At 45.3% G+C, this 116,150-nt stretch overlaps 1 protein-coding gene across 1 annotated transcript; it reads left to right on the forward strand.

The window, feature by feature from the left end:
* Nucleotides 1–2,192: 2,192 nt before the first annotated feature.
* Nucleotides 2,193–104,535, forward strand: LOC133628545 (ubiquitin-conjugating enzyme E2 R2-like). Its single transcript, XM_062016856.1, has 5 exons — nucleotides 2,193–2,438; nucleotides 80,592–80,678; nucleotides 92,647–92,744; nucleotides 102,628–102,762; nucleotides 103,556–104,535. Exons 1-5 carry the CDS (start codon nucleotides 2,262–2,264, stop codon nucleotides 103,773–103,775), a joined length of 717 nt encoding a protein of 238 aa, XP_061872840.1. The 5' UTR covers nucleotides 2,193–2,261; the 3' UTR covers nucleotides 103,776–104,535.
* Nucleotides 104,536–116,150: the final 11,615 nt, after the last annotated feature.

Consider the following 116,150-nt stretch of genomic DNA (forward strand, 5'->3'; position numbering starts at 1 on the left):
TGAGAAAGGATGGGGAAACTCGATGTGTACCTCAAGGAGACTTAACCTTGGGGGAAAAATAACCTGTTATGTGAGTTATCTGTTGTAGATGAACTTTGCAAGAAAAACCGGACAAGTGGACAAACCAAGCCGGTGCTGGTGCCCAACACTAAACATACTGTTTCCCCTGGCCTGGATATTCATCTTGATGGATGAGACAGAAGTTATGACCTGCTCCAGTGAACATCTACAGAGGATGAAAGATATAAGAATGTTGTTTGTTTGTTTGATGCAAGATGCAAGAGGGAATACAAGAATGATGTTTGTCTGTTGAAGAGTGGGGGTACTGGTTAATGAGAGTATATAAGAATGTATATGGATTGTTAAGATGGTTTGTCTGAGCATGACATAAATGGTATGGAATAAGGGGTGGAGACTGTAGTGGGTCTGGGACGGTAGTGATTTTCCACAGCAGCTCCTGCAGTGCTGTGCTTACTGTTGATATCAATATTATGACTACCGCTTGCACAACATCGGGGCTGTCCCTCCAGCATTCCTTCCCCCACCTTCACCAATAGCTGTGAGTGGGCATGATCTTGGGAGGGACTATGGCCAGGACAGCTGACCCAGGCTGACCAAGGAGATATTCCATACCATATGACGTCAGCTCAGTAATATAAACTGGGGGAAAGGAGCAGGAAGGAGAGGCGAGATTCATTTCTGGCCTTCCCAAAGCAACCGCTACGCGTACTGAAGCCCTGCTTCTCGGGAGGTGGCCGGACATCGCTGCTGATGGGAAGTAGAGAGTAACAGCTTATCTGCTTCTGCTTTGCTTCCCGCGCGCGCGGCTTTGCTGCTTATTTATTAAACTGCTTTTATCTCAACCCACGAGATTCCCATCTTATTTTCTCCCCTTCCCTGGCTTGCTGAGGAGGTGGGGGGTAAAGCGGTGTGGTGGGCACCTGGCATCCAGCCAGGCTCAAACTACCACAGGGCGTCACTCAGAATTTAAACCTAGCCACACCTAACCTCCCACCTTGGTGAGGAGAGGTAGAACACAAGGGGGATTATTTTCTGCCAAACCACTCCGTCCCCTTTTAACACAAGTAGAACATCCTTGTTTAGATAACACAGGCCTGTGATGGACTCGGAGGCACCTATCAGATATTCTCGAGATTCCTGCCTTGCTGTGGGAAAGATCAAAACACAGTGGAAAATTACACCTGAAAACTGATCCCTGATTTTTTCAGCAAAAAGCAGCAGGTTCAAAGTCTTTGTCTTTTCACTCTGCTGCTGTCACGACCAACCTCCATGGTGCTGCGACCCCACTTGCATGCCTCTGCCTGGGTACAGTTTCACAAATGCCCCAGGTCATGAAGTAACAAGAATAAATTTGCTTTTGGCATTTTATCTGTGGTTCTGTGGTTGTTCCTGTGTCCTGTCTGTGTCAGCTCACACACTGTGCACTGATGGGTGGGTGCGCACATTAACATTTCCAGAAGTGAAACCCAGATTTGCACTATCTGGGCTTCTGCTATGCTGTTTGTCCTCCTCCTGGATAATAACTTTATTATTTTAATAATGGGGAATATTTCTGTTATTTATTCAAGACTTGCAAAGGAAGAGGTGCTTGCTCATTTTCACAGGTTGATGGATGTATTTCGACACCTCTGCAAATGTTTTTCTCACTTATCCAGGGCGGGGAATGAGAGGAAGGATCAAAACTGCATTTTCTGCTTGTATCACCTCTCACATCCATGAAGCAACGTGGAAATAACACCCGGGGGCAACTGCCTGTTCCTCTCCTACTCCTGCTTGGGGGTTGCTGCAGGGTTTTTAGGGGACCCTGCATCATGCAAGGTCGCTTCTCAAAACTCATCTTTTGTACAAAACCGTCTGTTTTCTGGACGGCTGTCAGCGCAGCAGTGCGGGTCCGCTGTACCCACCCGTGACCCCCACGCAACGCCACCTTCTCCGTCCCACTCGCAGCCCAGCACGTGCTTTTGCCGACGCGCCCCCGATGTAGGCTTGGCCCACGGGGGATAACAGCTCTAATAACCACTCACCCATATCTGCCACGAGCTCTACGGCGAGGAGTGTTGCCCCCTTAAACGCGTCGGTAGGGGCGGGGCCCACCGTGCAGCAGGGCGGGGCGCGGCGCGGTGAGGTCAACGGAGAGCGGGCGCCGTCACAAAAGGAAGTGGTGACAGGGAGAGTCGTCAGTGCGGGAAGAGGTGGGGGGGGGGGGGTTTGCGGGACAGCGCGGCGGCAATAGCCGCGCCATGGCCCAGCAGCAAATGAGTAGCTCTCAGAAGGCGCTGATGCTGGAGCTGAAGTCGTTGCAGGAGGAGCCGGTGGAGGGCTTCCGCATCACCCTGGTCGACGAGTCCGACCTCTATAACTGGGAGGTGGCGATCTTTGGGCCCCCCAACACCCTCTATGAGGGTGGGTACTTCAAGGTAAGGCCTTTCCCTCGGCCCGCCCGTGAATCAGGCCTCTCGCCGCCGTGTTGGTACTTGGCAGCTGCCGCTGGGGCCTGCTCACCTTCTCCCCCCCTCCCCCCTATCCCCTCCTCCACCCCACACACACCTCTTCTCCCCCTTCCTCTCTCGGCCTGCCGGGCCTCTTTGTCGGCTTAGAGGGGCCCCGGTGGGGTGGCGGGCCCACGATCTCAGACAGTCCTCGGGAGGGGGGGCGAGGCCTGCGGGAGGAGGGAGGGCAGGGAGGTACGCTGACCCGTCCTTTCCCGCGAGTATGGGGGGGGGGGGGGGTTGTAGGGCCTCTCGTCTCCCTCGGGATGTGCTCAGGGGAGAGGAGGCCGTGCCGCAGCTGTCTCTAGTCTGTTGTTTTCTTGACTTAACCACAAAGAAAGATCGATAACTTGTGGCAGGGGGCAAATTCTTTCCTTCTACCCCAAGTTGTCCCCTTGGTTCTGCTCTGTGTATGTTTATTTCAAAGTAGAGGCTTCCCAACCATACCTTGATAGCTTCACTCCTTGCACAGGAGCATCCTGTGTAGGATGATTAATTCAGGATAAAGACTGTCTTCCTCAAAACTTTATAGGCTCTGGGACTGATTGTCATGATTATTCTTTCTCTCCTGTTTTCCATTTCTCCCTCTCCAAGCCTTTAGAGAGCAGCCTTCAAAGGGTTATGGCAACAGATGGTTGGTGAAGGTAGATAAATGCTTTCAGTTCCTCTTTAAACCTTCCTGTTAATCAAGACAAACCTTTTGTGGTTATTTCTCCTCTTGTAAATACAGTAGGCAAGAAATCTGATACTGCTGTCCTAGAAAGGAACTAAAGGGAGCAGACTTAAATTCTCAAAACAACTGGCAGAAGATGAGGAATCACACCCTTTTCTTAAAGAAACTGTGGGGAAAAAAAAAAAAACACCTTGGTGCCTGCAGATGAGCTGTTGCATTGGACATATCCCTTTGCACTTGGTCTCTGACAAAACATTTACTTGTGCATCTTTGGTGACTCCTGGCCTCTCTGGGTCAAGGTTTAAGAGCTCTGTTCCACAAAACTAAAATAACATGTAGCTTGGAGAAATAATAGATTTGAGTCATCTTCAGTTTGGCCTCATTGCTTTGAAGGAAGGGAAGGCTTTGGCACAAGGCTTGTCTTTTGTAATGAGTTGGCTGGCTTATTCATGTAGGTGTGATAGGTACAGTCTTAGACTCACCTCCATTATTACTTATTCAGAAAGTTGCTCTAGTCTTTGGTAACTGGTTTGTTTTTAAAGCCAAATGGTTTGGCAAGGTCTTCCTGTGCTTACTTTGCTCATCCATTATTTTCAAAGAAGTTGCTATGGGTCAAAATATTTCCATTTGATTGAAGAGCTTTCTGGAGTGTGTGTTTGTTCCCAGAAAGAAGCTGAAGCAGCCTATGAAATGATCTGGGGATGTGTACTAACAAATGTAGATTCAGGCAAGGTTGCCAGTTGCCTTAATGCAGTATTATGAATGTGCTATCTTAGTTTTTGTATTTGCCCTTGAACTGTTGTGCCCTTCTAAATTCTTGTGACCAATCTTGTGATACTTCTTCGTGGGAGACTAAGGTCTTGTGATGCCTTCACCCTCTCCACAGCAGAGGTATTCCCTTCAAGTGTCATGGATAAAGTCTGTCATATGTTGTTTCCATCTTAGTTTTCCTCTATGAGAAGCTGGGCATGATGTCTTTTAAAAACTCTGTGGTGATGAGAGTTTGGGAATTTTCTTTCACTTGAGATGTGATTTGAGGGTAGGAACTGGAAAGAAAGTACAAAGGCTTCTAGTTAAGCTTGAGCTGTTAGTTTGAGGAAAACCTGTGTAACCTTGATAAAGAAAGCATTAGTGATGATTGATTAGTAATACAAATGCTGGGTTTCTGCTCACGGAACTGGTAACATCAGCTTTTAGCACCTTGTTTATTCCTAGAGAAATAGAACCTTTCTCTCTAGGTTACTGAACTAGCTGAATAAAGTGAAATTAGGGAAGTTCTCTCTTTGCATCTCCTTGAGAGGAGCTACTGCTGGTTCACAGATTAACAGATTCTGATTTTGATTGCTAATCCTGTAACTCTAGCATTTGATTAAATTGAATCGGGAATCAAGTCCACCTGAATATTTATTTAAATGGTAGGTTATCTGTACCTTAGTGCTGGGTATAGTGAAGTTGAACTTGTGAAAAACTCAAGCACAGCAGCTAAATGTGTTTTATCAACTAATATAGATCTCCTGCAGTACTTAATAGTTTAGGACCTCCAAGCTAGATGGAAAGGCCAGCAACCACTGTATGAAGATGTAGTGGTTTTGTCTAGGCCAGGTTTAGGTAGTGGGGGGGGAATCTTTAAACAAAGATCTGCCAGAAGCTTCCTCTGTAGCTGAGCTGATAGGGCTAGGGCCAGTCAATTCTAAGATGGACCCCACAACTGACCCAGGCCTGGACAATTAGTGATTGAGGTAATGCCTTTGTGACTCACCTGTTTGAGAAGGGAAATAAGTTGCTTGGCAGTTGCTAAACTGCAGCAGCAACAGGGAGTGAGAATGTGAAAACATCTTCGTAGACACCAAGGTCAGTGGAGAAGGAGGGGTAAGAGCTGCCCAGGCACTGGAAGAGAGATTCCCCTGTGACCTGTGGTGAAGACCATGGTGAGCCAGCTGTGCCCATGGAGGACCATGGGCAGCAGAGATCCTCTTGCAACCTGTGGCGGACCCCGTGCTAGAGTGGGTGGATGCCTGAAGGAGGCTGTGATTCTGTGGGAAGCTCATCCTGGAGCAAGTTCCTGGCAGGACCTGGGAGTCTGTGGTGAGATAGGAGCCTGTGCCAGAGAGCAGATTTGCTGTCAGGACTTGTGATCCTGTGGGGGACTCACACTGGAGCAGTTGGTACCTGAAGGACTGTTCTCCCTATGGATGACCCACGTAGGGGCAATGTGTTAAGAGCTGCCCCCATGGGAGAAGTTAGTGAGAGACTGTCTACTGTGGGAGGGACTGCATACTGTAGCAGTGGGAAGTATGAGAAGGCCTCCCCCTGAGAAGAAGCAGTGGCAAAGTCCATCTGTGATGAACTGACCACAACCCCCATCCCCTCCTTCGAAGGAGAGTCCTGGGAACAAGGAGAGGTGGGGGGAGATGTTTTAAGGTTTGGTTTTATTTCTCATTTCCCTGCTCTGTTTTGATCATTAATAAATCAAATCCTTTTCTTCCCAAGTTGAATTTGTTTTGCCATGATGCTAATTGCTGAGTGATGTCCCTGTCCTTAGTTCAACTCATGAACCTCTCAATATATCTTTCTCTTCCCCCATCTGGTTTAGGAGGGGGAGTGATTGAGTGACTTGGTGGGCATCTGGCACCCAGACAGGGCTAAACCACCACAGAAGATCAGCTTGTATCAGCAAGGGATAGGAGCAGTCCTGAACTCTAACACTACTTCCCCCTCCCCCACTGTGTGATCAGCTGAAGGTGCACATCTGCAAATGAGGTTTGCCTTATCTAGTGACTTTATTTCTGGTCATACTGAACATTGACATAATGTTTTAGGCAATGCTTTGCTTAAATTCCAGATTACCACCCCTAAAGGAGAAGTTGAGCTCTTCCATGTGCTAGTTACCTCTCATTCCTTGCTGGCAAGCCTTTTGGGTTTGCGTAGTGGGGAAGGGGCTACAGGGGTGGATCCTGAGAGAAGCTTCTATGGCTTCAAATCAGACACACCTCTGGCCAGGGCTGAGCTAATTGGAAATGGTGATGATGCCTCTGCAAGAACATATTTAAGAAGGGAAAACCTGCAGAGGAGTGTGATTGGGAGAACAACAACTCTGCAGACACTGAGGTTGATGGAAGGGGGAGGAACTGCATGGGAGTAGAGATTCCACTTCAGCCTGTGGTGAAGATCATGGTGAGGCAGGCTATATTCCTGCAGCTGTGGAGGTTAGTGGTGGAGCAGAAATCCATCTGTAGCCCATGGAGGACTTCATGCCAGAGCAGGTGGCTGGCCTGAAGAAGGTCATGAACCGGTGGGAAGCCTGCATGAGACCAGCCTGTTCCTGAAGGACTGCAGCCTGTGGAAGTGACCTGTACTGGAGCAGTTTTTTAGGGTTTGCAGACCAAGGGAAGGATGTTGGAGAAGTTTTTAGAGGGCTGTCCCCTATGGGAGAGACCCCACTCTGGAGCAGAAGAAGAGTGGAGGAGTCCTTCCCCCATGGAGGAAGGAATGGCAGAAACAATGTGTGAGGGACTGACTGCAACCCCAATTCTCTCCCCCTGTGCTGCTGGAGGGGAGAAAGTAGAGAAACTGGGAGCAAAGTTGAGCCCAGCAGGAGGGAGGGATGGGGGGGAAGATGCTTATAAGATCTAGTATTATTTCTTATTATTCTACTCTGATTTGACTGGTAACAGATTAAATTTATTTTTGGTTTTCCCAAAGTTGAGTCTGTTTTGCCTGTGACTTGTAACTGGTGAGTGATCCCTCCCTGTCCTTTTATCATATCTTTTTATAATCTTTGTTATATCTTCTCATTCTTTCATCCCATCAGGATGGGGGAGGAGTGAGTGACCACATGGTGTGGTGTTGCTTCCTGGGCTTAAACTGTGACAGAAAAGCGAAAGTAGTTTAGTGTCAGTGATGTTAAGTCCTCTGAAGTGATCCAGTGATAAGAGCAAATGTTTGTCCCTCAGCTGCTGTCAGCAGGAAATTGACAGCTTGACAAAAGTTTCTGTCAGAATCAGTTGTATTGGACTCCAGGTATTTGACTGCAATAGATAGACTTGACTTTTTTGGTCCCTGGCTTGGAGTTTAAGGATGAAAGGTAGATAGACCTGTATGTTGAAGATACAGATTTGCTCATAGCTGATTCAATTATTGAGGTGTTTTGAGTGACAGAGGGAAGAGCTTTCTCAATGAAGTGCTTCATGTCCAAGTCAGTGCCAGTTGCTTCTTTCTCAGATATCTTACAAGTTGCTGTGAAAAAGTTCACAAGCCAATTTAAGTGACTCGTAAATCAAATTTATTAAGCAAGCGGCAAATAAGCAAAACAGCGCTGGGTGGCCGGGAGACTCTGCTCCACCAACAGTGCGTGACCTCCCCGCTGCGTATCACAGTCCTTTTATACAGTCCTTATCGGTTGGGTGCATCGCTCCCTGGTGTACTCTGTGCATGTACCCGTCTTGTTACTAAGGGGTCTTCTTCTGCCTCCTGGTGGTTGTAGGGTGGTCGCTGGGATGAAGTCAGTAGTCTTCCTCTAGTGGCCTGCTCATGAACTCTTCCCTTGGCTCTTATCAGCTCATGCGCAACCTATTGTACCTCCTATAAGCATCTCAGCCAACTGCATCCGTGCACATTGTAGAAACTTTACTGTTAAAGTTTTACAAGACTTTGACAATGACTTTAAACGGTTCCTTGCACAACTATTCTTTCATGATTTGATTAACGAACAGGACCTTTTCCATTACAATCCCCCCTTTTCTTTTCCTCATTTTGTTCATCAAATCTCCTAACAACATCTTTAGCCATTTCCAAAATAGGTGTTTCATCTTCTTTCATCTTCTCTGTTGGCTAACTGTCCATATTGCTTCCTAACCAGCATTAAGTGGGCTGCTTCTAGCCTGGTTTTTACAATCTCAATTACCTCATTGAATACACAAGGCCCAGTCATCAGCGCTAATACCAGTAGAATGATGGGCCCAGCTATAGCTGACAATAACGTCTCATGAGCTGCTGCACTAGAGATGTAATCCTGGTCCCTGCTCCCGCTGCCCCAATTGCCATCAAGGTAGCTATAGTTAGGGCTGTGAAAGGCTCCGGCTTGTGCCGGAGCACCCCAGTATTCCAATGATTATAGATAAACTCTTCAGGGTGATTATAAAATGCATGGAACAACGGTTACCTGAATACAATATTCACTGCTGGCATTAAATACCTTTAAAGAGGCATGGGGTTACACTGATTTTCGAACAAACCCACTTGGAGCCGTTCACAGGTCTGATTGGTTCAGTCCGATTGCCTTATAAAATGGGGGGTTCATGCTATAACATAGCCAGCAGCAAGATAGTTAACCACTCCATCAGCCAGATAACAACATGCCATCCCCAGATAATGGGTGGGGCCTTTATCAAATAAAATGGTACTTTCCTTTTTAGTTTTTTTCACCCCACATTCTTTTAGGTGCAACGCTTTTGCCCTTCTTAGAGGTAGGCTTGGGATCTTAGGATTCCCAATTTGAGGCTTTGAGAGACTCTATACCCCACTCCCAGTACGCCTCGGCCTCCTTCACCTACTCTGTTGCTTAGAGCAGTGAGGTTTATGATCTTCTTGGCAGCAGTTGTAATCTTCAGGGGTATTCTCTGTCTCCTTATAGGCCTCTTTCCTTTTGCCTTTTCCTCCAGCACCCACAGGGTGCCTGAAACACTGGCTTTCACATCCATGTCTCGGTTCTACGGGCCTTCTGCGTATAAAGCACCCTTTTATAAACTTAAATTGCAATCCCCACTTGACTCAGATTGCTTTATACTTCTAAGGTATTTCTATTCCACGATCTGTTACTTTAAAATAGGTATTACAGCCCCACCGATTATCTTACACCTTTCTGATGATCACAATTTAAACATTAAACTCTAATATTTTACAAAAAGGAAATCACTCCACTCTGCTCCTCAGTTAACATGTCACTTTTTATGCAGCTTAAGTTTCAGTTCTCCTGGGACCTCTGCAGCTTCCCACTGATCCTGGGAAATTGGTCCTTAAATAAGACAAGAAAAGGACCCTCCCATCGGGGGGTTAAAGATGATTCTTTCCAGGTTTTTATCAAGACTTTGTCCCCAGGATTAACCGTTTGGATAGCAATATCTAAGGGTGGTCTCTGTACCACCATTCCCTTTTTACAACATTTCAAACGGAGAAGCCCCTGTGTCTGTAACAAAGCTAAGGGTAAACATTTAATCCAGGACATTTTTGTTTCTAACATTAATTTTGTTAGCTGTTTCTTAATTTCTCCATTCATTCTCTCCACTCTTCCGGAACTTTGGGGATGCCACAGTGTATGGTATCATTTGGCTCCCCATACTGGTGGTTTCTATTTCTAATTTCAGAGAGTGGATTAATATACCTTCATATTTTAAGAGCCTAGCATCAGTTATCCATTTTTCTGCCTTTTGTTGTAATACCCCCCCTGAATGTTATGGGGAGAAAACACCTTTAACTCCCCTCCAAAGGTAACAAATAAAAGGTTTTCTAACATCAGGCAGGCTAAGCACAGGAGCATTAATCAAATCCACTTTTAAATTCTCAAAGTCTCTTTCATAAACTTTGGTTCATTTAACTAATCCATCTCAAGTTAATTTCTGGTACAAAAACTTTCCCTTCTTAATAAAATTTTCAATCCATTGTCTGCAATATCCCAACAGACCTAAAAGCTGTCTAACTTGTCTCTTACTGTCCCTACAAGCTCCAAAGAGTATCCCATTTACTCAATCTGGATCAAGTTTCTTACTTCCCTTTATAAACCAGTGTCCCAAATATTTTACCTTTTCTTCAGCAAACAGTAATTTAGATTTAGACACTTTCAACCCTTGTAAACTCAGGAAATTAAGCAATTTAATACTTTCCTAACAGCTTCTTCATCTCTTTCTGCTAATAATAAATCGTCCACATATTGAACTAAAATAGCTTCTTTGCCTAACTCATAATTTCTTAAGATCTGTTCTAGTGCTTGTCCAAAAATATTGGGGGACTCTGTAAATCCCTGTAGTAATACAGTCCATCTCAACTGTTGTTTTCTATGTGTGTCAGGATCTTCACATTCAAAAGCAAAATAATCCCTGTGCTCCTCTTTCAGGGAACATGCCCAAAAGGCATCCTTAAGGTCTATCACACTATACCACTGGTACTCTGGACTCAATTGACTCAATAAGGTGTGCGGGTTAGCTACCAGAGGGAACCTAGTAATAGTTCTCTTGTTTATCTCCCGGAGGACATGTACTAATCTTTAAGTCCCATCAGATTTCTTTACTGGCAATATGGGAGTATTGTAAGGGGACATACAGGGCTCAAGTAGTCCCTTAGATATTAGTCTTTCTATTTCTGGTTTTAATCCTTGTCTACCTTCTTGTGACAAGGGGTACTGCTTTACCCTTACCGGCAGCCCAGGGTTTTCCTAAGTCTATAATGAAGTCTCTCCCTAATAAATTATGATCAGCCTCTGGAACTAACAAAAAGGATCCTACAGCATATTTTTGCTGCTTCAGATTCTATCAGTACCTTTTTCACAAGAGATACTTTAAATGTTTCCCCTTTTGCCCCTACTACTTGTATTTTCTCTGAAGATATCTTACACCCCTGGGGCAATCACTGGATTGTAGATCTCTCAGCCCCAGAGTCCACTAAAAATTCTACTTCCTGATGCTGAGGACCTAACTTCAGTTTTATCAAGGGCTCAATTATTCTTGTGGTCCTAAGCAAATAGAGCCCCGACCCCCCTATTCTTCCTTAAACATCTGTTCATCCTGACATCTCCTTCTACAATTCCTTTTTAGGTGTCCCTTCTGTTTACAATAAAAACATTCCATTGTCCTTTGATTCCTTTTTTTTTTTTTTCCCCGATGAATGCACCTGTCTCCCAGGCTTTTGTTTCCCTTTCTAGCTCTTTTTCTTGCCAATCTTCTAATTTTTCTAGTTTCTTTTGGATATCTACCCATGATTTTGCCACAAACTGGGTCTTTAATAATGCCTGTCCCACTGGAGCTGCTGGATCTCCAGAGTACAGTTGGAGGCTTTTACATAATCTCTCAAGCCAATCAGTCTGGGCTTTGTCTTTTCTCCGTCTCTCATTGAATGCTTTGTTAATATTCTGTCCTTGGGGAACAGACTCTGATTCCCTGGACAATGATGGCTCGGAGGTTTGCCATATGGGCTCTGTGCTCCACCATCTGATTATTCCAATTGGGCCTTTGCAAGGGCCATTTCACATCTGCGTCTGGTCCTGCCTGGTGCTGTTGATCCCAGATTCTCATTCCTGCTCTTCATATCATTTCCCTTTCCTCCGTTGTGAATAATATAGTTCATCCCAGGTATAGAGATTTGGCCCTAAGAACTGATCTAATCTCTGACACACCCAGAGGCTCCTCTACCAAATTTCCTCTTCGGGTAGGCTCTTAGCTTTCTCTTCCTTAAGAGCGAACAAGGATACCTTATCAGAAGGTTGGGGTATCCAGAGACTCTCATATTCGGTTTCCTCTTGGGTAACGGTCGTCTTATCATTTACCCACAAATTGAGGTCTGCTCATAACCAGACCTCAAAAGACCCAAATAGGGGCCAAATAATATGGGTATTTCCTAATGACTCTTCCCCCCCAAACTTCCATACAGTAATGTACCATCTTTTCCTTACTCTTTTTTTCTTCTGTGGGGGGGAATCAAAATCCAAAACTTTATCATCATCCCCAGAGGACTTTCTGGGGGAATATCTGGCAGCCTATCCCTATGGCCACCCATGGGATCAGAGGGCTTGCTCTTCCTCTGTCCCATCTTCTAGAGTGCCCTTGACTTGTTCTCACAATCGTTCCCCTCGGTTGTGACCCACGCCCTCGCAGGCAATGGGAACTGCACTCCTGGAGGGTCTGCACTCACTTAGTCTCCTTGAGACCTCTCAGTCACTCGCACTCTAGGACACCCACCCCAACCGAATGGAACCACGGAAATACTTACCTAATCCAGAGTCTTTGTTCAAATCTTCGTGCACAAAAAATTATGGGGTACTGCAGGTTTATTTGCTTATTTTCCAAATTTGGAAGGGGTTTGGAATACAGAGTTTGGCAAGGGAATTTCCCACACCAGGGCCATCTGCAGATGGGGCGCCCCCCCTAGTCCGGGAATCCAATACCAAATCTACCTGTATCTGAGTCATGGCACCAAATTGTTATAAGTTGCTGTGAAAAAATTCACTAGCCAATTTAAGTGACTCAGATCAAATTTATTAAGCAAGCAGCAAATAAGCAAAACGGTGCTGGGCGGCCAGGAGACTCTGCTCTACCAACGGTGCGTAACCCCTTGTTACTAAGGGGTCTTCTTCTGCCTCATGGTGGTTGTAGGGTGGTCGCTGGGATGAAGTCAGTAGTCTTCCTCTAGTGGCCTGCTCATGAATTCTTCCCTTGGCTCTTATCAGCTCATGTGCAACCTATTGTACCTCCTATAAGCATCTCAGCCAACTGCACCTGTGCACATTGTAGAAACTTTACGGTTAAAGTTTTACAAGACTTTGACAATGACTTTAAACGGTTCCTTGCACAACTATTTTCATGATTTGATTAACGAACAGGTCCTTTTCCATTACAGATTAATGGGGAAGGACATGGGTAGTTCCAAATTGCTCTGGAAATGATGGGACTGTGGTGATTGTTTTTTGGGGGGAGGGGACGGTTGTTGATGATGAAACTGTTACCATCTCAGTTGGCTGCTGATCAATCTCTCCACCTGCCTTGAAGTCCAGTATCTTACTTTGATGCCTGGGCCTTCAGAGCCTGTTCAATGTAGAGCGAGAGTCAATATTAAAAGGTCCTTCAGAGGTGATTTAGGCCAGGTAGATGAAAATGAATACACTTAACATGAAAGGAAACAAGAAAAAATAACTGCATTGTTAGAGTTACTATTTGATAGTTTTTAAGGCAATTTATTGAGGAGCAAGTCTTGACACAAGTTGGAAGGGGGGGAACTCCAAACATTGTGAATAGTTTTCTTGAATAATTTGGGGGCTAAATAGTTGTCAGGGCAATATTTTGTAACTCATTAACTGTGTGCTGTTTAGAGTGCTATGTTGTCTGTTCATCTTCCTAGTGATTTGTTTTTATTTCCAAGTGGTTTGCAATATGTGGTAACTTTTTTTTTCAGAACAGGAAATCTATATAGAACTTACTTATGGATAACTGACAATAAGCACAAGCTTTGCATTTAAAAGTTCAATGTTGTAGACTGCTTCTCAGAAAGCCCCATACCAACTACTATGAAGAAAATTAACTCTACTCCAGCCCAAACTGGCACAGCTTAAAATTAAGCAAATAGAAGTTTCCTGAGCACTTAAGTATACTATAAATTACATAATTTTCCTTGGTACCAAGGAAAAAAATGTGTGGTTCCCTCAGCACAAAAGTTACCTTCTGCAGGCTTTTGTGTTGTGAGATGCTACAGAGCTTCTCTCTGTACTTTATCTTCTATTTTTGTTGCCTTTTGGGTATCATTGATGCTAATATTCATAGGTTTGCAGCAAAGGGTTATGGAACTGTGGATGAATAGAGTCTAGAGTTATGTATTCCATCTCTGAAGAATTCCTGTTCAGAGCAGACAATCCTCAAAGTGAAAGAGCTGCTAAGCTATCTGCAGGCAAGGAAGGAGACAAACTTCTGATGTTGGTTCACTGATTGTAAGCACAGTTATGATCTCTAACTCTCAGGCCTGGGGAAATATTTGCTTGACCCTCTCTCTGCTGTTGTGTATAATTTTTTTTTTTTTTTTTTTTTTTTTTAATGACTACTTCTGTGGGGCTCACAGAACCTCCCAGACAATTTACCCAGGCTGTTTTGGACAGCAATCTATCCTCAGAAGGAAATGGGCAAGGTAATGATAGTAGTTGGTTCCCAGTACTTTCCTTAGATCTCCTCAGAGCCAAGTAGGGTTATTATGTATGTAAAGAAGCTTAGATAGTGTTTTCCAGTTCTGATACTGTGTGAAAATGCAGCATCATATGCAATTGGATCCTCTTATATGTCAAGGGGAGAACTGTAGTAGAGCCCAACTCTGCTGTTAGAATAAGAATAGAAAGCTTTCCGTTTGGAAAGATTAAGCACTGTTGGATCGCATATTTGTTCAGTTTTTCTATTTCCGTGAATTTGCACAGAATGATCCTTGGATAAAATAAAATGCAACAGATTTTTTTTTTTTTTGGTAACAATGCAAAGAACTGTGCCTCTTGAAATTTCTTCCCTGTTTGTTCAAGAGATAATAACTAAAAGCATGTAGATAGCTTTAGATCTGGTTCATATTGTAGGAATTAGTGGAGGCTTTTTACTCTAGTTAGAAAGGGTGTAAATCCTTAAGATCTCCAGTATTACAATGATGTTATGGCAGTGATTGAGTGTGGGACTACTTCTGTAACTTCTCAAAAGCTCAAAGATGTTTATCTTGCTTTTTCTGAAGTCATACTTGTGCTGCCTGCTATTTTACTCAACATGATTATATTGCTATATATCTTCTTTTGAACAGTGCTTCAGGTCTACTGTATGATGCTCATTTTGCATCTAGAAGGGTGGGAAATACCAGGAAAAATTGGTTGCAGGACTTTAACTCTTGTTTTTGACATGCAGTTTGGCTTTAGATTATGGCCATCATCAACTGTTCATAGCAATTAATGGTATGGACTAAATGGTGGAGATTTTATGTTGAACTTAAGTGTAACTGAGTTATAGTTGGAAATGTAGCAGTTACAGATGGACTGCAGTATATGGATGGACTAGAGGTTATGGGACTCATAGCAGGTCCTCTTATAATTTGGACTGCATGTGATCAGTTGTATGCATGTACATAAAATTAGAGTGCTACTTCATTTTTAAAACTTTATTGTTTTATCTAGCATGATGAATTAAGAAAAATTGTGGTTAATCTTACTAGGCTCATGTGGTAGTGACTTACTGAGAATGTTTCACCTTCCTAGGCCAGTTCAATAGTAATAACTTTGGCATTGTGCACCCTCCCCTGAAACACTAGTAGCCAAAAAGACTCAAACTTGCCTATTTCCGCACTTTCAGAAATATTGAAAATGAGTAAATGTTTGCCCAAAGTGGCCTACAAATAAAAGAAAAATCATAAAGCTAGTGAATTGAGGTGCATGTAGGATACTCTGAAATCTTGCTTGACTTGAAGAAATGTTGCCTGAAGACTTCCTGGGTGGGGTTTTTTGTGGTGTTTTTCTAATTGAGACTATCACCTGGAGAACAAGGGGAATGTAAAGGGGCTGTCTTAGGTGGGTGATACTTCTGGCTGTCATAGTATTTGTGATGAACAAAGAGAAGGCTGCCTGGTAAGCAGACTATGTCTTAACGCTTTAGTACTAAATCATAGCATGATGTGTTCCCATTGGTCTATTTTGTTGTTTTAAAGTTGTACAAGGAACTTACAAATTCAAGGAAAGGGCTTTGGGAGATGAAACTTGATAGTAGAAGGGACGTGTTAGCACTAGCTATGTGACACTTCCTGAAGTTATGTATCCCAGTCAAAGAATGCAAAACACGTTTTCATGTTCACGATAGCAAAATATTTGGAGGAATTAATATGCAAAACCCCTTGCCAGAGTCTTCATAGAATCACAGAATGGTAAGGATTGGAAGGGACCTTTAGAGATCATCTAGTCCAACCGCCCTGCAGAAGCAGGTCAACCTAGATCAGGTTGCATAGGAATGTGTCCAGGTGGGTCTTGAAGACCTCCAAGGAAGGAGACTCCACACCCTCCCTGGGCAGCCTGTGCCACTGCTCCCTCATCCTCACAGTGAAATAGTTTTTTCTTGTATTTAAGTAAACTTTTTGTGTTCCAGCTTCATCCCATTACCCCTTGTCCTGTTGTTAGCTACTATAGAAAAAAGGGATGTCCCAACCTCCTGACACCCACCATTTAGATATTTATAAATGTTAATAAGATCTCCCCTCAGTGTCCTCTTCTCCAGACTAAACAGCCCCAGTTCCTGCAACCTTTCCTCATAAGGAAGGTGTTCCAAGTCCCCTGATCATCTTGGTGGCAGAGCTGCTCTTCAGCAGTTTGACCCCCAGCCTGTCCTGGTGTGTGGGGTTGTTCCTTCCCAGATGCAGGACTCTGCACTTGTCCTTGTTGAACCTCATGAGGTTCCTCTTTGCCCAACTCTCAAGCCGGTTGAGATCCTGTTTTGGTCCTTGCACTGTTCCAGTGCAAGTGTTTGCTTATCGTGGCTAAATTAACTGTCTCTGAAAACACTCACCTTCTTATAATGTGGTGAAGAATGAGCTGCTTATGAGATACTGAAGAAAACTGAATTTTATCTCTGTTCCAAATTACTTCTCTTGTAGGATAGTAACTGTACCTACACTTAGTAGCCGAGTACCTTTCAGTGGTGCATTAAGCAGTATAACTTGAGAGGCTTATGTCTCTTCTGTAACTTTTAAGTGTCTTGTAGCTGTTATCTAAATCCCTTTTTTCGTTTGTGTGGTAACAAAATACCTGTACCCAAATGTTTCAGATGCAGACATGTGGCACTTTTTGGTTAAGGTGGAAAGAAAGGGCCTTGTCTATTCCTAATACTATTACCACTTTAGTGGAATCTTTGCCTAACCTCTCTTGTTATGGCTATGTTACTCAACGTGAAGCAAAAAAGGCATTGAGGCTCAACTCTCGTTGAAAACATAATGTTCAAATTCAGTGAATGATGGTAACATTTCTTCTCTTGTGTAATTCTGCGAGTGTCAAGTGACTGTTTCTTGAGACAACCATGGTCATGTTTAAATCTCTATAGAGGACCTTTTGTCAATTCTTTCAAAAAAACTTATGTCTAGTTTAATTTATATTGCTGTATGATCTCCATTGGAGCATATAAAAAAAAGCTTTGAGAACAACATATGGAATGGTTTATATTTCTCAGTGTCTGCCAGAAACTTGAAAGCTTATGTGTTTCAAAATTTGACTGAAATTTTCTATTGAATTTAACTGTTGTGGTCTTTTTTTTTTTTTTTGTCCTGACTGGTAGCAGTCTTTCATTTGTGTGCAAGAAGCTTGACTGCTTTTGGCCTGAAACATAGGAACAGCAGGAGGAATACTGGGACAAGCTGGATAGATGAGGTAGACCTCATTGAGCCTGTGAACATTTGGTCTTTTACCTTTTAGAACTGACTGGATTACTTTTGAAAATTTGTTAAAACTGAAGTTTTTGACCCTCAGAGACTTATGGGCAGATTCATCAGGATCTAAAGACCAGCCTCAGCAGGGTTGCTGTGGCATGTCACTCTGCAGCACTATTTTAAATGGCAATAATAGCCAAGTTCATGGTCTTAAAGCCATACCATCCATGGCTATTCTCCAGTTGGAAAGATATTATAGTTGCATTATCTGCTACTAAGGACGGATGGGGCATGAAGGCTGCTGGTCTTGACCACTCTTCTGGATGTAATGGAATAAGTCTGAGTTCTAGTGCTGTTAGATGTTCAACTTGGACAAATCATTGTTAACTTTCATCCAATTTGCAGGTTTATATACCTACTAAGTATTTAGTTGGTCACTTTAGTTTGTGTTTCTGGCACGAGTGATATGGCTATGCTTGGGCTATTCAACCAGGGACTGTTTTGTCTGCAAGGGATGATTAAGTAATATGGTTGTAATCAACTGTCATGATTTGACATGACAGCCATTTCTAGTAAGGGGGAAGGGGCTGTAAAGATAGCTCCTGTAAGAAGTTGCTTGCAACTCTTCCCCAGCTCTGAGCCAGACCCACTTCTGGGGCTGAGCCAATTAGATGCCTCCACGATCACTTTTTAAGTAGAAGCCAGAAGAGGAGGTTTCTTCCTCCATCTTCTTCCTTCTGCCTTTTCTTCTTGTGGCTGATGGTGGTGCAAGGAGTAGGAACAGTGAGAGAAACAGCCATGTGGACTTCAAGGTCAGTGATGAAAGAGAGGAGGAGGTGTGCTGGAGCAGAGACTCCCCTACATTCTACGGAAAGGACTGGTAAAGCTGAGATTTATTTTCATTTCTTTAAAGACCCCGCATGGGCAGTAGAGACTCATTTTGATAATGATCCCATATCAGGGGCAGAGACTCATGTTGCTACAGCTGACCCCAGACCAGGGGCAGCGATTCACTTCATTAAAGGCCCCAAGCCAGGGACAGTGACTATGGCCAGAGGAGGTAGTGTCCCTTGGGCGGACCCAACAACTTCACTGCAGACCCTGAGCCGGGGCAGTGATTTTCTTTAAAACTATGGCCGGAAGAGGCCATGTCCTGAAGAAGGGACCCAATATTCACAGCTGTAACTGTGTGGGGAGTAACCCACGACAAAGCAGCTCATTAAACTTATGCCCAGAAGAGGCCTTGTCCTGAGAGTGGGACCCTGTATCTGCAGAAACTTCAACTGTGGCAAAGAATCCACGCCAGAGATGTTCACCAAGGACTGCGTCCTGTGTGAGGGACCCTGTATCGGCAGAAGCTGCAGCTGCTGGGAGCAACCCACACCAGAGAAGTTTAAGGACTGTGTCCCAGGCGAGGAAACCCATGTTGGAGCAGGGGAAGAATGACAGGAGTCATCCTGATCTGAGAAGAGGGAAGTGGCAGAGCCCATCTGTGAGAGACTGAGCACATCCCCCATTCCCTGCCCCCCTGAGCTGTTGAGGGAGGAGGAGGTAGAGATATCGGGAGCAGTGAGCTGGGCCCGGGAAGAAAGGAGGGATGGGGGAGGGAGATCTTAAAGTGCTGGTTGTAATTTTTTCATCATCCTACTCCCTTTTTGCTTTTATTCTGTTCTGTTTCTTGTAGAATAAACTCTCCTACTTTCCTCTCTAAGTCGAGTACTGGAGTCTGTTTTGCCTGGATCTTTGCTGCTGTGCTAGCTGGGCCAAACCATGACATCAACAAAAGCTGTGAAAAGCCATGCTGCTTATTTTATTATTAACCCAGAGATTTAATTGTTGTCTTATCCAATCTTCTTCTGGCCCGCAGACTAGCCAAAAGGCATTTTCAGAAATCTTCTTCCCTCCCCATATCTTAGTACAGTATTCTATCATTTTTTTGCTTATCTTTCCCTAGTGTTTCAGGGAAATATCTCCAATTGTCTAAGATATATGCCAGAGGGGTATCCTTAGGTACAGTAGGTACCCTTCCCATGGGAGTCGAAGGCTTGCTGCCCTTCGCCCCCATCTTCTGGATTATCCACAAACACACACTCACTCACTCCCCTTGTTCCTGGCCCAGTCCCTCGCGGGAGATGGGAAACGCAGTACTTAAGGGTCCACACTCGCTTGGTTCAGTGTGTCGAACCTCTCATTTGTTATAATCCAGGATACCCAATCCCGCCCGAATGGATAACCCGCGAACCAATTTCGCAATATACTTACGCGTCCTGCGTCTTCATCCGGACTCCCGTGCACAGAATTTTTATGGGATTTTACCGGTTTTCCCTTTGCTCATTATTCTAGAATTTAGGTTCGTCGGTAAGGTTGAGGTAGGCTGTCAGTCGCGGGGCTGCGGATTGCCGCGGGGCGCCTCCCCGGAGGACTGAAGCTCACCTTTCCTTATCCGAGTCACGGCACCAAGAAATTGTCATAAATTGAGACCTCAACGGATCATAATCCAATTATAATTTTATTAATTGTAGCAAGTAGAATATGAGCAAAGACAGCGCTGGACGACAGGGGAGTCTGCGCTCCGCCAACTGCCGTACTAATCAGTTCAAACAGTCCCTTTTTTATACATTTTAGTCCATGGCCGTGAAGCACTGTAGGTACTCTGCGCTACTCTGCGCATTCTTCAGTTGCTGTGAAGGGGGTCGTTTTCTGCCTTCCGGTGGTTGTTGAGTAAGGAGTCTTCCTCCTTTGTTCCTCAGAACATCCTGTAGTTATCTTTGAGCAGTATCTCTTCTGCTTGCATAGGTGGTATTGGTATGTAAAGGCAATTACACACAAGTGATGTCTGGCAGCTGTTCGCATATGCAATTTTCCTGTCTTTTGTTGTCTAACCTTTACATTGAGCTTAACATAAATCTCAATAAACAATACCTTAGTTCATAGTTTCTTACAATGATCTTGGATAAATTACACCCATTTTACATTAAAATGTTACCATATAATAGCATAGTTGACTAAATCTGTAGGTAGAAAGCACTTTGCTTTATATAAATAGCACTTGGGAAAATTTTCTCAAACCAAACTAAACTTGTATGTTTACAATTACAATATTTAAATTTGGAATAGCTGAAGAAATTACATGAATAACTTTCAGGATGCTTAAGAAAAAAAGCAAAGAGATTTTTTTGGAATAAGAACTTCTGTCTATTCTTGTCTTTTAAGAATAAAAACCTGAACAGCTTCCCGAAGCACCCCAGCACAGATCCTGATGTACTGATAAGTCACACACCTGCACAGATTTTGTCCATGAGACAGCTGCAACAGTTCTCTTAAGAGCAAAAAATAAAGCTGGAGTTGTGTAACTTAATCTGGGAGAGGAGGGAAATGTTCCTGGTGTTGAAGAAAAAGCCATTAAGTCAAGATCTGGGTATGTAGGCTTACTGGAGAAGATGTATTAATTGAGGCCTGCATAGATGGCATACTCAAAGAAGAGTGTATTGGGGAAAATCAGAGTAAACCTCTCATTGGAGGAGGTAAAGTTATGCCTTGGCTGCCTTGTTGTTTGGAATGTCAGAGGGATGTGTGCTGACTTCAGAGCTACTCAGCTTTTTTACCTCCCACCTCTGGGATTTTTTTTTTTTTTTGTACTGTCTTAATTGCTCTAGCTCCTGGTGCCCTTCTACAGCCACCCCAGGTCTCTTCTGTGCTTTGAAGATTAGGTTCAAAATAAAGTCTCCTGGCAGAGTGAAACTGACATGTGGGACTTGATGTCAAATGTGGAAGTGTGAAATGACTCACAGCTCTGTAGCAGGGAAACAGCCTGGGTGGTGCTTCAGGGGAGCTGGTACACTCATGGGGAAAGATTTGGTTCTAAGTAAGTTAAGACAAGATTTAAAGTATATTTGCAGCGTGCCTCTCGGTTCTGTTGCACTTGTCACCCAAAGTGCAAATACTCAGGCTGTGCTACAACACTGAGCTTAAACACATGGGCAAAAAGCTAAATTCTACGCTTAGCAAGCACTTTAAATGGAAAACTACAGCACAACTGATCTGCAGATACCTGTTAAAAGCTGTTGTTTCTAACTGCTAGAAACTTCTCTGCTTTAACTATAAATGCATTAATAAATGGTGTTGTAGAATACTTATTCACCAGAACAATGTTTGGTCACAGCTTAGTGTGATTGCCATCTGGAATTTGGGTTTCAGGCAGAATAGAAAGTCTCTTTTCCTGCTCTTGTTTTGTTAACCTTGTATTAATAAGTACAGTGAATAGAATACTTGTTGCTTTTTTCCAAATGCCCCTCTGTCAGTCACGGCAAGCCACCAAGGTTTGCAATCTTGTGACCTTTGAGATCACTTTATAGTGTTTAAGTACATCTGCATTGCAGCAATGGTTCATTTGACCAGACTCAAATGCAGTAGTGATCTGTGACAGCATGATGCTTAATACTAGTTGTGAATTGACCCAGTTTATAAGTTAGTTTTGAACCCCATGCTTAATACAATGTTGCCATGGTTAGAGGGCTACCAGCATCTGTGCTAATAGATACAAAGCTAGTACAGTTTCAGATGTAAATCTAAGTCACAGCAGCAAGGGACATGGAAATTTGCTATTCAGATGCTGATGGTACAAAAGCACTAACAGCTTTGGTGGTAGTAGGACTTAACTAAACTTGGCTTAACTGTTGACTTATACCATATTTTATAAATGGAAATTCTGTTCAAAGCTTTTGTTGTGATTGAAGTGGTGATGCCTTCTTTTTTGGTTCTAACATAGATGAATTGAGGGAAGGGTAGTGCTATACAGTCTTATTTCTCTGATTTTACTCTTGTGAAGCTTTTAGGAACTGTATTATTTCTTCTGAAGACTATCTGCTTGCTGCCACAGCAGGAGAGTCTGATAGCTTAAGCTTCCTGAAGCTCACTTAAGCCTCACTTAGTTAAAACATGCATATAGCTGTGGAGATTATCCACTTATTAATTTATTTGTGGAAGTTCTGTGATTTTTTTTTTTTAAATTTTTTCTGAAGACCTGTATATGGACATGCATTTCAAGGCCTGGTTGAGTTTGATAAAATAAGAAACACTGAGTCATTCTTGTTCTCTTGGCAACAGAAAACAAAATAGGAGACTTCAGTAAGTTATTGAAAGTGACAGCATAATTGTGCATAAACCTGGTTGGGATGTATACCTCTGATCACATCTTCCTATTCTTTGCCTCAATGCCCTGGAATTTAAACTATCAGACTTCTTCCAGCTTTACAGTAAGCCCCACTTTGGAGGTTCACACACAAATCTGTTCCTATGAAAGGAACTTGAAGTTCTTAGGACAGAAGATATCAAAGGCTACTAAAAGTTTGTTGTGGGTTGGTTGGTTGTGGTGTTGGTTTTTTGATTTTTTTTTTTTTTTTTTTTTTTTTTTTTTTTTTGGGAGGGAGAATCCAGATTTCAAAACGACCGTGGAAGCTGATTTCCTAGAAGCCATGCTGAATGGAAGGGAAGCCAAAGATAGATGAGCTGAGGTGCTGGTGTTGATGAAGTGGTTGTCCTGGCAACTGCAGTCACTTAAATATCTCTAGGAAAATAGCTAGCAAATGTTAAGATTGGGAAATGATGAGGGATTGACAGAAGGACCAGGAGCAATGAGCAGCTTGAGGTTTATACAGGGAATTGACTTCAATAGGAAGCTGCTGCTTTAAGCAATGTTGGGATCCCATGCGGAAAACAGACTCTATAACCCGAAGAGTTATAAAGAAGGTATGTTTATTCGGTGCCAGGCTCCACCACAAACGTGCCCACCCACTCGACAACTTGCTTGATTTATGTGTATTGCAGAATTGCAAAATCGTATGATGACATTATCCACCTATACAAAGACACAACCTGTCCCCTCCTTTTGCATGTAAATTAGGTCTTCCTTTCATTTATGTGATGTCTCCAGATGATGGTTGTGGGGGGGGCCTTGGAGGATGAAGACTGATAGTCTTGGGTCTTTTTCACCACTGATCTTTGTGCAACTTCAGATATTACTTGGCCCAAGGAAGTTGGAGGACCCCGGAGGTATCGTATAAGCAGATAAGCATGACCTTTTTACAGCTCATGTGTGCAGATAGTTTTTGTCTGTATGAGATAGAAGCTTTAACAGTTAAACTTTATACTACTGCAATAAGTTAGTATAAGGTTTATTAATTAATACATGTCAGTATAAAGCTCCACATCAATCCCCCCTTTTCTATAAAGTTAGTCAATTCTTTTACTATTAATACAGTGATTCCTTATCAAGTATTTTACTGAAGTACTTATTCGATTCAAGCTTGTCTTAGCTGGTGTTCCTTCCAATTTGAGTACGCATCTCTGGTGTTCTGACAACACCATAAAGAACATCTGATACAGATGGCAAATAGCACAATGATAATTATTATCTGAATTATTACTACAAAAAATTGTTTCAACCCAGCAAAGTTAGGAGCCGAATAGCATCAAATAGTTTTAAAATTTCTTCAGCATGTGCTTCCCTTGAGAGGTCAAAAGTCCTCTTTCTTCCCAAATTGCTCCATGAGCATGGACAACTCCAAGGGCATACTTCGAGTCTGTATAAATGTTAATAGCTTTGCATCGTGCTAACTCCAAAGAGTGAGTAAGGGCATTTATTTCTGCCTTTTGTGCAGAGGTTCCTGTAGGTAGTGATCCCAATTCTATCACCTCTTGACTGCATACCCAACATTATCTTCTCCTTTGTAGGACATAGCTGCTCCCATCTTTAAGCCAGTTTTCCACATTGTCCAGAGGACTCTCCTTCAGGTCCAGGAGACTTGAATATACTGCTTCAATGGTCTCCAAGCAATCATGGTGTACTGGTTCTCCTGAGTTTCTTCTAAGGAATGAAAATCTGGATTGACAGCGTTAGTGACCATAATCTCGACATCACTCTGTTCCACTATTATGGCTTGATATCTTAGGAACCTTTGGGGAGAAAGCCAATGTCCCCCTTTTGCTTCTTAAAACTGTGGATACTGTGTGAGACACCAGCACCGTTATCTTCTGACCCAGGGTAAATTTCTGGGCTTCTTGAATGTTTATCACAACAGCTGCAACTGCCCATAAACATCTAGGCCAGTCTCTTGCTGCTGTATCCAGCTGTTTGGAAAAATAAGTGACTGCCTGATGATATGGGCCCAAATCCTGGGCCAATATTCCCAAAGCAGTCCCCTGCCTTTTGTGAGAGAACAGAAAAATATGTTTTTTTTTAACAACTGGAAGTTCTAGGGCTGGAGCAGACATCAGAGCCTTCCTTAGCTGGTCAAAGGCCTGTGCAGTTTCTTTATTCCATTGCAGATGTTTTTGCTCTGTGCTTGTCATAGCATATAAAGGCTTAACCAATAGTCTATAATTATAGAGATACACAGTTGACACCACCCAGTCATTCCCAAAAAGGTTCACAGTTCCTTTACTGTTTGTGGCCTGGATGTTTGACAGATAGTTTGTGGTGTGTTGTTTTTTTTTTTCTCCCCCCTCCCCCCCAGTTTGTCCTAATGTTCTTTGTCCTGCACTAATTTCATGGCCCAAGTAGGTCACTTTCTGTTGGATTGTCTAAACCTTTTTCTTGGATACTCAATACCCCTGGAGCCCCCAAAAATTTACAAGACTCACCAGCTGGGTTAGACAGCTATCCTTTGTTTTGGTAACAATATGTCTACATATTGCAGGAGTTTTCCTTCTTCATGTGGGGCTTCCCATGATTTGAGATCTTTGTCTAACTGGTTGCCAAATATCGTGGGGCTATTTTGAATCCTTGAGGCAGCACCATCCAAGTAAGCTGAGTTTTTATGTCTACTTTTAGGACTTTACAAATGCAAATGCTTCTGTCTGGTTTCACAGAGAGGGAGGCAAAAGAAGGCATCCTTCAAATCTAGAACAGGAAACCAAATTAAGTCTGGCGTTAGCACAGTTAACAAGGTATAAGGATTTGCTACCACAGGTCCTTAGTTATTCTATTGACAGCCTGCAAATCTAGGTGGGCCTGCTTCTGCAGGGGGTTGGACTAGATGATCTCCAAAGGTCCCCTCCAACCCCTACTATTCTATGATTCAAATCTTGGACCATCTATGATTCAAATCTTGGACCATCTGATAAGACCTATCTGGCTTGTGCACTGGTAATATGGGAGTGTTAAAGCTGGACTTGCTCCCTTAACAGTCCTAATTGCAAGAATTTTTATATTATCAGTTGAATCCCCTCCCTGTCCTCTCCTCTCTTAAGGGATGCTGTTTAATTCTTACTGGCTCTTGTCCTTCTTCAAGTTTTAACTCCACTAGTGGGGCATTTTTTCACCCTTCTGGGTACATCTGTAGCCCATACCCCTGGATCTACTTGGTTCATGATGTCCTTGCTAATGTTTCCTTCTGTGTTGATATTAATTAATAACAGCCTCATAATTTGTATATAATTTTGATCATTCACCTCCAAGCTAATGTGACACTTTCAAATTTAATTGTAGCTTCCAACTGTTCCAGCAAATCTCTTCCCAAAAGGGCTTTTGGGGTGTTAGGCATATACAAGAACCTGTGAATTCCTACTTGCTTTCTCAATTTGTACTTTAAGGGTTCCAAAAAAAAAAATATTACTTTTCAGATTGACCAGTGGCTCCTGTCACCCTAACATAATCATTACTTAATGGTACTAGTTCTTGGTTTAGGACCAAAAATGTTGCCCCTGTGTCTATTTTTTTTTTTTTTTTTTTTTTCCTAGCTCTAGTGTAGCCAGTGGATCTGCTGGGGTAGACTCCCCAGGTCCCCATCAATCTTTCCAATGTGCCAATATACATCCTAATGGACACACACTCTGAGCACTTCCAATTATTTTAACCATTCACTGGGTTCTTTGGGTAATCTTTTCCCTCCATCTTTTTCTGCACTTCTGAATTTCCTTCTCAAATTATTTGTGAGATACTCCACAAAACCGATAATCCTAATTCCTGACTACAGAAGAGAGTTTTCATTTCCGCCTTGCTCTCCTCACATGGGAGGCAGCAATATAGATGTTCAGAGTAATCGCCACCCCTCACTCCACTTACCACAACTGCATGTGTATTGGCAAGAAACACACCCCAGCTTCACCCATGCAATGTGCCCCAAATGGGGACACTCCAAACAGGGACTCTCTCTCTCCAACTGGATGACAGGACTCCTCCCCCACTGAATGGCTTAGGAGGGCAAAGAATGAGTGCCTCAGTCAGTCTACTCCTGATAGCCCCCCTTGAAGCCCATCCCTCCTCAGGGCAAGTGGGCTCCTTGCTAAACCATGACATTCCATCCCTCTCCTCTGTGATTCACTTATTCAGGAAAATATCAAGGAAATCTGAACCATCTTCACAAACCATCTCACAATAACTAAGGTCAAACAGAATCAAACACTTCCCTGTGAAAATAAATACACATACACATATTCACCATTAACAGCAGGACAACTCCTATAGACTCCACTCCTAGACACAATATAACCCCACCCATTCATCTTGTTTTGTCCATTACCACTCCCAATTAACTATCCTTATCTCAAATTCCAATCTTCAGTACATCCAGCCCCACATTAGGTGCCAAATGTCCTGGTTTAGGCCCATCAAGGGCCAAAAGACCACGATTAGACTCAAGTACCAGGACTTGAGAATTGTCAAAGGGCAGTGAGGGCCTAGTTGCCACTTATGATCCTGGGAAAACCAGACGAGGCTACTCGGCTTGGGGAAGAAAATGGAAAATGTAATCCACCACCAGCTAAAAATAAACCGCAAAACATAACAAACACAAATCACAGTGTGGTACAATGATGAAGAGCACAACCACCCCTTCAAGCCCACCTCCTTACTTCTTCCTGCGTTTAAAGTCCTGATCCTGGTGTCTTTTTCTCTTCCTTCACCACACATGCCACATGCAAGGTACTTTTTCCTGGCAGCTGCACTGACCTGACCTTTTCATCCAGGGTGGAACTTTCTCTCTCCCCAAGGGGAATATGAAGTTCTTGTTAATTCCCTAATGCTGGGAAGTTGAAACCACCGGCAAATTTCTTGTTCTTGTTCCTTCTTCTTCTTCTCTACCTTGATCGAGTAAAAAGTGCTATTAAAATATATTTCTTGACCCCATTGGTTCGTATAAAACATAGACTAGTTAACAAACACTACAGTTACTTCACACGCTTTATCTGTCTCTGGCCAGTCTCCTCATGGAGATATGGAACCATGAATAAGGACTCTGCACTCACTTCACAGTCAGCCTGCATCTCATTCATTCAAATACTCAATTCACACACACATCCTTGGGACATGGCCTCTTCCAGCCATATTTTTTAAAGAAGAAAATCACTGCCCCTGACTCGTGATCTTTAGTGAAGTGAATCGCTGCCCCTGGTCCAGGGCCAGCTTTAGCAAAATGAGTCTCTGCCCCTGATACAGGCTCATTGTCAAAATGAGTCTCTACCACTGATGTGGGGTCTTTAAAGAAATGAAAATAAATCTCAGCTTCACCAGCTCTCTCCATAGAATGCAGGGGAGTCTCTGCTCCAGCACACCTCCTCCTCTTTAATCACGGACCTTAGTTGTTTCTCTTTCTCTTCCAACGCCTTGCACCATCACTAGCCGGAAAAGAAGGGACAGAAGAAGGAAGAAACTTCCTCTTCCGACTTCTTCTTAAAAAGTGATCGTGGAGGTGTCTAATTGGCTCAGCCCCAGAAGTGGGTCTGATTCTGAGCTGGGGAGAGTTGGGAGCAACTTCTTACAGGAGCCATCTTTACAGCCCCTTCCCCCTTTCCATGTCAAACCATGACACATTATCCACCAAAGACATAACCTGTCCCTGCTTTCGCATGTAAGTTAGGTCTTATCTTCTTTTCATTTTCATGATGTCTCTTGGTGATGGTCATTGGGAAATGAAGGCTGATAGTCTTGAGTCTAACTCCGATCTTTTTGCAACTTCAAATATCACTTGTCCCTCCCACCAAGTGAACTGATTTCACTCGCTTTTCTGCCTCCAAGGAAGTTGGAGGACCCCGGAAGTATTATATAAGCAGATAAAGCATGACCTTTTTACAACTCACATGTGCAGATAGTTTTTGTCTGTATGAGATAGAAGCTTTAACAGTTAAACTTTATACTACTGCAATAAGTTAGTATAAGGTTTATTAATTAATACATGTCAATATAAAGCTCCACATCAATCCTTAAGTGATGTAACTCTGGTTCTTCTCTTGTCATGACAGTGTGCCTGGCTGCCTTCTTGCTGCATATGAAGCAAGATCCTTGGGGAGAAACACTCATCTCCAAGGGTATATTCATTCCCCAAAAAGTGACTGGTGAATGTGCAGTGAACTTGCGTACTACTGGAGTGCCTTATTTTGCATCCCCACTATTTGATGTAATCATGCAAATATTGCAGCAAAACCCAGTGCAAAATAAAACCTGCATGCAAGCAAGCAGATAGAAATATGAGAATTCCATTCCCTGTCAGAGCTCAACTGTAGAAGCTGCAACTCTGTCAGGGATTGTTTTAGGTCTTACCTTGTATGTGTTGCTAATCATGATTGTATGTGTTGCTAATCATGATTGCATGTGCTGTTTTGTGATTCTGTAGGTAAAAGTGTCAAGTCTTAATCTTTTACTTTCCTTATGGAGCACTTAATTGTCTTTTACATTGGCACAAAAAGCAAACTCCAGAGAAAGCCCACTGGAATAAAATTAGTTTGAGCTAATTGTTTCCTGCTGCCACAAGCATATTTGTAACTGCCAACTATGAGTACTTCTACAGGCGCTGAATTTTAGAGGGAACACCAGGTGCTTGGAAAAGTTACAGAAGACTGAGTATATTCTTTCTGCCTCTCAGCTAATAGCTGGTTTCTAAGCATCTCTTGCAAAAAGGCAGCAAAAGCTTCATTCAAATGGAAATGGAGAGCTCATAAGCTACTTGTTTCTGCAAAGGGCAGCAAGTGGTGAAAAGTAGTGTTAGGGTCAATTTCCCATTATGTCTTTTTTCCTGGGAAAAATCCTACCCCACAGATGAAGAACAGTCTTTCTCTCTATATATATATATACATTTATTTATCTGCAAGTTTAAAAGCTACTTGACTCTGCAGGTAGCGTTCAGGATACTAGACAGGTTTGTTTCTGTGAGGCAGATCCAGTTTGGCACTCTGGTTATTTCATTCAAAGCTTTGATCATTTGACCAAATATTTCTTCTTAGCCACATTTCTTTTTTAGTGTAAGCAAAATATCTTCTAACTTCATCTGCTAGTAATGTAAGCCAGTGTAATAATGAATAATGCTACCAAAAAACCTGGACCAGGCAAAACCGCTACACATGGGTACAGGCCCTTCTTTTGGCACTGTTAAAGACTAGAATACAATCCCAAAGAAAGGGTCATTTAAGCCCTTATGAATTCTTATATGAGTATACCAAGCAATATGTATATCTGGAAAAATTCATATTGTAAGGGAAACAGATCTTAACACTTATTTGATTACCCTAGGAAATACTTTATGGGAAACTCTGGAAATATGTGCCATCCTGCAGGACTCTGGGATTAGATACACCTGCACATCCCTTCCAGCCTGGAACAGGCTGCCCAGAGGAGTTGTGGAGCCTCCTTCCTTGGAGGTCTTCAAGACCCACCTGGTCATGTTCCTATGCGACCTGATCTAGGTGAACCTGCTTCTGCAGGGGGATTGGACTAGATGATCTCTAAAGGTCCCTTCCAACCCCTACCATTCTGTGATTATGATCTCTATTTCCGGAGTGATGGGAGGATCCCAACAGCTTGCTGTGTTGGAAGCAGAAGTGAGTCTGACGGGAAATAGATGGCAGAAGCACCCCATCATGACAGGCCCAGAAGCTCCATGCATCATGGGAATAGATTACTTGAAGAGAGGGTATTTCAAAGACCCAAAAGGGTATTGGTGGGCTTTTGGTGTGACTGCCTTGGAGACAGAAGAAACTAAACAGCTGTCCAGCCTGCATGGCTTCTCAGAGGACCCTTCTGCTGTGGGGTTGCTGAGAGTTGAAGACTGACAAGTGCCAGTCGCAACCACAACAGTGTACTGGTGGCAATATTGAACTAACTGTGACTCTGATTCCAATCTAGAAACCGATTTGTCAATTTGAGCGCCAAGGGGTGATCAGCAGGACTTGGTCATCCTTTAACAGCCCCATAGGGCCAGTACAAAAGTCTACTGGAGAGTGGAGATGGACAGACTCTTGTGGCCTGAATGAATTCACGCCACCGCTGAGTGCTGCTGTGCCAGACATGCTGGGACTCCAATACGAACTGGAGTCCAAGACAGCTGGATGGTATGCTACCATCAACATTGCTAATGCATTCTTTTTGATTCCATTGGCAGCTGAGTGCAGGCCTCAGTTTGCCTTCACCTGGAAAGGCATTCAGTACACTTGGAATCGATTGCCCCAGGGATGGAAGCACAACCCTACCATTTGCCATGGATTTATCCAGGCTCTACTGGAAAAGGGTGGGGCCTCCGAACACCTACAATATATTGATGACATTATTGTGTGGGGCAATTCAGCAAAAGTAGTTTTTGAAAAAGGAAAGAAAATAGTTAAAATTCTACTGAATGCCGACTTTGCCATAAAACGAAGTAAAGTCAAAGGGCCTGCACGGGAGATGCAATTCTTAGGAATAAAATGGCAAGATGGTCATCAGCATATCTCAATGGATATTGTCAACAAAATTATTGCAATGTCTCCACCAACCAGTAAAGAAGAAACCCAGGCTACAGTATGATTGTAAATCTTCTCTATCAAGTCACCCGGAAGAAAAATTACTTTAAATGGGGACCTGAACAACAGCAAAGCTTTCAACAGATAAAACAAGAAATTGCTCGGGCAGTAGCCCTTGGGCCAGTTCCAACAGGACCAGATGTGAAAAATGTGCTTTACACTGCAGCGAGAGAGAATGGCCTTACCTGCAGCCTCTGGCAAAAAGGACCTGGTGAGACTCGAGGCCCAACCCTCGGGTTCTGGCGTTGGGGATACAAAGGATCTGAGGCCCGATACACTCCAACTGAGAAGGAGATATTGGCAGCATATGAAGGAGTCCGAGCTGCCTCAGAAGTGATCAGGACAGAAGTACAACTCCTCTTAGCACCCCAACTGCCAGTGCTGGGCTGGATGTTCAAAGGGAGAGTCTCCTCCACGCATCATGTGACTGACCCCATGTGTAGTAAGTGGGTTGCCTTGATCGCACAACAAGCTCATATGGGAAACCCCAGTTGCCCTGGCATCCTGGAAGTGATCACCAACTGGCCAGAGGGCAAAGACTTTGGAATATTTCCTGAAAAAGTGACACATGCTGAAGAGGCCCCACCATACAATAAGCTGTCAGAAAATAAGGAATGTGCTTTGTTCACTGATGGGTTGTGCTGTATTGTGGGAAAACATTGAAGGTGGAAAGCGGCTGTGTGGAGTCCCCTACAACAAGTTGCTGAAGATGCAGAAGGAGATGGTGAATCAAGTCAGTTTGCTGAGGTGAAAGCCATCCAGCTGACTTTAGACATCACTGAAGGAGAAAAATGGCCAATATTATACCTCTATACTGACTCATGGATGGGGGCAAATGCTTTGTGGGGGTGACTACAGCAATGGAAACAGAATAACTGGCAATGCCGGGGAAAACCCATCTGGGCTGCTTCATTGTGGCAAGACATCGCTGCCCACTTGGAGAAGCTGGTTGTGAAGGTGCAACATGTAGATGCCCACATACCCAAGAACCAGGACAATGAAGAACATCAGCACAACCAGGAGGTGAACCAAGCCACCAAAATTGAAGTGACTGAGGTGGATTTAGACTGGCAGCATAAAGGTGAACTGTTCATAGCTCGGTGGGCCCATGATGCCTTAGGCCATCAAGGAAGAGATGCCACCTATAGATGGGCTCGAGATTGAGGGGTGGAGTTGACCTTGGATGCTGTGGCACAGGTCATTCATGAATGTGAGATATGTGCTGCTATCAAACAGGCCAAACGGTTGAAGCCTCTGTGATATGAAGGATGATGGCTCAAGTATAAGTATGGAGAGGCCTGGCAGATTTGATTACATTATACTGCCACTGACTCTCCAAGGCAAGTGCTACGTCCCCACCATGGTGGAGGCAACCACTGGAGGGCTAGAAACATATCCTGTGCCTCATGCTATGAACTGGAACACAATCCTGGGCCTTGAAAGGCAAGTCCTATGGTGACATGGCACTCCAGAAAGGCTCAAGTCAGACAATGGGATGCATTTCAAAACCGACCTTATAGACACCTGGGCCAAAGAGCACAACACTGAGTGGGTCTAACATATCCCCTATCATGCATCAACCTCTGGGAAAATTGAAAAGTACAATGGACTATTAAAGACCACTTTGAGAGTGATGAAAGGTGAGACCTTCAAACATTGGGACACATATCTAGCAAAGGACAACTGGATAGTCAATACAAGGGGATCTGTCAATAGAGATGGCCCTGCTGAATCAGAACTCCTACACACTGTAGAAGGGGATAAAGTCCTTACAATGTATATGAAAAATCTGTTAGGAAAGGCAGTTTGGGTTAATCCTGCCTCAGGCAAAGCAATCCCATCCAGGGGATCGTTTTTGCCCAAAGACATGGATATACTTGGTGGATGATGCAGAAGGATGGGGAAGTTCGATGTGTACCCCAGGGGGATTTGATTTTGGGTGAGACTAGCCCTTAAACTAAATGGTATTAGTGAATAACCTCCTGCTTTGAGCATAATTTGCAGGAAGAGGTGATCTCGTCCAAGAACATGCACCCCAAGCTGAGACCAGAGAAGCTGAAGCAGTTGATATCATCTGAGCAAGAACCTGGAAGACTGCTATGAGAGATGGAGCCCTGAAGTCATGAACTAAGTTAACAGCCCATGGACTAAGGGAATAATATCTGTATCAATGACATGAAAATGTTTAAAGAGGTGCCTTATCTGGGCATGATGTACGTGCAATAGAATAAGGGGTGGATAATATCCTGGGTTTGGCGGGTATAGGGTTAACTCTTCCCAGCTGCCACCAGGGGGTATGGCCAGGCTCTTCAATTCCATGTGACCTCCTGCTCAGCATCTGGGCTGAGGCATCACTTTGACCAGTGCGGGAAGAGTGATTCTACTGTCAGGCTGCGTGTGGTGAGCAGTTACACTGGGCATTGTTCATTTTTCTATGCCCCTTGGCCATCATTGTAACTGCCTACTCTTTGTGGTGTTCTATTAAATTGTCCTTATCTCAACCCACAAAGTTCTAGAACTCTCTCTGGATTCTCTTCCCCATCCTGCTGAGGTTGAGAGGAGTGAGTAACTGTGTGGCTTGGTTATTGTTCAGCCAGGGCTAAACCACCACACCACCCCTACACTCCTTAAGACAGCAGAGGCCCCAGCAAGATGAGAGGAAAAGAAAATACCCAAGGATGTTGTGGACTGAGAGAAGGACAGGGATGGCTCACTGCCAATTACAGTTCTGGGCAAAACAGACTCCAGTACTCAGAGGAAAGTTTATTCTACTACCTACAAGAAACAGAACAGACAGAAAGCAAAAATAGGGCAGCGTGATGAAAAAAAGACAACCAACACTTTAAGATCTTTCCTCCATCCCTCCTTTCTTCCTGGGCTCATCTCACTGCTCCTGATACCTCTACCTCCTCCCCCCCTCAACGGTTGGGGAGGGGCGGGGTAGGGAATGAAGGATGTGGTCAGTCTCTCACAGATGGTATCTTCCACTTCTCTCTCCTCCGAGGACAACTTCTCCTCCTATTCTTCCCCTCTTCCAATACACGGTCCCTCCCATGGGACACAGTTCTTAAACTTCTCTGGCATGGGTTCTTTTCCACAGTTATGGCCTCCTCTGGGGAAAGTCACTACCCTTGCCATGGGATGTTTTACAAAGTGCAAACAAATCTGTTTCACCACTCCACAGGATGAAGGGGAGTCTCTGCTCCAGCACACCTCCTCCTCCTCTCTTCCCTCACTGACCTTGGGGTCTGCATGGTCACTTCTCTCTCTCTTACAACTCCTTGCACCACCACTAGCCAGAAAAGAAGGAAAAAGGAACAAGAAGAAAGAAGAACCCTCCTTTTCTGTCTTTTTAAAAAATGGCCAGGGAGGTGCCCAATTAGCTCAGCCCCAAAAGTGCATCTGGCTCAGAGCTGGGGAGAGTTTTGAGCAACTTCTTACATGAGCCAACTTTACAGCCCCTTCCCCCTTGCCAGAAATGGCTCCACAGGTGGTTCCAGCTTCATCCCATAACCCCTTGTCCTGTCACCAGATAAAACAGAAAAAAAAAATGTAGGCCCAACCTCCTGACATCCACCATTTAGATATTTATAAATATGAATGAGATCTCCCTCCTCCCCTCAGTTTCCTCTTATCTAGACTAAGCAGCCCCAATTCCTGCAACCTTTCCTCAAAAGGAAGATGCTCCAGTCCCCTGCGCTGGACTCTCTCCAGCAGTTCCCTGTCCTTGAGCTGGGGAACCCAAAACTGGACACTATTCTAGATGCGGTCTCACAAGGGCAGAGTAGAGGGGGAGGAGAGCCTCTCTTGACCTACTGCCCCCACCACTTCTAATACACCCCTGAATTCCTTTGGCCTTCTTGGCCACGAGGGCAAATTGCTGGCTTATGGTCATCCTTTTGTCCACCAGCACCCCCAGGTCCCTTTCCCCTACACTACTCTCCAACAGTTCATTCCCCAACCTGTATGGGTACATGGGGTTATTCTTTCTCAGATGAAAGACTGTATGCTTGCCCTTGTTGAATGTCAGTAGATTTCTCCCCACCCAACTCTCCAGCCTGTCCACGTCTTGTTGAATGGCAGCACAGCCATCTGGTGTGTCAGCCACTCCCCCCAGTTTAGTATCACCAAGCTTTCAGACAGTGCCCTCTGTTCCCTCATCAAGGTAATTAATTAATAGAATCATAGAATGGTAGGGGGAATAGATTGAACAGTACTGTTCCCAGCACTGACCCCTGAGGGACTCCACTAGATACAGGCCTCCAACTAGACCCTGCCCCATTGATTACAACTCTCTGCCTTCTTCCCTTAAACCAGTTAACAATCCACCTCACTACCTGATCATCCCACACTTTCTCAGTTTTGCTGTGAGGATACTGTGGAAGACGGTGTCAAATGCTTTACTGAAATCCAGATAAACCATGTGCACTGTGCTACCACCACCTATCCACCTGGTTACATCTTTATAAAAGGCTATCAGGTTGGTCAAACCCAATCACAATGATAACTACAAATAGATTTTTTAGAACTTGGAATGGTCCTTTCTGCTTTACCATCTGTGTTCTTTGACTTCACATAGACCCAATCTCCAGGCTGGAAGGGATGTGCAGATAGATGTATCTAATCCCAGAGTCCTGCAGGATGGCACATATTTCCAGAGTTTCCCATAAAGTATTTCCTAGGGTAATCAAATAAGTGTTAAGATCTGTTTCCCTTACAATATGAATCTTTCCAGATATACATATTGCTTGGTATACTCCTATAAGAATTCATAAGGGCTTAAATGACCCTTTCTTTGGGCTGGAAGGGACCTTTAGAGATCATCTAGTCCAACCCCCCTGCAGAAGGAGGGTCACCTAGATCAGGTTGCATAGGAACATGGCTGGTCTTGAAGACCTCCAAGGAAGAAGACTCCACAAACCCTCTGGGCAGCCTGTGCCACTGCTTCCTCACCCTCACAGTGAAATAGTTTTTTCTTATATTCAAGTGGAACTTTTTGTGTTCCAGCTTCATCCCATTGCCCCTTGTCCTGTTGCTAGCTACTATAGAAAAAAGGGATGCCCCAACCTCCTGACGCCCACCCTTTAGATATTTATAAATGTTAATAAGATGTCCCCTCAATCTCCTCAAGACTAAACAGCCCCAGTTCCTGCAGCCTTTCCTCATATGAAAGATGTTCCAGTCCCCTGATCATCTTGGTGGCCCTGCACTGGACTCTCTCCAGCACTTCCCTGTCCCTCTTGAGCTGAGGAGCCCAGAACTGGATACTGTACTCCAGATGAGGCCTCACCAGGGCAGAGTAGAGGGGGAGAAGAACCTCCCTCGACCTGCTGCCCACACTCTTCTTGATGCATCCCAGGATGCCATTAGCCGTCTTGGCCATGGGGGCACATTGCTGGCTCATGGTTAGTTCACCCAACACTCTCAGGTCTCTCTCTGCAGAGCTGCTCTTCAGCAGTTCAACCCCTAGCCTGTCCTGGGGCATGGGATTGTTCCTTCCCTAGATGGAGGACTCTGCACTTGTCCTTGTTGAACCTCATGATGTTCCTCTCTGCCCAATTCTCAAGCAAGTTCTTCAAACAAAGAGCTGCCAGAATCTTCCCCTGTAGCTGATAGGGCTAGGGCCAGTCAATTCTAAGCTGGACCCGTCATCTGACCCAGGCCTGGCCAATTAGTGATGGAGGTAATGCCTCTGTGAATAACATATTTGAGAAGGAGAAGAAGTTGCTGTGCAGTTGCTAAACTGCAGCAGCAACAGGGAGTGAGAATGTGAAAACATCTCCATAGAGGGGGGAGGAGGATGCTTAGGCCCTTGAAGAAAGACTCTCCTGTGACCTGTGATGAGGACCACGGTGAGGCGATTTGTCCCCCTGCAGTCCACAGAGAACCACCGGGAAGCAGAGACCCACTCACAGCCCATGGAGGAGCCCACGCCAGAGCAGGTGAATGCCTGAAGGAGGCTGTGACTCCATGGAAGCTCACCTTGGAGCAAATTCCTGCCATGACCTGGGAGTCTGTGGGGAGAGAGGATCCCACGCCAGAGCAGATTTGCTGTCAGGACTTGTGATCCTGTGAGGGACCCAGGCTGGAACAGTTGGTACCTGAAGGACTGTTCTCCCAGTGGGTGACCCACGTTGGGGCAGGGTGTGAGGAGCTGCCCCTGTGGGAGGCCCCATGCTGGAGAAGTTCATGAGGGACTGTCTCCCATGGGGCGGGACCCCACAGTGTAGCAGTGGGAAGTGTGAGGAGGCCTCTCCCTGAGAAGAAGCAGTGGCAAAGTACATCTGTAATGAACTGACCACGACTCCCGTCCCCCATCCCCTGTGCTGCTGGTGGGGATGGAAGGAGAGTCCCGGGAAGAAGAGAGGTGGGGGGAGGTGTTTTTAAGATTCAGTTTTATTTCTCATCTCCCTAAATCAACCCTTTTTCTCCCTTAGTTGAGTCTGTTTTTCCTGTGATGCTAATTGCTGAGAGATCTCTCTGTCCTTAAGTCACAAGCCATTTGTTATATTTCTTTCCTGTCTAGTTTAGGAGGGGGAGTGATATTATGACTTGGTGGACACCTGACTAAACCACCACACCATGTCATAGATGTTTCTTGACACATTTTCCCAAGTTATTTTTTGAGTGTATAATGCATTTGTTCTACCCTCCCACTGGATTGCGGTCTATACCCTGTGTGGTAATTCTAGATTAAATTGTTTTACAATTTTTCAATAAAATGATATCCATTGTTGGAAGACATATCTAGAGGGTATCCTGAATTTTTTAAAGACTTTTTTATTTACAATTTTGACCACTTTTCCTTTACTGATGTGACAGGGAAAGGCTTTGGGCCATCCAGGAAAGGTATTGACTGGTACTAATATATATTGATACTCTTCTTTTTGGAGTAGCTGTGATCAATTTTTCAGTAATCCCCAGGAGAGATTTTTTTTCCCCTCTTTGGTAATTCCAAAGATTGTTACCTTTGTTTTGATTACTTTTGAGACAAGTTGCTCGCTGCTAAGGGGCACTGAGAGACCCATCTGTGGAGCAGGTAGGGAGTCAAGAGAAGTGTGCTGCCTGCCTGGGGCCAAGATCAGGGATGTGGCCGAGAGAGTGCCACGGCTTGTCAGGGATGCAGGCTACTACCCCTTACTTGTGTTCCATGCAGGTATGAATGATGTCATGAAGCATGACATCTCCAAGATTCAGATGGATTTTAAATCCTTGGGGGAGCAGGTAAAAGGTAGAGGGGCTCAGGTTATTTTCTCCTCTATCCTATTCACTGGTGATAAAGGAAGAGTTTGTAATGGAAAAATCAGCCAAGTGAACTCCTGGCTGTGAGGCTGGTGCCAGCGGAAAGGCTTTGGGTACTTTGACAATGGATCCTTCCTTGGGGACTACAGCTTCATAGGATGGGATGGGATTCATCTCTCCCATAAGGGCACTGGATTATTTGGGAGTAGACTAGCAAACTTAATAAAGAGGTCTTTAAGGGACTTGGGGGGTGGGGGAAGAAGCAAGACAGAACAAGCTGTCCCCTCTAGTGGGGAAACAGGGCAGGAAAGGGAATGCAATGATAAGTGCTCTTCATCTGCACACTGGGCTGAGATATGGAAGGCTGATCACCCTGAGAAAGAGCCAAACCAGGGAGGAACCTCCTGCACCCATCCAGGGAAACCTGTGTGTTTGAGTAAGCCCCTGCTCTGCCTCTACACCAATGCATGCAGCCTGGGGAATAAGCAGGAGGAACTGGAGATGTGGATGCGGGGCTATGACCTCATTGCGGTCACAGAGACGTGGTGGGACAGCTGCCATGACTGGAGCACAGCCATGGAGGGTTATGTATTGTTCAGGAAAGACAGACTAACAAGACGTGGAGGTGGAGTTGCTCTCTATATGAGAGAGCAATTAATGTGTACTGAACTGTGCCTGGGTGGGGATGAGGAGAGAGTAGAGTGCTTATGGGTAAAAAATTATGGCCAGGGCAAGGCAGGTGATAATGTTGTTGGAGTCCACTACAGGCCACCTGATCAGGAGGAGGATGTGGATGAGGCCTTCTACGAAGAGCTGAGAGCTGCCTCACAATCACAGTCCCTGGTCCTCATGGGGGACTTCAACCACCCTGATTTTTGCTGGCAAAGCCACACAGCCAAGCACATGCAGTCCAGGAGGTTCCTACAGATTGTTGATGACAACTTCCAGTCGCAGATGATCGAGGAATCAACAAGGAGGGATGTGCTGCTGGACGTGGTACTGACGAATAGAGAGGGCCTGGTTGGGGATGTGAAGGTTGGAGGCAACCTTGGCTGTGGTGGCCATGAGATGGTAGAGTTCAAGATCCTGTGTGGAAGAGGCAGAACACAAAGCAAGACCATGACTCTGGATTTCAGGCGAGCTGACTTTGATCTCTTCAAAGATGTACTTGGATGGATCTCATGGGATATGATTCTAGAAGGTAGAAGTGCCCATGAGAGCTGGTCAATGTTCAAGCACCACTTCCTCCAAGCCCAGAATCAGTGTGTCCCAACACGCAAGAAAGGAGAAAAGGAGGCAGGAGGCCTCCATGGATGAGCAAGGATCTGCTGGGACAACTCAGGCAGAAAGCAGCCATCTATGAGAGGTGGAAACAGGGGCTGGCTTCTTGGGAAGAGTATAAGAACATTGCCAGAGCATGCAGGGGTGCAACTAGGAAGGCTAGAGCCCTTCTAGAATTAAATTTAGCCAGGGATGTTAAGGACAGTAATGAGGCATTTTTCAAGTACATCAGCAGCAGAAGGATGGTGAGGGGGAATGTGGGCCCGCTGCTAAACGCTGAGGGTGCCCTGGTGTCTGAGGATGCGGAGAAGATTGAAGTACTGAATGCCTTCTTTGCTTCAGTCTTTACAGCCAAGGCTGACCCTCGGGAAGCCCAGCCTGGCAAGGATAACAGGATGGCCAGGACAGCAGAGGACTTGCCCTGGGTGGAAGAGGAAGAGGTTAAAGACTTGTTGGCCAAGCTTAAGGCTCATAAGTCAATGGGTCCTGAAGGGATGCATCCTAGAGTGCTGAGGGAGCTGGCTGATGTGATTGCTAAGCCTTTCTCTATCATTTTTGAACAATCATGGAGGACAGGTGAAGTGCCTGAGGACTGGAGAAAGGCCAATGTCATTCCAGTCTTCAAAAAGGGCAAGAAGAATGACCCAGGAAACTACAGGCCGGTCAGCCTCACCTCCATCCCCGGAAAAGTGATGGAACTGTTTGACTACCCTGATAGCCTTCTATGAGTGCATAACCGCCTGGCTAGATGAGGGGAGAGCAGCAGATGTTATCTACCTTAACTTCAGCAAGGCTTTTGACACTGTCTCCCATAACATCCTCATCAGAAAGATCAGGCGGTGTGACTTGGATGAGTGGACAGTGAGGTGGATCGAGAGCTGGCTGAATGACAGAGCCCAGAGGGTGGTGATCAATGGCACAGCATCGAGTTGGAGGCCTGTGACCAGTGGAGTTCCACATGGATGAGTTCTGGGGCCAGTCTTGTTCAACATCTTCATCAACCACCTGGATGAGGGGACAGAGTGTACCCTCAGCAAGTTCGCTGATGACACCAAACTGGGAGGACTGACTGATTCCCCAGAAGGCTGTGCTGCCATTCAGCGGGATCTCGACTGGCTTGAGAGTTGGGCAGAGAGGAACCTCATGAGATTCAACAAGGACAAGTGCAGAGTCCTGCATCTGGGAAGGAACAACCCCACGCACCAGTACAGGCTGGGGGTTGAACTGCTGGAGAGCAGCTCTGCAGAGAGAGACCTGGGAGTCCTGATTGATAATAAGCTAAATATGAGCCAGCAATGTGCCCTCGTGGCCAAGAAGGCCAATGACATCCTGGGATGCATCAAGAAGAGTGTGGCCAGCAGGTCAAGGGAGGTTCTTCTCCCCCTCTACTCTGCCCTGGTGAGGCCTCATCTGGAGTCCTGTGTCCAGTTCTGGGCTCCTCAGCTCAAGAGGGTCAGGAAAGTGCTGGAGAGAGTCCAGTGCAGGGCCACCAAGATAATCAGGGGACTGGAACATCTTTCATATGAGGAAAGGCTGTAGGAACTGGGGCTGTTTAGTCTTGAGGAGATTGAGGGGACATCTTATTAACATTTATAAATATCTAAAGGGTGGGTGTCAGGAGATTGGGACATCCAATTTTTCTATAGTAGATAGTAACAGGACAAGGGGGAATGGGATGAAGCTGGAACACAAACGATCCCACTTAAACATAAGAAAAAACTATTCCACTGTGAGGATGAGGGAGCAGTGGAACAGGCTGCCCAGAGAGGTTGTGGAGTCTTCTTCCTTGGAGGTCTTCAAGACCCGCCTGGACATGTTCCTATACAACCTGATCTAGGTGACCCTGCTTCTGCAGGGGGATTGGACTAGATTATCTCTAAAGGTCTCTTCCAACCCCTACCATTCTAGGATTCTATGAAGTTTCACACCATCCGGTTACAGATTAGACAATTTCTGTCATAGCTCTACTCATAACTGTCTCTGCAAGTGTTGTATTAAATTTTCAGCTCCCCAGTGTACTTTATCATATTCTCTTAACAATCTCTTCCTTCAAAGAAGGAAGAATTACCTGCCCATTCAGCATGACAACCCATCTATTTAGTTGTTTCTCTGCTTGTGATTTTCCTATTGACTTAATATCTTTCTTGTCATACTTGGATATATTTGGTACAATTATCTCGTTTTCAGATATTAAAGTCAAGGTACCTTTTTCTGCAGCCTCTTTTGAGGCTTTGTCTGCCAATTGGTTACCTAGTTCTGGAATGGTTTTACCTGTCTGGTGGACCTTGCAGTGCATGATTGCAATTTCTGTCAGTTTCTGAATGTTTTCATTAACTCTTGGATTTGAGCAGTATGCTTGATTCCATTTCCTTGGGTTGACAGCAACTCTTTCTTTCCAAATAGCTCTGCAGGCATGCATCACTTTAAAGGTGTATTTAGAATCTGTCCATATATTACTTCATATTCTTTTGCTCAAATCTAAGGATCTTTTGAGGACTATTAATTCAGCTTTCTGAGTGGATGCTTTTGAAGGTAGGGCTTGGGATTTTACCTCATCAATGGTGGTTACTGCATACCTAGACATCCTTTTTCCATTCCTAACAAAACTGGTGCTGTTTGTGTACAACTTCCAGTCTGGGTTTTCTAGTGGGATATCTTCTGAGGTCTGGTTGATTGGGAATAGACTTAGTCTATACCCAGAATCACACACACAATCTCAAGGGCTGGAAGAGACCTCAAAAGATAATCTAGTCCAAACCTCCTGCCAGAGCTATAGTTTGTAAACAGTCATTTTCAGGTGTTCCTTCTATGTGTTCAGTTGAAAGAAACATGGCAGGGTTAACAACTGAAATAGTTTTAAAGTGGGTATAGTTTTGTTCCAACAGTGTTGTGGTTTTGTCCAGCCAGGGACAAAGAGCCACAAGGGTGCTTGCTCACTCCTCCCTCTCCCGGCGGAACAGGGAGGGGAACCAGAGAAAAAGGGAAAAACCACGTAGGTTGAAATAAGAACAGTTTAATAGAACAACAATAAGAAGAAACAAGTTCAGGAAAAACAGTTATAACAGTAAATGAGGGGATATGCAAAAGGAATGGGGTGTGCCACAGTTGCTCACCACCAGGGACCTGACATGACCGCTCCTGACCGGCAGCCGAACTTGTGGTTCCGCAGCACCGCCCCCAAACAGCTCCCTGCCTATATGTACTGGGCATGATGTCAATATGGTATCGAATACCTGTTGGCCAGCCTGGGTCAACTGCCCATGCTGTACCCCTTCCTACTTCCTCATCAAAGTTAACCCTATCTTAGCCCAAACCAGGACATTTCACCCCTTATTCTATACCATCTATGTCATGCCTAGTTTCACAATATACAACATCTAAACACCACACTTCCTCTCCCTGAAAAAAAAACCAAAAAAAACAAACCAAATATGGGCACACACAGAGAAGTATATAATTCCCTCAGTTTATAGGCCATCACCCTAACGTTCCAGTTGAGTTCATTTAGTCCATAACTTCAGGTCTTCATTCATCATAAATCTTTCACAGCAGGGCAGATGGGGTATGTGTGTGAGATAGGTCATTGCATGCAGTATCAGGAGTTTGCAGCTGGTCTATTCGATGTGTCTTGTCTGTAAGTTGAAGGCACTGATCTTGAGGACGTCACTGGGCGCCAATTCACATTCTGCCATTCTGTGTCTTGCTCATCCAGGTCCATCCTTCAGTGATCTGGGTGGTTCTTACTGTAGTGTCAGTGATATGGCATAGAGCAACTATGGTAGTGGTGACATACAACAGCAAAGTTATTTAACAACTAACATAATACAATTCAATTCATGGAATTCACAGGCTATTCTCACCCAAAATCAAATTTCCATGAGGTAGACACTGAATTTCCCCATCCTTGCACATCACCCACCAAGTGTACCCAGGTCCCTGGGCAAAAACAATACCACGGATGGGTTTGCCTTTACCCAAGGTAGGACTCACCCAGACTGCTTTCCCTAACAGATCTCTTACGTGCACTACAGGGACTTTATCCCCTTCTACAGTATGTAAAGTTCCGATTGGGCAGGGCCAGCTCTGTTCACAGATCCTCTGGAGTTGACTAGCCAGATGGCCTTTTCTAAATGTGTATCCCAATGTTTGAGCGTCCCACCCCTCATTGCGGTCTTCAGTAGTCCACTGTGTTCAATGTTTCCGGAGGCTGGTGCATGATAGGGGATGTGATAAACCCATTCAGTGCCATGCTCTTTGGCCCAGGCATCTATGAGGTTGTTTCTGAAGTGTGTCCCATTGTCTGACTCAATTCTTTCTGGAGTGCCATGTTGCCAGAGGACTTTCCTTTCAAGGCCCTGGATGGTGCTCCGGGCGGTGGCATGAGACAGAATATGTTTCCAACCAGCCGGTGGTCGCCTCCACTATTGTGAGCACATGGCGTTTGCCTTGACGAGTCTGTGGCAGTGTGATGTAATCAATCTGCCAGGCCTCTCCGTATTTATATTTCTGCTATCGTCCTTCATACCATATGGGCTTCCACCATTTGGCTTGTTTGATTGTAGCATGTCTCATACTCATGGATAACCTGTGCAATAGTGTCCAAGGTTAGATCCACCCCTTGATCACGAGCCCATTTATAGGTGGCATCTCTTCCTTGATGACCTGAGGTGTCATGGGCCCACCGAGCTAAAAATAACTCCCCCTTGTGTTGCCAATCCAAATCTACCAGAGCTACTCCAATCTTTGCAGCCTTGTCTACTTGCTGGTTATGCAGATGTTCTTCTGTGGCCCTGTTCTTAGGTATGTGGGCATCTACATGGCGCACCTTCACAACTAGCTTCTCCACTCAAGCAGCAGTGTCCTGCCATACTGGGGCAGCCCAGATGGGTTTGCCTCGTCATTGCTAGTTGTTTTGCCTCGATTGCTGTAACCACTCCCATAGAGCATTTGCCACCATCCACGAGTCAGTGTAGAGATAAAGCCTTGGCCATCTTTCCCGTTCAGCAATGTCTAAAGCCAACTGGATGGCTTTTACCTCTGCAAACTGGCTCAATTCACCCTCTCCTTCTGCAGCTTCTGAAACTTTGCGTAGGGGCCTCCACACAGCTGCCTTCCACCTCCGATGCTTCCCCACAAGATGACAGGACCCATCAGTGAACAGGGCATACCACTTCTCATCTTCTGGGAGTTTCTTGTATGATGGGCCCTCTTCAGCACGTGTCACCTCCTTTTCTGGTGATATTTTCCTGTCTTCACACTCTGGCCAGTTCGTGATCAGTTCCAGAATTCCAGGGCGGTTAGAATTTCCTACACAAGCTCGTTGTGTGATCACTGCGGTCCACTTACTCCATGTAGCATCAGTTGCATGATGTGTGGAGGAGGCCCTCCCTTTGAACATCCAGCCCAGCACTGGCAGTCGGGGTGCTAGGAGAAGTTGTGTTTCTGTGCCGATCACTTCTGAGGCAGCTTGAACCCCTTCATATGCTGCCAGTATCTCCTCAATTGGAGTGTATCGGGCCTCAGATCCTTTGTATCCCTGACTCCAGAACCCAAGGGGTCGGCCTCGAGTCTCCCCAGGTGCTCTCTGCCAAAGACTCCAAGTAGGGCCATTCTCCCCAGCTGCAGTGTAGAGCAGATTTTTAACATCTGGTCCTATCCAGACTGGCCCAAGTGCCATCGCATGAACAATTTCCTGTTTAATTTGTGTTTCCTTTTTGCTAGTTGGGGGAGACATGGCTGCAATTTTGTTGATCACATCTATTGGGATATGGTAACATCCATCCTGCCATTTTATTCCTAAAAACTGGATCTCCTGTGCAGGCCCTGTGACCTTACTTCGTTTAATGGCAAAACCAGCCTTCAGAAGAATTTCAATTATCTTCTTCCCTTTCTCAAGAACTTCCTTTGCTGAGTTGCCCCACACCACAATATCATCAATGTATTGCAGGTGTTCTGGGGCCTCACCCTTCTACTGTGTGGCCTGGATCAGTCCATGGCAGATGGTGGGGCTGTGTTTCCACCCCTGGGGCAGTCGATTCCAGATATACTGAACCTTTCTCCAAGTGAAAGTGAACTGGGACCTGCACTCTACTGCCAAAGGAATTGAGAAGAATGCATTGGCAATATCAATGGCGGCATACCATCTGGCTGCCTTGGACTCCAGTTCATATTGGAGTTCCAGCATGTCCGGCACAGCCGCGCTCAGCAGTGGCGTGACTTCATTCAGGCCATGATAGTCCACTCTCAGTTTCCACTCTCCACTGGACTTTTGCACTGGCCATATAGGGCTGTTAAAGGGTGAGTGAGTTTTGCTGATCACCCCTTGGCTCTCCAGTTGGCAAATCAACTTATGAATGGGTATCACTGAATCTCTGTTGTTGTGATATTGCTGCCAGTGCACTGTTGTGGTCGCAATTGGCACCTGTTGTTCTTTGACCATCAGCAACCCCACAACGGAAGGGTCCTCTGAGAGGCTGGGCATGCTGGATAATTGTTCAATTTCCTCTGTCTCCACTGCAGCCACACCAAAGGCCCACCAGTACCATTTTGAGTCCTTAAAATACCCTCTCTTGAGGTAGTCTATGCCCAGAATACACGGAGCTTCTGCGCCTGCTACAATGGGGTGTTTGTGCCACTCATCCCCAGTTAAACTCACTTCAGCTTCTAACAAGATTATCTGTTGAGATCTCCCTGGCACTCCAGAAATACAAATGGATTCTGTCCCTTTACAGCTTGATGGCATCAGAGTGCATTGTGCTCCGGTGTCCACTAGAGCCTTGTACTCTTGTGGGTTTGATGTGCCAGGCTATCGGATCCACACTGTCCAATAAACTTGGTTGTCCCTCTCTTCCACCTGACTGGAGGCAGGGCCTCCCTAGTACTGGCCATGGCAGTCATTGGATACTTTTTGTAGAAAAGAACTAGAAGTCTCCTCAAGGGGATCAGAAATGAGATCAACCCTTCTATTCTGTCTAGGGAGTTGCTCACTGGAAACTGCTTCTTGTAACTGTTTTTCCCCGTAACTCCTGTGTCCGTGCCCTTTAGGCCAAAGTAGGTTGCCTATGCCACTTGTTCATGTTCTCTCCCTGGTCCTGCAGGTAAGACCACAAAGCACCTTGTGGTGTCTGCCCTCTATATTCCCTCTCTTGAACAGAGGGACATCTACTAATAGCTGAAGTATGGACTCGGGCAAGTGGAGGGCGGGACATATCTTCTTTGAATTGGCGGAACTCTTGTGACATTTTATCTACAGCTGAAACAACAGCCTGTAGGGAGGAAGACAGACTTTCTTCATATTGCCGAAGTTGAGCACTCATTTCCCCCACCGTTTTCCCCTCGCCTTCTTTCCAGGAGATGACTACCAATGAATTGGCATAAGGTGATGCACTTTGCAGAAATCTTCACCACATAGATTGTGTGCACTGGACTTCATCTGGATCTGTTGGTGACTGCTCATTATAAATCATTTCCTGCACAGCTAACTCCCTCAGGTACTGGATACCTTTGTCCACTGTGGTCCACTTGCCTGGGTGGCATATGATATCTTCTTTGAAGGGGTATCTTTCCTTCACACCTGACAAAAGTCTTCTCCAGAGGCTGAGGACTTCTGTCTTTCTTCCAATTGCCTTGGCAATGCTGCCATCCCGGGACAGAGAGCCCAGCTGCCTGGCTTCCCTGCCCTCCAAGTCCAAGCTGTGGGCCCCATTCTCTCAGCATCAGAGCAGCCAGGTGACAAGGTGCTCGCTTGGGTGGTGGCTGTAATATTTTCGCACTTCTCGCAGTTCGCTCAGGGACAAGGACCGGGTGATTATCTCTGGCTCTGACTCTTCCTCCCGCTCCCGTGATGACACTGGTTCATCCTCATCCCTCACAAAGTGAACTGATTTTTTAATGTATTTCTTTTTCTGGACAGGAGCAACTGACACTGCCACAGGTTGATCCTCTGATTCAGGAACAGTGTCCACTGCTGGAGTTGGGGCAGCAACAGTGTCAGTTGCCTTGGTTTGAATAGCCACAGTTGTTGCTAGGGTGAGATTCCTAATCTGTACAAGTAAAAAACTCTTCCAATACCTGTTCATATTCTCCTGTATGTCAATCCCTCCATAGCTGCCCAACCTCATAACAGTCTGAAAAACAAATTTTGCAACTCTACCCAAGAAAAACACCCTACCTAGAGGACAGAGCAATAAAACCACAATGGCTGGGACATCCCAAGTGTATTCTGAATTGTCAAAAGCTATTGCAGTTAACCTGAATGAGTAAGGGAGGATGGAAAAAATGGAAAAATGACATACCTCCATTTTTCCCATGAACTGAGTGTCATTACTGTTCCTACATTCTGAGAAGAAATGTCAAGTTGCAGAAATGACAACCAAGTCATGTACAAGTACTGGCCTAGCTCCATACCCAGTAATACAACCATACCATAAGCCAATAACAACCAGTATATCAGAATGAGTGCTTTTGTCCCTTTTCCAAAGGCAATAAACACTATCACAGAGAATACATAGTGTATATGAGAAATTATTGGCCAACACCATGTAAGCATATAAATCAACATTGTGACCAGCAACTTTTTAACTAATATCAGAAATGTACACAAGAAAATTGTTTCAGCCCACTCTGTCTTATTTCAACCCTGTGGGCCCCACGTTGGGCACCAAATAATGTTGTGGTTTTGTCCAGCTGGGGACAAAGAGTCATGAGGGTGCTCACTCACTCCTGGATTTAGATTCTGAGTAATGTCCAACTCAGTATTATTAGTTTGATCATATTAAAAATATACATGAAAATCAATACAAAAATCAATACACCAAGACCGTAATCAATATGTCAAAACAATAATCATAATCCAGTGAACAGAATACAGATTGTCAGAGAGCCAAATTATCAAAATCAAGTAGGGACTCTAACCCCAAATCAAATCCAAGCATTCTCAAAACTCTTGTCTGGTAGAATTTAACCAGATGGGAACTTGATCCCCTTAGGTATATTTATAGCCCAACCCTGTGTAGCTTTTTCTGTGACTTGTGAGCAGGCAGTGGGATTAAACCCACTCCTTGGGGACTTGAACTCCTGTAAAAAAAAAAAAAAAGCCTTTTAACTTCCCATGAGTCTTACTTTGAGCTCTTCAGTCTGGGGATCGGAGGTTCTTCCCAAGAATCCCTTGGTGCTGCCTGAAAGTCGTGTGATCTCATGGATCTGTTGAGATCTCGAAGCAGTGTCCCATCTGGGTTGCCAAAACTGTTACCATGAAAGTTGGTACTTTAAAGAACCCTCTGACACTTTGCCTGCCTTCTAAAAGTTAGAGCATTCTTCATTGCAGTGCTGGATGCACAGGGGATCACTCCACCAAACATGCATGCTGTATGTTGTATCAGTTAAGTTTATATAACCCTGTTACATACATATGTGTTAAATTTCCCAGAATGCTTATACATATTCATTCTATTTCCTGTAACTTATCATATTTACATGGTCATTATGTGTATGCATTGGATTGGTGGTTCTTGGTGGTCGTAGAGAACCCTGCTGGTATTTTTGTGGCTGTCCTCTGGGTGACCTCTTAGTTTTTATTCCTTTTTGAGCAACTTCTTGTAGGTCATGATATCCGGATCACTTGTGCTTCCAGTTTGACAGTGTTCCTGCCCTAATAGCTTCATCATTTCAGGCATAGCCTCATTGTTTCAGGCATTTCACAACTACCTCTTTGTATGCCAGCTAACGTTTAACTTTAGCATTAAAAAAAAAAAAAGTTTATATCTTATGTCAGTTTGTGAAACTTAATCCGATACTGATCGACAAACTAAGGTTCACGGATCACCTCAAAGTTGAGTGGTATATTTTCTAAATGTTTCCTATCATGGACAAAGAATATTGAAGTGAGGCAGTATGGGATGAAGCCTGATATAAACTCTTCAAAGCAGGCTGCTCTGATGTTTGCATCTGCTGTTCTTTTTTTATGTCTTCTATTACTATTTTAACAGCTAAAAGTTCCAGAAAAGCCTGGTACAATCAAAGCCACCCTGTTGTCAAAACTAAGCATGATATGGATTCACCAAGGGGAAATCCTGTTTAACCAACCTGATACCTTCTATGAGTGCATAACCGGCTGGCTAGGTGAGGGGAGAGCAGCGGATGGCATCTACCTTGACTTCAGCAAGGCTTTGGACACTATCTCCCATCACATCCTCATCAGAAAGCTCAGGCAGTGTGACTTGGATGAGTGGACAGTGAGGTGGATCGAGAGCTGGCTGAATGACAGAGCCCAGAGGGTGGTGATCAATGGCACAGAGTCGAGTTGGAGGCCTGTGGCCAGTGGAGTTCCACTGGGATGGGTTCTGGGGCCAGTCTTGTTCAACATCTTCATCAACCACCTGGATGAGGGGACAGAATGTACCCTCAGCAAGTTCGCTGATGACACCAAACTGGGAGGACTGACTCATTCCCCAGAAGGCTGTGCTGCCATTCAGCGGGATCTCGACCTGCTTGAGAGTTGGGCAGAGAGGAACCTCATGAGATTCAACAAGGACAAGTACAGAGTCCTGCATCTAGGGAGGAACAACCCCATGCCCCAGAACAGGCTAAGGGTTGAACTGCTGAAGAGCAGCTCTGCAGAGAGAGACCTGAGAGTGTTGGGTGATAGTAAACTAACCATGAGCCAGCAATGTGCCCTCCTGGCCAAGAAGGTCAATGACATCCTGGGATGCATCAAGAAGAGTGTGGGCAGCAGGTTGAGGGAGGTTCTTCTCCCCCTCTACTCTGCCCTGGTGAGGCCTCATCTGGAGTCCTGTGTCCAGTTCTGGGCTCCTCAGCTCAAGAGGGTCAGGAAAGTGCTGGAGAGAGTCCAGTGCAGGGCCACCAAGATGATCAGGGGACTGGAACATCTTTCATATGAGGAAAGGCTGCAGGAACTGGGGCTGTTTAGTCTGGAGGAGACTGAGGGGAGATCTTATTAATATTTACAAATATCTAAAGGGTGGGTGTCAGGAGATTGGGACATCCATTTTTTCTATAGTAGCTAGCAACAGGACAAGGGGTAATGGGATGAAGCTGGAACACAAAAAGTTTCATTTAAACATAAGAAAAAACTATTTCACTGTGAGGATGAGGGAGCAGTGGAACAGGCTGCCCAGAGAGGTTGTGGAGTCTTCTTCCTTGGAGGTCTTCAAGACCCGCCTGGACATGTTCCTATGTGACCTGATCTAGGTGAACCTGCTTCTGCAGGGGGGTTGGACTAGATGATCTCTAAAGGTCCCTTCCAACCCCTACCATTCTATGATTCTATGATATAGGGAGCCTTATAAACTAGGCACATGAGTAGTCTGGATTCTCTTAAGAGAGCATGTGGTAGCTGATGCTTCAGCTGGAGATGATTTTGTTTGAGTCCCTCTGCCCTTTCATGGGGATAATGGGAAATTAAGCTACTGTTTGTAGATGTGAGGAAGGCAGGCTGCTAAAAATATTTGTTTTTTACATGCCTGTATTCTATCAGACTTGCACTGGGCTAAAAGCTTGGAGTTAAAGGTGTGAGGTCATAGGGGTTAAACTCTAGAAGAGGCAGTGAGTAGCCCTACCAAGGGTGACAAGCCATCATCTGAATGGAGAAGGATTTCAGTTCTCTGGCTTGATCTGTTTCAGGATGGGTCAAGGAAAGACCTTTGTTTTTTTTTTCTTCTAGATTCAGGTAGTAACTGGTTACTGAAATCAGCAGAGCATTGCTTACTTTGATGTTTCATTTGCAATGACATGGCTTTGAGGGTGAATCACATTAATTTCTGTGACTTAAATGTCTCAATTCTAGCTTAATATGTTGCAAATATTTGTCAATATAAATCAGCTACAGTTTGCCTGGAGTTGCTTTTATTCCAAGGTAAGTGGAATATACAGTTGAACAAGCTCACTTGAGAAGCTTGAACCTGAGCAAGTGAAATGTAGTTTTATTTGGGGTTTTGTAGACTGATCCTTAGTGCAATTTAGCTAACAGTTGCTAGAAAAATGTGCATGTGTTCTACTGCTCTATGCGAAGCAAAACAATCAGAACAATTTATGATTAGTGTTTGACTCATGCCACAAGGCTTGGGATTTGTTTTATCCTTTTGTAAACTGTTTTATCCTAGCTAATGTAATTTTTGTTACCTATACAATGTATAATCCCCTTGGAATTCTGCTGAATTGTTGGCCTTAATGTTGCTTAGAAATAATTAGCAAAATACAGGTGTCTTGTGTGTTGTTTAACTCTTGATCAAACATTTGAAGTTTTGTTTGTGCTGACCTGTTATACCTTTATGTTGGTAATACTTTTGCTGCTGAATAGGGAATTCAGACATGAACAGCTTCAACATCTTCATCAACAACCTGGATGAGGGGACAGAGTGTACCCTCAGCAAGTTCCCTGATGAACCCAAACTGGGAGGACTGGCTGATTCCCCAGAAGACTGTGCTGCCATTCAGCGGGATCTCGACCGGCTTGAGAGTTGGGCAGAGAAGAACCTCCTGAGGTTCAACAAGGGCAAGTGCAGAGTCCTGCATCTAGGGAGGAACAATCTCCTGCACCAGTACAGGCTGGAGGTTGAACTGCTGAAGAGCAGCTCTGCAGAGAGAGACCTGGGAGCACTGGGTGATAGTAAACTAAACATGAGCCAGCAATGTGCCCTCATGGCCAAGAAGGCCAATGACATCCTGGGATGCATCAAGAAGAGTGTGGGCAGAAGGTCGAGGGAGGTTCTTCTCCCCCTCTACTCTGCCCTGGTGAGGCCTCATCTGGAGTCCTGTGTCCAGTTCTGGGCTCCTCAGCTCAAGAGGGACACCAAACTGCTAGAGAGAGTCCAGTGCAGGGCCACCAAGATGATCAGGGGTATGGAACACCTTCCTTATGAGGAAAGACTGCAAAACTGGGGCTGTTTAGTCTGGAGAAGAGGAGACTGAGGGGTGATCTCATTCATATTTACAAATATCTATATGGCAGGTGTCAGGAGGCTGTGGCATTACTTTTTTCTGTTGTATCCAGTGACAGGACAAGGGGTAATGGGATGAAGCTGGAACACAAAAAGTTCCATTTAAACATAAGAAAAAACTGTTTTACTGTAGAGGTGAGGGAGCCCTGGCCCAGGCTGCCCAGGGAGTGTGTGGAGTCTCCTTCTCTGGAGATCTTCCAAACCCGCTTGGATGCGTTCCTGTGTGACCTGATCTAGGTGGACCTGCATTGACAGGAGATTTGGACTAGATGATCTCTAAAGGTCTCTTCTAACCCCTACTGTTCTATGATGCGAATAATGTGCATCAGCCTGATTACCAGCCCTGAGCTTGGATTTTTTTTCTTATGTTTGACTTCAAAGCTCTTGTGTTCCTTCTTGACAAAGCAGGCTTTTGAGACTGCCTGGTAGCCTTCTTCCCAACGTATGGAGTTTTTTATAGGAAGCTTTACATTCATAAAGAAAACAAAGCATCTGTGTCCCTTTTTGTGTAAACTTGTTTTGCATTGCTGGATCCCGTTCTGCTACTTTTAGCTTAACTATGCTCCTCTCCTTACACATGGCTATGATAGAGGAGGAGTGGTAGCTGGTGTTCAGACACTTTAGAGTTCTGATCTGGATTTTGTTTAGCTGTGCTAGGCTACCAGAGAGGCCTCTTCACTTGGTGATTTTGATTCCTTGTTCTTCCTTTCTCAGATGCATTTGTTCTAGGCAAGTTTGGTTGTTCAAGGTCAAAGTTCTAATTAACTTTAAGGAATAATACAGGCTTCTTAAATAATCCCTGCTATGCTTTTGTTGCAATATTTTTATCTCGTATGATCTTGCCTTGTAACACAGTTTTAGAGCAATCTGTGTTAAGTAGGGTGAAGAACTAAAATTGTCCTGAAGTGTCTGAAATATCAACTTCAGTATGGAGGAGTGATATTAAGGGCCACCTCACTTATTTTAATTGCCCAGCTTTGTAGTCGGACTTGTAGGGATTCAGCCTTATATTTTCTAGGAACAACTGTGCCCTCCCTAGGGCTAGGGCTTGCATGCAAAGTTTACTACGTGGCTCCCAGCCAAAAGTACTGGTCTGCCTTGGCTTATAGCTTGGAGATTTGTTCAGTTTCCCTGTGGTAGTTTGAGCCTGGCTGGATGCCAGGTGCCCACCACACCGCTTTACCCCCCACCTCCTCAGCAAGCCAGGGAAGGGGAGAAAATAAGATGGGAATCTCGTGGGTTGAGATAAAAGCAGTTTAATAAATAAGCAGCAAAGCCGCGCGCGCGGGAAGCAAAGCAGAAGCAGATAAGCTGTTACTCTCTACTTCCCATCAGCAGCGATGTCCGGCCACCTCCCGAGAAGCAGGGCTTCAGTACGCGTAGCGGTTGCTTTGGGAAGGCCAGAAATGAATCTCGCCTCCCCTTCCTGCTCCTTTCCCCCAGTTTATATTCCTGAGCTGACGTCATATGGTATGGAATATCTCCTTGGTCAGCCTGGGTCAGCTGTCCTGGCCATAGTCCCTCCCAAGATCATGCCCACTCACAGCTATTGGTGAAGGTGGGGGAAGGAATGCTGGAGGGACAGCCCCGATGTTGTGCAAGCGGTAGTCATAATATTGATATCAACAGTAAGCACAGCACTGCAGGAGCTGCTGTGGAAAATCACTACCGTCCCAGACCCACTACAGTCTCCACCCCTTATTCCATACCATTTATGTCATGCTCAGACAAACCATCTTAACAATCCATATACATTCTTATATACTCTCATTAACCAGTACCCCCACTCTTCAACAGACAAACATCATTCTTGTATTCCCTCTTGCATCTTGCATCAAACAAACAAACAACATTCTTATATCTTTCATCCTCTGTAGATGTTCACTGGAGCAGGTCATAACTTCTGTCTCATCCATCAAGATGAATATCCAGGCCAGGGGAAACAGTATGTTCAGTGTTGGGCACCAGCACCGGCTTGGTTTGTCCACTTGTTCGGTTTTTCTTGCAAAGTTCATCTACAACAGATAACTCACATAACAGGTTATTTTTCCCCCAAGGTTAAGTCTCCTTGAGGTACACATCGAGTTTCCCCATCCTTTCTCATCACCCACCAAGTACAGCCAGGCCCTTGAGCAAAGACAATCCCACGAATGGGTTTGCCTTTTCCCATGGGAGGTGCAACCCATACTGCCTTCCCCAGCCATTTCCCTGGGTGCACTACGGGGACCTTATCTCCTCCCACAGTATGTAGTGGTTTTGTTTGGGCAGGACCAGGACGGTTAGTTGAACCTCTGCTATTGACCAGCCAAGTGGCTTCTGCTAAATTTTTATCCCACTGCTTCCATGCCCCATTGCCCAGTGCTCTCAACATGGTCTTTAGTAACCCATTATATCTCTCAATCTTTCCAGAGGCTTGTGGGTGATAGGGGATGTGGTATATCCACTCAATGCCATGTTTCTTTGCCCAGGAGTTTATGAGATTATTTCGAAAATGAGTTCCATTATCTGATTCAATTCTTTCTGGAGTGCCGTGTCGCCACAAAACTTGCCTTTCAAGACCCAAGACAGTATTTCGGGCAGTGGCGTGGTTGACAGAGTATGTTTCCAACCAACCAGTAGTTGCTTCCACCATGGTGAGTATATACCGCTTGCCTTGATGTGTTCGTGGTAGTGGTCCAACATAGTCAATTTGCCAGGCCTCACCATACTGAAAACCCAGCCATCGGCCTCTGTTCCAGGGAGACTTGATTCGTGTGGCTCGCTTGATTGCGGCACATGTTTCACATTCATGGGTGACCTGTGTGATGGCTTCCATGGTCAAGTCCACCCCTCGATCACGAGCCCATCTATATGTTGCATCTCTTCCCAGATGTCCTGATGTTTCATGGGCCCATCGAGCTATAAATAGCTCACCTTTACGCTCCCAGTCTAGATCTACCTGAGCTAGTTCAATTTTAGCAGCTTTATCTACCTGTTGGTTATTCCATTGTTCTTCATTGGCACGGCTTTTTGGCACATGAGCATCTACATGACGTACTTTCAGAGTCATATTTTCCACCCGAGCAGCAATGTCTTGCCATAATGCAGCAGCCCAGATGGGTTTACCCTTGCGCTGCCAGTTGGTCTTCTTCCATTGCTGTAGCCATCCCCATAGAGCATTAGCCACCATCCAGGAGTCAGTGTAAAGATAGAGTACTGGCCACTTCTCTCGTTCTGCAATCTTTAGAGCTAGTTGGATAGCCTTCACTTCAGCAAACTGACTTGACTCACCTTCTCCTTCAGTGGCCTCAACAACTCGTCGTGTGGGACTCCACACAGCAGCTTTCCACTTACGATGATTTCCTACCACGCGGCAGGATCCATCAGTAAACAAAGCATAATGCCTCTCATCTTCTGACAATTCATTATATGGTGGTGCCTCTTGGGCGCGAGCTACTTCCTCAGGCAATGCTCCAAAATCTCTGCCTTCTGGCCAGTCCATGATTTCTTCCAGGATTCCTGGGCGATTAGATTTCCCCAGCCGAGATCGTTGTGTAATCAACGCCATCCACTTACTCCATGTAGCGCTGGTTGCATGATGTATAGAAGGGGTTTTCCCTTTGAACATCCAGTGTAACACAGGCAGACGTGGTGCCAAGAGGAGATGAGCTTCTGTGCCAATGACTTCTGAAGCAGCTCGAAGTCCCTCATATGCTGCTAGTATTTCTTTTTCAGTTGGGGTGTAGTGGGCTTCCGATCCTCGATATCCTCGGCTCCAAAACCCTAATGGTCGACCTCGGGTTTCTCCAGATGTTTTCTGCCAGAGGCTCCAGGTGAGACCATGCTCTCCAGCGGCAGTGTAGAGGATATTCTGCACATCTGGTCCTGTACGGATGGGCCCAAGGGCGACTGCACGAGCTATTTCCTGTTTAATTTGTTGAAAAGCTTGTTGTTGCTCAAGGCCCCACTCAAAACAGTTCTTCTTTCTGGTGACTCTAAAGAGAGGGCTCACAAGCTGACTATAACCTGGGATATGCATCCTCCAGAATCCCACAAGGCCCAGGAAAGCTTGTGTTTCTTTCTTATTAGTCGGTTGAGACATAGTAGCTATTTTATTCACAACATCCATAGGCACATGCCGACGCCCATCTTGCCATTTTATGCCCAAAAACTGTATCTCTTGTGCAGGTCCCTTTACTTTGTTTCTTTTTATAGCAAAACCAGCTTTCAGGAGAATCTGTATTATTCTTTTCCCTTTCTCAAACACTTCTTCTGCCTTGTTGCCCCATACAATTATGTCATCAATGTACTGTAAATGTTCAGGGGCATCACCCGTTTCCAGCACAGTTTGGATTAGACCATGGCAAATAGTAGGACTATGTTTCCACCCCTGGGGCAATCGATTCCAGGTATATTGGACACCTCTCCATGTGAAGGCAAATTGTGGCCTGCACTCTGCTGCCAGTGGAATTGAGAAGAATGCATTAGCGATGTCAATCGTAGCATACCACTTGGCTGCTTTTGACTCCAGTTCATACTGGAGCTCTAACATGTCTGGTACAGCAGCACTCAGTGGTGGTGTCACTTCGTTCAGGCCACGATAGTCTACTGTTAACCTCCACCCTCCATCAGATTTTTTCACAGGCCATATGGGACTATTAAATGGAGAATGAGTTTTGCTAATTACTCCTTGAGCCTCCAGTTGATGAATCAACTCACGGATGGGAGCCAGGGAATCTCGGTTCGTGCGATATTGCCTCCGGTGCACTGTCCTGGTAGCAATTGGTACCTGTTGCTCTTGAACTTGCAGCAATCCCACAACAAAAGGGTCTTCTGAGAGGCCAGGTAAATTAGAGAGTTGTTTGATTTTCTCTGTATCTACAGTGGCTATACCAAAAGCCCATCGATACCCCTTGGGGTCTTTGAAGTACCCTCTCCTGAGGTAATCTATGCCAAGAATACAAGGGGCCTCTGGACCAGTCACAATGGGGTGTTTTTTCCATTTGTCCCCTGTTAAGCTCACTTCAGCCTCTAATACAGATAATTCTTCACAACCCCCTGTCACTCCAGAGATCCAGACAGAATCTGTGCCTCTATACCTTGATGGCATCAATGTACACTGTGCCCCTGTGTCTACTAAGGCTTTATACCTTTGTGGGTTTGATGTGCCAGGCCATCGAACCCACACAGTCCAGTAGATTCGGTCATCCCTTTCCTCCTCCTGGCTGGAGGCAGGGACCCTCTATTTCTGTTCTTCATCAGAGTATTCGCTATCTGATCCTTGCAATTGCAGACCTGAAGTCTCCTCATTGGCTTTGAAGGAAGTAGTTGCAGTTCTTCTATGTCTTGGAGATTGTTGATTGTCCTCTTTTGGTTTGGCAGCCACTCTGCTGACAGCTCTCCTGGGCGGTCCTTTTCTAACAGCTGTCTTCCCCCTTAGTTCACGTACACGCGCTTCTAGCTTAAAAGTGGGTTCACCATCCCACTTCCTCATATCCTCTCCTTGGCCACGCAAAAAGAGCCAGAGTTCATTTCGCGGTGTACTCCTGCGTCTGGGACTTCCCTTTCCCCTGGTCGGGACAGTGGATGACTGAGTTCTTGAGGCAGATCTAACAATCAGGCCATCATCCCACACTGATGAGGAGGTGCAGAGGCTCTCTTCATAGTTCTGTAACCAAGAAGATACCCTCTCCACTGTTGGTATGTCCATGTCTGGATGATACACCATTGCCAGGATATTAGAATATGTAGCTGGGGCACTCTGGATCACTTTTCTCAACATGGCCCGTGTACACTGGACATCGTCTGGATCTGTGGAGGCCTCGACATTATCCAGATCACCATAGATGACTTCCAACACAGCTAATTCCCTTAGATATTGGATCCCTTCATCAGCTCTAGTCCACTTTCCTCGGGCATTTACAAGGTCTTCCTTGAATGGGTATCTTGCCCGTACACTTGAGAGGAGTCGTTTCCAGAGACTACAAACTGAGGTTTTCTTTCCAATGCCTTTATCAATTCCCCGGTCCCTAGCAAGAGATCCTAGCTGTTGGGCTTCTCTGCCTTCCAATTGTTGACTGTCAGCCCCGTTATCCCAGCATCGGAGCAGCCAGGCACCAATCCGCTCACCTGGCTGGCGACTGTAATCTTTTCGCATATCTCTAAGTTCTGTTGAGGTGAGGGACCGAGTAGTTTCCATTTCCTTTTCGATTTCTCTCACTTCTCCTGATCTCCTTACCGAAGGACCAGTTTCTTCTTCTAGCCTTTCCTCTTCCTCCTCGTCTGCCCTTACTAATCGATGATATGGACTTGACCTCCTTATCCACTGCTTCTTTTTCACTACTGGGGCAACCACTGTGGTTGTTGTTTGGTTCCCTGACTCAACCATGGTAGTCTCAGGTATAGTTTGAATTTCCACCTCAGCCATAGTTCTCTGAGAGGGCTGGACTGCAACTGACTCAACTATGTTGGTCTCAGGTATAGTTTGAATTTCCACCTCGGCCATAGTTCTCTGAGAGGGCTGGACTGCGACTGACTCAACTATGTTGGTCTCAGGTACCGTTTGAGTTTCCATTTCAATTACAGTTCTCTGAGAGGACTGGAATGCAGCTCGGTAGGCAGAGGCTAGGCCCCAGTATAGTGCCTGAACCTGATGGGCCTCATTAGGGTAGGTAAGACACCCTTCTATCAGGTAGCGTGTCAGTAAAGCAGGGTTTTTTATCTGTTCAGATGTAAAATCCCAGATTACAGGAGGTGATAACCGTCCTAGGAATTTGCCTAAATTCATCCACATACCCTGCCACCCAGGGACTGGCCGCTTCAGGGGGCATTTTAACATGTTTCCATCGCAAATTTGTACTCTCTGATACCCAGATGACTCCAGATTCCACAAGATATATAATATACCAACCATGTTAATTAGTAATATTAAAACTCTCGTATAAGGGTGACTAAGGACCTGGGAAGTCTGTGTAACAGAATTGTCTAGATCAGTCCGAGCTGAGGAGAAAGAGGTGCTTTGCCCCATGGCCTCCACAAGATAGCTCCCACAGCACACTAAATTCATCAGTAACAGAATGAGACTTGCTATTATTATTTGGGCCATCATGTTCCCAGGCCCTTTCATCCTCTTCACAAAATTATATAGCCAGCTTAGCAAAGCTATTAAGGTTAAAGCACAGCCGAGAGTCAATGTTAGGAGCATCATGTTCCCAAACATTAGAAAGTGTAAGATAAGCTGCATAACAGCAAGGCTCCGTGACCAGCACAGGAACTTTGCTCTCATTGGTTTACTGTAATTGCAATGCAGTTAATGTAAATCTGCTATTATCTCGCCCCACGTTGGGCGCCAAAAGGGCTGTGGTAGTTTGAGCCTGGCTGGATGCCAGGTGCCCACCACACCGCTTTACCCCCCACCTCCTCAGCAAGCCAGGGAAGGGGAGAAAATAAGATGGGAATCTCATGGGTTGAGATAAAAGCAGTTTAATAAATAAGCAGCAAAGCCGCGCGCGCGGGAAGCAAAGCAGAAGCAGATAAGCTGTTACTCTCTACTTCCCATCAGCAGCGATGTCCGGCCACCTCCCGAGAAGCAGGGCTTCAGTACGCGTAGCGGTTGCTTTGGGAAGGCCAGAAATGAATCTCGCCTCCCCTTCCTGCTCCTTTCCCCCAGTTTATATTCCTGAGCTGACGTCATATGGTATGGAATATCTCCTTGGTCAGCCTGGGTCAGCTGTCCTGGCCATAGTCCCTCCCAAGATCATGCCCACTCACAGCTATTGGTGAAGGTGGGGGAAGGAATGCTGGAGGGACAGCCCCGATGTTGTGCAAGCGGTAGTCATAATATTGATATCAACAGTAAGCACAGCACTGCAGGAGCTGCTGTGGAAAATCACTACCGTCCCAGACCCACTACATTCCCCTTCATCTTGAAGGGATTAAGCACATATCTTCCGGTTCTTTTGGGGTAATGTAGTCAGACTGAGTTTATACTAAGGAATCCTTTGTTGAAACTTTTGCTTTCTGGGCTCTTGACTAGATAGTGGAGCAGGGCCAAAACCTATCTGGCAGTGAGGGAATGTGCCTCTGAAGTCTGAAGTGCTCAGCTGGAAGAAGGGATTGCTCCTGTTCATCAGCTCACTTTCCAGTGTGAAATATAATCCTGACAGCTTTTTCCAAGATGACTTTAAAATCTATCCTTATAAACACTTTGATATTGGCTGACTTTTTTTGCATGTTGTTAGTTTTTTCCAGTGAAATTTTCTAATTAATTTGCTGTATTCAGCCATCTCTTGGATGAAGCTGTGATTTTTAAAGACATTATTTCACATTGGACAGAACTTTAATGTCCTATGATAACATGTACAAGAATATCAGATCAGTCAGTGTTTAATTTGCAAATTAAAAATCTTACTGTTATGACATTGTGTTAAACTACTGAACTGTAAGGATAATGAACATGCAGACTTCCATGATCATTAATCTGATATTGCACTTAGCTGTGTGTTAAAACTAACTGTTCACAGTAAAAAAGCAAATGAGCAGTGTTACCTTAGATGTGCTGCCTTGTATGTTTATTTGGGAGATTTTCTAATCTCGAATGGAAACATAAAGAAGCCCTATAAAAGAAGTTACAGTGCCCAGCACAGAAGTGATTGTACAATGAATGTGAGCTCTGCAGCACATATGGCTTAGTGCATGGTATGGATTACCCTGCTTTGGATTGGCTGAGAATTTTTTCCCATGCTCATAGAATGGCAGCATTTTGATCCTGATGGCAGCAGCTAGTTAAATGGCCCTTTGTGACATAGGAAATCTGGTGTCCTCAGACTTAGGACCTTGAAAGGGTGAGCAACCTTGCAACAAACACGAAGGAGCTTATGCTGTGTATGTCATTGCATGGATACTCTGAGGTCACTTCCTCAGCATCCAAATCTTTGATTTTCTTCTCTGATTAAGATCAGGACAATTGAACCTGAAATGCTGTCCTACTTCCTGTTGATATGGGCTGTGAACAGCCACTGTGTTCAATCTTTATATCTCTGCAGGCTTTCTGTCTTGAAAAGATTACATGACTTTGAGCAACAGTAAACAGCAGTTAATTATGTAGATGTCTTTCAGATATCTGTTTTGAAACACTTTGAAGCCATAAAGTAGACTGGATCTGCAGCAAAGCTGTCAGTATATTTGCTGCTAGCATGAGAGTCATTTTGCCAGCAGGAGAAAGTACTTTTTCTTACAAATCCTGAAGTGTCTCAAAGGTTTTTGGTTGGTTGTTCTTGATATGCTTAAAAAAAAAAAACAACAGTAAAAGGACTTGGAATTGACTTTGTAGTTAGTAGTCCAGTGTTAGTTTTAGCATCTGATTCTTCTTTTTCTACTTTCATACATTGATACTTATTTTGATGACCTGTTGGGAAGAGGCTAACTGAAAATATTGTGGAGTAGCTTGAGCAGCAAAAAATGGGGTGCTCAAATGAGACTAATTCTGCATAGTGAGTAAAGGAGAATATTTTGAAACTTGTCTCCTCTTCCAGGAGGCAGTCAGTGCTGTTGGTGTATTTTAAGGGTGAGATGTGTTACTGCTTGTGTAATGTCCAGTATGATGAGGCTGGGACTTGCAATAAGGGGTTGATGGCCACTAATGAGCTGCAAAAATGATGGTTACTGTACAGCTTGTGGTATGCAAATAGAAGTAAATTAGAGCTCTCTTAAAAGCCCAGTGTACTCTGAAGAGTGGCAACAGGTGATATATTTCTTTTCCTGCTGTAACTAGGTTATGTAAGATCTGGTTTCTGGTAAGTGCTTGCTTCTTCCACTCCCCAAAAAGTTAAACATGGGATGTTAATGACATGCTTTGTAGAGATGCATGTGCTGCGAAATGTTATAGATTGCTGTGACAAAGTTCACAAGCCAATTTAGATGAGTCATTAAAGCAATTTATTGAGCAAGTGGCAAATAAGCAAAACAGCGCTGGGCGGCCAGGAGACTCTGCTCCAGCAACGACGCACAACCTCCCCCTATACCAGAGTCCTTTTATACAGTCCTTATTGGCCAGGTGCATCACTTCCTGGAGTATTCTGCGCTTGTGCTGGTTCTGTTGCTAGGGGGTCCTTCTCTACCTCCTGGTGGTTGTTCGGTGGTCGTGGGGATGAAGTCAGTAGTCTTCCTCTAGTGGCCCGTTCGAGACCCTTCTTCTTGGAGTTCGTTGGCTCATGCGCAATCAGGTGCATCTTATGTAAACTCTACGGTATGCGTCTTAAGCAAGCTGCACTTTTTTTTAAGGATCTGCAAGACTTATTTTTCACAATGGTCTTTATGGTCCTTTGCTCAACTTGTCTTTTATGATTTGATTAATTAACATAACCTTTCCCATTACGCGAAAGCTGTAACTTCAAAATCTACTTTTTAAATTGGATGATCGCTAAGTCTGGCCAAAAACTCCTGGCTTGGCTATCTTTATCTCTAAACAAGCAAGTAGTTCATTAATTTAACTTGATTAAATTCTTTTTCCCTGCCACCATCCCCCTGCGCTACAACTGCCAAGATTCTGTTCAGGTATTTAGGATGGAAAAGGAATGAAAACCCCATCTGTCTTTTGTCTTCCCGGAGTAGAAAAGTACTGATATGTATGCAGTTTTCTAATTATCAACAGATATTAATACTTAAAACAACAATTGACAGTATATAAAATTGTCCTATCGTGTTTTCTGTTTATGATTATCAAGACTAGGCATAACTTGTTTAGTATCAATAATACTGTTTCAGGATGTAGTCTTGTTAAAGATTCCAGTAGCAAAGTCCATCCAAACAAAACGTCCCACCAGTGATGTTCTCTGTCCTTTTTCACTCGTTTTAGCACATGATGTATATGTCCTGTGTGTCATGTTAAACTGTAATGAGGAGTCTGAGTTCTCTCCTTCAGTCTTTCTATTAAGTTGTGTAGACCAGGGTGCTCTAGCAACTTCTTGACCAACATGATGTTCATTCTCATAGATGTTGGTGACGAGGCATTGTCACTGTATATTCTGATACACAGTCCTCGGTATTGAGTAGTTCAAGTCACACCCTGAAATGCAAGTAAAATTGCAAATGCTGAGATTTAAGTGATTGCTAAGTGATGCTTCCAGGTTGTCTATTAACAAATTATCACAAAGGGTTCTCAGACATACACAGCCTTTTCCAACACACTCTAGGACAGACTCTGGATCATTATCAGAACACATTCCAAAATGACAAATGCTCTGTTCAGTGTCTAAGCAAACATCTTGAGTTCTTAAAGTATGGCTTTCCCATATATATCCTCGTGTTCCCTTTCACAATGCAACAAGTTAATTAAAACAATGTATTCAGTTACAACCATTTCTTATTTCTAAGCAGCGAAAAGCATAAGCAAAGCAATGCATCTAATCATTACTACATGAGAGTATCGATAGTGATCAAGAAAGATACATAACCCATTGCCCTAATACTTCACAATCCTCAGGAGGAACCAAGGGAGTTTCTTTATCTATTTGGTTCTTTTTCATGTACTGTTGACGAAGGCTAAACATCTGATTTCTCTGCCTCAAACACCAACCCCTATACATACAGAAATAGACACATCACATAATACATTCTTATAAACATTTTAGCTACATCCTTCACTAATAATTGGGAACTTTATCCTCATCAATAATTCATATTTCACTAATGATGAGCTACTTATATAACATTTGATTGGGAGATTCATCTATAGGTCAACTTTGGTTCGGGGCCTGTTGCTCAGGCCTCAGCACTTCTGTCTGTAATGGTAATCTGAGAACAACCAACGCTATTGCTTAATTGTGCCTGAGTTCTAGCCAACAAGATGTAAGGATGAGTTGCACAGATGGTGACCTCGTGATCAATGCCACTATCATTGCAAAGGCTATAAACTGTATGGTTCTGCATACAATGTTATGTTATGATATGACTGATTCTCTGCATCCTGAGGAGGAAGCCAAGCTCCTCCAGTCTACTGTGTCTTATTACTGGCTACTGGTATCTTGGGATCCCACCAGCTTACCAAGGCAAAAATGGTGGGTCAATGACATGTGCCCAATATATGTGACCAGTTGCTTCCAGCCAAAATAACAATAGCAAACTTATACTTACTGCTGAGTTGGTTGAAATAAGGGCCAGATAGGTAATAAAAAAAAAGAAAGATATTTTCTGGTGTTGACATCACTCCTACCCATGCCATCATATTATCTGCTTTCTGTTGTAGTAGTTTTAGATTTCCCCACGTGACAGCTGCAATCTCCAAGTTCCTAGGAATCTGTTGCCTGCGCGTCGATTCCCACATTGTCAATGGGGAGATCTGGGGTATTGGGTTGAAGGGTTGATCCTTCCAGCTCATGATATGGCTTAACTTTTCTTTCTGATATCCACTGAGGATCTGTGGGCGATAAAACACAAGCATACCCTTCCCCCACACCAACAGATCTACTGTCCCTTTCCAGACTGGGTCTCCTTCAGGATCCTTGTACAGAACCCATGGTTTAGCTAAAAAGTCCGTTGTAGTGCTGGAATGGTGTTCCACAGCTGTCAGGGCAAAATTATTTCCGTTTAAAAAATTAAGAATATATAAAGCCATTGCTAGCTGATTATGTGGTGTGTCTGAAGAATTCCTCCTTCTTTGTTTTAAAATCAGGGCTTTCAATGTAGCATGTGCATGTTTGACTATTGCCTGTCCTGTGGGTGTCATGGTTTAGGCCCATCAGGGAACAAAGGACCACGATTAGCCTCAAGTACCTGAAGACCTGAGGATTGCCAAAGGGCAGGGAGAGCTTAATTGCCGCTTAAGGTTCAGAACAAAACAGACCAGGCTACTCTGCTTGGGGAAAAAAACGGAAAATAATTTAATGCAACATCAACTCAAACATAACCTTAAAACCCCAAAACATAACCAAAATAAAACAACACAAAGTAGTACAACAATGAAGAGTCCAACCAGCCCTTTAACACCTTCTTGCCACACCTCCCCTCTTCCTGGGCTCAGAGCCCTGATCCTGGTGTTTTTACCTCCTCCCCTGAATGGCTCAGAGGGTCAGGGAGTGGGGGTTTCAGTCAATCTATTCTCGATAGCTTCTGCCATTTTTCCCTCCTCAGGGCAGGTGGGCTCTGCACCAGTCCCCCCTACACCTCCGTGGGGTACCTCACACACACCGCAGCCCTGCACAGGCTGCTCCGATGCGCATTTATTCCAAAGGCTGCAGCTCCTCTCTGCCTCTCTTGTGGGTCTGCTCTGCGGTGTGCAGGCTCTCCAACACGGCCTGTGCGGTGGAGTCCCTCACACAGTCCCTCACCTGTCCGGGTGCACTCACACGGAGCTGCTGGTAACTGTCAGTCCTGCCATGGCCCTGCATGGGTTGCAGGGGTACAGCCTGCATTCTCGCCACGGCTTGCAGAGGGGTCTCTGGTCTAGTGCTTCTCCTTCCTTCCTCCTTCTCTGACTGTAGGGTCCACGTGGTTGCCTCCATCTTGTATCACTCATACACCTCCTGCCAGCACTTCAAATTCCTGTCCCCTAAATAGTGATTGCAGAGGTGCCAGATTGGCTCAGCCGGGCCGGAGCTGGGTGTGAACCCAGGAGCCGAGGGAGAGTCCAAAAACTCTTTACCGGGTCTTCACTGCAACCTGCTCCCCCTGTTACCAAGCAAAAGCTGCTCCTTGCTAAACCATGACAATGGGGTTATACGGAATACCCATCTTATGTCAAATCCTCCATTACTGTAAAAACAGTTGTATATTTTGAGCTGTGTAGCCAGGGCCGTTATTGGTTTTAATTTCTCTCGGCACCCCCATGTTCGCAAAACAGCTCAACCAGTGACTTGGTATACACACAACTTTATCCCAGAGGCTACAGTGGCATGTATCATCCCAGAAAATGAACCGTTACATGAATCTACCATAGGCAACCAAATGATGGTATATGTGTTATGTCTGTTTGCCAAATTTCATTGGCTTCCAGGCCTCTTGGATTCACCACACTGACAGGGTGGGTACCCCTGGTCTGCTGGCAGTCTGGGCAAGCTCAGATGACGTATGCTCACAGAAACATCTGCTCCCGTGTCTATAAGACCTTCAAAAGTTCTGCCCTGAATTTCTGTTGTTCTCCTGGGGTTGGCACACCAGTGAAACATTTTGTTAAAAGATCTAAACCTCCTTCAGTGTAAAAGGCAGATGAATTAGTTACAGTGGAGGCTGAGTTACATATTGCCTTACTGATCTTGCAGAAATATGTACAGTGTATGTGCATGTAGCACAGACTACAAAGCACAACTAGCCAGCCTGTGATAAAAGAGGAAAACAGGAGTATCATCTTTCAGTAATACATATGCTGTTGCTCCAGCTACTTCACCTAATATTAGTCTGGGTTTGGTAACCTGATGTGGGGTAATTGTCCACACACTGGAGAGCTGTGGCTTCACTTTTTCAGACTAGACTTCAATTCGCTATTGAGTTCATGATATCAGCAATAATGTTCCAATACTATCTCTTCGAGATCAGACACAGCTGTTTGTCAAAGATATCTGAAATACAAGAACTCAAGAATCTGATATCAAAGGATGTAAAATAAGAGAAGTTGAGGTACAGAACCATATGGCATTCTCAGGGTTTACAATATGAATCTTTGCATATAGACTAATAGGTCGCATTCCTACCGTGAAATTTGTAGATGTAAATGATTCCATTTCCCCTGTAGTTTCTGTGTATGTTGTGCTTTCCTCAATAAACCAGGCTGCTTCTTTGTGCTCTTCTGCTAACTTGTCATAAGGGAATGTCTTCTCCACAGGAGATACAGGGATATCTCCAAGGGGATGAGTTTCCCTGTGGTGGTTTAGCCTGATGTCCACCCAGTCATAAAATCACTCCCCCTCCTAAACTGGACAGGAGAGAGAGAAATATAACAAACGGCTTGTGAGCTGAGATAAGGACAGTGAGATCACTCGGCAATTAGTGTAATGGGCAAAACAGATTCAACATAGGGAGAAAAAGGTTTGATTTATTAAAGGATCAATAAGAGCAGGGAGATGAGAAATAAAACTCTCTTAAAAACACCTCCCCTCACCCCTCTTCTTCCCAGGACTCTCTTTCCTTCCCAGCAATGCAGGGGATGGGAGTTGTGGTCAGTTCGTTACAGATGGACTTTGCTGCTGCTTCTTCTCAGGGGGAGGCCTCCTCACACTTCCCACTGATACACTGTGGGGTCCCTCCCATGGGAGACAGTCCCTCATGAACTTGTTCAGCCTGGGTCCTTCCCATGGGCTGCAGCTCCTCACAAACTGCTCCAGCATGGGGCCTCCCACAGGGGCAGCTCCTCACACCCTGCCCCAGTGTGGATCATCCATCAGGAGAACAGTCCTTCAGGGACAGACTGCTCCAGCCTAGGTCCCTCATGGGATCACAAGTCCTGTCAGCAAACCTGCTCTGGCCTGGGCACCTCCCCACGAACTCCTAGGTCCTGCCAGGAACTTGCTCCAGGATGAACTTCTTACGGAGTGACAGCCTCCTTCAGGCATCCACCCGCTCCAGCGTGGACTCCTCCACGGGCTGTGAGTGGGTCTCTGCTCCTTGGGGCCTCCGTGGACTGCAGGGGGACAACCTGTTTCACCATGGTCCTCACTGATATCACAGGGGAGCCTTTTCAGTGCATAAGCACCCTCCTCCCTCTCCTTCTTCACTGACCTTGGTGTCTGCAGAGATGTTTTCACATTCTCCCTCCCTGTTGCTGCTGCAGTTTAGCAACTTCTTCTCCTTCTCAAATATGTTATTCACAGAGGTGTTACCTCCATTACTAATTGGCCAGGCCTGGGTCAGGTGCAGGGTCCAGCTTAGAATTGACTGGCCCTAACCCTGTGAGCTACACAGGAAGCTTCTGGCAGCTCTTTGTTTAAAGAAGCCACCCCTGTAGCCACCCTGCTACCAAAAAACCTGGCCCAGGCAAAACCACTACATTCCCCTAGTATGGCCATAAACGTTCTACAATACACTAAACATCCCAAAAAGGTCTGTAACTATTCCACTGTATTTTGTACAGGAAAGCTCTGGACTGTTTGCTGTACCTTATTTAGTATTTCTCTGATCTGTCCATGCCAAAATAATCCCCAAAATCATACAGTAGTATTAGGGCCCTGTATTTTCTTTGGATTAATTGTCCAGTCTTGGTCTTGTAAATGTGCTGTCACCAATTCAGCAGCTGTTTCAATTTCTGGTTGTGAATCTGACATAATCAATAGATCATCAATATAATGGTAAACAGTGACAGTGACCAGACCATAGTGGTACATCAGCTGCTATTTGGTGGCAAATGGAAGGACTGTGTTCATATCCCTTAGACAATACCTGGAATGAATATTGCTTTTGTTGTCAGGTAAAGGCAAACTGGTCTTGGCTTTTCTGAAGGAATTATAGAAAAGACAGGATTAGCAAGATCTATCACCACGTTCCAAGGCTGTACATTTTTGCTGATTTTTTTTTCCCTGAAGGGGGAACATTGCTATGAGCAAGTACTGCTCTGCTGTATGCAAGCCCCCAATTTGTTGTCAAAATTACATAATATCTCTTTTTGTTTCTACACCCTGCTGACCTTCAGGCTCTGCCTGTTTTCCACTCTCATGCTGCTGCTTCTCACACTCGCAACTTGGCATTCTATGACATTATCTCGTTCACCAGCAATCAGTCTCATACTCTGAAGGTCGGTTTACATTTTTTTGCCAATTACCAGTTCTTTATTCGCACAATATAGGGCTCTTGCAAGCATGCAATGATGTGCATTTTCCACAATAGCATCTGGAGAACTGATTTTGTGTTGGTTTTCTTTTTTTCAGGAAACAAAACTAGGTAAAAACTAGGTAAAAGTATAGCTTTGTAGGGTACATGGATGGGAAAAAAATTATTTTACTTCAGTCAATTGCAGTATAATTTTCAGCCAGAAATCTAATGTAGCAGCATGGTTTATTATATTTATAATTTAAATAATATATGATGATGCTTAGCTTTTAATATATTAGGCAGAGAATGCCTGTTTCCTTATACCCATATCTTCTAAAGCAAACTGATAAGTAGCAATCACTGTAAACATACTGGTCATGTGTAGATGGCTTTTAAGTTTGTTTTGAAACAACTGTATAACTTCTGATAGTATTTGGGGGAAAAAAATCAGCATCAATTCTGTTAATAACTTGATTTTTTTGTTGTTGTTGAAATATTCCTTAGGACTCCTGATATGTAGAGTAAGATAGAGACCAACAAATCTTTTGGCTGCTAAAAAAACTATACCTTTGAAGTACTTTGTCTAGTCTGCAATTGTTATTGGAAAGCCAACAATGTGCCCTTGTGGCCAAGAAGGCCAATGGCATCCTGGGATGCATCAAGAAGAGTGTGGGCAGCAGGTCAAGGGAGGTTATTCTCCCCATCTACTCTGCCCTGGTGTGGCCTCATCCGGAGTCCCGTGTCCAGTTCTGGGCTCCTCAGCTCAAGAGAGACAGAGAACTGCTGGAGAGAGTCCACCATGACGATCAGGGGAATGGAACATCTTTCATATGAGGAAAGGCTGCAGGAACTGGGGGTGTTTAGTCTGGAGAAGAGGAGACTGAGGGGAGATCTTGTTAACATTTACAAATATCTAAATGGTGGATGTCAGGAGATTGGGACATCCATTTTTTCTATAGTAGCTAGCAACAGGACAAGGGGTAATGGGATGAAGCTGGAACACAAAAAGTTCCACTTAAATATAAGAAAAAACTATTTTACTGTGAGGGTGAAGGAGCAGTGGCACAGGCTGCCCAGGGGGGTTGTGGAGGCTCCTTCCTTGGAGGTCTTCAAGACCCGCCTGGACATGTTCCTATGTGACCTGATCTAGGTGGACCTGCTTCTGCGGAGGAGTTGGACTAGATGATCTCTAAAGGTCCCTTCCAATCCTACCATTCTATGATTCTGTGACGTACTGAAACATCATTAATCTTTTTGGTGTCTGAACCTTTTAACTACCAACAGGTTGGCAGTTTTGTTCAGTACCTGAGGCTACATGAGCCGGTAAGGACTTTTACCGGAACCTAAATGGTATGTGAGTGGATGCAAGCAAATTATCAAATGTGGGTTTCTTTGCTTTTGTGCTTGGCTAAAAGTATTACATCAGTATTAATGTTTATCAAAAAGTTTAAAGTTTCAGGGCTTCCTGAAAGAGTGAAACTAGCTTTCCATTTTTTATGTGCCAGATCAGTGTGGTTGCAACAGGCTGCAAGATTGGAGGAACTAGGTAGCTAATGATACCTGTTCTTGGGCTTGCCAAATGGAGTGTGAACAGAACTTCTTCCATTTGATACTGTGAAACAAAGTTCATGCTCTGGAAAGGTCCTTTTCTAGCAACAAAGCATTCTCCAGTCTTTGTACCTATGGAAGATACTTCTCTATTGTCTGTGTAAAATTGCTCAAAGGATGTGCTTTTGCAGTGCAAATCTTAAACATACATACATTCTGTGTGTATAGACACAATTTATTTTAAAAGAGTGGTCTATTGTGTCAGCGTAACTCAGTGCAAAAATGAGGTATAGACACTGCTTCCTGTACTAGGAAACTTTCAGAATTTTTGATTCAAGAAATCTTGTACTAAATATTATCTACAACCTGAAGAGGAAAAGAAACAAGCTGGTTTGTTCCTTTATTGAATCAAAGCAAGGTAAAACTTGTATGGAGTCACTACATAGATCCTCCTACTTGGTATCAAATATTGTGCAGCTTTCAGATGCTGATTGCTGGCAACCTGACTAGGAGCAATTCATCCCTAGGCTAGTGTGAATACCAGCAAGGTTATTAACTTGTACTTGAGCATTTGTTAATTCATAGTCTACTAGAGGCTCAGGAAACAACTCCTGCTTTACGTAGCATGCAGATGTCTGAATCCATCAGTGTATAACACCTTTTTTTTTTTAGCTTAATCAGCCATCCTCTTGATGGTATGGTTGAGCCTGAATCAACAATTAGAAATAGATACTGATCAGTAACTACTGATGAACTTCAAAGCGATGTTGACTAGAAGCTTGTAGTGTTGCTTGCTAGTAACTGGAAAAGACAAGCATGAAAATATTGGTAATAATGAGTGTAGCTAAAGCATTTTCTTCTAATGTTGACATTTTTTTTCCCAGCATAGATAAGGCTATAATTACCAACACAGATTATTTTAGGGTTCAGACACTTCCTTGTATGTCTGTGGTAGATTTCCCATGACAAGGCTGTACTTATGCTTGTTTTCTCAATACACTGTTAACTTTTGCTGCAAATTTATTATTACTGGATCATAATTTGATAGGGTGAAGGCATCTTGCATCAGGTGCAGTGTGTCTGAGATACAGGCTCTGTTCAAACAGCCTAACAACTTTGAGACTAAATTTTCAAGAATTAGTCCTGTAAGACAGGAAAGAATATATTATGGTATTGTGTCTAACATACAAATATGGATGAATTTTCTGTTTTGCTATTCCCAGGTTTTGGTAGACTCAGCTTATTCCACATACAAGCAAGTCCTGTGTGCAGTTCTTAAGTTTTTGCAGATGTATGGGTGCCACTTTTCTCTGGAAACTGGATTCTTGCTCTATACAGTCTGACCAATGCCATGAAAGTGCAATTCAAAACTCAATAGCCAATGTGACTATCAAGCAGGTATTCTTTATTGCAGTGCTGGGCACACAGGGAGTTGTTCCACCAAGTGTGTGCACTGTTTAAAGCAAAGCTTTCTACATTTATACAGGCTAGATACATGTATTCATTACACTTCTTAGAAAAGGCAGGGCTATACAAATTAGTTCCAGTAAGTCCTTTCAATTAGCTCCTCCCAGGCAGAGCATGTGCAATGATGTCTGGAGGGTCTTTTGGTGATCTTCAGAGATGAAGGCCCCACATCTTCCTCACCCTGAGCTTTTTACCTCCCCTCTTGGAGCATGCTCCTTAAGCTGTTTTTCACAGTTTCACAAATATCATCTAGCTTGAACCAGTCCTCTTCCCATTATCTTCATTAACAAGGCTGTAGTACTGTCTCTTGCAGGCTTATCTGCTGTGCAGACATCTGGTCTCCATGGTATCCAAGGAACCTTAAAAGTTCAGATAAGCTTACACAGATAGCTTCACTCCACAAGCAGACACAATTTGCAAGATAGCAGACACAGTTTGGTTAATACTTAAATGGCTTCACCTATGAGCTGACACAGTTTACAAGTTAGCATCAGCAAGTTAGCAAAAACAGTTGGGTTGATATGTTATTTCATGACCAGGTGGATGCTACCATTTTTGAGCATGGTAGCTAGTGAAGACACTGCATTTTTGTAGATGAAGCATCAGTGGTCTCTAGTCACAGGTATTAACATGTGGTGTTTCTATTATTTAGAAAGAGGAGGAGCTTTATAGATGAGTCTTTGCAGGAAAGCAACAAGACTTGTGTCTGTGGAGGCATCAAAATAAAAAGGTGCTGTGTGGCTACTGGACCCATTGGAAGGTTATTTTTTTTTTTTAATCTGTTTCTCTAAGCATTCAGCTAGCATTCTTAAACTTCAAGACATTGAAAAGGAAGGGCAAAGCTGAAAAATAAGTTATCCAAAAATCAACAGAAGGGTCTAAGAAAGCAATATCTCACAGTAGAAAACTTGCTCTGTCTTGGAAGTTCTCTGCTTTTTTTCTTGAGGTATCACCTGTTCCTACAAATATCTGTAGCCATAGATGCAGTACCCCGTGCAACAGCTCTTACTGTCAATCAGCTGCTGCAGTTCATCTTGTTGCTCAACTTAAACTGCTCTGGTTTTTTTCCCCCACTGTTGCTTGGAGGCTTTTCTTCATCCACACTCCAGTTCTCACTAAAAGCACACTGTCACTCTACCATAGATCTTGTCTTCTCTTGTCTGATATGATACTCGTGTGGCAGATAAGTGATTACCCATAAATTTCTTCTGAAGTCCACTTCAAGAATCATTTCTATGACATGCTTAAATACAGGAAGAAAAATCAAATGAGTTTTAACTTCCCTCCAATTCCTTACTCGATACTGGTAGGCAATACTGCACAGTGTTAGAACTATTTAAGAGTTGCTTTTAGCCACACAGTTGTACAACTTTCCTCTGACTTTACTACAAGATCCACTTTTCTAAGTCCAAATAATCGGACCCCTTACCTGTATTCTCATCTTACATCACTCATTAAATGTCTTGATCTTAATATCTTCTTGAGCTATGATAGTCTGAAGTGATCATTCCAGACTGCTACTCTTACACTATATGCCTTCAAACTTAATGTAAATTATTATAATTAATTAGATGGAAGCTTGAATTTCAAGTATGTTTGTTCATGTACTGAGTAGCTCACTTGCACTGCCTCTCCTTTTATCAGAAGTATAAAGGATACCTTAAATATCTTGCTGCACTGCAGATGAATCAACCTGCTTTGCACCCTTTAGCTGGCTCTTTCAGGAGATATTTCAGTAAACTGAGGATTCTGTCTTTATCTAGATGATGTATTAGTCATTGACATGGCAACTAGTTGGAACATAAGTAGAAATGTCAATGCTAGCTTTCACTTTAGTGTTGTATTTTACCTTGTGTAGCCATCTGGCCTGAAAGATGTCTTTTTAAGCATCCATGTATTAACAATAATCAAGAAAAAACACTTTGTAAATAGTTTTTGTCTAGCCATGTATAACTAGCTTTTTAATTGGAGCACGATTGCTATAGCAGCAAGGTGATCTGCAGGAGAGGAGGACTGTATGTGAAGGGATGTGTTGTTTTGGTAGCTGTTTCCTTAGAGCCATGTTGGGAGCATAAGTTCTGTATGGTACCTAACACAAGGCAACTTGATGTGGTTCAAACAGTAGCACTTTGGAGCCACTGAAGGCCAAAGCAGTTAAGTATCTTGTCCTTATGACTACAGCAGCAGGGCTGATTTTTTAAAGCAGATGTTTAGTATAAGAGATAGACTTCTGCCTGATGTAATGTAGCAGTTACATGTGTATTTGCAGGAGCTGACACTGGCAGATTCAGGCTTGTGGCAGCTGCTCTTGTCACCCAGCCCAGGCAAGGGTACTTCATAGTGTGAAGAGTAGCAGCTTAATACTTGGCAGACCTCAGGGATCTGCCTCTGTTTTGATTTTTTTTTTCTTTTTATACTTATGATAGATGTCTGTATTTAAGTCAGTAAATGAATTAAACATGAACATTTGAGCCAGGCTCCCTTTCCTAAGGAGGCCAAAGCTCAAATTGAGACTTCAGCACTTCAAAAATATTGTAGAATTTGGGGAGTGTCTGTCTTTGAAAAGCTAAATGAGCTATGATTCATCGTTAATTCTCATCCCTTGCAGTGCAGTTTACTGTCAATGAAGTCATTGCTGCTCATGAGTAAAGCTACACTGATTGTAATAGTGTGAGTGAAACAAATTGGTCTCTCAAACCCCCTTGCTTTCTAACCATCCTCACCAAAGTGGGAGGCTAGGTGCGGCTGGGTAAGAGTTCAGATAAAAGAACACAAAAACAACTAAAGGTTGTTATTATGAGGCATTCTTTATTGCAGCACTGGGGATAGCTCCAGCATAAGTGCTCCAATGATTTGGAAAATCTCCAGAGATTATATACCAGAGTCATACATATTCACAGAATTTCTGAGAATTCGTTAATACATGCAAATGTCTGATGAGCATGCACAGTTGTGGTCTTTGGGGGTCCTCTGGTGATCTCTGATAGTCTTCTTCACTTGTCTACTAGTTGACTTTTTTTTGATTCTGCACAGTCGCACTTTTTACCTGTTTTGTAGCTTATCCTAAAGAATGTCTCTCGGCAACCTTTAAAATCTACTTTTCTTTGAGTTTCCTTTAATGCAAACAGTACTGACAAGCTGAGCTAAATTATCTATAAAAGGGCTTGTGCTCACTATCTTCTCAAGGACCTAAAGGGAACATATGTTTGATTAAAGTATTTATTGCATCATCTTTGTCCTTGGGGCTTTTTAGCCCTTTCATGAGCTCCAAATCACCTAAAGCACAAGGCAGGTGTAAAAAGAGGTAGAGAACAACAGAATGCTGAATGCTGCTTGAATTTGGCTCCTCACTAGTGATAAACACCCAAAACCTGAGTCCTGGTTTAGGCCCATTTAGGAAGAAAGAACCATGATCAGCCATAAGTACTAAGGGCCTTTGGAACTTCCTAAGGACAGGGAAGGCTCAATTGCCACTTATGGTCTGGGCAAAACACACAAGACTATTCAACTTGAGGAAGAAAACAAACATTAATTTAATCCACCACCAACCAAAAACATAACAAATAGAAACCACCACAGAGTGATACAATGATGAAGAGCACAACCAGCCCTTTAAGACCACCTTCCCCTACCCCTCCTTTCTTCCCAGGCTCAGAGCCCTGATCCTGCTTATCTTTACCTCCTCCCTGTGAATGGAGGGGGAGGGCCTACAACACACAGGGAATGGGGGTTTCAGTCACAGAATCTCAAGGGCTGGAAGGGATGTTGAAAGATCATCTTGTCCAACCCTCCCTGCCAGAGCAGAACCACCTAGAATATGTTACACAGGAAGTCATCCAGGTGGATTTTGAATGTCTCCAGAGAAGGAGACTCCACAACCCATCTGGGCAGCCTGTTCCAGTGTTCCCTCACAGTGAAGAAATTCTTCCTTGTATTTCTTTTCCCTATGGCTCCTGCTGTTTGTCTTATCCCAGGGCAGACAGACTCCTCGCTGGTTCTCCCTGCTCCAGCATGGGGTCCCTCACAGTCTGGACAGCCCTGCACAGGCCCCTCATCCCGAGTGCATTCATCCTGAGGGCTGCAGCTCCTCTCTGCCTCCTGCATGGGTCTCTGGGGCCTGCAGGCTCTCCAGTACGGCCTGCACCATGGCCACCTCCTCACACAGTCTCCTGCCCATCCGTGCACACTCACCTGGAGCTGCTGGTAACTCTCAGTCCTGCCATTGCCCTCCATGGGTTGCAGGGATACAGCCTGTGTTCTCGCCCTAGGCTGCAGAGGTGTCTCTGCTCTCTTACCCCTCCTTCCTTCCCCCTTCTGTGACTGGGGTCTGCATGGTTACCTCCATCTTGTACCACTCCTCCACCTCCTCTTCCACTGCAGATTTCCCTTCTTAAATAATGATGGCAGAGGCTCCAGATTGATCCGGCTGGGCTGGAGATGGGTTCACCTCAGAGCTGGGGCATGTTTTGAGAGCTGCTTGTGGGGACAGCACTGCAACCCCTTCCCCCTGTTACCAAGCAAAAAGAAACTCCACACAAACCCATGACAACCTGTTACCATAGAAACAATAGCCTTAGGAGCAAGGATGGGCATGTATGATCCAAAGCACTTTGGCTTCAAATTTCAACTTCATCTGTTTGAAGTAGTCTATGATAATGGAGGTGACAGGTGCATCATTATGCATTAACATGAAAACATACTTTTGTGTCTCAAACACAGGTTTCTCTGCGATTCTGTGATTCATACGGTTTAGCCCTGCCTGACAATAACCAAACCATAGTTACTCACTTCCTTCCACCTCAGCAGGATGGGGAAGAGAATCAAGAGAGAAGTCTAGAGTTTTGTGGGTTGAGATAAGGACAATTTAATAGAACACCACAAAGAATAAGGAGTTATAATGACGGGCAAGGAATACATAAAACGAGCGATGCCCGGTATAACTGCTCACCGCCCGCAGCCTGACCCTCAGCCCGACGGAGAAGCTGCAGTTACTGCAGTTCCCACACGTGCTGCAACATGGGCGCTGCCTGGCAGCTGCCCTTATATCCTGAGCATGATGTCAGCACGGTATTGAATGGCCTGACCACGCCCCCTTGTGGCGGCTGGGTAAAGTTAACCCCATCCCTGCCAAACCCAGGACAAACCCCTATCTCTACCATTCTGTGATTGCCTAGATTAACTAACTACCTGTGACTAACTCCAAACAAGGGCAATGGTCAGTAATGCAGTGGCTGAAAAATGAGTAGCAGGACTGCATAGTTGCCTTCTGTGGCAGCCAGCCAGTAGATAAAATTTCAATAGCAATTTCTAGGTCCTGCTGTTCAGTTCCTAGAAAACTATATCCCTTGTTTTAATAAAGGCTGGTATGGCAACTTGAAATATCAAAAGAATTGCCTGCTGCGCTGAGAAAGGCAAAGTTGTGTAACATTACTGCACAGTGCTATGATTTACACTTACCATACTATAAATATTCCCTTCCTCTTGCTGCAGGTCACTGCAGGAAGACCTGCCCTGTGTTTTTAGCAGAGCACAGGCCTCCAACACAATTCTGTGCCATTGATCACTCCCCTCTGGGCTCTGTCATTCAGCCAGCTCTAGATCCACCTCACTGTCCACTCATCCAAGCCACACTGCCTGATCTTTCTGATGAGGATGTGATAGGAGACAGTGTCAAAAGCCTTGCTGAAGTCAAAGATACCTGCTGCTCTCCCCTCATCTAGCCAGCCGGTTATGCACTCATAGAAGGCTATCAGATTGGTCAAACAGGATTTCCCCTGGATTGACTCCCCCTGATAATCATCTTCACGTGTTTAGAGATGGCATCCAGGATGAGTTGTTCCATCACTTTTCCAGGCATGGAGGTGAGACTGACTGGTATGTAGTTTCCCAGGTCGTCCTCCTTGCCATTTTTGCAGACTAGAGTGACATTAGCCTTTCTCCAGTCCTCAGGCACCTTGCAGATCCTCCACAATTGGTCGGAAATGATGGAAAGGCTTAGTAATAACATCAGCCAGCTCCCTCAACACTCATAGGTCCATCCTGTCAGGTCCCATAGATTTGTGGGTGTTAAGCTTACCCAAGCTTAACACTATCATCATCCACCAAGGGAATGTCTCCACTTCTCCAGACTATTCTACTATTCTCCAGGGACTGGGCTTCCTGAGGGCCGGCCTTAGCAGTAAAGACTGAAGCAAAGAAGGCATTCAATAGTTCAGCCTTCTCTGCATCCTCTGTCACCAGGACACCCCCTGTGTTTAGCAGCAGGCCCACATTCTCCCTAATCTTCTTTTTGCTAATGATGTATTTGAAAAACCCCTACTTGCTTTCCTTTATTTCCTTTGCTAGTTTTAATTCCAAAAGGGCCTTCCTGGTTTTTCTCCCTGCATACTCTAGCAAATTCCTGTACTCTTCCCAAGAAATCCAGCCCCTTTTTCCACCTTAGATAGTTGAGATTTTTTCTGCTTGTTGAGTATTTCCAGTAGTTCTTTATTCATCCACACAGTCCTCCTGCCTCTTTTTCCTGGTTGCTCTGGTTTATTAAACAAACTTATGGAATTCTTTTGGTGGCAAGAAATGGAGTATTATCACTAAACATATGAAGGAAAAGATGGTTATCAGGGGGAGTCAACATGGATTCACTAAGGGAAAATCCTGTTTGACCAACCTGATAGCCTTCTATGAGTGCATAACCAGCTGGCTAGATGAGGGGAGAGCAGCGGATACCGAAGTGGATAGAGAACTGGCTGAATGACAGAGCCCAGAGGATGGTGATCAATGGCACAGAATCGAGTTGGAGGCCTGTGGCCAGTGGAGTTCCACAGGGATCGTTTTGGGGCCAATCTTGTTCAACATCTTCATCAACCACCTGGATGAGGGGACAGAGTGTACCCTCAGCAAGTTCGCTGATGACACCAAACTGGGAGATCTGGCACCAGAAGGCTGTGCTGCCATTCAGCGGGATCTCAACCAGCTTGAGAGCTGGGCAGAGAGGAACTTCGTGAGGTTCAACAAGGACAAGTGCAGAGTCCTGCATCTGGGGAGGAACAACCCCATGCACCAGTACAGGCTGGGGGTCGAACTGCTGGAGAGCAGCTCTGCAGAGAGAGACCTGAGAGTGTTGGGTGATAATAAACTAAACATGAGCCAGCAATGTGCCCTCGTCGACAAGAAGGCCTATGGCATCCTGGGATGCATCAGGAAGACTGTGGGCAGCAGGTCAAGGGAGGTTATTCTCCCCATCTACTCTGCCCTGGTGAGGCCTCATCTGGAGTCCTGTGTTCAGTTTTGGGCTCCTCAGCTCAAGAGGGACAGGGAAGTGCTGGAGAGAGTCCAGCACAGGGCCACCAAGATGATCAGGGGAATGGAACATCTTTCATATGAGGAAAGGCTGTGGGAACTGGGGCTGTTTAGTCTGGAGAAGAGGAGACTGAGGGGAGATCTTATTAATATTTACAAATATCTAAAGGGTGGGTGTCAGGAGGTTGGGACATCCCTTTTTTCTATAGTAGCTAGCAACAGGACAAGGGGTGATCGGATGAAGCTGGAACACAAAAAGTTCCACTTAAATATAAGAAAAAACTATTTTACTGTAAGGATGAGGGAGCAGTGGAACAGGCTGCTCAGGAAGGGTGTGGAGTCTCCTTCCTTGAAGGTCTTCAAGACCTGCCTGGACATGTTCCTATGCGACCTGATCTAGGTGACTCTGCTTCTGCAGGGGGGTTGGACTAGATGATTTCTAAAGGTCCCTTCCAACCCCTACCATTCTATGATTCTATGATTAGGAACATACGTAGACAGATCAGTTTAACTCTTGCACAAGGCAGGCAAAAAAACTTTGCATTTCACTAGAGCAAGTATATAAATATTTTTCTTCACAAAAAGAATAGCTTAAAATATTTGCACTGACAAATGTAAAACAAGTCTATTCACCTTAGCAAACGTTTTTAGCCTGTTTCTGAACCCAGAAAGGCAGCAATAGTATCTTAATTGTCAGCTTTTCAATTATTTTACACCCTGTTTAACAGTTGTTGAATACTGTTTGTTGAATTAGGATATGGTAGAGGCCTTCTGGATTCTTTACTGAACACTCCCAGCCCATATCAATACTGATATTCAGTTTTTTCTTGTTCAATTAGTTTTTTTTCTCATAAGAAGTTGTGTAAAGTTATACTGTGGGGCCACATGGGCACACATGGAATGAGCAATCTAATGGCCTTAATTGAACTTGGCTTTTTCATTTTTTTTCACTATAATCATTGCTTGTTGATCTCTCTTGTTCTATATAGTAACTAAAATATTTTGCTTTTTTTTTTCCAGGCTCACATTAAATTTCCTATTGACTATCCATATTCACCACCTACCTTCAGATTCCTGACCAAAATGTGGCACCCCAACATTTATGAGGTAAGGTGTTTTTTAAATAACTTTCAGACATGAAAGGCGGTATATTGGGTCTGGGGTGGTGATGATTTTCCACAGCAGCCCTTGTAGTGCTGTACCTTCTGTTGGTAGCTAAAAATGTGTATTGATAGCACATCAATGTTTTTGCTACTGTTCTTTTTGGAGAGCATGAGACTCACATTGTGCGCCAAAAAGGCTATGGTGGTTTGACCCTGGCTGGATGCCAGATGCCCACCACAACGCTCTATCATCTCCCTCCTAAGGAAGCCAGGGAGGGGAGAAAATAAGATGGAAGTCTCACAGGCTGAGATAAAAGCAGTTTAATAAAGAAACAGCAAAGCCACGCGCGCGAGAAGCGAAGCAAAAGCAAATAAAACTGTTACTCTCTACTTCCCATCAGCAGCGATGTCCGGCCACCTCCTGAGAAGCAGGGCTTCAGTACGCGTAACAGTTGCTTTGGAAGGCAAAAGTGAATCATAAATGCCTCCCCCTTCCTGCTCCTCTCCCCCAGTTTATATTGCTGAGCTGACGTCTCCTTGGTCAGCCTGGATCAGCTGTCCTGGCCGTGACCCCTCCCAGGATCCTGCCCACCCACAGCTACTGATGAAGGTGAGGAAGGAATGCTGGAGGGACAGCCTTGATGCTGCACGAGCAATAGCCAAAACATTGATGTGATATCAATACACAATTTTAGCTACCAACAGAAGGCATAGCACTACAAGGGCTGCTGTGGAAAATCACCACCACCCCAGACCCAATACAGGCAGTTTTCTACTTCTTTAAACTTCTGGAAGTATTAAAGGTACTAAATTTCTCTAGCCATAACTGAAATGGTTAGCTGTTGGTGTTAACTGTCAGCATCATGGTTGGACGGTTAAATCTGAATGCTGTAGGAAATGCTGTTCTTGTAGTCAGGGATAGAACTGTTCTCATACCTGCAACTGCAGCAGGTAGCCCCAACCGAAGCCTCATGCCATGAGCACTGGAAATTTTAGAGGGTTCTTAAATCCAGGCTGGAAAGAATCAGAAATGGACTTGAGTAGAATAAACTTTCCTACTTCCCTCTCTAAGTCAAGTACTGGAGTCTGTTTTGCCCAGAACCGTAATTGGCAGCGAGCCCTCCCTGCCTTTGTCCTAATCCACAACAACTTTGCTTATCTTTTCCCTCCCATTTTGCTGGGGCCTCTGCCATCCTAATGAGGGTGAGGGTAGATGGGGGGCACCGAGTGAGAGACTGTTGTGGTGCTTCTTTGATAGCTGGGCCAAACCATGACATTTTTGGTGCATAACGTGGGGCACAAGTCTATGGGGCTTGGAGCATTGGAGATGAAATTTGAGATAAGAATATTAATTGTAAGAGATAATGGGCAAAACATGAACTGTGCTGCTGACTGATGAGTTTTTCCATGGTTCTACTTGTGGTAATGGATGAGGGGTGGATTTTTAACATCTCCTTAAAAAGTGATTCATGAAGGTGAGGAGTGGAATGTCATGGTTTGACGTGATAGCCTTCTCTAGTAAGGGAGAAGGGGCTGTAAAGATGATTCCTGTAAGAAGTTGCTCGAAAGTCTCCCCAGCTCTGAGCCAGACCCACTTCTGGGGCTGAGCCAATGAGACGCCTCCACGATCACTTTTTAAGAGGAAGCCAGAAGAGGAGGCTTCTTCCTGTTTCTTCTTCCTTCTTCTGTCCCCCCTTTTTTTCTGGCTGGTGATGGTGCAAGGAGTGGGAAGCAAGAGAGAGAGAGAAGCAACCATGCAGACTCCAAGGTCAGTGAGGAAAGAATGGTTTAGCAAGGAGCAGCTTTTGCTTGGTAACAGGGGGAGCGGGTTGCAGTGAAGACCCGGTAAAAAGTTCTTGGACTTTCCCCCGGCTCTTGGGTTCAGACTCAGCTGGGCCAGTCTGGCGCCTCTGTGATCACTATTTAAGGACGGGAATTTGAAGTGCTTGGGAGGAGGTGTAAGAGTGGTACAAGATGGAGGCAACCATACAGACCTGACAGTCAGAGAAGGAGGAAGGAAGGAGGAGCACCAGACCAGAGACCCCTCTGCAACCCATGGTGAGAACACAGACTGTACCCCTGCAACCCATGGAGGGCAGTGGCAGGACTGAGAGCCACTAGCAGCTCCATGTGAGTGCGCCTGGATGGGCAAGAGACTGTGTGAGGAGGTGGCCATGGCCCAGGCCATGCTGAAGAGCCTGTGGGCCGCAGAGCAGACCCACACGAGAGGCAGAAAGGAGATGTAACTTTTGGGATGAAGAGACATTGGAACTGCTCGTGCAGGGCTGCTGTGTGTGTGAGGTACCCCACGGAGGTGCAGGGAGCACTGGTGCGGAGCCTGCCTGCCCTGAAGGAGAGACAAATGGCAGACGCCATCAGGAATAGACTGACTGAAACCCCATTCCTTGCCCCCTTGAATGTTCAGATAAAGACACCAGGATCAGAGCTCTGAACCCGGGAAGAGGGAAGGGGTGGGGAGAAGGTGGTCTTAAAGGGCTGGTTATACTCTTCATCTTTGTACCATTCCGTGTTGTTTTGTGTTTCTTATGTTTTGGGGTTTTATGGTCATGCTTTAGTTGGATTAAATTATTTTCTATTTTCTTCCCCAAGTCGAGTATCATAGAATCATAGAATCAGAATGGTAGGGGTTGGAAGGGACCTTTAGAGATCATCTAGTCCAACCCCCCTGCAGAAGCAGAGTCACCTAGATCAGGTTGCATAGGAACATGTCCAGGCAGGTCTTGAAGACCTCCAAGGAAGGAGGCTCCACAACCCCTCTGGGCAGCCTATTCCACTGCTCCCTCATCCTCACAGTTAAATAGTTTTTTCTTATGTTTAAATGGAACTTTTTGTGTTCCAGCTTCATCCCATTACCCCTTGTCCTGTTGCTAGCTACTATAGAAAAAAGGGATGTCCCAACCTCCTGACACCCACCCTTTAGATATTTGTAAATGTTAATAAGATCTCCCCTCAGTCTCCTCTTCTCCAGACTAAACAGCCCCAGTTCCCACAGCCTTTCCTCATATGAAAGATGTTCCAGTCCCCTGATCATCTTGGTGGCCTTGCGCTGGACTCTCTCCAGCACTTCCCTGTCCCTCTTGAGCTGAGGAGCCCAGAACTGGACACTGTACTCCAGATGAGGCCTCACCAGGGCAGAGTAGAGAGGGAGAAGAACCTCCCTCAACCTGCTGCCCACACTCTTCTTGATGCATCCCAGGATGCCATAGGCCTTCTTGTCGACGAGGGCACATTGCTGGCTCATATTTAGCTTATTATCAATCAGGACTCCCAGGTCTCTCTCTGCAGAGCTGCTCTTCAGCAGTTCAACCCCCAGCCTGTACTGGTGCGTGGGATTGTTCCTTCCCAGATGCAGGACTGCACTTGTCCTTCTTGAACCTCATGAGGTTCCTCTCTGCACAGCTCTCAAGTTGAATGGCAACACAGCCTTCTGGGGAATCAGCCAGTCCTCTCAGTTTGGTGCCATCAGCGAACTTGCTGGTTGGAGTAGCCTGGTCTGTTTTGTCCTGGACCATAAGCAGCAATTAAGCCCTCCCTGCCTTTTGGCAATTTTCAGGTCTTTGGTACTTGAGGCTAATCGTGGTCTTTTGTTCCCTGATGGGCCTAAACTAGGACACCTACTTTCCTCTCCAGTGAGTGGTGGAATCTGTTTTGCCCAGAACCGTAATTGGCAGAGCCCTCCCTGCCCTTGTCTCAATCCACAACATCCTTGGTTATCTTTTTCCTCCCATTTCACTGGGGCCTCCAGCCATCCTAAGGTGGTGAATGGGAGCAGTGAGGGAGAGACTGGTGCTTCTTTGCTAGCTGGGCTAAACCATGACACCATCCTTATCAGTCTCTGATCCTTCTTCAAGAAAATAGTTGTTAACAAGCCATACCTGTAAAGTAACCAGGCCCACCCTGATGGTCTGAGTACAGTGGTTAGAGTGACTGGGCCCACCCCATCAAGTTGTTGATAATGATCTCTACACCTCAGGTAGAGAAACCTATTACTATTCTGGGACATCCTTTAAGAGAATGGCATGTCTGTCCTGAGTCCATGTTTATTTCAGTCAATATCATGTTAATAGTATTATCAATACCATGTTAATAGTAGAATCATCATAGAATGGTAGGGGTTGGAAGGGACTTTTAGAGATCATCTAGTCCAACCCTCCTGCAGAAGCAGGTTCACCTAGATCAGGTCACATAGGAACATGTCCAGGCGGGTCTTGAAGACCTCCAAGGTTCTAACTACAAACTACCTATGCCTACTGTATACTATTTTAATCTCTCTTCTATGATATATTATCTGGTTACAACTTTATCACAGATCTTCCCATGAGGAGTTCTGGAGGCTTTCTTTGGACTCACTTCAAAACAGGACTATCACTTTTATTCCTTGCTGTGAACCAATGATGGCTTCAGTTGATGCCTTGGCTGCAAGATCCTTGTCTGACAAATTGTTGCAACTATATGTCCAGCCTGGAATGAGCTGCTTCAAGTGTCATGGTGAAAACTGCAGTGATGGCTTGCTAATAAATGGCCAACAGCCTCCACTTCAGTGGGGAATGGGAGAGTGATCAGCTTTAATTACTGGATGCTCAGGACGATTGCCCTAAGCTTGGGGACTGAATCTTGTATGTAGCCAAGGATGGTGTTTCTCTTTAAAGCTGTATTTCAGTTACATGGGAGTTTGATCTACAATTAAAGACAACTTTGAGAGCTGCAGATCATTGCAGATCCATACTGTGGATGTTGATTCTGAACTCAGAAAATCTTATGCAGGAGTTAAGTGGGAAATGGTTATCAAAATGGTATATACAAAATCAGCCTTGGGAAGGACTTCTCCCAGCCCTGGTGGGAAAGATGAAAAATGTGCTCAAGAAACAACTGAAGGTAGGAGAAGCTAACCCAAAACTCTATGGGTGTATTTTGGAGTTACTCTTCAAATACTCCAGCTTGCAGCTTTGTACTTTATGTTCATAGCAGTATTTCTTAGAGCTGAGGGAATCTGAAGGAAATTGCGGGCTGCTAAATGTTGCTAAACAACATTTAAGCAGTGAAGATAGGGAACGCTAGGATAACTCCAAATTGAACTGAGAATAAATCAGCAAAGGCCTTGAGGTTTGAGGGTTTTTCAGGGGGGAGTGAGGAAATAAAATCTTTTATTGTGAGGAAGATGAAAGCAAGCAGTAGTTTTGCACAATGTGCTGGGGAGACCAGAAACAGAGGTTGGGGCTGACATTCCAGTTCTGAGCAAGGAGACTTGAGTAACTTGCCTAGTTGCCCCATCTCCAGTTTATTTGGGTCATCTAATTGAGTATTAGTAAAATACTCAATTCTTTGTTCTTTGTTTTTGACATCACAGTTCTCAGTCCTAATAGTATAGGCCATTTCCCATTGGCAGATGAATATTCTGCCCTCCTTGTTTATATCTTCAAAAACGTACATGGGAAAAGGCTTTCCCATCAACTATGTAGATCCCTAAAAACTTGTGCTGATCTCATCAGGCCCCACAACACCTTTACTCTTCCAAACTCTAAGGTAGTGCTATTTGAATTCCCAAATGTAGCATTGTTGCAAGAGGGAAACTTCTCACATCCTTGCTTCCCTCTGTTTTCATATTGCCAAATATCTGCTTGTCCACATGCTGCTGACCTGATCACTTGAACTTCTTTTGAGTGCTGCGATGCTTTCTCCTGGCCACCAGCACTGCATTCTCTCAGGAGATGATTAAAGAAAAAACTAGTTGTCCTGGTTTAGGCCCATCTACAAACAAAGGACCACAATCAGCCATAAGTATCAAGGGCCTTTGGAACTTCCTAAGGACAGTGATGGCTTAATTGCTACTTATGGTCCCCTGGCAAAACAGACAAGACTACTCCACTTGGGTAAGAAAAAACCCATAAATTTAGTCCACCAACAACCAAAACCATAAAACAAAAAAAAAATCATAACAAAGAGAAAACAACACAGAGTGGTACAATAATGAACACAATCAGCCCTTTAAGACCACCTTCTCCCCACCTCTCCCCTCTTACCAGTGTGAGAAACAAAACAAGCTTTCTGGCGAAAGACCAGGTCAGACTCTGCAGTGAAGCACTTTTATTAAGCGTTCTTGCAAGAGCGGGTGTCCTAGCTAGTAGGCACACCTGACAGATACAATGTTTGGCTTTTTATTCCCTATCCTGGCCGCAAGGTCCCTCCCTCGTTTCCCCATTGATTAGGTACTCCAAGGTTTACAACTCGGGGGATGTCTGATTTTTGTATATTATCACCCATTCCCCACAGTCCTGAGATTTAAAACTCTAGTTAACATTACAAACAAACAGATAACAGTCTTATGGTCAGTCCACTGAATTACATTACACAGAGGCAGACAGCAGTCATGGTCAGTCCACTGATTTACATTACACAGAGGCAGATACCAGTCGGAATTCCTTGTCTTAATTTCCTTCTAATTCTGCAAAAGCAACATCAATATTTTTCACACCAGGCTCAGAGCCCTCATCCTGGTTATCTTTACCTCTTCCCCCCCCCCCCCCAAATGGTGCAGAGGGGCAGGGAAGGGGGATTTCAGTCAGTCTTTTCACAATGGCTCCTGCCGTTTGTCTCTCCTCAGGGCAGGTGAGCTCCTCGCTGGTCCTCCCTGCTCCAGCACAGGGTCCCACACAGACTAGACAGCCCTGCACAGGCCACTCCAACATGCATTCATCCCGATGGCTGCAGCTCCTCTCTGCCTCCTGTGTGGGTCTGCTCTGGGGCCCGCAAGCACTCCGGCACAGCCTGCACCATAGCTACCTCCTCACACAATCTCCTGTCCATCCGGGCACACTCACTCCTCTTTCTTTCCCCCTTCTCTGACTATGGGATCCACATGGTCACCTCCTCTTCCACTGCAGATTTCCTTTCTTAAACAGTCATAGCAGAGGCTCCAGATTGGCCCAGATAGACTGGAGGTGGGTCCACCTCAGAGTCAGGGGATGATTTGAGAACTGCTTACGGGGACCAGCACTGCAGCTCCCTTCCCCTGTTACCAAGCAAAAAGTGTCTCCACACAAACCCATGACACTACGTTAAACTCATGGAAATAATTAATAAAACTAGAATAGGCTGTGAACATAATCTTAACTTAAGTTAGCTTCACCTTAAAATCATATTAAAATATTTGTATATTGCACAAGCCTGTGTGACTCCTAAAAGGGAAGCATGCCAGAGCTCGTAGGATGGTGTGATAGTGAAGACTGCCTTCTCGGTGGATACAAGGGATAGGCATATAATGAGAAATGAAGAGGCAAGGACTGTTGATGATTTAGAAGTCAGAGAAACACCTGAGAAGCATCTGGTAGGAAATGGCCACCACATGCACAGAAGGTTTTGGGATCATTATCTCATCTGAAGTGTATCTATACCAATGCACGGAGTATGTGCAACAAACAGGGGGAGCTTGAAGCCACAATGCAACAGGAAAACTATGACATAGTGGCTATCACAGAAACGTGGTGGGATACCTCCTATGACTGGAGTGCCACAGTTGATGGCTACAAGCTCTTCAGGAGGGACAGACAGGGAAGGAGAGGCGGTGGGGTGGCCTTGTATGTTAGGGACTGTTATGAATGTTCAGAACTTAAGTGTAGTGACGATGGGGTTGAGAGTGTTTGGATTAGGTTAAGGGGCAAGCCCAATAAAGCTGATAGTAGGAGTCTGCTATAGACCGCCCAATAAAGCTGATAGTAGGAGTCTGCTATAGACCTCCCAACCAGAGTAGTGAGGTAGATGAAACATTCTATAAGTACTTGGGGGAAATCTCACGGTCAGTTGCCATTGTTCTTGTTGGGGACTTCAACTTCCCAGCTATCTGCTGAAAATACAACACAGCAGAGAGGGAACAAATCAGGAGATTCCTGGAATGTGTAGAGGATAGCTTCCTTACAAAAGTGGTAAGTGAACCGACCAGGCAGGGCGCCCTGCTGGACCTCTTGTTTGTGAACAGAGAAGGTCTTGTGAAAGATGTGGCAGTTGGAGGCTGTCTGGGGAACAGCGACCATAAAATTATTAAGTTCTCTATTCATAGAAATGTTAGGAGGTGGGGCAGCAAATCTGACACTTTGGACTTTTGAAGGGCAGACTTTGACTTGTTTAGGAAGTTACTTGATAGAATCCCTTGGGAGTCAGTTTTGAAGTGTATAGGAGCCCAGGAAGGCTGGACACTTTTTAAGAAGGAAATCTTAAAGGCCCAGGAAGAGGCCATGCCGACATGGTGTAAGACGAGCCAAAGGCAAAGAAGACCAGCCTGGCTGAATAGGGAGATTTGGCTTAAAATCAGGGGAAAAAAAACCAAGCACTTTCCTGGGCAAAAAACTGTTTACACGGTTGAGTCCAAAGAGTTGTGGTCAATGGAGTTGGCAGCTGGTCATGAGTGGTGTCCTCCAGGGTTCAGTACTGCGGCCACTCTTGTTTAACATATTTATTAATGATCTGGATGAGGGGATAGAGGGCACCCTTAGTAACTTTACAGATGCCACCAAGCTAGGTGGAAGTGTGGATCTGCTTGAGGGTAGGGAAGCTCTACAGAGAGATCTAGAGAGGCTGGATGGCTGGGTCAAGGCCAATGCCATGAGTTTCAATAAGGCCAAGGGCCGGGTCCTGCACTTGGGCCACAACAATCCCCAGCAGCACTACAGGCTTGGGGAGCAGTGGCTGAAAAGCTGCCAGGCAGAGGGACCTGGGAATGTTGGTTGACAACAGCTGAACATGAGCCAGCAGTGTGCCCATGTGGCCAAGAAGGGCAATGGTATCCTGGACTGTATCAGGAATAGTGTTGTCAGTAGGAGTAGGGAGGTGATCATTCCCCTGTACTTGGCTTTGGTGAGGCCACACCTCAAATACTATGTCCAGTTTTGGGCCCCTCTCTACAAGAAGAACATTGAGGTGCTGGTGTTGTGGTTTGGCCCAGCTAGCACAGGAACACCATGACAGTCTCTTGCCCGGTGCCCCCCATTCACCCTCACCCTCATTAGGATGGCAGAGGCCTCAGTGAAATGGGACTAAAAAGATAAGCAAGGTTGTTGTGGATTAAGACAAGGGCAGGGAGAGCTCACTGCCAATTATGATTCTGGGCAAAACAGACCTAGAGAGGAAAGTAGAAAAGTTTATTCTACTACCTACAAGAAACAGAATGGAACAAAAGCAAAAAGGGAGTAGGATGATGAGAAAATGACAACCAGCACTTTAAGATCTCCCTCCCCCACCTCTCCTTTCTTCCCGGGCCCAGCTCACTGCTCCTGATATCTCTACCTCCTCCCCCCTCAACAGCTCAGGGAGGGTAGAGAATGGAGGATGTGGTCAGTCTCTCATAGATGGGCTCTGCTGATTCTCTCTTCTCAGAGGAGGATGACTTCTTGCATTCTTCCCCTGCTCCAACATGGGGTCCCTCCCCCGGGAAACAGTCCTTAACAAACTTCTCTGGTGTGGGTTGTTCCCAGCAGCTGCGGCTTCTGCCCATACAGGGTCCCTCACACAGGACACAGTCCTCGGTGAATATCTCTGGCGTGGATTCTTCTCCATGGTTGCAGCTTCTGCAGATACAGGGTCCCTCCTTCAGGACAAGGCCTCTTCTGGGCATAATTTTAATGAGCTTCTTTGGCATGGGTTCCTCCCCACAGTCACAGCTTCTGTGAATATTGGGTCCCTCCCACGGGACACAGCCTTCTCCAGCTATAGTCACTGCCTCAGGCACGGGGTCTTTAATGAAGTAAATCACTGCTCCTGGCTCAGGGTTCTTAGCAAAATGAGTCTCTGCCCCTGATACAGGGTCATTATCAAAATAAGTCTCTGCTGCTGATGCAGGGTCTTTAGCAAAATGCAAACAAATCTCAGCTTTACCAGTCCTCTCCGTAGAATGCAGGGAAATCTCTGCTCCAGCACACCTCCTCCTCTCTTTCATCACTGACCTTGGAGTCCATATGGTCGTTTCTCTCACTCTTCCCACTTCTTGCACCACCATCAGCCAAAAAAGAAGAAACAGAAGAAGGAAGAAACAGGAAGAAGCCTCCTCTTTTGGCTTCTTCTTAAAAAGTGATCGTGGAGGCGTCTAATTGGCTCAGCCCCAGCAGTGGGTCTGGCTCAGAGCTGGGGAGAGTTTCAAGCAACTACTTACAGGAGCCATCTTTAATGCCCCTTCCCCCTTACCAGAGAAGGCTGTCATGTCAAACCATGACAGCTAGAGAGGATCCAGAGGTGGGCTACCAAGCTAGTAAAGGATTTGGAGCACATCTCATATGAGGAACCGCTGAGGGATCTGAGACTGTTTAGCCTGGAGAAAAGGAGCCTCAGGGGAGACCTTATTGTTCTCTACAACTACCTGAAAGGAAGTTGTAGCAAGGCGGAGGTGGGTCTGTTCTCCCTAGTAACAAACAATAGAACAAGAGGAAATGGCCTCAAGTTGTGACAGGGGAGGTTCAGGCTGGATATGAGGAGGAATTTCTTTCCTGAAGGAGTTTTCAGGCATTGGAACAGCTGCCCAGGGAGGTGGTGGAATCACCGTCTCTGGAGGTGTTTAAGAGACAGGTGGATGTTGCACTTAGGGAAATGGTCTAGTGGTTGATAGGGTTGGGACAGAGGCTGGACTTGATGATCTTAAAGATCTCTTCCAGCTGAAATGATTCTATGATTCTCTTCAGCAGCTCCAGGTGCTACATTGTTGTGCCTAATTGTTTTCTTGACAAGAACTTGCTTCAAAATGATAAAGGCTTGCTAGATTAGTATACTTGGCAGGGTTAGCAAGCCACTGAGGTCTGGATACCAATCATAAACCTCCAACATTGAAGTAGGATCTCACTTGGCTATAAAACAACTGTCATTGTTTGTCAAGGCGAGTTGAAATGGTTTTGGGAGGCCCTTCAGGTGAGCTGCTGCTTGGGATGTGGGCACAGACCCAGGTGCCTGCTGTCTCTCAGAACTGATCTGCAGCTTCTTTTGTTCCTGTCATCAATTTCTGCCTTAGATCAGGGTGACAAAGGACAGCATGAGCTGTGGGGCTGCCTATGGGAACTCTTAAGTCATCCCAGCAGCTGTCTGCCTTGGGCCCCATCTGCACTTTCAGCTCATCCTGCACTAAGGTGTTGGGACCTCACAAGTCCCTGGAGTCAACTTGAGTGGAGAATACCAGCTGTGGTGAGGACTGCTACAGCACTCCTATGAAATAATTGTCAGTGGTGTAGCTAATGGAGAATGGGTTTTACAGGCTTCTTAAAGTGTTTATAAATGGTAGACATTATGGAGCTTTAAATCTATATTGAGGCTATAACACTGGTGAGTAAAACACAGCTTGAGGATTATGTGGCTATATGGTTTCCATATGCTGCCAGAATATTTTTCCTCTTGCTGGCTGGAAGAGCTGTTCGGTGAAACCTTCAGAGAGCATCTCTTATTTTTTTCACCTGATACTTCCCCAGCTGTGTCCTTGGGGAGCAGCATAAGCCTGTCCTACACTCTGTTCAGCCTCTTCCTGTCCTGGGAGAAGCCTTTTTTTGATACCTGAGCTAATAGAGAGGGCTAAACCCTTACATCCAGAAATTCCTGTAGCTAACTCAGCTACTACTGGGAATTTAAGAAAATTTTAACCCTATTTTGGGTCTCCCGTAACTAAAACTCATTTCTATCACTAACAGTACTTGTTATCTGGAGACCAGTTTAGTTTTATGTGACTTTATTACTGGTTTTACTTGCTTTGTTACATTCTATAAACCTCTTGACTTGAGATTGTTTTGTACCAATTTGCAGACTAATGTTGTTTAATGGGGGAAACTTTTGAAGGAAGAATTGAGAACCATTTCCAGTTCTTGCCTATTTTTACTGACAGGGTGTTCATATCAAGGTTAAACTACTCAACATAGCCATAGTGATGGAGTTAAATCATTAGACCTCTGCCTTGAGCCAGGTGATTCTCAGCTTTGGTTTCTATCTTGCAGAATGGAGATGTATGTATTTCAATTCTTCATCCACCTGTAGATGACCCTCAAAGTGGAGAGCTGCCATCTGAGAGGTGGAACCCTACCCAAAATGTCAGGTAATATGAATCTGATGGACAACAGTGACCTCAAAAGCCTATTATCTCTCTCTTCAAGACTAAGGCCTGTGGTGGGAGACGCTTGGGAGGGAATTTAAGACTTTGGGATTTTTTTAGGGCTTGAATCAAGTAGGAACTAGACTGAAGATACTGAAGTGCTGTGTCCTGATCTTGAGCCAACAGTGTGGAGCCTTTTGTCCTGTTCACAGGGTTTCACACACTTAAAGCAAATTATTTCAAATGCTCTAGCTTTTCCCAGGCCATGTTATCCTACACTTAGATTTTTTTCAAACTCTTAGACACCACTAGTGGAAAAGAATATTTTTGAGTATTCAGGCCCAGTAGGAATAACACTGTATATAATCTTACCTACTGTTTGCCTTCCAGTATTTGTCTCTTGTCTCCTGTCCTGGTATCTTGAGCAGTTAGACAGTTCCTGACACAAAAACCCAAAGGATTGCTGAGTATCAGAGACATTCAAGGCTGACTTCTCCACTTCTCCATTTATTTATTTTTTTTAAACACTGGCTGAATTTCATTCTCATTACAAAATGCTGCCAATAAAGAACTGACTAGGTAACAAGCCTCAACTCCTAGTTAGGAAACAGATTTGGGCATTAATTACTTATTGCACCTGCATTTTGAGCATTTCATTATATACAACCTTAAAGATTGACAGAAAACCTCTCATGGTGCTAGTTCTGAGAAACCACTCTGATTTCTGCTCTGCCTTACCATGGTCCAAGTTTTGGTTCTTACTCTCTTGGAGCATGTTGAGCTTAAGGGTGATAATTTGGGGAGAAAACATTCCTTGGCTGTATCAGCAAATGGAAATAAAACTTGTCCTTAACTGTCAGCCTGCTACCAGCATCCCTCCTTGGGCAAAATGCAGAAACACATCCTGCTAGGGTCCCATCTGGCTTTGCAAGGCTCAGCCAGGAGGCTGAAGTTGTGGGAGGGGAAAAAGCTTGTAAGGAGCTTCCTGTGTAACCCAGGGCTTCTCTTCAGCTGCTGAATTTGGTAAATTCTGCTGAGTATTGACCACTTACTACAGATAACTGTGGTTTGAAGTGTCTGAAGGGGGAAGGAATGTCATTCTTTGACTTGGGGAGCACCTGTGTTTCCACTTCTAATTGTCAAATATGCTCATGAATTTTTTTGAACACAATCAGTATGGGCTTTCCCATCACTCAGAGCTAGATGAGGCAGGCATAAGTAAATATGGCAAACTTCCAGTAAGAGGTGAAGGAATGCATCTGTGATCTGTGTGGCAGAAAACTGCTTTTCTTGCATCCTGAGTCCTGTAAAGCTGAGAAAGTGGTGGCAGGGCTTAAAGTTGAGGCTTTTTGATTCATTTTAGTTGCCCTTCTCCATATCTCCCCTCTCTCTTTTGATGTTTGCAGGCCAGAACTGAGCACAATATTCAAGATGTTGGCACATGTGTGTCTTGTGAAGATGGATGATGCCCTGCCTCATTATTGCTTTGTTTCCCTTTTGATGCCCATTTTTGTTAGGTCTCTTTTTTTTTTTGGGGGGGGGGGGGGGGGCTGCACAAGATCTGGATAGTTTCTTGTTGTGGTTTTGCCCAGCCGGAGCAAAGGGGAAGAAAACCGCGACTCCTCCCCCTCCCCCTCTCGACGGAATGCGGAGGGGATCGGAGAGGGAGGAAAAAAAAAAAGTAAAAGAGCCCGCGTAAGTTGAAATAAGAACAGTTTACTGGGGAAATTGAAGAGTAACAACTATAACAAAGACAAGGGAATATTACAAAGAAAACTGGTGAGTGATACAATTGCTCACCACCCGGGACCCGACGTAAGCGACCGCTCCCGACCGGCGACCGAGAGCCCGCGCGCCCCCCCGGAAGGGCTTATACCGGGGCAAGAGCTTATTCCGGCCAGCCCCCACCTGTACCCTGGGCATGACGGTTAGGATGGTATCGAATACCTGCTGGCCAGCCTGGGTCAGCTGTTCAGGCTGTGCCCTTTCCTGGTTCCTCACGGGAAATAACTCTATCCTGAATCAAACCAGGACATTCCACCCCTTATTCTATACCATCTACACGTCATGTCTAGGTTTACACATCATAATCACCTACATATACATAACATAGAGCAACTATAGGAATCGTGACATTCAACAGCTATCATTATACAATTTAATTCACGGATTATTCTCACCCAGAATTAAATTCCCTTGAGGCACACATTGGGTCTTCCCATCCTTACACATCACCCACCAAGTACACCCAGGTCCCTGAGCAAAAATAATCCCACGGGTGGGTTTGCCTTTACCTGAAGCAGGACACACCCAGACTGCCTTCCCTAACATGTCTTTTATATGTACCACAGGGACTTTGTCCCCTTCTACAATATGTAAGGGTCCTGATTGGGCAGGGCCAGCTCGATTGACAGATCCTCTAGAGTTGACTAACCAGGTGGCCTTTTCCAAGTGTGTATCCCAATGCTTGAAAGTTCCACCTCCTATCGCTTTCAGTGTGGTTTTCAATAACCCATTGTATCTCTCAACTTTTCCTGAGGCTGGTGCATGATAGGGAATATGATAAACCCATTCAATGCCATGCTCTTTGGCCCAGGCATCTATGAGGTTGTTCCTGAAGTGCGTCCCATTGTCTGACTCAATTCTTTCTGGGGTGCCATGTCGCCAGAGGACTTTCCTTTCAAGGCCCTGGATGGTGCTCCGGGCGGTGGCATGAGCTACAGGATATGTTTCCAACCAGCCGGTGGTCGCCTCCACCATTGTGAGCACATGGCATTTGCCTTGGCGAGTCTGTGGCAGTGTGATGTAATCAATCTGCCAGGCCTCTCCGTATTTATATTTCTGCCATCGTCCTCCATACCATATGGGCTTCAATCGTTTTGCTTGTTTAATTGTAGCACATGTCTCACACTCATGGATAACCTGTGCAATAGTGTCCAAGGTTAAGTCCACCCCTCGATCGCGAGCCCATTTATAGGTGGCATCTCTGCCTTGATGACCTGAGTTGTCATGGGCCCATCGAGCTAAAAATAACTCCCCCTTATGTTGCAAATCCAGATCTATCTGAGAAATCTTAGCAGCCTTGTCAGCTTGCTGGTTATGCAGATGTTCTTCTGTGGCCCGCTTTTTGGGTACGTGAGCATCTACATGGCGCACCTTCACAACTAGTTTCTCCATTCGAGCAGCAATGTCCTGCCATACTGGGGCAGCCCAGACGGGTTTGCCCCGTCGTTGCCAGTTGTTCTGTCTCCATTGCTGTAGCCATCCCCATAGAGCGTTTGCCACCATCCACGAATCAGTGTAGAGGTAGATCCTTGGCCATTTTTCCCGTTCAGCAATGTCTAAAGCCAACTGGATGGCTTTTACCTCTGCAAACTGGCTGGATTCACCCTCTCCTTCTGCAGCTTCTGAAATTTTGCGTAGGGGACTCCATACAGCTGCCTTCCACCTTCGATGCCTTCCCACAAGGCAACAAGAGCCATCAGTAAACAGGGCATACCGCTTCTCATCTTCTGACAGTTCATCATACGATGGGGCCTCGTCAACACGTGTCACCTTCTCTGGTGATATTTCACCATTTTCACACTCTGGCCAGTTTGTGATCACCTCCAGGATTCCAGGGCGACTGGGCTTCCCTATGCGAGCTCGTTGTGTGATCAGTGCGATCCACTTACTCCATGTAGCATCAGTTGCATGATGCGTAGGGAATGCCTTCCCCTTGAACATCCAGCCCAGCACCGGCAGTCGAGGTGCTAGGAAAAGTTGTGTTTCTGTGCCAATCACTTCTGATGCAGCTTGAACTCCTTCATATGCTGCCAGTATCTCCTTCTCGGTTGGAGTGTATCGGGCCTCGGATCCTCTGTATCCCCGACTCCAGAACCCAAGGGGTCGGCCTCGACCCTCCCCAGGTGCTCTCTGCCAAAGACTCCAAGTAGGGCCATTCTCCCCAGCTGCAGTGTAGAGCACATTTTTAACATCTGGTCCTGTCCGGACTGGCCCAAGTGCCATTGCATGAACAATCTCCTGTTTAATTTGTACAAAACTTTGTTGCTGCTCAGAACCCCATTCAAAATCATTCTTCTTCCGTGTCACACGGTAGAGGGGGCTAACAATCATACTATAATTTGGAATATGCATTCTCCAAAAACCCACAACACCTAGGAAAGCTTGTGTTTCCTTTTTGTTAGTTGGTGGAGACATGGCTGCAATCTTGTTTATCACCTCTATTGGAATATGACGACGTCCATCCTGCCATTTTACTCCTAAAAACTGGATCTCCTGTGCAGGTCCTTTGACTTTACTGCGTTTAATGGCAAAGCCAGCCTTTAGAAGAATTTGAATTATTTTCTTTCCTTTATCAAGGACTTCCACGGCTGAGTCACCCCACACCACAATATCATCAATGTATTGCAGACGTTCTGGGGCCTCACCCTCCTCCAGCGTGGCCTGGATCAGTCCATGGCAGATGGTGGGGCTGTGTTTCCACCCCTGGGGCAGTCGATTCCAAGTATACTGCACCCCTCTCCAAGTGAAAGCAAACTGAGGCCTGCACTCTTTTGCTAAAGGGATTGAGAAGAATGCATTGGCAATATCAATGGTGGCATACCATTTGGCTGCCTTGGACTCCAATTCGTATTGGAGTTCCAACATGTCTGGCACAGCTGCGCTCAGCGGCGGTGTGACTTCATTCAGGCCACGATAGTCTACTGTCAGTCTCCACTCTCCAGTAGACTTTTGTACCGGCCATATAGGGCTGTTAAAGGGTGAATGAGTTTTGCTGATCACCCCTTGGCTCTCCAATTGGCGAATCAACTTATGAATGGGAATCACTGAGTCTCTGTTGGTGCGATATTGCCGACGGTGCACTGTTGTGGTTGCAATTGGTACCTGTTGCTCCTCAACCTTCAGCAAACCCACAACAGAAGAGTCCTCTGAAAGGCCAGGCATGCTGGATAATTGTTCAGTCTCTTCTGCCTCCACTGCAGCCACACCAAAGGCCCATCTGTATCCTTTTGGGTCCTTAAAATACCCTCTCTTAAGATAATCTATACCTAAGATGCATGGAGCTTTGGGGCCTGTCACAATAGGATGCTTGTGCCAATTTGTGCCAGTCAGACTCACTTCAGCTTTTAATACAGATAGCTGTTGAGATCCCCCTGTCACTCCAGAAATACAAATGGATTCTGTCCCTTTAAAATTTGATGGCATCAGAGTACATTGTGCACCGGTGTCCACTAAAGCCTTGTATTCTTGTGGATTTGATGTGCCAGGCCAACGAATCCACACAGTCCAATAAACCCGATTATCCCTTTCCTCCACCTGGCTGGAGGCAGGGCCTCCCTAATACTGGTCATCGCAGTCATCATTTACTGTTTCCCACGAAACACCAGAGGTCCCCTCGAGGGAATCAGAATTGAAATCAACCCTCCTATCTTGTCTAGGGGGTTGCTCACTGGAAACTGGAGCGACATTCCTCCAAGGAGAGTTACTTCTTTTAACCCTTCCTTTACGCAACTCCTGTGCCTGTGCTCTTGGAGTAGATGGGGTAGGTGGCCTATCACACTTGCTCATATTCTCTCCTTGGTCCTGTGGATGGGACCGCGAAACATCCTGGGGTGTATACTCCTTATGTTCCTGCTCTTGAGCACGGGGACGCTTATTCTTAAAAGCTTGAGTACTGGCAGGTGGAGAGCGATACATGAATTGGTCAAACTTCCGTGACATTTTCTCTACAGCTGACACAACAGCCTGTAGGGAACAAGGCACATTTTCTTCATATTGCCGAAGTTGAGCGGCTAGTTGTTCCACCGTTTGCCTCTCATCTTCTTTCCAGGAGATAACTGCCAACGAACTGGCATAGTTTGGTGGTGCACTTCGTAGGAACTTTCGCCACATAACTCGTGTGCATTGAATTTCATCTGGGTCTGTGGGTGCATAGTCATTATAAATAATCTCCAGCACAGCTAACTCCCTCAAATATTGAATGCCTTTCTCCATGGTGGTCCACTTACTTGGGGGGCTTGTAATATCTTCCTTGAAGGGGTATCTTTCCTTCACACCCAACAAAAGTCGCCTCCAGAGGCTGAGGATTTGTGACGGTCTTCCCATAGCCTTATCAATGCCCCCGTCCCGGGACAAGGAGCCCAATTGCCTGGCTTCTTTGCCCTCTAAGTCCAAACTGTGGGCTCCATTTTCCCAGCATCGGAGCATCCAGGTGATAATGTGCTCACCTGGGCGACGGCTGTAATCTTTTCGCACATCTCGCAGTTCGCTCAGGGACAAGGATCGGGTGATTATCTCTGGCTCTGGCTCTGACTCTTCCTCCCGTTCCTGTGATGACACTGGTTCATCTTCATCCCTCCCAAGGCGAACTGATTTTTTTATGTGTTTCTTTTTCTGGACAGGAGCAACTGACACTGCCACAGGTTGATCCTCTGCCACAGGTTGATCCTCTGATTCAGGATCAGTGTCTGCTGTTGGAGTTAGGGCAGCAACAGCATCAGTTGCCTCAGTTTGAATGGCCACAGTGGTTGCTAGGGTGGCATTCCTAATCTGTACAAGTAAAAAACTCTTCCAATACCTGTTCATATTCTTCTGTATATCAATCCCTCCGTAGCTGCCCAACCTCATAACAGTCTGGAAAACACATTTCACAACTCTACCCAAGAAAAACACCCTACCTAGAGGACAGAACAATAAAACTACAACGGCTGGGACATCCCAAGTGTGTTCGGAATTGTCAAAAGCTATTGCAGTTAACTTGAATGAGTAAGGGAGGATGGAAAAAATAGAAAAATTACGTACCTCCATTTTTCCTATGAACTGGGTGTCATTACTGTCACTACATTCTGAAAATAAATGTCCAAGTTGCCGAAATGCCAACCAAGTCATGTACAAGTATTGGCCTAGCTCCACACCCAGTGATACAACCATACCATAAGCCAGTAACAACCAGTACATCAGAACGAGTGCTTTCGTCCCTTTTCCAAAGGACATAAACACTATCAGAGAGAATACATAGTGCATATGACAAATTATGGGCCAACAGCAGTTAAGCAAATACATCAACATTGTGACAATTCTTTCAGCCTACTGTGTCTTATTTCAACCCTGCGGGCCCCACGTTGGGCGCCAATAATGTCGTGGTTTTGCCCAGCCGGAGCAAAGGGGAAGAAAACCGCGACTCCTCCCCCTCCCCCTCTCGACGGAATGCGGAGGGGATCGGAGAGGGAGGAAAAAAAAAAAGTAAAAGAGCCCGCGTAAGTTGAAATAAGAACAGTTTACTGGGGAAATTGAAGAGTAACAACTATAACAAAGACAAGGGAATATTACAAAGAAAACTGGTGAGTGATACAATTGCTCACCACCCGGGACCCGACGTAAGCGACCGCTCCCGACCGGCGACCGAGAGCCCGCGTGCCCCCTAGAAAAGCTTATTCCGGGGCAAGAGCTTATTCCGGCCAGCCCCCACCTGTACCCTGGGCATGACGGTTAGGATGGTATCGAATACCTGCTGGCCAGCCTGGGTCAGCTGTTCAGGCTGTGCCCTTTCCTGGTTCCTCACGGGAAATAACTCTATCCTGAATCAAACCAGGACATTTCTCCAACCAGCTCAATGTACTGTCAGTACAGCCAAAGACAAAACTTTACAGTGGAGAGCAAAAATGTGCTAGGAGAGATCTAGACCTACCTCTAAAGATGGCTCAGAGAGGCTATGATGTGGATAGCAGCTGGAATAGAAGAAACTATCCTTTTTCAATGAGGTAACAGGATGTGCTGTTTGAGAGCACCAGCAAGTCCACATCATGTCTGTTTTTGATGGAATTCATCTGTGTCTGAGCCTTCTGGTGATACATGGAGAGAAAAAGGCACTTATCAGGTCTATTTGCTTAAGCCTCTGCTTGGCTGCCCTTCCCTGCTGGTAAGGAGATGTGGAGGGACTCGCTCTGAAGACAATACTATAAACACTTAAACTAGCTCCCTGCTCCCCAGAATGGGGTAGGGGATGTAAGAAAGCAGAAGGCAGGCTAGAAATCCCCATGCTTCATACAATCTAACAGAACAACCTCATCTGAGAAAGAAACCAACCCCTGACGATATTGCAGAACGTCAGTCTCTATCCAATGCAGGTCACATCTGATGCTGAGGGTGTTTCCAGTCCCATGTGGTCGATTTTTTTTTTTTTTTTGTGGCTTCAGTCCTGTCAGATCCCATGTGCTTGGTCCCTTCCTATTACTGTCCCTTGTTGATCCACAGTAGTAGGGTCTGAGTTGGAGCAAACTGTCCAGCTCCTAAAGTATTGACAGTGATGGAGTTGATCTAAGGTGCTGGTTGGGAATGAAGAGTGCAGAGAGTCTTGTCTCTAACAGACAGTTGCCATAGTGTGTTTAAGTAGCTTTGCAGTGACTTTGGAGTCTAGGGCACAACAGTGGAAATCTGCTTCTCCTCCCTTGTTGTTGGAAGTGTGGTGGAACAGATGCTACATCCAGACATGAGTTCCTGTCCTTGGCCTTCTGTCCTTGCTCTCTGGTAAAGCTGCTGCAATGGTGCTGGAGCTGGCATGCTGCCTTTACAACCTGTTTGCTGAAAATCAAAGGCTTTTAAATTAATTCTTGAGATGAAGTATAAGACTTCATCTTCTGCCCATCATTCTGATCTGACCAGACAGTTTTTTTTCCAGAGCTGTTGTGTTCTTTTCCTAGTGAATTATATTATTTGGAAAAGAAATTGTTCAAGACTCTCCCAATAGCTGTGCTGAACAGTGTGGCCAGACACAAGTGTTCAGTTTCAAAAACCTTTCAAGAAACTCAGCATCCAAATGACCAAGCATTTCCTGGAATTGTATCCCAGATAGATGATCTGGGAGATGTGCTCAGCATATGTTGCTCTGCACATGCCCCTGAATCAATGCAAAACAGCTGAGACTGTAGTCTGCTTTCATCAACTTCTGCAAAACAGTTGCTATGTGCTACTGTACTTAAAGATCTATTCCTTGTCTTCTATTTAATTCAAAACCTATTGCCACAGGGCCACCTCAGACGGGTGAAGCTGTTGTAGTAGCTCTGGGTAGGTGACTGGATGATGGCACTCACTGTTGAGCTTCTGTGCTGGTCATGGCACTGAGGAGGAAAAGGATGAATCTCAAGTGCAAAGGGTTGTAGGTAATGCAGGAGAAGGATCTGGTTGAGGGAGGTGGGATTTGCTCCTGGTGAAGGGCAGCTACCTGGCTCTGGGATGCTGCTAGGAATCCAGTAAGGGGGGCTGGCTGTTGGGGGTTATGTGACTGGCTTGTGCTGGCTTTGATTATCAGCAGCCAAATTCTGCTGGGCGCTTGGCAGCTTGCCCGAGTATTGAAAAACATCTGCCTTGTCTTCCCTTCGCTGTGCTCCAGTGCTGCTACAGTAGCCTTGGTGATGCAGGAGCTGAGGAGATGAGATCTGCCCACAGCTTCAACTTCTTAATACCAAGTGGGGCAGGGAAAGCCTTATCTGATATCTTTGGGTCATAGTGGTCCTTTTACCTACATAGGACAGGCAAAGATCCCAGCTTTCTGCTGGGGGACTGAATATCACAGGAACAGGCTCACTAAGCAGATTTTTAGCCCTGCACTGTCTATGGGAGAATTCTGGTCTGACCTGAGCTTTGCTTTGCTGATGAGGCACAAGCATGTGCACAGACATGAGGATCTATAGTCAGATCAAATTCTTGAGGTTTTATGACCTTCCCTACACTGATAGCCAGGGTCTGAGGTTCATAAATACCTGTTCCCACTTCAAATATTATCCTTAGCTTAAGATTTGACTTGATACAAGTTTCTGATGGATCACCAAGTCATCAGAATCTGGGGGTATGTTCGCTCTGACTCTGTTGTTGTTACCTTTTTCAGGACTATCTTACTGAGTGTAATCTCTTTGCTTAATGAGCCCAACACATTCTCTCCTGCCAACGTGGATGCATCAGTCATGTTCAGGAAATGGAGGGATAGTAAAGGAAAAGACAAGGAGTACGCTGAAATCATAAGGTAAACCTTGCTGGGTGTGATGCTGGGCTACTAGCCTCCTGCTTTGAGTCCTGTAAAACAGGATGCTTGCAAAATTTGCTTCAACCAGCTTCTCGCTGTGGTTGCTACTTTGGAAATGAACTGTATTGTTTTATTCTAAGTCCACACTTCTGGTCCCTTTAGGATTTTCAGCACACAGAAGCAGCACAAGCTTGTGGAGCAGGAAGGACTGGGTTTGATCTGTCTTTAGTCTAAAAAAAGAACAATTTAATCTGGCGTGATGCTCTGCAAAACCTGTCATTGACTGCGAGTAAATCCCAGATCAAGTTCCCACTTGCCTTTGAACTCTGCCTGCATTGCCTGGGATGTGATTCAAACCAACTGCATCCTACCAATTCTGTGGGGCAATGAGTGCAGAGAGTCTAGCTGGGGGATTGTCTTCATCCCCCCAGCTCCCTTGCCTTTGACGGAGCTGGATGTCCTTAGAGTTCAGCAGAGTGGGAGGGCGGCAGGGATGAAGGGGGAGGCTGATGCTGGGGTCAGTAGGTTGCCTTGGACAATCTCTGACCAGCCCTTCTGTAGCAAATGGAATGAAGTTTGCTCTGGCAGGTCTCTGACATGGAGGCCTGTCTGATAACCTGCTAGAAACCCCCTTGGGGGGCTCCCAAGCCCTGGGGCTATGGGAACTAAATCTGTTTCTAATGTTGCTTCAGCCAAACATCGGCTCTCCTGACTCAAGATGGTGGTCAGCAGAAGGGGAGGCGTGGAGCTGCTGGCACATGGCCTTGCTCACCTTGTGTCTTCCTCCCCGCAGGAAACAAGTTTTGGCTACCAAAGCCGAGGCAGAGAAGGATGGCGTGAAGGTCCCCACTACACTGGCAGAATACTGCATCAAAACTAAAGTGCCTTCCAATGACAACAGTTCAGATTTGCTTTATGACGACTTGTATGATGATGACATCGATGATGAAGATGAGGAGGAGGAAGATGCCGAGTGTTATGATGATGATGATTCTGGCAACGAGGAGTCGTGAAGTCGTGACCTGCTCCCTCTATGCCCCTGTACTGCCCTGCCGACTCAGGCCAGAAGGGAGCAGCGGTAACCTAGCAGCAGTCCAGCAAAAAAGTGTGTGTGTGGGGAAGGGGTCTAAAAATACAAAAAAAAAAAAAATCAAAAAAACCCCAAAACACTTTTTGTCTCCTGTTGTATGGATCTGTTTGCTCTTTTTTTTATGGACCTCTTAGAGACCCTCCACAGAATGTCTGAATTCTTGCATTCTTAACCCTTTCTTCACTGTATTACAATTTCTTTTTGAGAAAAAAAAAATCCCCTTTTCACTTTACGAAACGCTCACAGCAAACCAGGTTTGCTCGCATTTAGATTCTTGAATTAAGTAGTCTTGCATAGATATGTTTAATGTATTTAAGGCTGGGAAAAAACCTGTTGGAAGCTGGGTTTTCAAGAGCTCAAGTGCTGCATTTACTGGGAAGAAAAAAAATCCACACAGAGCAAATTGCCAAGGTTTAGCTGCTCCATTTACAATAATAGTGTGTGTACATTTATTTAGCCTTGTGGTGGTGGCTTTTCCTTTGAGGTGTGGGGCAGAGAGTGTATGGCTACTGGGTGTTGAGCTTGATGGGATGTCACTGAAAGGTACAGTATCCCTTTTCAGTCTGCTCAAGTTAGGAAAGAGCTGGCCCCTGGAGCCCCAGAGGCCACAGTCAGTTTTGTCTCTGAAAAATACTTGTGATATAAACCCTAAAATAAACACTTAACACTTCATGTCTGTACAACTGAGCCCTGGGTTGCTATTTCTTTATTTAATTATATTTTTGTTTTCAGACTAGGTTGGGATTGAAAAAAAGTTCAGTTTAGGCTGTGCTGCTGAGATTTGCCACCAGCTGATTCTCTCCCATGGGAGGAGAAAACCCTTGCCGCCTCCCAGGGGCAAGTGTTTATCCCATTTGGCAATGGAAGAGATTACTAGCCTCCTGCCCCAGGGCTGGCTACCAGCCCCTGCTTCCCACAGCCCAACTTGAGTGCTGCCCTGAGCCTGCTTGCTGCTGCTGCTGGAGTCTGTCAGTTGATAAATGTGGCCCTGCAAGGTTGGCAGGAGCCCAAAGCTGCTTTTGGTGCCTGCTTGGGCTGGGCTGGGCTGGGCTGGGCTGGGCTGGGCCTGGTTGCTGCTGAGGCATGGGGCAGAGGGGATGGATGTGTGCTGGGCTCGCAGCCGGGGGGGGGTGCTGGGAGAGAAGGCTGGCAGTAGGGCTGTTCAGCAGCAGCTTCAGCCAGCACATTGAGCTCAGCTCCTGCATGTTTTTGGGAGCTCTTGCCAGAGCTTTAGGCCCTTCCCTAGTGAGCGAGCAAGGTGTCCTGCATGCTTGTGTCTGCAGAACCTTCTTCCCCTCTCCTTCAACACTCTCACTCCCTCACAGCATGCTTGCCTTGTTCAGCTGTGGTGTAGTGGCCTGAATTCACCTTCCATGTGATCCCTTGATGGGCAGCCAACCCTGATCTTAGCCCTGGCACCTCCGGGAGCAGATCTGAGATGCTGGCCCTGCTATTGGGTGAGACCCTCCATTCCCCCAGGTACAGAGGTAGTTGCCTGAGCCTGCAGCTCTGATGAGGGTATTTCTTTAATACCCTCCCCTTCCTATATCTCAGGGTTTTCAATGGTGCATCACCAGCTGCAGTCCCTCAAGGGAGCTTTGGTGGGAGTAAACTTTCTGCAATCAGCTTGGTGTCACCAGGAGCAGGATAAGAGTGAGCAAAGCTCCAAGTGTACTGCATTGGAGGGAGAAGAGGGGAAAGAAAGCCCAGGGGGAGGGGAGGAAGGCTGGTGGGGCTCTTCAAAATGTTGCTTGGCTGGGATTTACTGTGGCAGGGACAGGTGATGCACCCCTCTGCCCCTGCAGAGCCAGGGCAGCCTGAGGGTGGTGTTACCTTCTCCTCAGTGCTCCCTGTGATGTTCCCTTCCTTCTTGCATGTTACCTGGGGAGGAGGAGGCAGTTGGCCCCCTCCCAAAGGGTCTCCCACTGGTTCTTTCAGCTCAACCTTCCACTGATTGACTTGGCCCCTGGTGCTTTTTTGTTTTGGAGTTGGCAGCAGGAGCTCCTCTGCATCTAGCGATGGGGTAGGGCATACCCTGGCTTCGCCCCAGCCCCATGAGGACAATGCCAGTGCTGGCCAAGGGGTCCCTGGCACTCCTGGATGGGTCTCGGACAGGGCCACTAACCTCCAGCTTTCGGGGGGCAAAGGAGCAGAGTGTGGCATTTTTGGCTGTGCTGATGAATTGGCTTGAAATGAGAATACTGCATCTTCCAGGATTTCCCTTGTATTTTTTACCACCTTCACTGTATACTCTCCAATGACTTGTATTTTCAAGCTTGATATAAGGTGCATTATCATGATTTTTCTGTTCTCCTTTTTTAAAGACAAAAAGCGACTTTATTTTGAGAGCTCCACTAACCAGACTAATTTTTCCTCACTATCCTGTGCAGTGTTATTGTTTGTTGACGTGCTGGTTTCCTTTTTTTCTTTTTTTTTTTTTTAAATACAAACTGAAGTAAAAGGGTTTGGGGGATTTTTAAAACTATTTAAGAGATTGTGGGAAAAAAGTTTACTTGATCTGAGTATTCTGGAATTTTTTCTTGATTTTTTTCTCCTGTCTCAGCCAATATTAGCATTTATATTTGCAACTACAACCCCCTCCAAATGCAGTTTTCTACCATTCTGAAACCAGAAGCGTACACTAGATTTCTAGTAGTTTTCTTAGCTGAAATCCCATATGATCCATGAAATCCATATAATTTACCAGAAATAATTACTTGCTGCATTTTTTTGTGTTGTCTTTCCCTTCAGTAGTTATATTTTTTTCTTTTCTGCACATCTGTCCATTAATAAAAATGTGAAATTAAAAGAACCTTGCAATGTTGTTACTAAACACATGAAGGAAAAGATGGTTATCAGGGGAAGTCAACATGGATTCACCAAGGGGAAATCCTGTTTGACCAACCTGATAGCCTTCTATGAGTGCATAACCAGCTGGCTAGATGAGGGGAGAGCAGCGAATGGCATCTACCTTGACTTCACCAAGGCTTTTGACACTGTCTCCCATAACGTCCTCATCAGAAAGCTTAGAGAGTGTAGCTTGGATGAGTGGACAGTGAGGTGGATCGAGAGCTGGCTGAATGACAGAGCCCAGAGGGTGGTGATCAATGGCACAGCATCGAGTTGGAGGCCTGTGGCCACTAGAGTTCCACAGGGATAGGTTCTAGGGCCAGTCTTGGTTAACAACCTGGATGAGGGAGCAGTGTACCCTCAGCAATTTTGCTGATGCCACCAAACTGGGAGGACTGGCTGATTCCCCAGAAATATGAGCCAGCAATGTGCCCTCATGGCCAAGAAGGCCAATGATATCCTGGGATGCATCAAGAAGAGTGTGGACAGCAGGTCAAAGGAGGTTCTTCTCCCTCTCTACTCTGCCCTGCTGATGCCTCAAAGATGCAAAGTCCAAAACCAGAACAAGGTTTACACAACACATTACATGTTTTTCATTCTTTCCCTGAGCAACTGCTGATGCCTGCCACAGGCCACAGATATTTATTAGGTGAGGTATTTCTCACATTTTAACCTGCATAACATTAATTCAGTCAGTTACAATTACATAGTATTTGCCCCATAGTTCTGTCAAATCCCCAACACACACAAAAGACAGGGCTCAAAACAAACCAGCAAATGAAAAGCTTCTGTCAAAGGCCCCAACTTTATTATACCACTAGAGAATCTTGTAATTTAATCAAGGCCGGTTCATATCACTACACACCAAAAGCCAAAGTTTTCTCCTTGTAAAGATGAATCAGAACTATCATAGAATCATAGAATGGTGTCAATTCAGTTTTATATGTACACTGTAAAATATGAAAATAAATAATTCCCTGCTGAAAAACATCTGTAGGTTACTTTGTTTTAGGAATTAACTCTGCTTTAGTATCACCCATTTTACCCTAGCTGACCAGGTCTAGTAACTTTTGGCAGTAACAGTAGCATTGACATTCATCTATAATCCAAAGATCTTTAAGTATCTGCCTGAAAGTTAACTGAAACTGGTTCTTAAAGACTTATACTCACTGGAGTTATACTAAACATGAGCCAGCAATGTGCCCTCGTCGACAAGAAGGCCAATGGCATTCTGGGATGCATCAAGAAGAGTGTGGGCAGCAGGTCAAGGGAGGTTCTTCTCCCCCTCTACTCTGCCCTGGTGAGGCCTCATCTGGAGTCCTGTGTCCAGTTCTGGACTCCTCAGCTCAAGAGGGACAGGGAAGTGCTGGAGAGAGTCCAGCGCAGGGCCACCAAGATGATCAAGGGTATAGAACATCTTTCATACAAGGAAAGGCTGCGGGAACTGGGGCTGTTTAGTCTGGAGAAGAGGAGACTGAGGGGTGATCTTAACATTTTGTTCTGGTTTAGCAAGGGGCAGCTTTTGGCTTAGTAACAGGGGGAGCGGGTTGCGGTGAAGACCCAGTAACGAGTTTGCGGACTCTCCCCTGGCTCCTGGGTTCACACCCACCTCCGGCCCGGCTGGGCCAATCTGGCGCCTCTGCGATCACTATTTAGGGGACGATAATTCGGAATGCGAGGCAGGAGGTGTATGAGTGACACAAGATGGAAGCGACCACGCGGACCCTTCAGCCAGAGAAGGAGGAAGGAAGGAGAAGTAATAGACCAGAGACCCCTCTGCAAGCCGTGGCGAGAATGCAAGCTGTGCCCCTGCAACCTATGGAGATCCATGGCAGGACCGAGAGTTATCAGCAGCTCCATGTGAGTGAGCCCGGACAGGCGAGGGACTGTGTAGGGAGGCGGCCATGGCCCAGGCCGTGTTGGAGAGCCTGCATGTCGCAGAGCAGCCCCACACAAGAGGCAGAGAGGAGCTGCAGCCTTTGGAATAAGTGCGCGTCGGAGCAGCCCGTGCAGGTCTGCCATGCGTGTGAGTTACCCCATGGACTTGCAGGGAGGACTGGTGTGGAGTTCACCCGTCCTGAGGAGGGACAAACGGCAGAAGCTATCGGGAACAGACTAACTGAAACCCCCACTGCCTGCCCCCCCGAACCGTTCAGGGGGGGACAGGGTAAAAACCCCGGGATCAGGGCTCTGAGCCCGGGAAGAGGGGAGGTGTGGCGGGAAGGTGTTCTTAAAAAGGCTGGTTGGACTCTTCATTGATGTATTACTCTGTGTTGTTTCATTTTGGTTATGTTTTGGGTTTTTGGGGGGTATGTTTTAGTTGACGTTGCATTAAATTATTTTTCTGTTTTCTTCCCCAAACCAAGTGGCCTGGTCTGTTTTGTCCTGAACCTTAAGCGGCAATTAAGCTCTCCCTGCCCTTGAGCAATTCTCAGCTGATGTAGAGCTTTACACTAATATGTGCTAATAAACCTTATACTAACTTATCGCAATAGTATAAAGCTTATTTTTCAGACAGGACGAAATTCACACAAGCTGTAAAAGGTCACGCTTATCTCCTCACACAATACCTCCGGGGTCCTCCAACTTCCTTGAGGGCAGAAACTGGTTCTGCGAGGGGCCAAGCGATATCTGAAGATCAGGGGTGAGAAAGCCTCAGGACTTATCAGCCTTCATCTCCCAAGGCCCCAAAGGCCATCACCGGAGAGACAGCGAAATCGGGGACAGGTTGTGTCTTTGTATAGGCGGATAATGTCATCATATGATTTTGTAACTTTGTAACAAATATAAGTCAAGCAAGTTGCCGAGTCCGGGGGCGCACGTTTGTGGTGGAGTGATCCCCCGTGCACCCGGCGCCGAATAAACATACCTTCTTTATAACTCTTTGAGTTATAGAGTTTGATTCCGCAAGTCATTTTGGCACCCCAGATGGGACGCGCTCTGCTCGGCTGCAAGAGCAACTGAGGAACGGACGTCCTAGCCGCGGCCCGAGTCTTTTTCTTCGGAGGAACTCCGCTCCCAGCCGCTCACTGCGGGAGCAGACAACGACCATCTATCCTGCGGACAAGGTATGTGAAAGAGGGAAAGGGACCACGGTCGGGGCGATCGGTAAGTCGCGCAGAGACGTCTGGCGCACGACAGAGTCCCCATGTACGCGTAAGTTGGGAAGAATCTCGGCATTGGGGGGGGGGTTACCTGGTTTTCATAACTCAGAGGCCCCAGTCAGCATTGGGGGGGGTTACCTGGTTTTTCGTAACTCAGAGGCCCTGTCATGGTTTGACATGACAGCCTTTTCTGGTAAGGGGGAAGGGGCTGCAAAGATGGCTCCTGCAAGAAGTTGCTTACAACTCTCCCCAGCTCAGAGCCAGACCCACTTCTGGGGCTGAGCCAATTAGACGCCTCCACGATCACTTTTTAAGAAGAAGCCGGAAGGGGAGGTGTCTTCCTCCATCTTCTTTTCTTTCTTCTGCCCCTTCTTCTTTCTTCTGGCTGGTGGTGGTGCACGGAGTAGGAACGGTGAGAGAAACAACCATGCGGACTCCAAGGTCAGTGATGAAAGGGAGGAGGTGTGCTGGAGCAGAGACTCCCCTGCATTCTATGGAGAGAGCTGGTGAAGCTGAGATTTATTTTCATTTCTTTAAAGACCCCACATCAGCGGGAGAGACTCATTTTGCTAATGCTGACCCCGGACCAGGGGCAGCGATTCACTTCATTAAAGGCCCCGAGCCAGGGACAGTGACCATGGCCGGAGGAGGCCTTGTCCCGAAGGAGGGGCCCTTTATCACTATGGCCGGAGCAGGCCGTGTCCCGAGGAAGGGACTCAATATCCACAGCTGCAACTGTGGGGAGGAACCCACGACAAAGCAGCTCATTAAACTTATGCCCAGAAGAGGCCTTGTCCCGAGAGAGGGACCCTGCATCTGCAGAAACTGCAACTGTGGTGAAGAATCCATGCCAGAGATATTCACCAAGGACTGCGTCCCGTGTGAGGGACCCTGTATCGGCAGAAGCCGCAGCTGCTGGGAACAACCCACACCAGAGAAGTTTGTTAAGGACTGTGTTCCGGGGGAGGAACCCCGTGTTGGAGCAGGGGAAGAATGCCAGGAGTCATCCTCATCTGAGAAGACAGAAGCGGCAGAGCCCATCTGTGAGAGACTGACCACATCCCCCATTCCCTGCCCCCCTGAGCCATTGGGAGGGGGAGGAGGTAGAGATATCGGGAGCAGTGAGCTGGGCCCGGGAAGAAAGGAGGGATGGGGGAGGGAGATCTTAAAGTCCTGGTTGTAATTTTCTCATCATCCTACTCCCTTTTCTTTTTTTTTTTGCTTTTATTCTGTTCTGTTTCTTGTAGAATAAACTTTCCTACTTTCCTCTCTAAGTCGAGTACTGGAGTCTGTTTTGCCCAGAACCATAATTGGCAGTGAGCCCTCCCTGCCCTTGTCTCAATCCACAACAATCTTGCTTATCTTTTTACTCCCATTTCGCTGGGTCCTCCGCCATCTTAACGAGAGTGGGGGTGAATGGGGGCACCGAGCGAGAGACTGTCGTGGTGCTGCTGTGCTAGCTGGGCCAAACCACGACAGGCCCCAACTGGCATTGGGGGGGGGGGTTACCTCGTTTTCGTAACTCAGAGGCCCCAGTCGGCATTGGGGGGGGGTTACCTGGTTTTTCGTAACTCAGAGGCCCCAGCCGACATTGGGGGGGGGGTTACTTGGTATTTGTAACTCAGAGGCCCCAGCCGAGATTCGGATGGTTACAGGGCGAATTCGCATGACATCTTGGTTTTAGTTTGCAGCTGCGGAAGGGATAACAACTGGTATAATAATAATAATAATAATAATAATAGTATTGTGGCGTTGGAAGTACCCGGGCTTATTTGTATTTAAGATAAACGGATATTGTAAAGTTGTGATGTGTGTGTGTATTGAGCGTTAAATGAATGAGACGCAGTCTGACTGCGAAGCGAGTGTGGAGTCCTTATCCGCGGTTCCGTATCTCCGCGAGGAGACCGGCCGGAGACGGATGAAGCGTGTCAAGTAATTGTAGTGTTTGTTAACTTGTCTACATACGTTTTATGTGAACTAAGGGAGCCAAGAAATATTTTAATAGTACTGTTTTACACTATCAAGGTAGAAGATAAGGAACGTGAACGAGTTTGCCGGTGGTTTCAGCTTCCCGGTGTTAATGCATTAACGAAAACTTTATAGTGCCCTGGGGGGGTGGGGAGAGGATCCCGCCCCAAACAGGAGGATCCGGAGTATATAAATATCAGGGAATATACTTAACTTTTGTGTGTAAATTATACAACGGAGAAGCAAGAACTCCATCCACTGCCCCCATTAGAAATTCCCTGTTTGAAACTCCCCGTTTGGAACATGCTGGGTGGGTAAAACTGAAGCGTACTTTTTGCTAGAATATATAACTGTAATAGCATTGGAAGGGATGGTGACTACAATAAGCATTGGTGCTGGTGTCCTGAGTGTGAAGAACACATAGCTGAGATTACAACCGTGTTTTGTGGTTGGGGGTTGGGATTACCTATTTTGAGAAACATTTCAGAGAAAGAGTTACAAAGAGTAATTGGAGAATATAGGAAAATAATGGGAAACTCTTCAGAGCGTGAGAGCCGAGAAAAGTCCATTAGGATGCATATTGGCACATTGGAAAGATCTTGTGGGGACTAGGGGTACAGAAAGTAAAAAAACACTTATACTGCAACCAATGGTGGCCGCTCTATAAATTAGACGATGGGGAGAAGTGGCCTCAAAATGGAACTCTGGATTATAATACCCTCCTATAGTTAATGTTGTTTATAAGGAGGGAAAGAAAATGGGATGAGGCTTCTTATGTGGACATGTTTTTCGCTCTGAGAAATCACCCAGAATGGCAGCAGGATTGTGGGTTAGCTCCTCTCCAAGATCCCCTGATACTGGCCCTAGAACGAGAAAACAAGGGAAAACTGAAAAGGTGCTGTTCATCCTGCAGTGTCGGACAACGCTGCACCAATAGAGATAAGGTGTATCAGGCAAATGATTTAGAAAGCCTGGAAGGCTATATACCTCCCTCCATGCCCCCTCCTGATGAAAGAGGGGCAGAAGTAATAAAACAGAAAATGAGGATGGAATATATGGGTCCTCAGGGGACAGGGAATATGGGCGTGCCTACTGGCAGTCAGGGCCCTCTCCCAACAATGAGTATAAATATGAATGACAGAGGAACTTTATCTGGCCCTGGGATAGGTCCTGGCCCTTCTGTAGGACCTGATAGGGCTATAAATATGGAAACACCACCGATACCAGACAAAGGAACAGTGAAAAATGAGCCACAGGGCCCTGGTTTCAGCCCCATTACATCAAGGACTCGGAGTAAAGTGGGTCCAATAATTCAAGCTCCGCTGAGACAGGCGATGAGCCCAATGGGACCCGCAAAAATAAAGGTTCCTTTTACCACTAATGACTTAGATTCCTGGAAGGAAACAGTAAGAGATTACCGAGAGGACCCTATAGGCATTGCTAAAAGGTTTGATATGATTCTTAAAACTTTAGATCCAGACTAGAGAGACATAGATGCTATGTTGGATGCACTGACCGAAACAGAAAGGCTGTTGGTATTGAAAACTGCAAAAACACAAGTACAGGCACAAATTACAGGAGGGACACTAGTGGGACGGACAGTTGATCAGTGTATACCTTTGACAGACCCAGGGTGGGATCCAAATGATCGTGATGATTATCAGCAGTTACAACAATATCAACAGTGGATAAAGTATGGGTTGGAAAATGCGATTCCTAAAACTATAAATTGGTCAATGCTATATGCCATAAGACAAGGCCCTTCTGAAACCCCTTCAGAATTTTTAGACAGAATAAGACTTGCTATGCGTAAATATACTCCTCTGGACCTGTCGGCCGAAGTAGGCCAGCAACAGCTAATATCCTTGTTCATAGGGCAGTCATGTGATGATATCCAAAGAAAACTGCAAAAATTAAGAGGGGCAGATGCACGGGATATAGAAAGGTTAATTGAAGAAGCATGGAAGGTCTTTGGGAATAGGGAAAGTGACAAGGACAGGAGAATGGAACAAAGAATTATAGCAACTGTGGCAGCTCTGGAACAGAGATCACAAAGAAGAGAGCTGCTGAGACTGTACTCTGTACTGTAAAAAAAAGGGGACACTGGAAAAAGGAATGCCCCAAGGGGTTCAAGGGGAGCTACGATGGACGAAGAGGGAGACCTGCAATAGCCCACTTAAAGGAGGACAATTGACGGGGACCTGGGGAGTCTACCCTGGCAGATCCACTGGTTACACTAAAGCTAGGGAAAAATGAAAAACAAGTGGAATTCCTAATAGATACGGGGGCGACGTTTTCGGTCTTAAATCAAGAACTGTTGCCGCAAAGTAATGATTATGTTATGGTGATGGGAGCCACTGGCCAATGTGAAAAGTCATACTTTTTTGAACCCTTGAAGTACAAATTGGGAAAGCAAGTAGGAATTCACAGGTTTTTGTATATGCCTAATGCCCCAAAAGCTCTTTTGGGAAGAGATTTACTGGAGCAGTTGCAAGCCACGATTAAATTTGAAAATGGTCACATTAGCTTGGAGGTGAATGATCAAAATTATATACAAATCATGAGCCTATTACTAACTAATATCAATACAGAAGGAAACAGTAACGAAGACATCATGAACCAAGTATATCCAGGAGTATGGGCCACAGATGTACCCGGAAGGGCAAAGAATGCCCTACCAGTGGAGGTAAAACTTAAAGAAGGACAACAGCCGGTAAGGGTTAAATAGTATCCCTTGAGGAGGGAGGACAGGGAGGGAATTAAACCAATAATAGAAAAATTCTTACAGTTAGGACTATTAATAGAGTGCGAGTCCAGCTTTAACACTCCCATATTACCAATTTGCAAGCCGGATGGGTCTTATCGAATAGTCCAAGATTTGCAGGCAGTGAATAGAATAACTGAGGACCTCTACCCCGTGGTAGCAAATCCTTACATCCTGTTAACTGTGTTAACACCCAACTTAACCTGGTTTACTGTTCTAGATTTAAAGGATGCCTTCTTTTGCCTCCCTCTCCATGAAGCCAGCCAGAAAGTATTTGCATTCGAATGGGAAAGTTCTTAAGTGGACCTAAAACTCAGCTTACTTGGACGGTGCTGCCTCAAGGATTCAAAAATAGTCCCACCATATTTGGCAACCAGCTAGCCAAAGATCTTGAATCATGGGAAGCCCCATCTGAAGAAGGGAAACTCCTGCAGTATGTGGACGATATATTGATCGCTACCAAAACAAAGGATGCCTGTCTAACCTGGACGGTGAGTCTTTTAAATTTTTTGGGGCTCCAGGGGTATCGAGTATCCAAGAAAAAGGCCCAGACAATCCAATAGAAAGTGATCTATTTGGGCCATGAAATTAGTGCCGGACAAAGGACATTGGGACAAGCTAGGAAAGAAGCCATCTGTCAAACACCCAGGCCACAAACAGTAAAGGAACTGCAAACCTTTTTGGGGATGACTGGGTGGTGTAGGTTGTGGATCTATAATTATGGACTACTGGTTAAGCCTCTATATGCAATGGTAAACACAGAGCAAAAATTTCTACAATGGAATAAAGAAGCTGTACGGACCTTTAATCAGCTAAAGAAGGCTCTGATGTCTGCCCCAGCCTTAGGACTTCCAGATGTGAGTAAACCATTTTTTCTCTTCTCACATGAAAGACAAGGGATTGCCCTGGGAATATTGGCTCAGGATTTGGGCACCATATCGTCGGGCAGTTGCTTATTTTTCCAAACAGCTGGATGCGACAGCAAAAGGCTGGCCTGGATGTTTGCGAGCAGTTGCAGCTGTTGTGATAAACATTCAAGAGGCCCGGAAATTTACTCAGGGCCAGAAGATGACAGTGCTGATGTCTCACACAGTATCGGCAGTTTTAGAAGCAAAAGGGGGTCATTGGCTCTCTCCCCAAAGGTTCCTAAAATATCAAGCCATAATAGTGGAACAGGATGATGTGGAAATTGTGGTTACTAACATTATCAATCCATCTTCCTTTCTTAGTGGAAATTCAGGAGAACCAGTGCAGCATGATTGCTTAGAAACCATCGAAGCAGTATATTCAAGTCGCCTGGGACCTGAAGGAGATCCCTCTGGACAACGTGGAAAGCTGATTTACAGCAGCTATGTCCTGCAAGGGAGAAGATACACCAGATATGCAGTCACGACCAGTCAAGATGTAATAGAATCGAGATCACTACCTACAGGAACCTCCGCACAAAAGGCAGAAATAATTGCCCTTACTCGTGCTTTGGAGTTAGCACGAGGCAGAGCTATTAACATTTATACAGACTCCAAGTATGCCTTTGGAGTTGTCCATGCTCATGGAGCAATTTGGAAGGAAAGAGGCCTTTTAACTTCTCAAGGGAAGCACATCAAATACGCGA

This window comes from Colius striatus, chromosome W (genome assembly GCF_028858725.1).
Source record: "Colius striatus isolate bColStr4 chromosome W, bColStr4.1.hap1, whole genome shotgun sequence".
Taxonomy (NCBI): Eukaryota; Metazoa; Chordata; class Aves; order Coliiformes; family Coliidae; genus Colius; species Colius striatus.

Excerpts from the sequence above, each read along its gene's own strand:
- LOC133628545 (XM_062016856.1), top strand. The coding sequence starts at position 2,262 with ATGGCCCAGCAGCAAATGAGTAGCTCTCAGAAGGCGCTGATGCTGGAG. Across the intron at positions 80,679-92,646 it reads GGCACCCCAACATTTATGAG|AATGGAGATGTATGTATTTC; the intron begins GTAAGGTGTTTT and ends TCTATCTTGCAG. Across the intron at positions 92,745-102,627 it reads AACCCTACCCAAAATGTCAG|GACTATCTTACTGAGTGTAA; the intron begins GTAATATGAATC and ends TACCTTTTTCAG.